Source organism: Carassius carassius, chromosome 18 (assembly GCF_963082965.1).
Source record: "Carassius carassius chromosome 18, fCarCar2.1, whole genome shotgun sequence".
NCBI lineage: Eukaryota > Metazoa > Chordata > Actinopteri > Cypriniformes > Cyprinidae > Carassius > Carassius carassius.
The window spans coordinates 8,012,090-8,137,758 of NC_081772.1; the positions used below are offsets into that span (position 1 = coordinate 8,012,090).

The 125,669-nt window shown below is 37.0% G+C and overlaps 6 protein-coding genes and 1 long non-coding RNA gene across 14 annotated transcripts; 3 read left to right on the forward strand and 4 right to left on the reverse strand.

Annotated features, from left to right (window-relative positions):
- Window positions 1–7,853: 7,853 nt before the first annotated feature.
- txlnba (taxilin beta a) lies at window positions 7,854–23,425 on the forward strand. 2 transcript variants are annotated; one of them, XM_059498422.1, is made up of 10 exons: window positions 7,854–8,007; window positions 9,793–10,078; window positions 11,507–11,598; window positions 12,295–12,465; window positions 17,384–17,578; window positions 19,072–19,191; window positions 19,851–19,925; window positions 20,750–20,842; window positions 21,248–21,343; window positions 21,432–23,425. In XM_059498422.1, exons 2-10 carry the CDS (start codon window positions 9,796–9,798, stop codon window positions 22,956–22,958), a joined length of 2,652 nt encoding a protein of 883 aa, XP_059354405.1. In that variant the 5' UTR covers window positions 7,854–8,007; window positions 9,793–9,795; the 3' UTR covers window positions 22,959–23,425. The 2 variants fall into 2 exon arrangements, with proteins under 2 accessions (XP_059354405.1, XP_059354404.1); XM_059498421.1 differs by lacking the exon at window positions 19,851–19,925 and adding an exon at window positions 19,985–20,059.
- Window positions 23,426–28,572: 5,147 nt separating this feature from the next.
- heca (hdc homolog, cell cycle regulator) lies at window positions 28,573–35,338 on the reverse strand. 5 transcript variants are annotated; one of them, XR_009422203.1, is made up of 6 exons: window positions 34,938–35,338; window positions 33,460–33,489; window positions 32,257–33,369; window positions 30,273–30,427; window positions 28,827–29,076; window positions 28,573–28,795 (listed from the first exon to the last, which is right to left on the reverse strand). XR_009422203.1 is itself a non-coding variant. In XM_059498423.1 (5 exons), the coding sequence occupies exons 1-5, from the start codon at window positions 35,092–35,094 to the stop codon at window positions 28,912–28,914; spliced, it is 1,620 nt and encodes a 539-aa protein (XP_059354406.1). In that variant the 5' UTR covers window positions 35,095–35,338; the 3' UTR covers window positions 28,573–28,911. The 5 variants fall into 5 exon arrangements, 4 of the variants coding, with proteins under 4 accessions (XP_059354406.1, XP_059354408.1, XP_059354409.1 ...); XM_059498423.1 differs by having other exon boundaries at window positions 28,573–29,076; XM_059498425.1 differs by lacking the exon at window positions 34,938–35,338 and adding an exon at window positions 34,756–34,856 and having other exon boundaries at window positions 28,573–29,076.
- Window positions 35,339–36,297: 959 nt separating this feature from the next.
- On the reverse strand, window positions 36,298–40,412 carry abracl (ABRA C-terminal like). The gene is made up of 3 exons (XM_059498427.1): window positions 40,344–40,412; window positions 39,264–39,335; window positions 36,298–37,075 (listed from the first exon to the last, which is right to left on the reverse strand). The coding sequence occupies exons 2-3, from the start codon at window positions 39,322–39,324 to the stop codon at window positions 36,891–36,893; spliced, it is 246 nt and encodes an 81-aa protein (XP_059354410.1). The 5' UTR covers window positions 39,325–39,335; window positions 40,344–40,412; the 3' UTR covers window positions 36,298–36,890.
- Window positions 40,413–41,288: 876 nt separating this feature from the next.
- On the forward strand, window positions 41,289–44,009 carry slc25a27 (solute carrier family 25 member 27). Its single transcript, XM_059498428.1, has 10 exons — window positions 41,289–41,523; window positions 41,637–41,750; window positions 41,899–42,087; window positions 42,209–42,293; window positions 42,374–42,496; window positions 43,141–43,253; window positions 43,339–43,423; window positions 43,503–43,595; window positions 43,690–43,792; window positions 43,875–44,009. The coding sequence occupies exons 2-10, from the start codon at window positions 41,666–41,668 to the stop codon at window positions 43,944–43,946; spliced, it is 948 nt and encodes a 315-aa protein (XP_059354411.1). The 5' UTR covers window positions 41,289–41,523; window positions 41,637–41,665; the 3' UTR covers window positions 43,947–44,009.
- A 288-nt stretch (window positions 44,010–44,297) lies between these two features.
- On the forward strand, window positions 44,298–45,012 carry ptrhd1 (peptidyl-tRNA hydrolase domain containing 1). Its single transcript, XM_059498430.1, has 2 exons — window positions 44,298–44,561; window positions 44,793–45,012. The coding sequence occupies exons 1-2, from the start codon at window positions 44,298–44,300 to the stop codon at window positions 44,961–44,963; spliced, it is 435 nt and encodes a 144-aa protein (XP_059354413.1). The 3' UTR covers window positions 44,964–45,012.
- An 848-nt stretch (window positions 45,013–45,860) lies between these two features.
- On the reverse strand, window positions 45,861–102,935 carry LOC132092266 (nuclear receptor coactivator 1-like). 3 transcript variants are annotated; one of them, XM_059498433.1, is made up of 22 exons: window positions 102,426–102,935; window positions 95,822–95,954; window positions 93,891–93,929; window positions 79,786–79,891; window positions 74,131–74,297; window positions 67,741–67,847; window positions 67,371–67,548; window positions 65,667–65,846; window positions 65,293–65,391; window positions 64,320–64,460; window positions 63,676–63,823; window positions 63,359–63,566; window positions 60,638–60,803; window positions 60,359–60,541; window positions 60,128–60,248; window positions 58,808–58,976; window positions 58,411–58,713; window positions 58,075–58,173; window positions 52,405–52,798; window positions 51,883–52,057; window positions 51,604–51,790; window positions 45,861–50,607 (listed from the first exon to the last, which is right to left on the reverse strand). In XM_059498433.1, exons 4-22 carry the CDS (start codon window positions 79,881–79,883, stop codon window positions 50,440–50,442), a joined length of 3,291 nt encoding a protein of 1,096 aa, XP_059354416.1. In that variant the 5' UTR covers window positions 79,884–79,891; window positions 93,891–93,929; window positions 95,822–95,954; window positions 102,426–102,935; the 3' UTR covers window positions 45,861–50,439. The 3 variants fall into 3 exon arrangements, with proteins under 3 accessions (XP_059354416.1, XP_059354414.1, XP_059354415.1); XM_059498431.1 differs by having other exon boundaries at window positions 62,588–63,566; XM_059498432.1 differs by lacking the exons at window positions 93,891–93,929; window positions 95,822–95,954; window positions 102,426–102,935 and adding an exon at window positions 87,396–87,667 and having other exon boundaries at window positions 62,588–63,566.
- Window positions 102,936–117,066: 14,131 nt separating this feature from the next.
- Window positions 117,067–123,817, reverse strand: LOC132091830 (uncharacterized). The gene is made up of 2 exons (XR_009422137.1): window positions 123,778–123,817; window positions 117,067–117,449 (listed from the first exon to the last, which is right to left on the reverse strand). It is a non-coding gene; the product is annotated as an uncharacterized LOC132091830 (long non-coding RNA).
- Window positions 123,818–125,669: the final 1,852 nt, after the last annotated feature.

Consider the following 125,669-nt stretch of genomic DNA (forward strand, 5'->3'; position numbering starts at 1 on the left):
AAACTAGAAAAAAATATATTTTAATATATTATTACATTCATCTTAAGTCCCTTATTGAATTACCGTTATGTTGATAAGTGTTTTGTTCAAAAGATGCCTCTTTAATTCTAGTTTCAGTGCTTCCCTGTGGTGATATCGACTTATAATGGATGTTTCCATAATGCCATTTTTATTATCAGACATCAACAACCTCTTGCTAACCTGCTAAATGTGAAGCAGACCTTCAGTTAAAGAGCCTGTGGAGTCAAACTGTGTGTGCTTGATGGCTAACTTCTCAAGTTCCTTAATACATTAGTTTTTTGCAAAGGCAATTATTCAGAGCTCCATTATGTATCCATTACAGCAAGTTAATTTGAAAAGAATTTTAAACACCGCTTATATCAATAATTGAGACTAATAAAAGGGAAATGTCAAAAGACTCCCTGATGAATATTGCAGAGAATATGCAGGCACACGCTCTTCCTCAAGGTCTGCTGTCCTTCAGATTTTTGGCAGAGCTTCAAATTCCTTCACTTGATTCAAAATTCAAGTAAAAAAAAAAAAAAAAAGTGGAAATATAGATAATAAAATAGAGAAAAAGAAATAATTAAAACCATCTTATTTGCAATGAGAGAAATTACATTTACAGAACAGGGCAGAGATAAATAAAAATGGTAATTATAGAAATGCATCATTATTAAAAAAGGAGGGATGTCAGTGCAATGCCAAATGTCTTCAATAAGAAATCCATCCAATAATTTGTCTGTCAGATATACTCTGCTCACAAATTTAATGAATGATTGCGTTTAATCAGTGATCGGCAGCATATCAATTTAAACCATTACATTCATATTTCACACTGATAGAGACACTTAACCTTTAAAGAGAGTAAAACGACATAGTACTGCAGTTGCCTTGCTCAAGGAAATCTTTGCACATGGGACCAAAATGCCTGTAAATGTTAAGTGACTAATCACACTGTAACATGGGAACACACAGCCTCAGTCCTATCACTAAGGGCTTGAATTGCGAAAGGCTGCATTTACATTAAAATACATGATTTAAAAATATAAATTTCTTGAAAAAAGTTTAGTCTCCTATTATATTAATATTTCATTAATTACATGTTTAAAATTTGGGGGTCAGCAAGACCTTTTCCCTTTTTTAAAGAAACAAATACTTTTATTCAGCAAGAATGCATTAATTTGATCGGAAATGATAGTAAAGACATTTATAATGTTACAAAATAAATGCTGTTCTTTTCAACTTTTTTTCATCAAAGAACTCGACACTAAATCAGTGTGTAGAACATTCTTTAAACAGGCAAACGCTACATGACACTGATCTGGATTGTGATATTTTTTAATATACTAAGTGTGATCCATTATAACAGTCTGTCAATGGAGGTTCTGCCCTTCTGCTCAGAGGTGAGTTTCACAACATCATGTTTTTACAGCTTAATGCTCTGCAGATGCTGTCACTGCACTGCATGAAAGAACATTGGACACTTTCATAGTCCCATCAACATATCCATTAACACGACACTGCTATGAGTCAGTCTGTGATCACACCATTTTAGGGGCTAAAGAGGTATTTTTGATTTAATAAGGTTACATAGCCATTGCTGCTGTTGATGTCTTCCTCTGAGATGTGTAATTAAATAAGCACTCTTGTTGGAGAGTAATTATTTTTCCCATTTGCTTTTCTTAAAGGAAATAGTGCTTGTGAGGCAGCAAAATAGGGAAGATTTTTAGTGAAATGATCAAGAAAAGAAGAAAAAAGCGGAAGAGCAATAGACCCAGTTGAATTCACACATGAAAGAAAAATCACAAAACAGATCTCTATGATATTTCATTTATTTATTCCTGGTCAGCAGTGGGATGAAATTGAGAGCAAATTGAGGCTAGTTTAACCCAATTAATCTCACATCTGTCTCCATCTAGTGTTGAGAAGTCACACATTGCCTCAAAGTTTGCGACCAAACAAGAGTTGAACATCAGAGAATTGTCATTGTCATTGTCATTAAAATTAGCTCAAGATGTTATGTCAACAATTGTTTCATTTAAGTTTTTCTCCTAAAAGGTTTTCAAAGTTTAAATAAAGTCCAGTTAAAGCAATATTAAATGTGTTCTGAGTTTTGACACACCACAGAAAAATGTGTTTTTAACCACCCAGCCAAAGTTGAATGAAAAAAAAAATAAATAAAAAAAAAGTAAAATAAGATATCAAAATCTTGAAAAATTAAGCAGTATTCTCTGCTCTCAAATGCTGGGGGCGTGTCTGCTGGTGGTGCTAAAACCACGCCCACTCGCGGGAAAACTGCCATCTCTCTCAACTCTCAAATGCAAATAAATTAAATGAGACTGAGCTGTTTTGTAAATTATCGTAACCAGGTGTTATGCATTTATGTGACATAGGCATAGCTAGAAAACTGTAGGGTGTAGTAACTAACGGCAATGACAGTAACTCGCTATTGAGCAGGCGAACCACTGATGCTAATGCACTTTAGTTTCTAGGTATGATCGACTTGAAACAGCACTGTGCAGAACAATCAGTGTATAACTTCAAAGTACTGTGAGAGTACTACGAAGTACTAGGTCTCACCAGGGCTGTAGCTGGGGTTTGTGGGGCCCCAGTGCAGGTTGTACCAGTGGGCCCTGTTTGAAATTGTTTAATTTGTATGTTTGTTCTATTTATTTGTGATATTTGCTCAATATTTACGTTTTGTCAAGTTTGTAGGCGTCCAGGTACTATCCAGTGCTAAAATAGCACTGCATAGTCTTCACTGTAAAAATTAAATACAGTCAAACCAAAATTTATTCTGAAAACTTATTACATTTTTCACATTATAACTGTTTATTTGCCATAGTTTAGAAAATGGTAATAAATTATGACAAGAACTCAGAGTTAAATTGTGTCAGAATTTAATTTATCAGTTTTACTGGTAGTCTACCGTATTAAGAAGTTTTGGGTATAATATGTCACAGTTTACTTTATTTTGCTATACTCACATAAATGAACTATAAAGTGTCCTGCACCCACTAGTAAAAATATAAAGAATTATATCTGGTGTCTGAATAATTGTTGGTTCAACTCTGGATGAATTCTTGTTAAAACTATAAAGTAATTCAGTTAAGAGCAGTGAGTGATTTTCTTTTTTTTTTTCTTTTTCTTGGATTAACTTTAAGGACACCTACAGCAGCTAGTAAATTAGGCGCAGTCACTATAATAGACAATGCATCCATTATAATGATACATATCCGATTTCTTTCTTCATTGTTTACTTTCACTTAAGACTAACCAACAGTTTTTTCGAGGATACTCTCCAAGACAGGTAATTTGACATAATTTTGTATATATTTGTCAGTACAAGAGCAAGAAGAGGCAAATTTCGGTGTTCAAACGCTTTGAGACCCATCTCTCAGAATGCGCCCTGTGCGCACAGAACACCGCAGGTGCTGAAAGGGTTCTCTTTCGCATCTTTTTCTGTTTGCATGTTTAAACTGTGATTTGTATTTGTTCGTTCAGGTGCAGGAGGACACGAAGGAGAGCTTGTTTCGGTGTTGCTGTCCATGAGACACACACCCCGCGAGTACTCAGTTGAGTTTTTTCGCATCTTGTGTTTGAATGTTTTAGACTCTTTTTAATGTTTAAATTGGTAAGGCTTAAAAACACGTGCAAATGATAAGCTTTAATGACGATGCGCAGCAGTGACCCATCTGCTGTCCTGAGCATCTTTTAGGCTGGCCTCAGTCATCACCCCTATGATCATCACCACCTTTCATCCCACTAGCGACGGACCTGGGTCTCACTGTACTTTGATGACACACACACCAATCGGTCTGCGCAGCACTACTTCAAGTTGAACACACCTTTTATTACAGTGTTGGGGGAGGGGCCATGCTCTGTGGCTTCACTACGTCATCGAATCATGATTTTAGCCCTGCTTAAAAGATCCTTAACACGTAAATGCTGAAAACTGTCTAACGATCTTACTTAACAATTAAGTACTACATAGTTCACAGTCTTTGTAATATGTTTCAGCGATGCATTTCTAACATGTATAATGTGTTTAGAAACAATTCTCAGAATTGACTTTACTCAGACTTTAAGCAAATTTATGGAAACTATTAATGATTCGACTTATTCACAAAGAGCTTTCGTTCTTAAACGAATCAACGTTTTTGTACGATCAAGCGCAATCATGACAGATTTTTTTTTCACAAAACAGCTCAAAAAACAAGAAATTAAAGTTGATTAACTTACATTTTAGACACGATATTTGAAAGTTTGATAGTAGGCTACTACCTTGTCTTCTCTGCTAAGCTAACAAAACTAAAGCCTACCCCAAAAAAATAAAGACACAGTAGAATTTCCATCTTTGAACGAATCAGTAGAATGAAGGATTTAAAAAATAACTCACTTATAAAACAGCCTCTTGTTGCCACCTATTGGAGTAACCGAACGATACAGTGCAGTTGAACTGTATACAGCTATAGCTACTAATATAAACACTATTGAAATGCTAATTCAAACATCAAAACTAACTGATAGCCTAACACTGAAATAAAATAGGCCTATAACTGAAACTCCAAGTCTCCATAAAATATTAAACTTCAGTTTATAAGTAAAATGTCGAGATCCAGGTTTTTTGTTGTTGTTGTTGTTTGTACATTACCGCATTACTTTGCTCTTAGAGGACTGGATGCAAATTGCAATGAAGTCACGCAGAGGGATGTTGATTGTTATAATTGTCTTCACTGTGGGAATGTTGGTTGTGCTCATAACAGTCAGCTCTGAGCACCCCTGTGCTTTCTAGTCTCTGTAACTGTGAATCCAGACACCTCCTCCAGCCAGCATTGCAAGGAGATACTGTAGCCTACAAACAAGTCAGTCACATACAATGTCTGGAGAGCTGCTGGATTGTGTCTCCCTGAGAGCGTGAGGAGAAATTCTCTCACAAGCTAAAAAAAAAATAAGATTTTCACATGTCTCAGAGAAATGTATTTCACTTCCATTTTTCATTGAAAATGTGTATTCACATTTCATTTGCATAATCAGAGTTCTCTGATATGCATAAAAAAACTGATTTGTGTTTCTTTTTCTATAAATATGTAATTTTTTACTATTTTAATTTAAATCAATATCATTTATATGTGTATTATTGAGTATTCTTGCTATTTTTTTATGATGTTGCTGTTATATTAGTCTTAATATACTATGAAGTTTTTCTTCTCAAGTAAATTCCTCTTTATTTAAAAGATAGTTAGATATTTTGTGACAGTTTAGAAAAGTAAATATGATTCAAACAACCATCTCATTTGAATTTTTTACCATCTGCTATCAACTTTAACAACAAATCTGCGATCTAAAAATGACAAATGGCAGAAATTTTAGAATATAGCAATCCTCATTATCAACCATTAAATACAATGTCTGACAGAGTAAATTATATGCAGGATATGTTGACATTCTAAGGATTAGAGTGCTTTTGACAGCACCTGGAGGAAAGGGAGAGACGTGTACATCTTACTTAATTTGACTGCATGAGTCAGCAGCTCATTTAGACGGGCTCTCAAGCCAAAAATAAATACAAATGGAGCAAGATTCTGTTGTGACTTTTTGTCAAAAGAGCTAGTCCTATGCCATGGAAAACAGGAAATGAGCAGTTTGGAGAAGCATCGTTCATCTTACCAGCTCATCTGTGCCTATGTCCGCAAAATCTACAAGGCCAGAAACATTGGCCGAGTCCTTGCCTCTCCAGCTCTCTAAAATGCTGACAGTTGCGGCGAAATACAATTCAAGGTTAAAGAGACATATATCATAACACCCAAGCAAGAGACTCTCAAAGAACAAGGACGTTACAATCATTAATTGAAATGCAGGTGCTGAGGGAAATAATTAAGCCTGGAGCCAGTGTCAGAATCATTTCTATCTGGTGATTAAAAAGATTCCCTTGTAAAAGCCAAAGAGGGTGAGGATTATCAGAGAGATGACCTGCAGTAAAGTCTATAGCCAACCACTCTTTACAAATCCTTAACATGACCCTCCAACAGTTTAGACTCATTTGTGCTTTTAGTAAGCACTATTGCAAATAGCAAAGTAATGATTGTAATGCCCAAATTTGCTTATATCAGTGCATAAAAATGCTCTACATAGGCCATAAATTAAAGACCCCATGATATTGTTTGATGAATAGGTGGGTACATTCTTAAAAATAAAGGTACTTCAAAAGGTTCTTCAAGCTATGCCATAAAAGAACCTTTTAGTCAAAGGTTCTTTAAAGAACCATCTCTTTTTTACCTTTTTATAATCTGAAGAACCATCTTTCACCACAAAGAATGTTTTGTTAAACAGAAAGGTTCTTCAGATGTTAAAGGTTTTTATGTGACCATTTAGACAAAAAGATTCTTGTATGTCATTGTGAAGCACCTTTATTTTTAAGAGTGTATCCGTGTTTCCGTTGCATGCCAATATTTTTTAAATATTTAGAAATGTGCAGACAAAAACGCTGTTATGGAGTGAGTTGCACTGATGCTAATCACTTCACAACTCTCCATTTGCATGATTTGAAGTGATTAGAGTGCAATTGACTGGAATTATGGTGGACAAATGTGATAATAAATGCTAACAGGAGCTGTGAAAACCCAGTACTAAGCAGATTGTTACAAGAAATTAGTCCTTAGGCATTCAGTACACAAGTCAATAACTGTAAATGCTGCTAAGATTTGCATGTTAACCCTATAAACATGAACTTGTATATAAGTGACTAAATGACCAAGGACAGAAATATATTTCAGATATGTTCACTGAATATAAGCCTAACAGACCACTTAGATCATTAGGATCGAGTCAGTTAGAAATACCAAGGGTTCACACAAAACAAGGGGAGTCCGCCTTTAGTTACTATGCCGCCCGCAGTTGGAATCAGCTTCCAGAAGAGATCAGATGTGCTAAAACACTAGTCACATTTAAATCTAGACTTAAAACTCATCTGTTTAGCTGTGCATTTTTTGAATGAGCACTGTCCAATGTCCGAACTGATTGCACTATATTTTTATTTTATGTAAAATCATTTTCTAATTGTTTTAAATTCATTTGAAATAAGTACATTTTTTAATAATTTTTAAAAGTTTTAAAATTGCTTGTTTTATTCTTGTTATTTTTTTTTCATTATTATTTTACTTTCTTTTATGTAAAGACTTTGAATTACCATTGTGTACGAAATGTGCTATATAAATAAACTTGCCTTGCCTTGCCTATAAAGCCAAGTGTATCATATTTAATATGGAAATTTCTAAGGGTTCTAAGTTATGAATATGATCAAAACTTTGATGTAAAAACTGTTGTACACAATCTACTAAATGCCTTCCATCATCAGACTGAGAGTAACCTCCAACCTCCTGACAACTGATATTTAACATGCATTTTATGTAAGTCGTCTGCTATACTATTATAAATATCTCATAGATAATATTACAAGCTATCTGAGACTTTTTTCCTCTTTAAGGATGCACTCTATATATTCTCATTAATATCATACTTAACAAAAAAACTTTAGATTTTCTTTTAGATTTTGTCTTAAGGTTCAATAAACTCTTCCATTTAAAAAATCTGACAATCATTTAATTTATCAAGCTTAAAAAAATAAATAAAATAAATAAACATATAATTTTACTTCTAACCAACCTCCAGTTCTAAACCAGAATGAATTTTGGATTAGTAGATCTGATAACTATCTATAATAACAAGTCTGAAGCCTTTCAAAGGATACTACAAAATTAGCTCCTCAGCTGTCTTCCTGAAAAGCCTAAGTAGAAAGACCTTGACAGGCCGATTCATTCAGAGTGTTTGGACAACACTTCCATTGGTGTTCCAGTGGAGGTTATTTTGAGGGGCTCATGCTGTCAGCTGTTGTCTTAAGTCCTTTTGGAGCCCCCTCACCTCTCCTTTTCATTCTGATAAAACTGTGGACTGGCTGGTTCATTGTCCTCCTTTTCTATTTGAACCCGAACAGAAAACTGTAAGGTAAGTCTTGAGCTGTCCTATTTTATTTGACTTTAGTTGATTTTGAGCTGATTGTCCCCATTGTGTCTTTGAGAAACTTTTGGTTGGATTTATTTGACTGTACGTTTTGTTTCAGTCATTATAGCATGGTTTCATTATTATGAATATGTAATAAGCACCAATGTGCTTATGTGCTACTCTTAGCTTTGTTTAGATGTAAATGCAAATGTTTAAAATAGTCATAGTTTGTTCCACTTTGCATAAAACTGCTTCCATTGACATCAGAGTCTACGTGGCTAGAATAAGAAATAGCTTGTCCATATTTAGAGGGTCCAAAAATAGCATGTGGCTTCACAACAGGTGCCATGTTGCTAAACAAGGAGGGGTAGGTGCATGCACATGCATGGGTTTGGAATGGGGGATATAATTTTAACCTGATAAGCAACAGAGCTGGAACATAAACAACCTCTGGAATCTCAGAGTTCATTCCACATGAAATCAGCTCTGTAGAGTTGAAGGGCTTCAGGCCTGGCGCTATCAGTGACACATCAGATTTAGAGGCTCTGCCACTGTGATTTGTGCTATTTTCTCTGCACCCCGTCCTTTAGCCTTCTGTGTCACAAGCCGCTTGTTGTCTCTCTTCAAATGTCCACCAGACATGTAGCTTAGAGATCAGATGTAACTAAAAATGTTTAAGAATTTATCTAACTGCCACTAAGTAGATCTGTATCTACTCTGTCCCCACAAAGATAGTAAAACCAGTCAGTTTTGACCTTGTGGGACATTATTATTTTTTTGTCCCCATGAGGAAAACAGCTTATAAATCATGCAGAATTAAGTTTTCTGAAAATCTAAAAGGTTTGGGTTAGGGTTAGGGTAAAGGGGATAGAAAATACAGTTTGTACAATATAAAAACCACGTCACTATGTAATGTCCCCATAAAATATGGAAACCCAATGTGTGTGTAAAGTTCATTCAAAAGTTTGGGGTCAATAAAACAATTAATTAATAACTACATAATTTTTTTTTTAAAGAATCATGAAAAAATATATCAGGTTCCACAAAGAATATTAAGCAGCAAAACTGTTTTGAAAATGTATTATAATAAGAAATGGTCCATTAGTAGTAAATCAACATATTAGAATGATTTCTAAAGGGTCATGTGACCCATTATAGGATTAAATTACGTTTATAAAATATATTAAACAAGAAAACAGTTTAATTTAAACAGAATTAAATAAACATATTTATAAATATTAACAAAATATCAGTACACAACCTTATCAGTACATGTCAAAATTGAAACACGATAGATAGATAGATAAATAGAACTTATTAAATTGGCCATCGTTATTGTATAGACTATTACTTCACATTTCCCTGCAGTTATTTCCAATTCTCAGTTTTAAGTTTCTGCAATTATTTGTTTTTCAAGGTCATTTCTCTATTATCCAAATAGTTTCTGCCGAAGGCAAACACATTAACAAATTTTCTTTAATTTCCCAAAATTTAAAGTCAAATTACTTACAAACAACCTCATGCATTTCAAACATACATTCCTTCTATTTATGCAAAAACGGCCAAAAGCCATCCATCTTCACTTTAGTGGCTGGTGATTTCAGGGAGTCATATCAAACCTCTCTACATGTAATGCATAAGCACTTCTCATTAATTTCAACAATCTCATTTCAGCATCAAACTAAGAGCGTAATCAAGCAATTGGTTGTTCTACCTCTGCTAATCAATCTGCTTTCTTATGAAGCACTTTTATGATTTTTTTTTTTTTTTTTTTTTTTTTTTTTGCAGCATATGATGGAGGGCATTGACCAGACCTCTGAGAATGCCAATGAACAAGTCAATGACCCTGAGGAGCAGCCAGTGGATCCCATGGAGGACTTCAGCCGGCAGCTAGAGGATATAATCAACACGTATGGAGTGGCATCGAGCCTGATGCAGGAGCAGATCTCCATCCTGGAGTCTGAGGAGAAAAAGGAAGAGGAGGCAAAGGCTGATGAAGAAGCTGACCCACAAGAAGCTGGTGCCAGTCCAGAGAAGGAGCAAAAAGCTGATAAGAAACTCCTCAAGGGCCTGGGTGAGCGATCTGCCTTTGTTCTGTTCATTTGATAAACAAAGGAAACGTCTTGAGATCAAACAGAGTAACTAAAAAACTAAACCTCACAAAGAGAATTTTAATTTTGCTCAACACCATTAAAGGTCCCCTGGTATTGCCAAATAACTAAATAATTGGTTAAGAAATTACATGGGCCATTCTTTGAAATAGGTGCCATTTTAAGTTTGACAACCACCTAAATAATAAGTTACAATGTGCCATATCAAGTTTTTTTTTTTATACATCATAAAAGTCTTCTATTTTAATATATTTCAAAAAGAATTCCAGTGATGGTCTTCATTGTCATGTGAACCTTCAGAAATCATTCTAATATGTTCATTTGGTGCATTTTTTTTTTATTATTCTTATCAGTGTTGAAAGCAGCAGTGCTTAATATTTTTTGATATATAACAATGTATACATAATTTATAGGATTCATTGATAAATAGAAAGTCCAAAATTAATAATTAATAATTTGAAATAGATTTTGTTGTAATGTAGTCTTCACTGTCATATTTGATCAGTTTTAATGTGTCATAAATAAAATCTTTTGAGCAAAAAATCTTACTTACCTTAAACATTTGAACAGTAATGTATGACTGAGTGACATGAATGACATCCATTATCTTAAATGACCCACAGAGCAGAGATTTCAGTGAGAAAACTGATTACTGTTTTATGTTTGAAAAATAATGCCATATGCAGCACCTCTCAATCGCACAGATGGAGCCATAAACAGTGATTGGGTTTTTCTATCAGCAGGATGGTCGAGTGCCATGAGCGTAGTAATCAACTGTCTGGAAAATTTACATTCTCAAGAAAAGAATACTCTAAGGCACACTTCACCATCAAAATGCAGACAGCTATAGTGCTTGACTTAGTTTTCTGACACACTCTGGGCTTAAAGGAAAATTTCACACAAGAATGAGAATTCACTCATCACTTGCTTGCCCTCATGTTGTTGCAAACCTGTATGACTTTACTTTGTGGAACACGAAAAGAGAAGATATGAATAATGCACTGGTCACTCAATTCAGTTTAGTTACAACAAAGGCGTATTAAAGTTTTTTACTAGGGGTGAAAGATAAATATCGGCCGATAATTAATGCACATCTCGTCAGTAAAGCCGGTTCTCTAATCAGCAGTAAATTCCATCAGGTGCGTGATTTCACATAGAGCAGCTGTTACTACACAGAGCCATTGTCAACTGACAAGCTACGCAAATCCACGTTCATTATCAGCAGACGAGATATGCATTTATTATCGGCCGATATTTATTGTGCATCCCTAGTTTTTACAACAAAAAAGTACCATAAATGTATCATAAAATATCAGAAAAGTGGTTTATTTTGAAGCTTGCTTCTTTATCTTCTCGTTCTCTGATCTGAACAGAAAACGCTTGTCTCGTAGGTAAAGAGGCCGCATCCTTATTGCAAAGCCTGAACATGCTCGGCTCACCAGAAGAGAAAGTGGAAATGGTGTTGAAGAAATACACTGAGCTGGTGAGTATCCAGACCCATGAGAGAACGCCGCTCTCTGAGCAGTTTTCAACATCGGCAACAACAATGCATGGAGGACAGTTAAGAGAAAACAAATAGAACAAACTGGATTGACACTGAGAGAAAGTAAACGAATGCCTGCTGTGATGTAAAGAGTGGTTTCACTGATACTGCAATGACCTAAATATTTGACGCCCTGGGCTGAATATGCAAGTTTGAACACAAGGCCATACAGGGGCGCTGCCCAAGATCCCGTGCCCTATGCATAGGCAGTCCTAATACCCCCCAACCCCCCCCCCCCTTCCTGAAAATATATATTCAAGACTTTTCAAGGGCCCTCTCTTCCTTTGGGGCCCTGGTAATCAGTACTGGTTTTACCCCCAGTCCGACACCCCTGAGGCCATATGCCACACAAGAAAGTCACAACAATCTCTTCAATATGACAACACAGAGATAACGACAGGCAGACACAGAAAAAAGCCTAAAATATGACGGAATTCTCCCAGTTTTGACAAAACCAAATCTTATTCTCAGAAATAATCCAAGGGCCTTGAAAACTGGGAAAGTCTGTATCCCGTCATTCCAAAATCCTCTTGAGGACAACCAGGCAGACATTATCTAAAGCAGCTTTAGAGCAGTCAGAGGTGCATAAGATGAGGTGTGGATCACACCTGTGTGTGTTTTGTGCATATGGGGCAGGTGGAGGAACACAGGACTGAGAAGAAACAGCTGGAGCAGCTTCGGCAGAGACAGGGTCTTTTGGTCAAGCAGAGAGATCAGCTTCAGTTCGAGCACAGTCGTGCCATCCTGGCCCGCAGCAAGCTGGAGATGCTCTGCAGGGAGCTTCAGAGACATAACAGGACACTGAAGGTGAGAACATGATCTACTGACAGTTTGAGAGAATTGAGTGTGAAAGAAAGGTCAAGCTATCTTGGTAGGTTTATTTTCATGTATTTATGAAAAAAATATGTCTGAATTAATTCTGTTTTTAAAATAGTTATGCCTATTTTCTTATGCCGTTCAAATGTTTGGGGTCAGTTAGGAGCCAGCTGTTCTTTTTACATTTCTATTCATCAAAAAAGTATAATGGCTTCCACAAAAATATTATGATTTCAACATTGAAAATAATAAAAAATGTTTTATGAGCACCATATAAGCACACTTCAGTGACACCTGGAGTAAAACCTGGAGTAAAAGATATTTATAAAAATTACATATATTAAAATTTGAATAATATTTCATAGTTGTATTATTTGAGTTTATTTCAGTCAAATTAAAAGTGCAATGTTTAATATTTACAACGCTCTATTTACAGAAATGCAATGTAATATATGTATACAAAACTATGTTGTGTTTATTACATTAGGTTTAGCTATTTCTATCTAAATACACTGCGGGTCCCCTTACATGTAAGTCACACTATGTTTCTACAGTAGCCCTAAACAGACAAACTACTCTACAGAGCGCGTTTCCAAACTTCCCATCACTACTTTAAGTGAGTGAAGTGACATACAGCCAAGTATGGTGACCCATACTCAGAATTCTCTGTTTTTAACCCATCCAAAGTGCACACACACAGCAGTGAACACACACACACACACACACACACACCGTAAACATACACCCGGAGCAGTGGGCAGCCATTTATGTTGCGGTGCCTGGCGAGCAGTTGGGGGTTTGGTGCCTTGCTCAAGGGCACCTAAGTCATGATACTGAAGGTGGCACTGTACATGCACTCCCCCTACCTACAATTCCTGCCGGCCCCAGACTCGAACTCACAACCCTTCGATTGCAAGTCCGACTCTTTAACCATTAGGCCACGACTTCCCCGACTTTGTAAGTTTGTTGTTCTTGCGAATAAAACACTGACACAATGATGAACAAGTACATTAACATTAACAATAACATCGATTTGTTGAATAAAGTAAATATAATTCCTTAATTTACCTTTGTAAAGAAATCTCATTGCTCTCTGCTGTCTTTAACAAAGCCATCTTTACCTGTGTCGGCCACCGTAGCTTCTCTAAAGGGAGGGGTGAGCGGGGGACTGAGCCATTGGTTGCAATTCGCAACCTCACCACTAGATGCCGCTAAAATCTACACATTGTACCTTCAACGTCGCCTTTGAAAGTATAAGATAAATCTTTCAAAAACATTTAAAAAAACTGACCCCACTGACCCCAGTCTTTAGAACAGTAGTCTGATGACGCAAATAAAAATACTAAATTGCAACAACATTTTCATATATATATATATATATATATATATATATATATATATATATATATATATATATATATGCTCTGTTGCGTAAATTAGTATATATATACATTTACCTGAAATAGATACAGTAAGACCACAATAATAGACCTCAACTTGTTTGACTTGGGAGAGTGTTGAGCACCTGATATGTTTTCCTATTATTATCCTGTTACCTGTGTCAGTGTTTTGATTGCTGAGATTGAGTCGACTCAACTTTCTTCTGAGGAGACAGCGTCTTAGAGCCCAGTGGGATGTTATTGCACTCTGTGTCTCTGCATCGATGAGACACTAGCTTTTCAGACTTGAAGTGCTGCTGACAGATTACTATGACAAGAGGGATCGCATTACTGAGCTTCAGTGGCATTTGCCCTTCTTTTATAAATCAAACGTCAAAGAGAATGTCTCACTGGCTCAAATCACTGCAGAGGCCATGGCCTCCTGTTCTTTCGTTCTGTTGGTGCTACAGTGAATACATCTACATCCCAGTTTTTTATATTTTCTGTGCTAATTTTGAGGTGAAATCTGCTGAATTCTGCATGGATTTAACAGTGCAACGCTTTACACATAAAGAAATAAATATTGCAATTAGATTTACACTTACAAGCTGTTTTATTTTACAATGAGTAGTTGAGATCACAAGCGATCATGTGACTGGCTGAAAACAACTAATTTTATTGTTTATCTAAAAAAGTGCCATGAATATTATATGTTCTTATACCAAATATTGCAAAAACAAGAACACAAAATGATCAAGTTTGCATTAGAAAATTACTTATATTTATATATTACATCATAAAGGTAGTTTATTTTTAATTTTTAAATACCTTATGTTTTTACAGTGTTACCTCTCTCATTACAAATTATAAGGTTATATAAAAAAAATCTACCCCGACTTCAAGCCTTGGTTTCAAAACATTTTGAAATTCCTATGGTTCGAGTGTGAACTGAAAAACGAGGCATAGTTTTAACAGATTTTGGGTTAGTTTTATAATGTAGGTTCATTTTTAATAAATGTAATGAATTTTAATATGCGTGTGTAATACAAAAGGGAGAACAATATTTAATTGCTACCTAGTTTGCCAAACTCTAACACACATGCATTACACATTAATAAATAAAAAACACAAATTTGACAGAACGTCATATTTAATAGTGTTTAATTATTTGGTTATATTTAGATACTCTTCCTGAAAACATTTACAAGTGATTTGTAAAAGGTGTCATTATACATTGCAATTACACGATTTTGACCTGCAGGTGCCACCATCCTGTGGTGTTTGAGAGCATCCAAACAGTGAATCGTTTTGCAAAGACAAATAATTTAGGGTTTCAAAAAGCTTTGTTTCTCCCATCACTACGTTTAGCATTCACACGATTCAATAAAAAGAACAGACTCATAAGAGTTATTAACAAGGGAATCTATATTTTTTGATTCGTTAAAAGATACAGTTCATAAGAGCTTGGGAATCAGACTTAACTGGTCGCACTGTATGTTTTTGATTCATGTAAATAGTTCTGAATATTAAAAATTGCAACCTAATTTCTGAATGCCTCTCTCAACTGAGATGCCATATTTGTCATTTTACAAAACTGTTATTCGGCACTTAAAATGTTTCCAGTTGTCGGATATAGCAGTCCACTCATTTCTTTCACTCTGCCAAACAATTATATTGCCTTCCAAGAAACAATATTACCTCCATTTGGTGAATGTGTAAATAATATGAAAGATGTTATGAATCTTGCGCAAAGCACCTGGAGCCATTTTCTCTTTGCAGTTCAGCAACTGATTTCAGTACATTTGTACTACTCAACGAACAGGTGCATGGTGGACTTTGTGAGAAAAGGTAGTAGTTTCTGTCCCAGCATCCACACACATAAACTTTTTTCAGTTTTTGTGGTCTGTAAGGTGACTCAGATGAGCTTTCTAATTACGATTGCATTGTTTTTTCTCCTCCGGGCATTGAAGATATTAAACTCTTGCTCTAATATAAACTCTGCATGCCTTTGGAAGTTGATGCTATCCTTCCCTAGAGGCTGGCTTTGACCTTGTTCACTCCCCAGTCAATTATATTCAAGTATTATGGAAGCCATTAATGAGCGGGTCAGAGCAGAACATCTAAGCCCTGTGTGTAGATGCGACTCTCAGCTATGAGGACCATAAATTAGATTTAATCTGGGGTCATTTCCTTCGCGCTTATGTGAGTGATTCACCTCCCTGATGAGCTTGTGTAGTGGTAATACAGCTTCAGCTTTCCCAGGTGGAAGCTTGATACTCATGTCATGTGTAAACACAGGCAGGCAAAAAGATTCAGCCCTGGAGAGGAACACTCCATGTGTGGATTCCTTATGAATAGCTGAGTCAGGAAGCTCGTACTTCTGAAACAGGAGCTCATGGTTACAAAGCGCATACATTGGATGGCAGGCCTGTTTAATATTCACACGTCCAATCCCAGATACTTAAAAAGGATAGTGCCACAATAGATCTCATGTAGCTTAATATGTCATTTACATCCTTTGATTAATATGATCATTAGCTAGCCTTCACCACTTCCAGACCTTGTAAGGTAGAAAAATAATGCAGTTAAAGTAGCGGTTAGCACTATGGTGCTTATGTGGGCCACTCAGGTTCAAGTCTGGCCTATAACATGTCCATTCCCTCTCTCTTTCACTTTTAACAATAAAAGCCCCTTCCAAAAGGTTGTCCGTTACTGACGTACTACTTTTATTAAAAATAATAGCGTTTCTTTTTTTTTTTTAAATAAAGGTTACAACTCTTTCGTAAACTTTGTTACTTCTCAAATGCCTTTTTATTTATCTTTTAAATCTATCTTTTTTATATATATTTTATACCAGAGACAGACTTCCAATCTGTGTTAATATGAAAATACAAAAGTCCATCATGAGCATTTTATAATATTATATTTAATATCATATGTTTTAGAATGATGATAATCTAAAATAAGTGAAAAACAAACCATTGTGCATTTTTCAATAATTTTCACACAATAAGTAATTAAATTGTACATTTTTATTAATTTGTAACATATGAAGATTATTTATAGTAATTTCCACCAGAATAAATGTATATATATATATATATATATATATATATATATATATATATTTAATGCATTTTATATCAGTTTATTTTAGTACTAAAACTTAGTTTAGTTAGTTGACGATGCAACATTTCTCATTTTCGTTTAAGTTTCGTTTAAGTGATTTTACGTTTAGGCTTTTCATGTAATATTATATTATACAAATACAAAATTGTATATGACTGTCTGTATTTAGACTATATAAAACCCATGCTATGAAATAAGCTGAAGTAAGAGTTGGCCATTTTATTCCACAAACGTTTAAAATATAGTTTCTTCTATACAGAATGCTATCAAATACAATACATTATTTGACTTACCGTCTAGTCTCACACCCTCACGTAATACTAGATCTAGATTGCTTTCATCACTTAAGGCTGCACATTCCCAGATTTCCCACTCATTTCCTTCTCTCTTTTTCCCTGCAGGAGGAGAGTCTGCAAAGGCTGCGGGAGGATGAAATGAAGCGGAAGGAGATCACCGATCATTTCCAGAGCACGCTGGTGGACATTCAGAATCAGATCGAGCAGCACAGTAACCGCAACAACAAGCTGTGCCAAGAAAATAGTGAGCTGGCCAGTAAACTCAAGACCATCATAGAGCAGTATGAGCGGAGAGAACAGGTACAGACAGAAAACAACACACAAGACATATCTTTACACCTACCATTTGAAATGCATTAAATCCACACATAAGTAGAGATACAGCAGGCCCACCTTTCACAGTCCCTCTGCTGCATAACAAAACTCTAATTTCAGCTACACAGCACTGTGCTGTTTATGTGGGCAGTGTGAAGACTGTATCTGTTAATATGGACCCTAAAATAAATATGCGCTTACGGAGTGAAGCAGACCGAAGACCTGTGCAACGAAAAACACCCCATTATCTAACACATCTGTCAAAGCGATTCAGTCACAAATCCATTTAAAGCTGCACCCCGAGGCACAGTCGAGATTAGAGTAAGTGTGTGATACGATTTGATTTTTTGTTCTGGTCCATCTGAAAAGCTGAATGAGTCATTACTGGGGTTCCAAACTTATTTCAAACTCTGCAATTACATTACAGTCAAAAATTCAGAACAATAATTTTTTTTATGTCATATGAAGTCTCTTATGCTCACCGAGGCTGCCATTTATTTGATCAAAAATACAGTAACACTGTAATTTTGTAAAAAATTATTACATTTTTTTCTATTTGAGTATTTTTGATCAAGTGCAGCCTTAGAGAGCATAAGAGATTTTCAAAAACTTTACAAAATTATTCCAAATTTACATGAGCAATTTTTACAGTCACTGTGCATAAAAAACATATGCGTGTTTTAGAGCTGGAGTCTGCCAGAGCTGTAATTTCACAACACTAAGTGGAGGAAACTACACACTCACACTTTCTAATCCTGCTATATGCACAGCAGATACTGGTATTTTTTTTACTTTGACTCAGGGATTCACGCCTGGTTTGACAGTGAATATAGCACCTTGTAAAACACTCAGTATTCTGTATCTAATCACATGAGGATCGACCGATGGAATGACAAGCCTGATGTGTGGGGAAGTTAAACTCAATCTGTCATGCTGATGGGTACCACAGAGGCTGCTCGCACACAGCTGTGTTGTGGGCTAAATTCGACACCGAGAATTGAACTAACTCGAATAAATTGTGCAGCGTGTCTCTGCTGCCCTCTGCTGGCTGCGATAGAGACACACATCATATGAGCGGGTGCTTAATGTTATTTATACAAGAAGAACATGTTCCTGCAACAACATCCCTATTGACCAATCACCACCCTGATTGTAGGTGTAAAATAATTGTCACGAAAGCTGTTCCAAGAACAAGAAAGGCTGTTGATCCTGGAACCAGTTCTGCTTGTTAATCATCACACTGTGTGGTGTATCAGAATAGAGGCAAACCCAAATTCTCAATGTTAAAATGCACTGCCTTAAATGTTGTTCCCAGAAATTACAAGAGCTGGAAAGGGAAACTAGAAAATTAAAAGGAAATAAAATCCAGCATCCCTCCGACCCTATCTAGGACAAGTGGTTTGGCCAATGGAATGGAATTAGATTAAATCAGCTATGACCCCATTGCGTCTAAATTAATATTATGTATTTTTATGCAGACTTTAGAGAAGATCTTCAAACACAGAGATCTACAGCAGAAACTGTCTGATGCCAAGCTGGAAGAAGCCAACATGCTCCTCAGTCAAGCTGAAGAGAAGCACAAAAGGGAGAAGGAATATGTAAGACACACAGATCTCCTATCCTGGCTCTTCAGATTTGCCTAAAGCAAAACGAAGGGCAGGCAAATTCATTTGCATGTGCTTACAATGCTTTTCTTTACAAGCAGGGTCTAAAATGAACAATCATCAAGTGCCAAAATGCAATTAAAAACTAGCTTGTAAAAGGAACTGCAACATAATATATTAAACTGATATGTATGAATGATAATGTGACCTTTCCTGATGAATGTGTCATTCAAATGAAGCTGCCAGCTAAAGAAAACATCTGGTGAGTGAATTGCAAGTCTTCTCCGTGGAAAATTTCCCGTCAAAAATGTATCTTGGATCTTCGTTTGGTCTCTATAATTCCATGTGGGAACACATTTGTGAAATAAACCTCAAATAAAGGTACTGAAACAAAAATGCAAAGAACAAAATTACAATACTTTTATGATATAAAGTCACTTGCTCATCTCAAGTGACAAAATATCCATATTAGAATAAATAAATAGAAAATAATAATAATAAAAAGAAAGGAGTATAAATATTATATAGCCTCTATTAATAAATAAAATTTTCTCACATGAGGCAAAAAGTTCATTTTAGACCCTGTTTATAAAAACGTTTCAGTGAATCTCAAGAACTGGCACATGTTAACATCTCACCATTTATGTTGTTAGTTGCTTAAAGAGGCTATTGAAAAAACAAAGAAATGCTGCGCTATGAAGGAACAGGAGTTACAGATGAAGAAACAGGTAATGCCAAGTTCTCGGCCTCTCTCACCTGTTTGTGTGTGTGTCTTGTGTTTAACCAGTTACTCACTCAGGCTGCAGAGTGGAAACTACAGGCTAAAGAGCTGAAAGAGCAGCACACTGTCATGCAGGCCCAGGTGAATATCTATCGCTGTGGCATTACCCACAATCCAACACTCTCTACTCTCTAGCTGTGGTGTTTCTCTCACTGAGCTGTGTGACAAACCACATAAACCAATCAATCTTTAAAAGGCAATTCATTTATAATGGTGATTCATATCTATTAGGAGCAATTGCACTAAATGCTCTGTCTGGATTCATTTCAGTTGATATGGATAGATAAATTATAGACGGATGTTTATAAAAAATAAAAAAATAAACTATAATGAGAGCTTCACATTCCTGTGTAGACCATAATAAAGTACTTTTTATGTGCCTCAAGAGATAGTTTAACCAAAAATTAAAATTCTGTGTCATTTACTCACCCTCATGTCGTTCACAAGATGTATGACTTTTTTTCTTCAGTGGAACACAAAAGGAGAAATTCTGAAGAATATATTGTTCACTTTTTTCCTTTACAATAAATAAAGGCTGAGGTTTTCTAGCAACCAAGGACACAAAAACATCATAAAACTGGTGCATATCGAGAAATACTATTTTGTCTTAGAGCAGAGAAATCCTGGTAGGATTTCTATATTTTGAGAAATACTGTATATAAATATTTTGAGAAATACTGGTTAATTCTATAAGGAAATGAATGCAATCTCACTGTCTCTAAATCAGCAAAGTTATGAATTTGGATGCTAACACTAATTTTCTTTTTACAGCTTGCGTTGTACTCCCAGAAGTTTGATGAGTTCCAGAACACACTAGCAAAAAGCAACGAAATTTACATCACTTTCAAACAGGAGATGGACAAGGTTTGTTGTGTTATGCACACTTTTAGAGCTGAAAGTTGATAGGAAAAAAGTATAAATGATTCGTTTTTGTTGTTGTTGTTTTTTATACTTGTATTCCAGTGAAAATATGAGAAATAACACTGCATAAAATAGACTTTTTTTTCCACAAAAAATTTATTTAAAAGTGTATTTTGCACTGTCAGATTTTTCCACTTTATTTTAACTCTGCTGATGCAGCAAGATAAAACACACTCGTATTAATGCTACAATCTCTGCAACAAACAAGTCTTATTCTCTGTTTAACTGTAAAATATGACAAAATACTTGTTTATTTCTTTTTTTTTTTCTTGCAGTGAACAATTTAAAATGCCTTTGTCTATTTTAAAGCATATAAGTCTTATGCTAATCACATTTTTATTTGAACAGATGACGAAGAAGATGAAAAAGCTGGAAAAGGAGTCGGACATATGGAAGACACGGTTTGAAAGCTGCAATAAAGCTCTTGTTGAAATGATTGAGGAGGTAATGTAATGTAATGAGGTAAATGGCTTGTCAGTATTTGATTATCATTAGTATTTCACTTACTAACTGTTTAACTCCACTCCAACAGAGATCAGAAAAGGCCAAAGAGTTTGAACTCTTCACTTTGAAAATCGACCGTCTGGAGACTCTGTGCCAAGCACTGCAGGATGAAAGAAAAAGTTTATATAGCAAGATTAAAGAAATACGGTCCTCAGAAAAGGCTCTAGCAGCTGCAGTGGATTTGCCACAAGTAGATGAGCTTCCAGAGCTTGTCCAACTTCCCAAGTTAGCTCCCAACCCCATGTTGACCACAGAGATGAAGAGGCTGCGAGAGGAGCAGATTCGTCTGCAGGAGTTTGCAGCTTCCTTGGTAAATTCCATAACAGATGATGCTGGAGAATCTGATAGTGGGGAAGAAGAGACGGCACAAAAGATTCCAGCAATTCCTGAGGCTACCAAACATGAGTCTACTGAACCAGAATCAATACAAGATGAATCCTCTACCACAGAAGAAAACAAAGCAGAGGTTGTTAGTGTAAACGAAGAGAAGCCATTAGTACCCTCAAATCCTGAACCCACCAAATCTGAGACAGAATCCAAACTTTCTCAAGAGCCTCTACAACCAGACATCATTGAACAACAGACAGGAATACAAGATTCAGTCAAAGAGGAACCAAGCCAGGAAGAGGCGTCAAAATCAGAAAAGACGGTCGAACAGGAATCCACTCAGACAAAGCCTTTCATGAAAGAAGAGTGTAAACTTGAAAGTGTTATATCTGAGCTACCTGAACCAGAGCTGCCCAAACCAGAGCCCCTCAATCAGGAGCAGTCAAATCCTGTCACGAATGAAGAATGCAAAGATGAAGCTGTTAAACCTGAGCTACCTGAACCAGAACCAGAGCCAGAGCCAGAGCTGCCCAAGCAAGAGCCCCTCAAACAGGAGCAGCCAAAACCTGTCACGAAAGATGAGTGCAAACTTGAAGTTGTTAAACCTAAGCTACCTGAACCAGAGCCGCCCAAACAAGAGCCCTTCAAACAGGAGCAGCAAAAACCTGTCACGAAAGAAGAGTGCAAAGATGAAGCTGTTAAACCTGAGCTACCTGAACCAGAGCCGCCCAAACAAGAGCCCCTCAAACAGGAGCAGCCAAAACCTGTCATGAAAGAAGAGTGCAAAGATGAAGATGTTAAACCTGAGTTACCTGAACCAGAGTCGCCAAAACAAGAGCCCTTCAAAGAGGAGCAGCTAAAGCCTTTCACGAAAGAAGAGTGCAAAGATGAAGATGTTAAACCTGAGCTACCTGAACCAGAACCAGAGCATGAGCCATCCAAACAAGAGACCCTCAAACAGGAACAGCCAAAACCTGTCATGAAAGAAGAGTGCAAACTTGAAGCTGTTAAACCTGAGCTACCTGAACCAGAGCTGCCTAAACAAGAGGCCTTCAAAGAGGAACATGTTGAGAATGCCGCAGCTGCCTCTGATGAACCCAAAGCACAGGCGACAAAGCCTCAAGCCTCAAAATCCCAAGAGGCAAAAGCGAAGGCCGGCAAAGCCCAGCCTAAAAAACAAAGTTCAACCAAGAAGAAAGGTTCTGCAAAGGGTCAGAATAAAAGCTAAGCCGAAATGTATTACCAAAGTAGTTTTTATTAATCATCTCTAGATTAGTTTGTTTGTGTAGTTAGACAAGTCTGGCTGTAGACAGGTTTAATTCACACCGCACTGACAGTTACCAATAAAGACAACAGACACGTTTGAAAGGTTTTGTCTGATCAGTGTGTTACGCCTGTCAGCATCTGTTGGTGTTGGTCTGTGCTTGTTTTTGCCAACAGAATGTTGAATCTTATCGAGTCTTGGAAAGTGACGTAGGCCTACTGTACCTGTCTGCATTGGTCTGTGTCTGTCTGTGCAGTTTGAATTGGCCCTACAAGTTAATAAAGATGATGACAGACTGGTCATAGGACACGTTCCTTTATGAAAGTTTACTATAAAGATGAATTTTTAGAGATGGGTGTGATACTTTTTTCCACTTGTAATACTTTCTTAGTACCTTCAAATAAACGTCTGTTCTTGACAATCTTATAAAATGTTCTCTTTCACAAAGACCTTTGATTATATGACTAATACAAGTTAAATGCGAAGATTTGTGTGAAAAAGCCAGCTAAGCAATTGGTTTTCCAATGTTCTGGACAGAGCTACTTAAGGTGTTTGTGAAGCTATGAAATTTACACCTCTTTCAAACTGGAGATGGAAAAGGTTTGTCACACATGGGAAATGACGTAAAAATGTTTTATTCCAGTAAAACATTTTAAAAAGTTGAGAACTTCTTGGTGTAATTAGATGTAAAAGTTTTAAGTTAAATTCAAAGCATTGTGTGAACAAGGCAAATTACAGCTAAATACTTTTTTAAAAATAATAATTTTTTTCAAGAAAATAGCTGCCAGGCCGTTGTTAGGTGGTTGGTTTTTAGAACATTGTAATGCAGTTGATAAAATCCGGAGTAAGCGGTTTTAACCAAAATATCTCAATTTTATTGTTTTGTTTAGATTTTTGTCATAATTAATATTTTATATATATTATTATTATATTATTCTGAAATTGTTTTTGTGCTGGTACCTTGGCTGGTTTAGGGCAGTAGGTGTTGGCAAGTCCCGGTCTTAATGAGTGATTAATTGAATCATTCATTCAAACGATTCAATGGCTGATTCAATTGAATTCATTTATTTGTATAGCGCTTTTCAAATTGCAAAGCAGCTTCACAGAAAATTTAAGTTTCTACTTTATATTTAGGAGTAGCTGATCAGTAGTGATTGTGTCAAGATGATGTCATTCAGGCAGAAATGTACAGTAAAAAATCATGCAGTTAGTTAATGGCATGTGTTCAAACAAACGGTGAACACTATTAACAGCAATGATTATATATGTTGAGATCAAACTTATAGCATGCGCTTGTTTTCTTCTAGCTGTCTTTCTTTGTGTTTCCACAGCATGATGGTAATTAATGTTTCAGGGCTCTGCCCTGGCAGCATTGTCTATGTTGTCTTTGTTTAATGTCTATTTGTTTGTCTTGTGTCTTCACACATTAATTTGCCTTTGTTTATGCCTGCCATGTGTTCCTGTGGTCCCACCTCCTTGTTTCCCTTGGTCAAGCCCTCTTGTTTAGGCCTTGGCTGCATCCGAAAACTTAGGCAGGTGACTTGCTGCCTCGCTGCTGTATCAGGCAATGACTTTGCAGGCAGCGTTTTTGCACGAAGGCACCTCATGAAACTGATTTTGGACAGGCTTCTGAGGCAGAGTAATGGTGTAATGATCGACAGCAAAATATAGAGAGCTTTGGTGATAACTAAGTGAATATTTCATTGCTCTAATATTAATTTCTCGCTAGAAATGACATAAAAAGTGGAAAACGTTGATCAAAAGCATATTTACACACAAACTGACCACCGACTGCAACTTTCAGATGACATCTTTATTTTTTGGCTTAATTGTCACAGAATGGAACGCACAGGATTGTCAAAAGGATATCAAAAGCAGTGAAGGATACATCTATGCTGCATTCAAAAATGAAGGCATCTCAGGAGACAGGAACTGAAGCTAACATTGAATTTGGACGTGCCTTGATGCCTTCCTACCTTGGAATGCGTCCTCCGAAGACAGCATTTTTCAGTTTTCGGATGCAGCCCTTGTCGTGTTCTCGTTTCTGTAATTGTGCTCACCTGGTTCTTGTGTACTTTCCTGCCTTTATATTGTGCTGTTTTTCTTCTTGTGGTTGCTGGTTCCTCTTGTGCCATAGAGACAATTGCTGCTAGTCCAGTCTTGCCCTGTTACTGTGTATCCTTTTTTTAGTTTTTGCTCTTGATTTTTTATTTTCTGATTTTGGTTTAGCTCTTTAGTAATCTTGTTTATATTTAATTGTATATCATATTTAGTTATTCATCAGTCTTGTTTCTACTCTTTAACTATTTAGATTTTATACTTTAGATATTTTTCAGTCTAAACTTAGATATTTCAGTAAAAAAGAAAAAAAAAGTATTTTATTTTTATAGTTTTGCTTTTTTCATCAAGTTGTTTCTCTGTGTGTTGTGCTGAGTAGTGTTGTTGTGTGGTCTTGAGTGGTGCCTTGTTGTGTGTTCCCTCCTGACCTGCTCTACCAGCCTGAGACTCCCTGTCTCCCTGGCGGCCTGCTAACCGAGCCTGGTGCTGAGAACCGTATCGCTGACACTGCCTGCTTTGAGCTCCTTCGCTCTGCTTGCCTGCTCTGCTGTTCTCTGCTCTGGTTTTCTCCCCATCATTCCACCCAGATTTGACCAACGACTTTGACTGTACCCCAGACTGTCTACCTCTCAGGGCATTGATCTCTCCCTGCTGGTTGGACCTGTCCCAAGATTGTCCACCCCTGTGCTGTGAACTTTTGTTTTCAATAAATCTTGTTTCACTCACTCTGCATTTGGGTCCCTTCCTTTTGACCGTGACATAAGGTTGTACAAATTTGTGACCCTGGACCACAAAACCAGTCAATTTTGCAGTTAAATTATTTAAAAATTGTCTAAAAGCTGAATAAATAAACTGGTTTGTTAGGATAGGACAATATTTGAAAGAGATAAAACTATTTGAAAATCTGGAATCTGGGGGTGCAAAAAAATCAAAATATTGAGAAAATCGCCTTTGAAGTTGTCCAAATGAAGTCCTTAGTAATGCATATTACTAATGATAATATATTTTTTTATAGATGTACGGTAGTACATTTACAAAATATCTTCATGGAACATTAATAATTTTTGGCACAAAAGCAAAATTGATCATTTTAACCCATACAGTGTATTTTTGGCTATTGCTACAAACTTACCCTTGCTACTTATGACTGGTTTTGTGGTCCAGGGTCACATTTATGAATGACATTAAAAATTTTAAAATCTATTATTAAAAAATATTATTATTATTTAAAAAAATATATATACAGAGATATTTTTTAATAAATCATAAGGGCATTACAACTGCTTTATAAGCTTCATCACACAGTGATTGCTTTTGGACTCTCTAGGTGTTTTTTTATTGTTTTGCAATGAGTGATACACCTTAATCTCAGCTCACACATCATTAAAACACCAATTGTTATCATATATGATAAATGTTGCACACTCCTAAAAACACATCTATTTTCAATAAACCACACAATTGGAAGAATACTTCATGCTGATAGCACAAATGCAGCAGGGCAGGTTATGTGCTTAGGTTTAAAACAATTGTGATTAACCCCAAATTACATTTTGGGCATCTTCTAATAAAAGGACTTTCAAAATAATGATGATAAATTATGCTAACTGCTGGTCACTGGCATACAATAACTCCTATTGCACACCATGATTTTTACTCAAGCAGTAGTTGCCATGGCAACAGCCTAAAAAGACAAGCAGCTATCATGTTTTCGCTGTTCAAAATGATTAATTGTCTATATCCGCAAGTGAATATGTATCGACTTGTATTTATTTAGAAATTCTTTCACATAATTTTCCACTCTGGATTACAGATCCTGTACCTTGTCCACATACTTAAGCATTGCAGGTCAAATAGAAATATCATATTTCAGTTGTACAGCATCCCTCCACATACACAAAGAAGCCGCCTTTGTCCTGTTAACCTTTTCGCACGTAAAAGGGTTAAGGCCTAAAAAAAAAAAAGTTTGGTTCCGGTTGGTTGTCAGTTGAGGTCATTGGTCGGTAGGGAATTTTTTTTTTTTTTATTAATTTTTTTTTTCTCCAGTGGCAGTTTTACACACACACACACACACGCGCGCGCTGATTTTAAATGTGTGTACCGGTACTTTTACGACAGTGATTCTGTATTCCCGTTTAAAGTCTGTTGTTGCCATAGACACGCAAAACGCACACACACACACACACAAAAAGCCTTCGCGGGAGTTTGACAGGCGATCTCATAGTAGATTAACATGGAGGATTTGAACTTGAAAAACGGAGTGTACAGACATCTTTTTGTAGTCAAACAACATTCTTTGTTATGTTCATTTATGTGGTTTATTTGATTTTGATGCTATAAATTAACTAGAAGCAAGAGACTATCAGTTAGTTTTAACTGATGATCTAACTTACAGCGATCTGTTCGACACATTCAAGAGCCACAAAACGGTATTTATTGTTTACATTTCTTTAAAAAAATGACCACATTTGAAAGGTGAAATAACCAAATGAGACTTTGTTTCATATTAAAAGTAAGCTGGTAATGTTAATGTCCTGTCAGTCAGCATGTTGTCAGTGCCCTCTCTGTTCCGCGATATATTGTTGACTCCCCCCGTGTTTCTCTTAATGTTACGATTTCCAAACCTTAAGTTATAGCTCACTTTAGGAATTGACAGTTAAAGGGTTTTGATGCAATACTTAATGGTTTTTAACGGATTACTTAAGTGTAAAACAGCATTTAAAGGAAACTGTAATTTAATTAACGATGTGTGAAAGACCGTTCTTCCCCAGTCTCATAAAATAAATTTGGGTCGCACATAAATTGACAGGGTCGGTCGGAAACCGGAACCAAACAATTTTTTTTTTAGGCCTAAACATACTAATACACAAGCAGACCCAAATACATTTGTTCTGTAGGAAGATTCAGAGCAAGTCTGAGTTATACCTGCAGGCAGTCCTGGCTTGAACGGAGTACACTTTACATCATCTGATCTTGAGTTTCTGTATGTGTAGCTACTGTGTTTGGCTTTTGTATGGCTGTAGATATATAATCTTATCTTATTTATTATTTCATTTTTAGAAGACAAAATCATGACCAACGAAAGTCCAGATCTAATGGTATGGTAAATGTTAACTGACATTTTATAGATGCTTGTTTTATGACTTTTCTAGGGATGCTTTATTATTAAACAATAACAACCATGCGGTAGAAACTGTTTCCACAAAAATGTGTTGTTCCACAAGAGTCCACATATTGTTCTAGTACATTTAAATTTTTACCTAAAAATGTATTTATTTCTGCCATTCAATAAGCGTCTTTGTCTCCCAAGATTCACAAACCAAAGGTTGTCCACATGAGAGTGCCTGCTCATTTGATCAAAGAAGCTGCTTCATCTGCAATAATGATGTTCATTGAGCATTGCTATTTGATATGGAAAACAGGAATTATGCAGACAGGCCCTGGGTGGATGAGATTGAGATCAAAAAGATAACTGACCAAGCCATGGAATAATTAATAATTAGTCTGTGAAAAAGAAAGATCCTTTTATGTATTTTATTGTTTTCTTGTTTTGTTTTTGTACAAAAAAAGCAAATTTGGCATACAGAGATACATTCACTTGTCACAGTATTGTTGCTTTGTTTTTTTAAAATGCAAGCTCAAACATTTCAAGGGTGGCATTAGTATATACCCAAAAACATACCCTTTTTCTTTTAATAAAAGACACGCTCTTCGACGATCAGCATCGTATGCTTTGACCCTTTCTATTTTGTTCCTAAAGATAACTAATTCCACACAAAGTGTTGACAAGAGCCCAAAATAAGTAATTCTATCAATAGAAAAAACAGGGGAAAATACTAGCATGCAAATGCAACTTTTGTCAATAAGCTTCGAGAACTTTGAATGAGGAGAATGGCTTTACAAAGTGATAGTCCAGATTGCCACAGTGAGGACACTGCTGTACATTGCTGTACTCAGAGAAATACTGCATGCCCACACGTACGTCTATGACAGGTTTCCCACAATGCTTGCAGTTCAGCCGGGCCTAGGCAGACAGAGAGTGGTGGTGCATTTAAAACTGAAATTTGGTTTTATATATATATGTATATGTATGTATGTATGTATACACACACACACACACACAAAATATATACACAGTGGGGATCTAAGTTTGATTTCAATTTCCTAAATTTCAAGATCACTGCTTGGTTCTGTTTAAAGTTATCTTAACAGGAGTAGATGGACAGTATTTTAAGCATATTTCATACATTCATTTTATTCTGAAGCACAGTATAAAAAACTTAAATGAGATTAAAAAAAAAACCCCTTTTCAAAATTAGAGAACACTTACAGATACCACCAAGTCATTGGTGTTAATCTGGCATATGGTGCCAATTTCCTATTTAACTGGCAGCATTCCTCCCATATCCGTTGTACAGATGAAGGGCAAAGGTATGACCTTTTTAACAACTGCACAAGAAGTTAGTCGTTCCAAATCTGTAATTTCTTGTTTAATTTATTTGGGTCTGATGGGAAACATTATGTTTGGCGTCAAACTGGGGAAAGACTGAAACCCAAGTGCATAAATAAGTCGGTGGAAGGTGGAAGAGGAAGTGTCATGGTTCTGCACTAGGAGTTGGGCCTCTTATAAAGCTACATGGCAGGGTGAATGCAAATATTTATCAGAACCTCCTTCAGCAACATGCAGTAACTTCCCTGCAAGCATCTCCCAATCATCCTGCAATTTTCTTGCAAGACAAAGCCCCCGTACACTGCAAAATGGGTAAACCAGTTCCTTGAAGCCAAGAACACTGAAATAATGAAATGGCCTTCCCAGATTCCTGATTTAAGCTCGGCTGAAAATTCCTGGAAAATCCTTGGTGACTAAGTTATGGCGAAGAAACCCACTACTGTACAGTTACTGAACTATGGAAGAAACTAGAAGAAGAGTGGCCCAAGATCACACCAGCCCAGTGTGAGAAACTATTGACGTCCTTATGGCTCACTCAAAGCAGGGGTCTCTACACTTCCTACTAATTTCTGAGAGCTGTAACCCTCCAAAATTTTTGTTGTAATCTTCTTTCTAGCTACAGTGGTTACTGTTCTCTAATTTTGATCACTATATTTCAGAAAAGAAAATCTACTGTTTATAGATTGTTCTCTAATTTTGATCTCGATATATATATATATATATAATTTAGGTATATTTTTAATATAATTTAGTACAAACAAATTGATTACCTGGCAGCAGGGTGACGCAGCCAGTATGTCGTATGTGTACATTGTGCCCAGCTGGTGCCAGCTTCCATCCCACCTGGACTTGCACTTTATACACACGATTTTGTGCACTCCTTCCAGGCAGTCCACACAGATGGCATAAAGGTGCATCAACCTCCCTTTAGAACATAAACAGAAAGCCATTTTAAACTGCAATTAGACTCTAATTAATGAAAATATATTCTAATAGAGATTTAATGATATGCCATGATCAAAGCATTATTATCTGTCACAGCTGCTTTGCTTTTTTATTAGAAGAAGAAAAGTAATTTATGTTTTGGTACTTTGCTCAAAACTGCTTTAGTCTTTAACAACAGTCATATTTCATTCTCAAAAGCTACTTAATGATACTTGAATTGTTTTAGTTATGGTAAAATGAATAACATGCACAGTTTATAAAAATGGAAAAGCTGGAAATGGGACATTTTTTGCTGTTCTTGGCATTTTAGCCATTAACAGTGTGCCTGCAATGTTCCAAAAAAAGTAAAAGCTCTTTTCTAACCAGGGCAAAAGAGACTCGATGAAAAAAAAAATGGCAATGTGAACCAATACCAAAAAACAAGGTACTAAGTGATATTTTTATTTTAGGTATACTGATAATATCACTGCTGTAAATATATTAATACTAAAAATTTGTTGAATAATTATTTTCATGTAATAGCTCCTAACCAAAAAAAGGAAAATATTTAATTCTATACAACTTATTAATAAAAATGCTAAAGAAAAAATACAATTATTGATTTTAAATGCTACAAGTGATTTTATGCATCACAACATTATAATGTGTATTAAAAAATATTATATTCGTAATGAGATTAGTTTAAGATGACACTTAACAATGTTACTGAATTATTTGTGTTTTTAAAGATTAACTTTAAATGAGTGTTAGAATATAACAGAAGTATTCTAAATGTTAAAACAGAAGAAATGAGCATGAACAATTAATAACCAATACAGATTGAAAAAAAAAACTAAATATATTGCCTAGCAAACAATTCTAAACATATGTATTGTGCATCCCTAAATTATATTTTTACTCAATATTTCAATAAAAAAAAAAGATGTCATAAAATTGATAGTGAAAAAAATTACATTCTAAATGCAGTCTAAGCTGCTTTACATAACTGTCTGCCAAATTAATAAACATAAATTATTTGTCTTAAGCATTGATGATATTAAAGTGACTGAGTGTATTTCTACAGAAAACAAAACTACATGGGGTTTTATTAACAAAGTTCGCATCTCGTTTAGCTAACCATCTTAACTAGCACAACAAGTGTATATATATATATCCAGCCTTCCTACCTCCTGTCCTACGACAGTTTTTCAGCATCCCTCCTCCACCCCAACTCCTCACTTCTAATCTGTTTTATCCCAAATTAGGGATAGGGGGAGTTCTTTGGGTTCGGGCTATGCTCCGGGCCCGGACCCCTCCCCCAGGACAGCATGCCAAAATATGCTTACTATTCGCTTTCAGATTAGATGTAAGGGTGAACTCGTGAAACTGAGTAAGCTTAAAATAATACAGCAATGTTCAAACTTAAAATAATTCAGGAAGTTCGCATTAACTGAAACTTGTTTAAATGAATGAAAATGGAATTTAAAGCTGTGGCTCAGTGGTAGAGCATTGCGTTGGCAATGCAAAAGGTCATGAGTTCGATTCCCAGGGAACGCACATGGCAAAAACATTTATGCCTGAATGCACCATAAGTTGCTTTGGATAAAAGTGCCTGCCAAATGCATATATGTTATTGTAAACCAGAACATAAGTTCAACTGAACTCTGTAAAACTTGTGAGCAGAGAAATTTTATGGGACACTGATGTATAATAAATTGTAGAAATTTATGGGACACTGATGCAGAATAACACTTTCCACACTAATATAAAAAAAACATATATATATATGAGAAGTGAATGAGAAATAGTGAGGAAAGTTAATTTGCTCACCTTGTAAATGGCAAGGGACATCATACTCAATTTCATCATGGCGTGAAGGGCTCAGGAACAGCGTTCCATCCACTAAAGGGAACTGCTCAAAGATGGGCAGGGTGTGATGGCAGAGGGCACAGTTCACCACATTGCGGTGACTCGCACTGAGTGCAGAGAGGATGAACTTCCTGAGATCCTCTCCCTGTCCGGCCTGGGCATCGTCCTCCATTCGCACATGATAGGTGTTGAGCTTGTGGCGGGGAATGTGCGTGAGCAGCTCAGAAAGATCCAGTCTCCTTAAGAACTGCACAGGGTTGTCTCCGGGAGAAAGCCGAGGGAGGCACATGTTAGCGGCTCCCTGCTCAAGTTGAGCCCCGCCACGTGCCACCCCACCTCCGGACAGCAGATGCTTCCTGTGTCCTTCCATATGAACCGCGTTTTTAAGAAACTCACCCAGGTGCCTTGAACACCGCGGGCCACTGAGGGACTGGGGGGAGAACGGGGAGAAGCCTGAAGGAGGGGACTGAGCGGGGGATTCGCAAGGGGAGCGGAGCCCGTGGGAAACCCCGCCGACGGCATTGGGAGTACCAGTGTGACATCTCTCCTGAGAGTTCTGCCAATCTGCTGATTGTCTGCGAGACAGTTCCTGACTGGAGCCACGGTGTGCTAGCTTATGGCTTGCAGATGATTTCCCTTTCTTAGACTCATCGGTAGCTTCCGGACCACCTCCACCGCAAGCGCCACCTCCGGAGGCAGAAGCGCTGGGCTTCCAGCTCCCTTTTTCTGGCAACTTCTTCTTGCGCTCGTCCTGCATGCGCTTCACCTGGTACCAATCCGTGTCTTTTTTCAGGTGTCCCTGACCACAGCGGCAGGAGCAGAAGCGGAAGGCCAGATCGTAGCCCTTTTTGGTCCACATGTTCTGTCGGCACTGCTTCTCGTTCCAGCTGCGGGCCCGGCCGATGCAGTTGAACTGTACCAATATGCTGCTCTCCCACTCATAGAAGCACTGCAGGTGCATCCAATTGCCGTAAGGGCAGAGTTCACTGTTGCACACCACACGCTGGTAGTCGTCCTTCTCAAGGTCAATGGGACGGCCCAGACTGCACACTAATGGAGTGGCACATGGGGCCCCTGCCAAACACAGTCAAGATTATATTCATTTAGGTTTAATGTGATGGAATAGCTCACCAAAAAATGACAGTGCTTTCATTATTTACTCACCCTCATGTTGTTCCAAATCAGTATGACTTTCTTTATTCGGTGGAAAAGAAAAAGAGATGTTAAAGTGATTCACTTTCATCGTAGGTGAAAAGAAGATGCAATGAAAGTGACTTAATTGTCAAATAATTGTTAAAAGTTGTGACTTAGGCTGTTATTTTGCCTATTATCTTTTTTTTGTCCCAGGAAAAAAAAATGATCTTGGTACAACATGAGGGTAAGGATTTATATTTCTGGATTCCTATATGGTAAAATATATGTACGGTAATACAGATTACAATGCCTTATATTATACACCAAAAAAAAAGGAAAAAAAAGTATTGTTATTTTACGTGGGGTTAAATGTTTTGTACGCTAATGTAAAAAATAATGACTGAATTAATAAATCAACCTCAAAAAATAACATGAGAAACATCTGAATAAAGCAAACCTTCAACAAATTCATTAACGGACATCTATTCATAGATTCAAGCAGCTTCACTGGCAGAACGTTCAATGTCAGTACATTCAATACATCATTTCTATTTATGATAACTCTGTGGGTGCGAATCCCACTCAAATAGAACAAATACTACGCAACACTCCTATGAATGAAGTCTGAGTGTGTGTCCCCTGAGGAGACAGAGAAAGACAATTATACAATAGAGAGCTTCATTCTTTAAGTCTGATTGTAAAGCGCTGCTTTTTCTGTTTGTTCACTACCTTTCAATCCAGACTACATAAGTATGGAGTGACAGAATTGTGTCACTGTGTTTTCTTCTGTTTTCTCAATAATCGCTCTTACTGGGTTTCTCTCAAGTTAAATTTAAAACATGGAGTGGAGTCTGGTGCTCAAAGCTTATTTTGAACGCATTTAGGAACAGCCATGTGGCTCCGCTCCACTCATAAAAGCGGTTCCAGTCCAGATTTCAGCATATACATCACCTGCAAAAAGTTTTCTGAACTAATTTTTTTCTGTTGTTGTTGTTCATACAATTTGCCTAAAACATATTTGCTATCCGTCAATAAACAGTAACAACAAATAATAAAATAAACATCGTTCTGTAGTACTGAATATAAAAGAGCAGTGATATTCAACAGCTCTTGCTGTAAATACAGTATGTCATTATTCATAACTGCCACTCAAAGATAGATTCCACTTCCATTACCTCAAGAGCCAAAGCGATAATATGGATTTTGAAACACTCTAACTGCACATCATTAGCGTGATATGATCTGCCATTACACAACACTGATCCCCAAATCGCATGCAACTCTATTCCAAGTGCATCTACCCTTGAACAAGGCCTAAGCAACCACCTTGTGCAGCAAGATAAGTGAAGACACGGAAATCTCCATGCAATGTCGTAACAATCTGATGGTGATGACACGCGCACTAAACAAGTTGCTGCAAGCGAGGGAACATTAAAAGGAAGGTAACGCGCACGCACGTTTAGAGAAACGTAGCATTGATAGAACATTGACTGAAGTGACGTTCTTACCGCTTCTATTGTCGCTCGGCGGACCCGCTGTCGCTCCAGTCAACACCGAGGCAGTTCCTCCTGTAACCGCAGACGCAGAGGCTCCATTTTCTTGCTCGTCCCCGCTACTGTTCGTGCGTTTATTTCTCTTCCCCTTGTTGCTTTTTTGGTTGGGCATAATGGTGCGCTCGGTATGAATGCAGCCTGTCAGCGACCGCCACCAAGCATTTCTGCGGATATCATGTCGAGGGTGATTGGCGAATTCACTGCGAACAGTAATGCACGGGGGGTGCAGATGTTACAGTTCGATCATCATCATCCTCATCATCATCCTCCTCCAGATTTGTGCAGGCAATCTTGACAGCAGAGGTACACCATGAAGAAGGCGTGTCCCTCTCTTGTTTTGATTCCTGCTCTGAAGAGAGAATGTTCCTCTAGCCCCGCCTCCATCTCTGATCCAGACCTAGAGCTCGGAGTTATTAATAGCAGCACAGACCTAAGAGGGAGTCCCGAGCAAATAAATAATCGACATACTGCTAAAACTATTAGTCATAAATTCTTTGCCACATATGGCTTTAAAAGTGATATACGTTATTTGAGCTTTTATATAGATAAAAAAAAATCAAGGGTCTAAGTAGAACCTTAAATGTTTTTTCCAGCTAAATTTAATTGAAGAACATTTTTTGATTAGAGAACCATTCATGTACTTTAAAGAACGCAGAAATGGTTCTTCACAGCTTTATCACCGGGGAACCTTGTTGTAAGTTATACTAAATCAGAATGAGCTTTATTTTTAAAGAAGATTAAAAAAAAAAGATTTTTAATTTTTACTTTATTTCTAAAGAAGAACTTTATCCAATCCTAAGAACCATTTTAGGTTCAAATGCCTTTCAACAATAAAAAATAAAATCTTTAAATGTTCATTTTAACTAGGCTCATGCATTTAAAGATAAAAAGTCAGAAATGTGAAATATAAGTCTTGACTCCAGTTCATGCATTTATATGAGTTTATTACACTTTTTAAATCAACTCTCCAGCCATTTTAGAAGCAGATGAACTATCATAAGAATAAGGCAGCAACATAGAAATCCAAATACACACTGTTTAAGTCAGTTTTAAATGATCGTACATTTATCTTAAAAAAAAAAAGAAAATTAAAAAGGTTCTCCAAGATTATATGCAGTCATTCTGCCATAATCCTCATAATGACCCAGTAGAAAGTTAGGAACCCACTCCCCTCTATTTCATTGATTTGTTTAATTCCTATTGCTACTCATGCTAAGGTCTTCCTGAGCTTGAAATGGCACAAACTGCACCATTGGGATTCCTATCACATTTCTACAGACATAAATGACAAGAACAGCACAAGTAAACGAGGAGATCTTTTTGCAAGAGCTTTATAAAACAATATCACACTGAACAGTTGATGATTTGTTGAACTTGTTTTTTTTTACATTTAATTCCAGAAAATCATAAAGCAGATACATGCTATTTACTAATTTCTGTTTCTCAGCATTTGAGATTAAATGGCACATATAACTTTAATGTCACAGTAATGATTCTGCAAAGAAACAACCTCATGATTACCGTAGACAACCATTATGCATCCTACAATCAATACAGTCAGAATAAGACATCAGAGGTATAATCTATCAAATTGATATTAACCTGCATGGATATTAATTTCAAATAGGTTCATTCAGTCCCAGAAAACCAGTTACATGATCATGCACACTATAAAGGTTATGCTATTTTAATGATATGGCTGTTGAGGTGTTTGAACAGGGAAGATTGCTACTTTACAAAAACTTTGTGCCGATCATTCCCCTGAGAGAAAAGTTGCTGTATAAAAATATTCCAACCCAATATACAAAAATGTTACATTCTGGAGTATATTTCCATATCAAAATGTAGCAGTGACATGTCTAAAACACATTTGCACCTTTTACTTGAGTTTAGAGAAGACTGTTTAATTCAGTCCTGCAGTAATATGACATCAACGTTGTCATGTACTCCTTGCAGTAAGAGCTCCCCTTCGAACGCGATGACCTTCTTTCGCTTGGCCGCTTTCAGTGTTCCGACCAGAGCTTCAAAGAGGTTGGCGCACTGGTCATCATTAAACAAGACTCCAAATTTGACGCTGATCTTCCCATCTGCATCTGTGAGACAGTGAGAGTGGTCAAGGCTCGCTCTACAACCCGAATTCCGGAAAATTTGGGACGTTTTTTAAATTTTAATAAAATGAAAACTAAAGGAATTTCAAATCACATGAGCCAATATTTTATTCACAATAGAACATAGATAACGTAGCAAATGTTTAAACTGAGAAATTTTACACTTTTATCCAAATTAGCTCATTTAAAATTTAATGCCTGCTACAGGTCTCAAAAAAGTTGGCACGGGGGCAACAAATGGCTAAGAAAGCAAGCAGTTTTGAAAGGATTCAGCTGGGAGAACATCTAGTGATTAATTAAGTTAATTGATATCAGGTCTGTAACCTGATTAGCTATAAAAGCTTTGTCCTAGAGAAGCAGAGTCTCTCAGAAGTAAAAATGGGCAGAGGCTCTCCAATCTGTGAAAGACTGCGTAAAAAAATTGTGGAAAACTTTAAAAACAATGTTCCTCAACGTCAAATTGCAAAGGCTTTGCAAATCTCATCATCTACAGTGCATAACATTATCAAAAGATTCAGAGAAACTGGAGAAATCTCTGTGCGTAAGGGACAAGGCCGGAGACCTTTATTGGATGCCCGTGGTCTTCGGGCTCTCAGACGACACTGCATCATTCATCGGCATGATTGTGTCAATGACATTACTAAATGGGCCCAGGAATACTTTCAGAAACCACTGTCGGTAAACACAATCCGCCGTGCCATCAGCAGATGCCAACTAAAGCTCTATCATGCAAAAAGGAAGCCATATGTGAACATGGTCCTGAAGCGCCGTCGTGTACTGTGGGCCAAGGCTCATTTAAAATGGACTATTTCAAAGTGGAATAGTGTTTTATGGTCAGACGAGTCCAAATTTGACATTCTTGTTGGAAATCACGGACGCCATGTCCTCCGGGCTAAAGAGGAGGGAGACCTTCCAGCATGTTATCAGCATTCAGTTCAAAAGCCAGCATCTCTGATGGTATGGGGGTGCATAAGTGCATACAGTATGGGCAGCTTGCATGTTTTGGAAGGCTCTGTGAATCCTGAAAGGTATATAAAGGTTTTAGAGCAACATATGCTTCCCTCCAAACAACGTCTATTTCAGGGAAGGCCTTGTTTATTTCAGCAGGACAATGCAAAACCACATACTGCAGCTATAACAACAGCATGGCTTCGTCGTAGAAGAGTCCGGGTGCTAACCTGGCCTGCCTGCAGTCCAGATCTTTCACCTATAGAGAACATTTGGCGCATCATTAAACGAAAAATACGTCAAAGACGACCACGAACTCTTCAGCAGCTGGAAATCTATATAAGGCAAGAATGGGACCAAATTCCAACAGCAAAACTCCAGCAACTCATAGCCTCAATGCCCAGACGTCTTCAAACTGTTTTGAAAAGAAAAGGAGATGCTACACCATGGTAAACACGCCCCGTCCCAAGTATTTTGAGACCTGTAGCAGAAATCAAAATTGAAATGAGCTCATTTTGTGCATAAAATTGTAAACTTTCTCAGTTTAAACATTTGCTATGTTATCTATGTTCTATTGTGAATAAAATATTGGCTCATGTGATTTGAAAGTCTTTTAGTTTTCATTTTATTAAAATTTAAAAAACGTCCCAACTTTTGCGGAATTCGGGTTGTAAATCATTCATTAACAACCCTGAACATTTATATTCTTAATAAAGCACTAAACCAACATAGAACCAGTGTTAGCAAATTTAAAAAAAAACGAGCACAGAGAGCCAAATACCACAATGACACCTGCATTTGTGTCAACTAATAGAAATTAAATGACTAAAGACTGGAATTATGGCTGCTGAAAATTCAGCTTTGCCATCACAGGAATAAATGACAGTTTAAAATATATTAAACTATATTTTAAAAAAACTTTTATTTTAAATGTTAATAATATTTACAATAATGTGATCAAATAAATGCAACCTTGGTGAGAATAAAATACTTCTTTCAAAAACATTGCAAAACAAACTTAATTAGATAATGTAAAAGATGCTCTTTGACAATAGAAAAGCAGATCATACCAAACATTTTAACGTTTAATTTTTGAATCAACTTTTCACTCATTTTAATATCATTATTTGAAATAGGGAAAACAGGTCAAAATAAGCATTATCACTGGTGGTCTCAGACATTATACCCTAACAATGATGTTGATCAAAAACAGCACAAGACTTACTTTTACTGCCCAATCGACGAATCTCATCAACGAGCAGTGTAACTTCATGTTCCACATTCATTTTTTTTGTCACTGAAAGTATACGTGCATGTTAATATTCTAATTTACTCTATTTTACTGTATTCAATCATTGAAAGACTTTAGGTCAAGGGTGTCAAATTCAGTTCCTGGAGGGCCACAGTCTTGCACAGTTTAGATATAACCCTAATTAAACACACCTGATCCAGCCAATCTAATCATTTCGGCTTATTTGAAAACTACATGATATGAGTGCTGGAGCAGGGTTAGAACTTAACTCTCCAGGGCTGCGGCCCTGCAGGAACTGAGTTTGACACTCCTGCTTTAGGAGATATTGAGATTCCTATAGCCTATCTTTGGGTCATGCAATGCTGATTCAGGTTTGAATATGTAAACATATTACTGGAATATTAAATAGTTCGTTTAAAACGTCCTAAGCATTCTTACGTGGATAACAACAGTAAACACGTGCTGAATAATAAATAGCTAACCTGATTTTAATTCTTTACACGCTTCATTTAGCGCCCTCTCTGGATGAGTTGAGAATTGCAACACCGCACCCCACCGGTTTATTGCAGATGCTGCCCAGATAAAAATTATAATTACTTATCATCTTGAATTTTGCTTGAGAAATTAATACGTGTGGTTTAAAAGCCAAACCGCTGGTTAAACATAATGAGGCATAGTATAAGTCTAGTATTAGTAATAGTCTGCACGGCTTTCATTGAGCACGAGGATTATCATTTGAACAAGCAATGCGGAAGTACCCTACTAATCTGAACACTGAAAGTGAGAGAAATGTGTGAAAAATTGCATTGAAGCACATTGTGAATCACACATAATTTGAACTCTATCACCACACAGATTGAATTCCCTAAAGTATAAATAAACAAACAAACACTTCTGTGCGTAAATCCATTCACACGGCATCAAACAGGGTTGCATACAGATTCTGGATTATTAAAGTATAACTCTACTGGCGGGGGGGAAAACATATATTCGGATGAATAATTCATTAACATCAAAATCATTACAAAGCAGATGTACGTTGTATATTCTTACCTTTGTGGTGGTTTTGTGCCGCCGATTGCTGATTACAGTGAGAAAGAGCTCCCCTAGATGGCTTTGTGTGTGTGACGTCACATTAAACGGCCCTCATTAGGTTAAACTAGTTACAAAGTAATTTGTTAAGCTAAATTGAATTTTTGGATTATTTTGTAATGGCACAGACACTAATACTATGCCGCTGAGTGATGCCATATCTCAACAAAATGTAAAAGCGTTTTTAGATTTGATGCTACATGTGTAAAAGATTAAACAACTGCTTTAATGGACGTCTGTGATTCTAATAATGTAGGCCTAACTCTTTGTTCTATAGCTTGTTTTGGCAATTAAAATAAACTATAACCTGTGCAAATTGTATTACATTTTTATTTTTATACGTTTGATGCGTAAAAAATACAAGTAATACAAATTAATTATTTTATTGCGGTGCATCCATAAATGTTTGAACTATATATATGAAATTTCATTTACTGGACACCAGATGGCAGTAAACAGCAATTTATTATTGATTACTGCAATTTATTTTTTATTTTTTTATTAATTCTCAAAAACAGCAATACAAATATCAACAAATACAAATAATAGACCATTAAAAAAAAAAAAAATATATATATATATATATATATATATATATATATATATATATATATATATATATATATATATATATATATATATATATAATAAAAAGGGGGTGTTTAATACAATACATTACAACCTGGGGGAAAAAACTATTTGAGACATGTCAATAGGAAATGAGTTACAAACAAAGTTTTTTAAAGCATTTTTGTTCCTAGACGATTGGATCATGTATTGCTCAAATTCTCTCATGGAAACAAAAAAGAGAGATATGGAATTTTAATATTTGCATCTGTGAATGTGGAATTTCAACGTTTCAACAATTCAACGTTAATATAATATAAATGAGTAGCCTATATATGAAATTTGAAGAAAAAAAGCGATAGATAGATAGAATGCGCATGCGTACGCAAATGACGGGCGGTCTTGGTCTTAGGCAAGTTTAGTATGTTTGTTGACGCCCCTTTGAAATGTGGGAAATGTGGTTTTAGGTGCCTGACGCTTCTTTTGTAGTCTACAGCGTATTACGTAAGGGGGTCAATAACTACACTGACCAACCGGTATGGTTTTAAAAACAAGGTTTCGCCTCTTATTAAAGGTCGTAGTCCGCTGTCTTACTGAGTACACACGAGAATACACTCCAGGCTCGTGGTTCTTTTGGGAAATCGTTTTAGAATTACATTCATAAATATATATACATTTTTTTTTCAGTGGGAATCAGAGGACACCGGCAGCCTGCTATGTCTCCTGTACAAGAAAATTCGCGGTGGCCCCGAGTATCAAAGTTCACTCTGTCAGCATGTGCTGCAACTGTTGCAGAGTTAGGTAGCTACACATCCTTTCTGGTTTTTAAAATAATGAATAAAAAAATAAATTCATATTTTGATATATTAATTAATGTCTGCAATACAGTATATGTTAATAATCATTTGAGTGTACTTCTGTGTGTGTGTTTATAAAAAAAATATTTTAGTCACATTTCCTCTGGACCTTACCAAAACCAGACTTCAGATACAGGGTGAAGGTGGTTCCCGACAGCATGGTGGAAATGTACAGCCTCCAAAATACAGGGGCATGCTGAGCACAGCTCTGGGTATAGTGCGAGAAGAGGGGCCCTTGAAACTTTGGCAAGGGGTCACACCAGCTATCTACAGACATATAGGTAAAATGTTAATTGCAATGTGTTATATGCATGTACAGAATTAAATCTTGATGGACTTTCTTTAATTATTAAATATATGTATTTGAATCCCCTTCTGACCTTTGGAATTCCTCACTTTTAGTGTATTCAGGCGGCAGGATGTTAGCTTATGAACAGCTCAGGGAATCTGTCTTGGGAAGATCTGAAGATGGCGTTTTTCCAGTATGGTGAGGGAAACAATTGTGGAAAATGAAACAGGACAGTGAATAAAGTCTAAATAGATGGGATCAGCATATGTTCTGTATAGGAAAGCAGTGATCGGCAGTATGGTATCAGGTGCCTTGGGCCAGTTCATCGCTAGTCCGACAGATCTAGTGAAGGTTCAGATGCAAATGGAGGGCAGGCGCCGTCTAGAAGGGAAGCCGCCAAGGTGAGACATAGACTAAAAGGAATAGTTCACCCTAAAATTAAAATGTGCTGAAAATGTACTCACCCTCAGGCCGTCCAAGATGTAGAGAGAAATTCAGCATTACATCACTTGCTCACCAATGGCGTGAATGGGTGCCGTCAGAATGAGAGTCCAAGCAGCTGATAAAAAAACATAATCCACAAAACTCTAGTCAATCAATTAACATCTTGTTAGTGAAAAGCTGCATTTGTAAGAAACAAATACACCATTAAGGTGTTTTAAATCATCGCCTCTGGCCAAATTACTAGTCTATAATCCATAATTACAATTCCTCAGATGAAAGGTCCATCCCCTGTTGTCCTATTACATAAAAATCTACTGACATATTTGCTTAGCAATGTTTTAGACTGTTTTCACCTCTCTATCTCTCTCCTGATTCAGACAACTTTTTGTGGTTTGCTTTACTTACATAAGTTGTGGATTCTTCCGGACTCCTTCTGACGGCACCCATTCACTGCAGATGATCTATTGGTGAACAAGTGATGAAATGGTAAAATTCTGTTCTGATAAAGAAACAAACTCATCTACATCTTGGATGGCCTGAGGGTGAGTAAGTGTTTGGATGAATGATTCCCTTAATTCATCCGTTGTTTTTAAACTGACAGAGTACATGGGGTTTACCACGCATTTACAAAGATCGTAGCAGAGGGAGGAATACGAGGCCTTTGGGCTGGATGGGTTCCCAACGTTCAGAGAGCTGCACTGGTCAATTTAGGAGGTACAGTAGCCAAGACTTCTAGAAATCAATTGTCAGCTGCCCTTTTGTAACACTTTAAATATTTTTCACCTTATTTCACATTTAGATCTTATGACATACGATACCGTAAAGCATTTTCTACTGAGAAACACCTCCATACCAGACAACAGCATTTGTCACGGATTGGCCAGGTAAAAGTTTGCTATTCTATTAATGTTGCCATACATAATGATGTCATGTTCAACTGATTGTTGCAAAACATTTTTACAGCGTATGCTCAGGATTGGTTGCAGCTATTATGGGAACACCAGCTGATGTGGTGAAAACTAGAGTAATGAACCAGCCACGGGATTCAAACGGGAGGTTTGTTTTGTGTATTTTTTTTTTAAAGCTGATGTGTATTTAAGACAATTATTTAGTTTGTTACAATAACATATTTTAATGATTCTGTTTGCAGGGGTCTTCTCTACAAGTCTTCTACTGACTGTCTGGTTCAGTCGGTGAGAAAAGAAGGATTTTTTTCCCTCTATAAAGGATTTCTACCAACTTGGTTTAGAATGGTACTATGACTTTAAATATGACATGAGTTTATTTAAGTTTTATTGTCTTGTGTTCCTATTCTAACTCTGTTTTCGTTCCTAGGCTCCCTGGTCTTTGACTTTCTGGCTTACATTTGAGCAAATGAGACGAGCAATGGGCATCAGCTCATTTTGACGAATTTAAGAGTTGGACTTAGAATATTTTTTTACTTAGTCTCTATAAAGTTTCTGAGCTGAACATTCCAGTCCTCATGTTTTAGGTGTGAATTTAATTGTATGCAGGTACACACTGCAGGACACGAATATTAGGATTAAGTTGTTTGATCACTGTATGTGCTGAATTTTTTTTAAATAGCATAGCAATCATGAAGTCCTTTAAAAAAAAAGACAGTTGTTGTCTTCTTTTAACACATTTTTTTAAATGGTTTTAGTTTTCTTAACTATAACAAACCTGGATCAAACAACCACTAGAGGGCATGCAGTCAAAAACAATTGAGCAGAAACGAAATAAACCCGGAACGTAAACATGAACCCGCTGTCTGTGTCATTTCCGCTCTGGCTGGTTTTCACATTCAATCAAATGGCAACGCTGAGCAGTGGCTCGTCTCGGAGTTTAGTCCAGTATGTCATCGTCCGATCAGACCTAATTCACACTTTGTCGTGGCCTTTAGGGGCGGTTATAACTCAAGCCTGTCACGCGGCCACCGCTGTTATACATTTACACTACAGTGACTCTGATACTCAGGAATATCTGGCAGAACTGGACAGCAGGCACAAAGTAGTTCTGCAGGTTAGTACATCACATGCACCATGCGATTCTGTCTCTACAGTGCATGATTATCAGGATGGGTTTGCTTTATATAGTAGTCTTTGATCTCTCTAGTCTAATTGTTAACAAATACTAATATATCCATTAGCCGACTCACAAGTGATAAATTAGTGAATGATTAAAATTTCATTAAAGTAATATTTATGTGCTATTTTTTATAGTTTTAATTTCTATTGTTACTTTTCCCCACAGGCACCAGATGAGGCATCTCTCTCCGCTCTTTCCAGTAGTCTACTGGAAAAAGACATTGCACATAAGCTATGGATGGAGCAGCCAGAGAATATCCCCACGTGTCTGGCATTGAAGCCCTACCCTAAAGAGACCGTGCAGCCATTTCTAAAAAAGTTCAAGCTTTTCAAATGAATTCTGTACGAATTGTACTATATAAACACAAAGATTGTTCAGAATGGAATGTGGCTAAATGAACCTGCTGGAACAGTTTCACCTCACCTCTTTGGTTTTCATCCATATTTTGTGTTTTGTTTTGGGAAAATGTTACTCACTGAAGTTGTCTTAGTAATGTAAATTCTTTAATATCTGAAATGAAAACTGAATGACTTTATTCTGCATTTTGGGTAATACATTTCATGAGTCTACAATGGAATCTGAAATAATCCCAGATGTTTAAAATTTTTACTGATGTCACATTGGAAGGGCTTTTGAAATATGTATAATTTAACAAATTAACTGTTTTCAAACTAAGACTAATGATTTATGTGCTGGTGGGTTAGTAATTCTGGATTGGTTAAGGTTCATATGCGCAGTGTGGGAGTTAGAATGACTCTTTTGAGCGAATCAATTTTCACTGTTTGCGACCAGGTCTCGATGTAAATGTTTGATTCCTAAATGTTTGATTCGAATCAAACATGGCAACCAGTGAAGCTCGATTTTCGAACAAAAAGGTTTTACGACCCGGTTCTTTTTAGTGAATCAAAACGTTACATTGTGACTAATGAAGTTCGATTTTTCGAGTGAATGACTCTTAAAAGAGTCGGTTAATTTTAGTGAATTACATTTATGAATCAGTTTTACAATTAATCTTACTTATATCATTAATGTCAGACTCAATTAACCAAGAACGAATATTGGGTTATGTTGTTCTAAATATTAGTGATAACTATCTGACTGGATGTTCATATGACAAAGTATAGTTAAAAAAATACACATTCAATTTCTTGTACTGCATCAAAAGAATAATTAATCAAACGGTTATTAAACAGTTTAAATTCCATTCACTAGATATAAAGATGGCACTTGCAGTCCTTTTTTACATGGTGCTTTATTGCAATGTGTTGCATTCTCACATTCATGGATGTTATAGAGATTTGTTAGTCAAAGCATAATTTCCTTCAAGGTATGTATCTACACCTTGGAAAAGCAACAAAGGGGCCATATGCACGAGTGAGTGTTTCTTGTTTGTCTGAGTGTATATGTATGCATGTGTGTGTAAATGTATGTGTGTGTAAACTTCAAATCTCAGTTTGAGCAGCCACAAAATTCCATGAAATGGACAAGAAAAATAAGACTGATTCAGTAGATGCGAAACAGTTTTGCAGCCCGCAGGACAATCCTGCAGGAGCTGGACCCAGCATGTGACTGATTGTCTACAACGTCCTAAGAAAGGTAGGATTCTCCAGATAAACCTGGATATAGAGAAAACAAAAACATGCAGAAGTCTCCCAGATACATCTTCATTCATTATGTCCCACACACAGCTGCAATGATACCTCTTAAGAAAAGGGGGAAAAAAAAGTTCACAAGTATTATACAAAACTGGACAAAATGAGTAAAATGTATATATCTATATATATTTGTTTATTTATATTAATTTTACAGGTGAAAAGTGGAACCTTGCCTTGAAAGAACAAGCGCCGTTTCAGTGGAGCTACAAACACATGACTTCCCTTAACCAATACAACTAATATCTGGATATTAATAAGGCAGCACTTACAATATGTGAAAAATCTCAGGTAAACAGTAGCTACTGTAGATGATACCGTGTAGAGATGACATCTGAATGACGAGGAGAGTGTGTGGTGGTCGATACGTAGGATTCACTACTATGATATGAGGAAATGCAGATTGTACAAGTTGGCATAAATGGTTCTTAGCACTTGGCACTGAGCATGCGGGGCCTGAAATGACTTTCTAAGCCTACGATACAGACCACGATGAACAGAAAGCAGAGTACGATGAGGAATGTCTTAAAAAGTTAAAGCCAGGAGGTCTGAACGTGAACGCGATGACTAAAAGGACGGGGAAAAGGGGAGGTGGAGCACCTGAAGAAGATAGCCATAGTTAGATCTACGGTTCAGCAGCAGAAAAAACACTCATGTAGCAAAGTCTCCGCTACCCTGCTCTTTTAAGGGATCCAGTGATAAGGGTCTGACAAGCCAAGTTCTTCCTGAAGAACCCGAGACACGTTTAGATTTTTCGTGGAAAGCAAAATGGCATTTCACTTAGCAAAAATACATTCAGGGGGTATTCTTTTTTTTCCGAACATGATGCTATATTCTGATTTAAACATGGCCTCTTTCCTGGTAATTCATGTATAAAGTGCAAAATTAGATTGTATTCCTTGCAAGTTCCTGGTACATTTAGGTTTTTAGTAAAAAACTTCATGTAAAATACAGCAAAAGTCTTACAAAGGTCAGTATAAGAAAATCTTCATAAACAAGATAACGTTCATCAAATGGTGAGGAGCAGTCCTCTATGCTGAAAATATGTACAAGAGGCACCTCAAATTTGGTATAAAGAATCCAGCTAAATAAAGTCAAATATCGAAGTATAGTTGCATCAGTATGGTTTTCTCGTTTTTAGCCCGAGTAGTTTGAAACCACTTGTTTCGAACTACAAATGATGTATATTCTTGAGTTAAAAAACTAAATAGAAGAAAAACTGGAGATATTTGTCAGCATGCATTACTGGAATATTGCATTCAAAACAATAATCCATTTTGAGTAGTCAGTTTTAAAACAAAAGCCTAAAGCTTTTTATTTAAACCTCTAAAGGTGCATAGCTAGCGGTTGGAAATCTGTCTTTCTGAAAACGGTGACTAAACATCCTCCCGAAGAGGCATTTGCGTGTTTGTTAGATCAGTAGCAACGGGGAAACATCTGAAGAAAATCGCTACTGAACGTCTTTGAAAAACCAGCTAAGGGAATATGTCCAGAAAGTAAAGACAAAGTGGTAGTGTTATAAACATGACGGGATATGGGACACCTATTCAGGAAAAACTCAATGCTACATTTGTCCAACTGCATGAACCTTGCATATGATATGGATCTTTTAGTATCTTGAAGCTTTGGTCATATATCCGTTCTTGTCTTAAGAGCGTTTACACATGGCAAAAATTACATCAGGCAGTTGACGAAACCCCACTACAATAAGCCAGTACTGTTCTCAAACCAAGGTTCCACTTCGTCAGAGCTGTTTAAACTTTGACAACAGAGAAATTAAATAATATGGCCTTTTTTTTTTTTTTAATTAACCCGTACAAAAGCCAGTCCATGCTGCTTCTCCCTCAGCAAAGTCACATTCAGCAGTCGCTAAACCATTCTCACATATAGAGCAATCTCAACACCCACAGGAAAAATTGCAGGTATAAAAAAACAAAAAAAAAAACAAAAAGGAAAATCAAAATCAGGACATTTGTCTGTTTTTCCGTTTTAAACACCAGATATACAGTATTAATCACACACATACACGCTTTCAGACAGCCATACACATATCAAAAAAAGAAAGAAAAAAAATGGAAGCAAGTAGTTATTACCACAAACTCGGAGCACTACATTTTGTTGATTCTGAACAGATACATATTCACATTTATCTGTTATATACACAATACTTTGATAATCCAGGTTCTGAATAGTTCTATTGTACCTTAATGTTGTGTATTGACTGTGAGAGCCGTTATAAACGAGAAAACAAAACGATAAAAACAGTATTAATAGGCGCTGTTTACTAGTTTGGTATATTTGGCATAAACACGGTAATGATGACAGGTAGGGTTCATTAAATGAATCTTATCCACTGCATAAAAAACATTTTTATTTATACAAGAAAGCCTGTTCCCCAAAGAGGAAGGCAGAGTTTATTAATTACGACATCTGTGTTTTTTCGGTGAGCCAAAAACGGGAAAAACACAGACTGACTTTAATGACTTAAATGTTATGTATGTGTCAATTAATCTCGCTTTTTGAAATATCTATGTACATTTATACATAGCAGAAAGTGGCTCGATCTCAACAGTACATACTGCCGGCTGAATTTCGTAGACGAGTGAGAATCTGCTTTACGAAATTAGACATTTTTATATAGTGTCACGAACAAAAGAACACTGTTAAAGGAGAATGATAATACGTGAGACGGTTGCGCATGCAACACGGTTACGAGCTGTGCTACAATGATGTTGCACGATTTGTGAAATACCTCGTGCTCATATGGCGAGAAATCAATTTCAAACAGAGCAAGTCTTTTTGTTTTGACATCTTTGATCAAAAAAATAAAAAATATTTGATTTTCCATTAGTACGTTTCACTTAAAATAGCAAATCTTTAGGTTCGAAATCAATCGGGGATCACTAGTAGGTAAATGAACAAAGGATAACGCTGATGAACAGTGTGTGACTGGGCAACAGTAGTCTCATGAGCAGTCAAAGAGCTGGAGAATGCAGCCGACGGTATGGACATTGCGCAAAACATCACCTCGCTCCTCCAGTCAGGAGAGAGCACCTGTGGTTTTGAAGAGCATTCTTGAAAAACTCAACTGTATAATGAAAATCAATGTACAATCTACATTTTCGCACCTGCGTGCAATGCAACAGAGGGTTTGTAACATTTACCGGGGTGTTCGATATCCAATATCAATCGTAAAAATTTGAGTCTCTTGATATAACGGAGCGTGCGAGAGCCCCATGGATAATTACGTTTTAAATAACAAAAGTGACATGACAGATTCTCAAAGTCATTAGAAAGGAACTGGTGTTAAGTTGATGCTTTCGAAACAAGAGTTGCCTGTAATTTGATGAGGTTTCATTTTTAAAGGAAATTACAAAGTGTGAGCTTGTCCCAACTTTGTCCATTTGTGCTGTACAATAATATCAACCTGCACAACACGTCGCCGCAAACAACACTGATAGGCTGAGTTGACCCTAAGTGGCTCGTATTCACAACTGCTGAGGGGGGAAATGTGTAGGACATGGTTAAAAAAAATGTCTGCTGTTTCAAAACAGTGCTGCCAGGAAAGCTTGCGGCAGACGGATACGCACTACAGAGCAGTCTCCCATCCTGGCGATGCTTGTTCTGAAAACGACAACAGAGAAAAACAAAACAAACCAGAAAAAAAAAAAAATTACAACAAACAAAACAGACTAACAAATAAAAAGAGGTGGGAAATTCCTCCCATCATCAGGCACTGCTGAGGAGAGCCTATCAGTCACAGATCCAGCTGAAACTGAGCAATACACCATGAATATAGCAACACTATGACATCAGCCTGCTCCAGTTTCCATTTCGACCAATCCAAGCTCAGCTGCTGCGCTGCTCTCCAAGAAGCACTGCAATGTTGGCCTGACCGACAGGACGTGCAGCCGGCTGAAGCAGCAGGTCCTATTTTAATTTTTTTTACAGGCTTGGCAAATTCTGGAACGTGATCCTTTCTCCTTTCCGGAAACAGACATTTAAAAAGGTCACCAGGAATGAGCACTTTGTCGAACGGCTATGAAAGCTCACAAGCCTGGGCCCAGACACCGACCCTGCAGACATACTGTATAGAAACCAAAGGTGAAGAATAAAAATCTCTACATGTGGAGACAGTCCTCTGGCAGACGGTGGGCGACTCACTCGGTCAGGAGCTGCTGAAGGAGGCTTTTCTGCTGAGCCTGGGCTGTGGGGGTCCCGCTCGGGCCCTTCTGGGACCCCATGGGCCCAGACTGGTTAAGATAGGAGTCACTTCCCACCAGGTTTACCGTGCACTGGACATCAGCGAACACCTGAACCTGCTGTACCTGAGAAATGGGAATGAATGAAAAATGGTCACGTCACATATGATTTAAAGAATGCATTACATTGAACAAAATGACAGCTAACATTTATAATATTACAAAAAGATTACTTAAAAAAAAAAAAAAAAAAAAATAAGCAGCACAACAGTTTCTAACACTGATGATAATAATAATACAAAATGTTTTTGAGCGTCAAATCAGAATATTAAGAGTGATTTCTGAAGGATCATGTGGCACTGAATTTTAATGGCTTTTGAAAATACAGCTGTCATCATTAAAGGAATAAATTAAATATAAAATATAAAAATTAAAATATAAAGATATATTAAAATACTGTTTAAAAACTTAAAATTTTAATTATACTTCACAATATTACTGTTTAACTGTAATTTTGATCAAATAAATGCAGCCTTAGTTAGCTTTTTTAAATATTTAAAAAAGAATCTTCCACATCTTTTGAATGGTAGTGTACAGTTATTATCGTTAACATTTTCAGTACTTGAAAAAATAAACATGAAAATAAAATAAAATATAAAAATAAACCTTTACTCTTTTAACATTTTACTTCAGCTTGTTGACAACATTTCTAAATAAAGTAAAAATAAAACTTAGTAAAAACTAGAGACATTTAAAAACGATTTATTGAAACATTTGATTACATTTGAAACATTTAAGACATTTAATGAAAACTAAGAAATACAAATAAATATGTACATTTTTTTATTAAAATTGCAGTAGAAAATATACAGAATTCTAAAATCAAATTCAAAATATTTACAAAAACTAATAGTATATCAATTATGCTAAAATAACACAGTGTAACAGAGTAGTAACAATGAATGGGGACTGAAAATTTCAAGCTTTTACTAAAAACAAAAAACAAAACAGAGCAAAATATATTTTTTTCCTCTTTTCCGCTGAAGGAAAAAATAGTTACACATTAAAACGGTATGAGGGTGAGTAAATGAAGACTCGATAAGTAACCAATGACCATCTTACCTGATCGTTACACATTGAAGTGACGTTGCCAAGGTTATTGTTGCCCATGCCGACAGATGGTCCAATAGGAGGTAGAGTGCTCACCGCTCCTGACCCTCCAGCCATTGACACGGTGATGCTCATGTTGTTATACACGCCTTGCTGCCCAAAGCTCTGAGAGACAGGCTGGCCTGCCTTATTATACATACTGGCACAAAACAAGAAGAAATAATTTAAATGAAGATAAACACACAAACACAAGTTTTCTGACCTTTTGGTGATTGCTATCAAACACCATACCTGTTGTTGCCCATGGCCCCTTGCTGCCAGTTCTTTATGTCAGGTGACTGATAACCAGGTGGAGGCTGCGCTTGCTGGATCAGAGGATTCTGGGAGGTTGAGTTCTGAGGTGAAAGCAGGGGGCTGGTTGGACTAAGCTCAGGAGCAAAGGATGGATCTGCTTGCTGGATCATGCCTGTGAGAGAGATGTGCATTGGCTCTTTTAGTCATCATGACATTAGCATTAAAAGTTGTCATTATTTTTAATTGCATTTTTTTATTATTATATTTTTATATTATTATTTTTGCCATTTAATTTTTTTTTTAATGTCTACATAGTATCACTAATTTTTACTTCAGCTTTAGTTAATTTAGTGCATCAGGTAAACTAAATAAAAATGAAAAATGTTGCTTATCTGAAATTATACAAGTCTACATTTTAAAATATTTTAAGTTAAATTTTATTTTATGGTTTTAGTGTTAGCTACATTAGTTATATTAACACGGGTGATGATAAATTAGTAGCTTATAAATGAGACATACCAGATCCCCCAAACTGCTGGAAAAGTCCCTGTTGAACAGGAGTGTTCACAGGCCCACCAAATTGCCCTTGAATGCCTCCTATAATGCCTTGGTTTCCCATGCCCACCCTGGTAGGTAGCTTGGGGTCCAGAGGTCCTCCCATGGGGTTAAAATGGCTTGGGGAGGTAGGCGTATTTCCAGGCACGGCATTGTAGCCTGGAGAAAAACCGAACTGCTGCTGCTGTGGTGCCTGTTGCTGCTGGGGGCCCTTAGGAACTCGCTGAGCCCCCAGAGGTCCTGTGTTCATCCCCTGCCTCATCAGCAATACCTTCTGCTGCATAAGCTGCCGCTGGCGGTGCTGGAAACTATAAAGCTCCCGTTGCCGCTGGGCCATCATTTGAGCGTTGAGTGGAGGCTGTGAGAGAAAAGACGATATTTCAGTTTCATTGAAAGACACAAACAGAAAAACAAACAATGATTGCGAAAGCAAAAATGCACAGATGCATCAATGACAATGATAATAATAATAATCATCATTTTAGATTTTCATAAGAAATGCATTGATCTTGTAAATAGATATAAAATAAATACTAGTGTTATTTTTTACCCATGTCCCAAACCACAACTTTTGTATTAATACATTGAAAATGTATATATTTAATAAAAAAATGTATAATTATTTAATTACAAATTAATTTAATTATAAATTTACAAATTTAATTATAATCAAAATAATATATTATCATATTTATAATAATAATAATTATTATTATTATTATTTGTGTAATTTAAGTTATTACAAATATATCAACAAAAAATATATCAAAATAAAGACGTGTAACTGTTCCCCCCCCCCCCTCTCTCTCTCTCTCTCTCTCTCTCTCTCTCTCTCTCTCTCTATATATATATATATATATATATATATACACACAGTACAGACCAAAAGTTTGGACACACCTTCTCATTCAAAGAGTTTTCTTTATTTTCATGACTATGAAAATTGTAGAGTCACACTGAAGGCATCAAGGGCTATTTGACCAAGAAGGAGAGTGATGGGGTGCTGCGCTAGATGACCTGGCCTCCACAGTCACCGGACCTGAACCCAATCGAGATGGTTTAGGGGTGAGCTGGACCACAGACAGAAGGCAAAAGGGCCAACAAGTGCTAAGCATCTCTCGGGGAACTCCTTCAAGACTGTTGGAAGACCATTTCAGGTGACTACATCTTGAAGCTCATCAAGAGAATGCCAAGAGTGTGCAAAGCAGTAATCAAAGCAAAAGGTGGCACCTTTGAAGAACCTAGAATATGACATCTTTTCAGTTGTTTCACACTTTTTTGTTATGTATATAATTCCATATATAATTCCACATGTGTTAATTCATAATTTTGATGCCTTCAGTGTGACTCTACAATTTTCATAGTCATGAAAATAAAGAAATCTCTTTAAATGAGAAGGTGTGTCCAAACTTTTGGTCTGTACTGTATATCCACACACACACAATTAAATAATAATAAATAACTAATAATGAACAATACTAGCTTATTTAAAATAATAATAATAGTAGTAATAATATGATTTAGAATTTGATAAAAATAGAAATGTATAAACTATATATAATACAATTTAACATATGTATGTAAAAATATGTGTAATTTAGCTTTAAATTAAAAAATTATCTTATCATCAGTACCGTATTTTTCGGACTATAAGTCGCACCTGAGTATAAGTCGCATCAGTCCAACGAGGAAAAAACATATATAAGTCGCACTGGACTATAAGTCACATTTATTTAGAACCAAGAACCAGGAGAAAACATTACCGTCTACAGCCGCGAGAGGGCGCTCTATGCTGCTCAGTGTAGACTACAGGCAGGGCCGGCTCTAGGTTATTTGGTGCCCAAGGCGAGAGAGCCCCCCACCCCCACCGGGAAAAAGAAACTCCACAGTTATTCCATAGTTATTCATTTTTTATTTTAAATGTTCACACAACAACTCTTTAAAAGCAACAACCTGAAGGATACAGTAGAAAACAATACAGAAGCATTAAGATCTCACTTCAAGGAAAAGCAGTTATAGTGTTTTCATTTTATTACGTGTTTTCATTTACCCCATCATTTAAAGCGCTAAAACCAGCTGTCAGATGTTTTCGCGCCACTCACGGTTGCTGAGCAGCTGAGTTTGACAGCTGCCTGTATGAGTGACTCAGTCGTTTTTTAGGATTGTAAATCTAGTAAAAGAAATGGACAAATACAAGCAGTGTGTGGACAGTGCACAGTAAAAGTGTACAGCGTGTGCGCAGCTTTCATAATACGATACATTTAATTAACTTTTTTTTTTAATTCTGCAATTTTTCGCCCCGTCCAGCAGATGGCGCCCCAGGCAGCCGTCTGTGTCGCCTGTCGGCAAAGCCGGCCCTGACTACAGGAGCACTGAGCAGCATCTCTGGCAGCATAGAGCGCCCTCTGGCAGTTGTAGACGGTAATGTTTCCTCTTGGTTCATTTCTCTCGGTTCATGTCAAATTAAATTTGATAAATAAGTTGCAGGACCAGCCAAACTATGAAAAAAGTGTGACTTATAGCTTGGAAAATACGGTATATATAATTATGAACCACACCAAAACTAATCAAATTGAACTGTAACCAAGATTCATATCTGAGATAAACAATCTTTTTATTTTTTTATTTTTTTTTTTATTACGCAAACAGACAATTACAATATTTACAGAAAACAAATTAAATGCAAAACACAAATTCAGAGACCAACAAAACATACATATCAGTACGATTTGTGTGTGTGTGTGTACGTGTGTGTGTTAGTGTAACTGGGTGAGGGAGTGGAAATATATGAATAAAGGGGCATGTAGGGAAGTACAACAGACTTAACCAGATTAAAAAAAAAAAAATTATATATATATATATATATATATATATATATATATATATATATATATATATATATATATATACATATATACACACATAACAATAGCAATAGTACTAATAATAATAATAATAATGATGATAAATCCAATTAATAAGAAATGACAAATGATAATAATAGTATTAGCAGTAGTAGTAATGATAAACATATATTAACAAATATTTCTTCCAGAAAGGAGAGGTTAAAGGATCAGGAAAAGGACAAATAAAATAATAGTAATAGTAGTAGTAATAATAATAATAATAATAATAATAATAATATTGACACAGCCTTTGAAAGTAATGATAATAGTAATAGTTGTAATAATAATAATAATAATATTGATACAACTATAAATGATAAGGTATTGTAAAGCTGCCTCTGACATCCCTCATGGCCATGGCATATGATAGACTCCCGCCAGCGTCAAGTTGCAACGGGTTATCAAGGCGAGGTGCTTCGGGGCCCAGGGTCACCAAATCCAAACCCATTCCCAGCCGTCCCAGACATGCCACGCTTACCCTGTCTTGTGATTTTTTTTTTTTTTTTCCCCTTTTTTTATATAAATATGGCTGCTTTCATTGTTATACTCATGATATGTTTGTCAACTAGTGTGTAATGCATTTAAAAAAGTATGGCGTGCAACATGGAGCCAGCCCAGTACAAAGCCCAAGCTGCCAAGCCCACACCACACTTACCCTATGTGTTTGTTTGTTTTTTGTTTTTGTTTTTTTTTCTTTGGCTTGTTTTATGGTCCAAATGACTGTGTGTGCACCTCATCTAACATGTGATGTATTAAAACAGCGAGACAAGTGCTGAGCCAGCCGGAGACGAGAAATCCCAGATAAAAAAGAACAAGCTGGAGGGCGAAAGCCCAAGGACCCCGGCCCCACATCACACCCACCCACAGCTAATCAAAACCACACATGGTAGGGACCAGTATGCCACAGCCAGCCCGGGTCCAGAAGCAGCAAGAGAGAGAGAGAGAGAGAGACAGAAAGAGAAATTTAAATATAATCTTATGAGTATTTTTTATATATTTGATATATATATATATATTTAATAGTTGGTGTTGTTACCTCTTCCTGACCTCCCTCCCCCCAATCATTTGTGAATATTGATGGTGTATCATTGAAGATGGCTTCAGACAAAGAAGGTCAGTGGATTCATGACTGTTAGGAGTTAAAGAGAGATAACCAAGAAGGGTGTAGTTCTAGTATACTATTTTGAGTGGAGGTAGACAAGTTTTCCATGGAGATGTACTCTATTAGTAAATTTTTCCAAGTTGTAATGTGTATGGTGTTCCTTGATTTCCAGTTCATGAGGATAGTTTTCTTGGCGATAGTTAGAGCTACTGGGAGTAATTGACTGTTTGTACTGTTTAAATTGATTATGGATATGTCACCTAATATACAGAGGGAGGGGGACAGCGGGATGTGACATCCCATAGATTTGGATAATGAATTAGTAACATTTTCCCAGAATTTTGTAACTGAGGTGCAATCCCAAATAGCGTGTAAATAGGTGTCTGGAGTGTTTTGTGTGCAATGTGAGCATGTTTCTGCAGTAAAACCCATTTTAAATAATTTCTGCCCAGTAAGGTGAGATCTATGAAGTACTTTATACTGTAAAAGTTGTAAGTTGCCGTTTTTTTTGTCATGAAGTAGATATTTTTACAGATTTGTGTCCAGAAAGCGGCATTGGGAGCAATGGATAAGTCTGATTCCCATTTAGCACTTGGTAACCTTAATGTATTGTCTGATTTGGATATTATTTTAGATATTTTGGAGAGTAGTTTTTTGGGGGAGGTTATATTAATTAGCTCTGAGATTGGAGAGGGAAGGTCTAGATTAATTGTCTGAGTGTCAATTTTTGATTGAATAGATGATTTGATTTGTAAGTATTCCAAAAAACAATTACTCCCAATGCCGTATTTCTGGACCAAGTGGGAAAATGGTGCCAATTTGTTATTAAGGAGGATGTGTTGAAGTTGTGTGATGCACTTATCTACCCATGTGCGCAAGTTGAGTGGCTTCTTGTTAACTATGAAATCTGGGTTATTCCAAATCGGGGTGTATTTAGATGGTGCAAGAGGTGTGTTTGTAATTTGATGAAATTTCCACCAGGCTGTCAGAGCTGCGGCTATTGTTGGTGTTTTAAAACAGTGATGCTTTTTGATTGTCTGATTATAGAAAGGTAAATCTGAAATGTTAATGTCCTTACAAACTGACTGTTCAACATCTAGCCATGTGCTTTCTGATGGGTTAGGATGAATCCATTTGTATATATTTTGTAACTGATTGGCCAAAAAGTAGTTATATAAATGTGGAGCTTCAAGTCCTCCTTGTGTTTTTGGTTTCTGTAGTGTAGATAATTTAATTCTTGGGGTCTTATTTTTCCAATAGAATTTAGTGATGATTCAATCTAGTGATTTAAACCAGGTGAGGGTGGGTAGTGCTGGAATCATTGTAAATAAATAGTTTAATTTAGGGAGTATAGTCATTTTAATTACTGATATTCTGCCCATAATGGATAGTGGTAAATTCATCCAGCGATGAAGGTCATCATTTATTGTTTTAAGTAATGGAGAAAAGTTAAGTCCAAAAAGCTCAGACAGCCTGGGGGAAACATTAATGCCTAAGTATGTGATATAGTTGGTGCACAAAGGAATAGGTGGTGTTATAAACAATCTTAATCAAATTTTGTCAGAGTAAATGCTTGCACCCCTACTAATGAAATTCATTATTCGTCTCGGTGCATGTGACACTAACCTGAGAGGGCATCTGAGGCTGCTGCATGCCCTGACGCATCCCCATGGCAACATGCCCCCCTTGTGGGAACTGACCCACGGCCACAAGCCTGTTCTGGAGCTGATGGAGAGATGAGATACATCACCAATAAACAAGTGCAACTAATCACACGTTCACTCGGCAGCTGCACTCGATAAAAGAATAGGTTAGTTCCACAGCATGTTATTTGAAAGGATGAAATCAAAAGCATTCACTGGATCTGTTACACAGTGCAAGAAAATCCAAAAGGGGGATTTAGAAGTTGTGGTTCACATTTATTATTACACAATGAAGTGAAAGCTAAAGCTGAAGCTCTACCTGCTGTGGGCCTTGCAAACGTTGCTGGAGCTGGAGTCTCAGCTGGTTGGGAGGTAGCCGCAGCTGGTTGGGCACACCAGGAGCTCGGTTCATGCCGGGCCGCACCGCCACTCCCACGTTGCCTGGAAACGCCATCTGTGGGGCCCCGAAACTCATGCTCTGTGCTGTGCCCATCTCAGCAGGAAACTGTGAGGGTGAGGTGGGGAACTGAGAGGGGTAGCTAGGCAGCTTGGGGTCCATAGGTACAGGTGTTGGAGGCTGAGACTGAGGAAAGGTCTGGGTGACAGGTTCGAGGCATCCACCCTGTAGGCGAGACAGTAAACCAGTCAACCTTTAGACACACTTTTCTTGTAAATGTAAAATGTATGAGAAGAATTGTTTTTCTAATAATACTAACTTGAACAATCTTGTCAATGCCCAATGCTCTGTCCAGCTCGGCCAACTCACTCTCGTCAGTGCGGCTCAAGAAAGTGACGAGCTGCTCCAGTAGGGCCTTCTCATCGTTACAGCCCTCAGGTGTGGTGGGTGGACACAGCATCTCATCCAGCGGACACGGAACACACTGCCTGCTTACAGCATAGAAAAAAAGGCAGTCTATGATTCCATGACTGGTTGCATAAAAGGTTTAGACTAGTCTTAATAGTTAGTCATCTATTTTTTTCTATTTATTTCTTTTCTTTTCTTTTTTTTGACATTTGGTTACATAAAACTTAATAGTCTAAGCTGAATCCAAAAAATAAGACTGATTACCCCTTGGCTAATGCAAGTTGGTTAAACTAGTTCTCACTGTCCCCAGATCTTGATGAAAAGAAAGGAACTTTGGGTAAGCAGCTGACAGTTCTATTTCATATTGCATGGTTAATTAAAGTTGAATTTGGGTGAAAGTGCACATCTGCTTCCCTGTGACTGAGATATGTTTATAGCAGTAATTCTGACTGGAAATATAAATATTTCTATCGATTCTTCAGAGATGAGACAAAACATTACACCTGCTAATAGTTTTTAAAATAACAATTACACCTCGATATTAATCAGAGATAATTTACTTGAATGTTCTCAACACATATAAACACAAATGTAAAACTAAAGATAAAGAAATATTTAACAAAATCTAATTCATAAAATGCAATATAAGCACATAACAAAATGACTAAAATTTAATTTAAAAAGAAAAATGAAAATATTAAAATAAAGGCCAATTAAAAACATAAATAAATACTACCATAGCACATAAAAATTACTAAAATATCACTGCTACTTAATGTAGTTAAAAAAACATGTATTTGCTTTCACCATTCTGAGTTTCAACAAAAGCAAACTCTGGTTAGGTTTTTAATATTTGTTATAGTTATATTTTTAATTATTATTATTATTGTTATTGTTATTATTATTATCAATAATATATGTGTGTGTGTGTGTGTGTGTGTGTGTGTGTGTGTGTGTGTGTGTGTGTGTTTGTGTGTGTGTGATTACATTTTCTGATGTCAATCATAATATACAGCACCAACTCCACCACCCAAATGTTAAAGAATCGTAGGGATTTTTAAATAAACAGTCTAATTTTACATAGCTTCTTTTAGTAGTTAGCGAAACCAATAAAAATCGCTAGGGTATGAAATACAAGTGAAAAATGTACAGAAACAAGAGGTTTCAATAAAATGCAAATAAATAGTTGTTATATTACTCAAATTCTTTTGTTCATTTCTGTAGCACTCACTCTTGAGGAGAGGACAGAGGGGCCTGTGTCTGGTTGCCCAAACTGCTATCGAAGGTCATTGGTTCAGCCAGGGACAAGGGCTGGAACTGCTGGGACTCGGAAAGCTCCAGCTTGGCCAGACCTGAATCAAACGAGACAATTTTATGTTATTTTAACAGTCTTACTTCTCCCCTTCATTAACTAATCAAACCGTTTCTGTTTTCAAACATGGTGACGCATTCAATCCTGCACCTGTGTTGGTGTTGAAAGAGTTGAGGCTGGTTGAATTGGCAAAGGGGCTGCTGCTCTCCTTAAGTGGCTGAAATGGGTCTGTCTGCCCAAGATCCGACACCTGGACCTGACCCTGGTTTGGTGTAGAGGGGTCACAGAACTCAAAAGAGGACTGATTTGAGAGGATTGATCCATCAGGTAATGCTACAGAGAGACGGAGGAGGAAAAAGCAGTTATTGAGGACTTAAGATAAATGAAATATTATAAATTGTATTATTACTACACTAAAATGGGCCTCACATTGGCTTGATGTTCCTGGTGACTCTCTCTTCACATTCGACCCGATGGAAATGTTGTCCTCACTGGGCTGGACGAGCACTGGCTCCTCTGCTGCTTTACCTCCCACAGAGCTTCTCAAAGTGGGCAAGAGCTGGTTTAAAGTGTCCAGATCGGTGCTGGGAAACTGCTACTCATGTAAACACATACAGATGTGGAATGGAAATGATAGCAAAGGTCATCAACATCAAAAGGCACACCAGAGCACAAGAAAGACAAAGTCCACATGTGACTGCCTCAAATAAGCACATGGGTTTGACAGTTTAAGAACACAGCAATAGAGTAAACTCAGCAAGGGAAGGCCTACAAAATGCACTGAAATTTCAGCGGCCAAAAGAGAAATATATTTGATATTTAATAATAATATATTTTCTGTCCGATTTTAATTGTTACTTTGAATAAAATTTATTTTATTAGCTTGAGTTTTTAAAATGCAGTATAATTAAAATTGTTGAATTAAATGAAAAAGTCTTTATTTTTATATTATATTACTTTATATTATTTAATAAAATTATAAATAATTATTACAATGTATTTTCGATTTCGGTTTTCAACCAAGGGCATCTAGAATTTTCGGTTTTGGGCCAGAACTTTCATTTCTGTTCAAACCGCTACAAAATATCAATATTCATGCTTGAGTTCACGTTAAAGCTGTTTTGAAGCTGGAATTTATTTTCATAAAAGACTGAGATATTTCCTGTGAGATGAATGATGAGATGTGGGCATGTCCAGCCTCATAGGTGAGAAAAGTTTGACTACCAATGGAGTTTTGGAAAGTTGAATATTTGCCTACATAAAGCAATACAATATAATGAAAGATATTTGCCCACATAAAGTAATAATACAATGAAATTATTATATAGAAAACCACGTCAGAAATTGTGGCTATTTTAAATTAGTTTAATTTGTGCATTGTTATAATAGCAAGCCATATAAAAAAATATAAAAAAAAGGTATGTTATTCATAGTTACTGTTTTCTGGCCAAAAAATAATAATAATATAGAATGTAGTTAATGTCATCATTTAAAATCAATAATTTTAGTTTTAGTCTGAATAAAATATAATATGTATTAAAATATGCAAAATTAAATCAAACATTTTTAATATTAACTTAAAACATGTATCAACGTTCAACAAAAAACATCTGAAAACAGAACTTTCTGTTAAAACCTGATCTTCTGAAACAACAAAATATTTGCAATTAAATGCATTGAATTCTTTATGCTTTCTTGAGTATTTTTTTAATTAAATGGTTTAAGTATTGTCATAATGATGTGCATATTTCACCTCACTCTCTTTACCAGTTTTGAAATAAAAAAGAACCTTCAATAACAAATAGCAATTTTGCTGCTGAGATCAATATGGAGAAGCAGTAAATTGTCAAAATAGACTTCCATCGGCCAAACATCCTATTTGCGGTCAGATTTTTAGAAGTGAAAACACTAGAGCATTCAAAAGTTTGGGATCAGTCTTTTTTTAAATACTTTTCAGCAAAGATTCATTAAATTGATCAAAAGTTAAAGTAAATTAGTGTGATTTCTCAAAGACCATGTGACACTGAAGACTGGAGTAATTGCTGCTGATAATTCAGTTCTGCCATCATAGAAATAAATTAAAATATAAAAAGTTATTTTTAACTGTAATAACATTTTACAATATTACTGTTTTAACAATATTTTTGATCAAACAAATGCAGGCTAGGTGAGCATAAGGAGCTTCTTTCAAAAATATAAAAAAACTTACCGACCCCAAACTATATTGAACAGTACAGTAAACTTGACTTGAGTTATGAAGGCCATGAAAAATGTTAATAAAGGCAACAGAACATTAAGTAATAAATTAACAAGCACATATTTTTTTATGTACTTGGATTCATTCATTAAGTACAAATAATGAAATAAGGATGTAAATACCGGGCTGGGCTTGTCACTGGATTGAGGCGAGCAAGCGACTGCAGACATGGTGGTGGCGGCAGCAGCAGCGGCAGCACAGGGCACATTCTCTCTGCTCCCTTTCTTCTCTGCCTTTACCTTGACCGTATGGAGGCTAAAGACGGCCGGAGGCGGCAAGTCCTCCAGGTCCTTTTCATCCGTATCCAGCAGAAAGCGCAGCAGTTGGTGGTCCTGGGTTTCCTTCCCATTTCCCCGTGCCACCAAGGCCGCATTGGGACTGGTCGGAGGCTCTTTCTTGACGTCGGGCTCCTTGCCTGCATCTGCAGGGCTGCTGTCCTGGAGCAGGCGGTGCAGAATCTTATGCCGCTCAGTCAGAGTGCTGTGAGAAGCCGGACACTGGGTCCCGGGTGCGGGACGGGGATGGGAGTCATGTTCAGGGGCACTGTCCAAAAGCTGGTTAAGTTTGGGGTTGCCCACCGCAGTAGCTTTAGGCTCATCAGCGCACGCTTCTGGCGGTTTGGCCGGGGGCTGAAGTGCTGGGGAGCTACTAGGGGTTGGAGTCTGTCTGGGGGGTAAGGGAGAGGGGAGAGAGAAACTGATGCTGTCGCCACCAGACTGCTGCCTGGTCAGTCCGCCAGCGGGCGAGTGGATGCCAGGCGCAGAGGGGGAAAAAGGATGGCTGGGCACACGTGGGCTGCTGGCCAGGCCTGGGCTGCCCCGTAGAGGTCGAGGCGACATGAATGAGGTAGGAGTGGCAGTGAGAGGGCTGCCAAGTGGAGAGGGGCTGCTGACCTGCTGGGATGGCCCAACGCGGCTGGGCGTCAGGTAGCCTGCTGGAGTGGGTGTTGGGGGTCCAGGAGTGGCACAGGTGCCATTGCTGTTGTTGAGATGGAGGCTGAGGTCACTGGAGGGCTGCAGGGCAGGTGAGTGGGAGGCTGGGGCAGCAGGAGACAGAAGGCTAGGGGTAGTGTTTTCCTGAGAGCTAGCAGTGTTGTGTTCCCTAAAACACATTTAATCATAAAATTATATATATATATATATATATACATGATGCAATAGTTATTATTGTGTGATATGCTCAAATATATGCAAAGGACATCATCAGCTACCTGTCTATAGTGTGAATGCCCATGATGAAGGGCTGTACGTCTGGGTTTGGGGGGCAGCAGAATTTGCAGCGTGTCTGCGCACTGAGGGATGTCCCGTCACTCAGTTTGAAATTGTACAGAGGACTGATGGCCATGCCGTGGGTCATCACTGTCAACACAAACATGGAGCATAAAAACTAGTTTGTTTTAGAGTTACCATATTTACATATATCAACTTAGTAACAATAAGTCTCATTTGCTAACTATAATTGCATGCAAACATTTTCACTCAAAAACAATGATTTATCAGTTAGCCTGCACTACATATTCTCTACATTTAGGATACATCCACATGTATGCTGCATACTGACACAACGGTTAAAAAGTCTGCTGTCAAAAATGAATCCTTTCATGCAGCAAGATACAATAAATTGATAAAAATTAGCATGAAAACATTTGTTACAAAATGCTTTTTTTAAATCACGTTTCTACAAAAACACATAGCAGTACAGCAAATCAGACTGAATCTGCATGACTACTGAAGGATCATGTGACATTAAATCATAAACTGTCATTCTCTAGGCAAGGAAGGCAAGGGTAGATCATAACTGCTTGAAAAGTCAAGTACTACTCAAAATGGCTAGAATGGAGGTGAAAGTGCTCACCCTCATGAAGCAGCTTCTTGGCATGGGAGGGCTCATTGCCCTGAGGCTGGAAGAATGCATAGATGCACTTCCTGACCAGGTCCTCCCAACCTGGTCGGCCTGTGGCCCTCAGAGCACTCGTCTCAATAGAGATGATTTTCCCTGCGTGCACACACACACACACACACACGATTCTGTAAACAGGACTTCAGGTTCAAGAGGAAGAAGCTTTTCAAATCACAGATTTAACAACAAACCATTTTGCAGTTCCTTCTGCAAGAACAGAAAAAGAAAGTAGTTTCATTTTTCTGTTCTTGCAGTCGGTTTTTAGTCACTAAGAAGAAAAGCATTCTTTGAAACAAGTTTCTTATGCTCACTAAGGCTGTAAAATGAAGTGATCAAAAATACATTAGGAAAGTAATATAGTAAAATATTATTACATTTTAAAATAACAGCAGCTATTTGAAAAATAAATATTTTGTAATATTATGAATGTCTTTACTGTCACTTCTGATTAACTTTATATGCCCTGGCTAAATAAATTTGTGAATTGCTTTAAAACTAAATCCAAACTTTTGAACAGTAGTGTACAAAACTAAGCAAGCTTTATTTTAGGGAGAAAGCCATGTCTGTTTTTAATCAGGAATTATGGGAAACAATGTGTCAGCTCATTGTACCTGTCACTTCTTGGTGTGACATTCAAAAAATACAAAATAGAGTGCGATGAAATGTAAGGTGTGTTTTAAAAAGTGCTTATAATCCATGCTAACACTGAATAAACATGTAAAAAAAAAAAGTGCTTATAATCACTAACAATTTCAGGAACAGCTATTTCAGCCACAGTTTTTCTACTTTTCAATATTCGTTTGATTCTGTATTTTATTCTATATTTTTGTCTTTTTTTTAGCCTATGACATTAACCCTGCATGAGCTCTTACATGATGATAATGAGGTCAGATCAACAGGTGTGTGTGTGTATATAATGAAACACTACCTGTAGGGTCCTGCTTGGTGATGAAGGACTCTGTACTGACAGGGATCTGAGGTGGATGGGGTATTCGGCATGCTATACAGATCAAACAGCTCTGCAGGTCTGTGGACAATACAGACATAATGGTTTGAAGTGCTATATGCAACACATACCAAACATTTTTTCATAAATCTGTACAGATCATGATTAAACAATTCAATTAGAGAAATGCAAAATACAGGAATTTTTATTAGTGGACTCAGACTTTTGAACTTCACCCCTAAAAAAACTGATTTCGTAGTTGAAGACTGGCGTGTCAACGACAGCTTCATCAGACTCCCTCCACTAAGCTAAATATTTATATGGGTATGACTTTATGAGTATGTGTGTGGTCTCACCCTCGCCCTCCTCCTGCACCGCTCTGGGCTGAGAGACCGTGAAGCACTGCATGAGCTCATACTGTTGTCGGGCCTCCTGGTTCTCTGAGTCCACCTCGTCTGGAGGTCTTTTCAGCAACCTGCAGTTAAACGTGTGGCTGTTCCTTCGGCCTTGCTCCTGAGGCCATGGCACACCATTTACTGAAAACACACACAGATGCGCAAGGTTAGTATGAGATAAAAGACCACCAGTCGAGTATCACTGAGCTCTTTTAAAGAGAGAATTTTAAAGAGGCTGACCTCTAACCTAACACTCTAACGGTAACACCTCTAACACTACCTGCCTTTAGTTTTTAGCTAGATTATTTTTAAACAACTAACACAAACGTAGCATACAGTAACATACATTCTAATCCAATTCAACCTCCATATCTTCTCCTATATCTCAATTTCTTATGAAATACAAATATAAATAAATATGAAAAATATTGCTAATAATAACAACAACGCAAAATAAAATATAAAATTATACAAAAATCCAAAAATTTTATATTTCTTCTTTTATATATCTTCACATATAAATGTTTCTATTTCTATTTTTTTTTTTTATATATATTTTATATTATTATTAACAATAAAATACTAAAAATAATTAAATATATTAGGGCGGGTAATGGATTACAATTTTTTATTAATTACATGATGTGGACAAAATTACTCCCAAAAGATCATTTAAAGGCATTGTCGTGTAAAGCATCAAACAGACATTACAAAAAGTAGGTTCAGCAAGAAATATTTAGTTTGATAAAATTTATTACATTACTCTTGTAGACCATGAGGTTGAGTAAATGATGACACAATTGTCATTTTTGGGTGGGTGAACTATACCTTTAATAATTTATTTTATTATTATTACTATGGAAATATGAAATTATTTGTTTAATGAAATGATACTCTTAACAATAAACTAAAACTGCTAGTAGGTGGTGATAAATGTCTTAATGATTAAGTCATCGAGTAATTTCATTTGATTCGTTCAAATGGCTGATTCATTCAGGAGTGAAGTAAATGGTTCTTTATGAATGGTTCATTGAATCATTAGGCTTGTTTGACTTGAAGCGCATCATCACCATCAGACCGATCAGTGCGTGCAAGTGGAGACAAACAGTTCTGCTTTTTTGTCTTTATATTTTTGTTGGCTAAATTTAGCAAAACAGACAACATTGTGTCTATAATAACAAAATATTAACTTCTTTTTTATTGTACTGTTGTATAAGATTGGTATCATAATTTGCACTCATGTGATATTATGCTTATTGCTCATGTGATATTGCTTAACTATAATGTAAATACGAGACCAAAAATCAAACAGGCATTTTTGCCCCATATATTGAATTTTAGGGACATTCTAACTACGTTCTCTAGGCTCCATGATGCAGTGGGGAACTGTCAGCACCCTCTAGAGAGGGCCTAAACTATTGTTAAAAAAAACTATATTTACAATTTTAAATATTTTTTTTATGGCTATTGATAGCCCCACCCACAAATAAATCTCATTGGTCCAAATTCCTACTTGCCAAAACTGTATATTAATCATCAAATATCTTCTGAATGGTTGTAACAGTGTCATGTCGCATGATGTCTGGTTGGTTAGGTGTAACATTTCTGTTAAATCTTTAGTTATAATTCTCCTCTTAATGTGTCCTTTCTCACCGAGAGACTCACCAAGGCTCTTAGGTAGCAGGTTGCGCACAAACTCGTTGTGATCACCCACATGTAGGATGCTGTAGACGCTGGAGGTCATCAGCTCTTCCTGGGTATAACCCAGATAACTGGTGACGTTCTCAGACACAAACACAATGCGCCCCTCACGGTTCACGGCGAAAAAGAAGCCACCCAGGGCCTTGTGAAACAGACATGGGAGGAAAAAAAAGATGTATGTTGCACAAAAGTTTGTCATTCCCAATTATAGGAACTGGGCCAGGCTCAGATGAGGAGAAAATAAAAAAAAACTGGTCTACGGCAACACTCTGACATTATAAAACTTCAATATCAGTCTTTTCAACAGATAAACAGTTTAAAAAGTCTAATATACCTCCAAGAGAAGTGGCCCAAGGGCTTCCTTCTCCATCATGCCCTGACTGCTTGACGATATGTCACTCTTTTGCACCTCATCATCTGGAGACATCAGAGCTGCTTTCTCTGTGGACATACAAAGAACATCACTTTAAAATCCCAGATAAGTGATACCAACGTTGTCTAAATTTAAGTGCCTGAATATACATTATGGAAATAAAACAATAATAAAAAATAATTTAAATAAAGTATGTAATGCAATGTGACAAGATATTTATAAATGTCATAAAATATTTATTTGAAATAAATGCTATTCATTTAAACTTACTTTTCATCAAAGAATTTTGAAAAACAAATTGTATAATGGTTTCCACAAAAAAAAAATGTAAGCACTAAATCAGCATATTAGAATGATTTCTAAAGGATGATGTGACACTGATGACTGAAGTAATGGCTGCTGAAATTCCAGCTTTGCCATCACAGGAAAAATTTGAAATACAAAAAAACTGTTATTTTAAACTGTAATAATATTTCACAATATTACTGTTTTTAGTGTATTTTTGATCAAATAAATGCAGCCTTGGTGAGCACGAGACACATTTTTTTCAAAAACAAAAAAATAAATCTTACCAACCCCAGATATTTGAACGCTAGCATTCAAAACAATTTTTTTTTTTGGCCTCAAGTTTTGGTTCCTGGTTTTGAGAACAGTTTGTGTTGTTAATGTAATCCACACCTTCCAAACAAATCTTACACATCCCTATCTATCAGAGCTTTCTCTAATGTGCAAGCGTCTTTTATACACACAAAAAAACATGCATCATTTCACTATTGTCCTCCTTCCTCTCTTGGACTGGGTGGATGAAAGCTATGCAGCGGAAGCCTCTCTAAGACTAATGTGAGCAAAGTGGTACTTTTGGACAGGAGCCAGCCGCAGTAAGTGCAGCGACCACTCTTGAGAAAAGCTTGAGATTGAAGAGTCACAACTCGGTCACTCTCGTCCCAGTTTGACTCAAAGAGGCGATATAAAGTGTCAATAATTATTCTGTGGCCAAACTACTTAACCTTCTTTCTCCTCTTGAGATCAAAGCTTCTGAGAACACGACTCAGTCCAGCAGCTGGAGAGAAGAGAAGACGAGACTGTTTGTTTTGGGCTGCATTTTAAGTGAAGTCTTCTTGAAGGAAATACTAAATTTAGATCAGAGCTCGAGCACCGTATTTACACACATAATAGCAACGTATTTCTCACTGAGGAACTTCTGCAGAGAGCTCAACTCGGCGACGACATCAATCTGGTTTGCTTGCGTTCTGAATTTTGGAAAGCAAAAGTTAAAAATAAGGAGTTTTGGGGGTTTTACAGAGACATTAAGCAAATGCTTGGCCAATTTATTGTAAGTAAAGGGAAGGACAGAGTTAACTTTTTTTGATGGCTGACGCTGATATCTTACAGTATGATCACACATACATAACTGAACTATGACATTATCGTGAACCCAGGTTGTGGGACTGAAATGAGTCAACGTGGTTAAGTCAGTGAAAAAATAACACAAGAATTGCACAAGAAGAGCAAAAGAGAAAAGGAACCCAGCTCCACATCCTTACGATTCACCCATAAACAAATAAATACAAATGGGACTCCCAGTCAATCCCACAATCCTCTGGCTGATCAATCACAACTTTCTGACATCACTCCCACTTCAAACACAGCCAGTTGCCATGGCAGCAGTGTTACTGTGGCAGTGGTGCAGCATGCGATACCTGATCTCATAACAGTAGATTTCCGATCTGCGTGATGTAAGGGCTTTTTGTGTTCGCGGTGTCACACGTACACAGGCAGCTGGCCTATAGATACAGAACTGCCCTCCTACTATTTTTCAAAAAGAAAACAGATGAATCAAAGCAGAAGACTTCAAAATTCATTTATTACCATTGTTTGCCAAGGCATGAATCCCCATTACTATTGCTCATACTTATGGCTTTGTTCAAATCCCTAACTATCAGAATTCAACTTTTGTAACTCAACCCACACTGTTTGTGAAACTAACATGTACAATACTCAAATCTTTCAGTGAGGCTGAGAAGGGGTGTGCTACTGATTATTTTTATATATGGTAAACAATAAACCACAGACAAATAAAAAAGGCAAGATTTCGTAACATAAAGGGACACTGCTGATTGTTAATTGTTTGCTTTCAAATCAAGCAGAATCCTGTTAATTGACAAACCCAGTTGCAAAATCAGCAAGGGGAAATCTTTCTCCGTCTCAGAAAATCACATGGATTCCTACTGAAATTATTACATTTCGCCCACAAAAATTCCCTAATAAGGACATACCACATAGCAAACAGCTTTAAAAACCTGAAAACACCTTTGCAACTAGATACCAACAACCTGACGACTCTAGCTGGTGATCTACACCACCTTAACATAAAAGTGAAATAAGGTGAAAGTGAAAGTCAAATTTACATTTAAGCACCCTGAAAGCAAAGCAAGGGCACCATCAGTTGCTACTGTAATGATATATTAATTGTATCAACTCCGTTGCATTTTTGAGTTTAAGCTCGGAAGAAGGTGAAATGTTGCTATTTATACCATGTTTTGCAAGCTGTGAGAAATCTAGCCAAACACAGACGTTTGTTGATTTCTTGAACACAATGGCCAAGGTGTTTTAGTTAGAATCCATTCACCGCTCACAATGCCGGAGATTTCGGTCAGTGCCGAGTTATGCTCGCACTCGCAAATCCTATCTCATTATCAAACGACATGACACAAGTAAGAGATTCATTGTGCAGTTTAGACAACTAAAGTTCAGGTAAATGACTAGTAAAACTAAAATGTACGACTCTGCAAATCTATTCAAATCAACTTTAAATGACTAATGAACTGTGATTATCTCAACATGTTGTTTGTTATGATGCATAAATCTCAATTTAATAATATACATATAACAATTTATTCTTAATCATAATATGGTTTGATTCTATTAATATATCGAAGGCTATATTCTTAATGTGTAGCTTTATTTGACACATTTTGTCTCTGTTGCCTAAGGGGTCCTGTTCTAAGACCCCTGTTCTAAAACATCTTACAACAACCAATCAAGGTTCTGCATCATGAAATAGCCTATATTTAAAAGGAGTGAATGTATTTAAATGCATCGAGAATCATACTTGAATCAGACTGTGATTGATTGAAATGAAATAGATAAAATTGAGGAGTGCAAGATTCTCCTTCTATTAAATACATCATGTCACTTTACATAAGGTTGACAAAGTGAACAAATTACTATCATAAGACACAGTCCTCAAAATGAGCTGAATAATTCTTCAAGTAATTTCACCCAGGCACTGAACTTCACAGTGAGTAAACAAAGCTAATGGCCGCCAGTTTTCATGACCTTTGCCATGCGTATTGTGCTCTGACTTAATTTCTCAGGTTTCAAGATTTAGATTTAGATTTTTTTCAAGTGCATTTTCTGAGGGGCTGGAATGTTAACGAAGTGTGCTGTGCTGTATGAGAGCATGGCTGAAATGTGGAAAATGTGTTTGATGTACCCTTCATCCAACTGAAAGTGACATTTGGTCCTAGATTCCTAGTTCATATCATCCGGCCAACACATCGACAACCGTTTTCATAAACACAAACAGACAGGATCAATGTAAAGTAGCCTAAAAAATGTTCAAGTAGCAAATGATTCCATAACAGATCAGAAGAATTTCCTGCTGAAGATGGGTGGCTAATTTAAATCTTGATAATTTTATATTATGGTGACAGTAAATAATGATTACAATTATCTTTTTCTGGAAATTCAATGAAGAATGGTTCTCAAGACACATCCCGCTCTCTGTTTTTTCACATTATTCAATGTTTCATCATCTCTTTCACACACATAATCTACAACGATATAAATGGACACACTTCTACCATTGCACAGTATTGTATGTTATACTCTAAAAGTGTCATAAAAGGCCCTTCGGGTGACAGTCTATGTAAACGTGTAGTACACATCTAAAAGGTTAAGCTCAAGAGGGGAAAGTGTGTTATTGTCTGACAACATTAACACCACCATGAAGCAGGGATATTAGAGGAGGGGCGGCAAGTTCCTGTTTCTCCTTTCTCGCAGAGAGAGAGGGGAAGTTGAGGTCTACGAGAGGCCCTCTCTTGTACAAGGTCAGGGGGCAGGGCAGCGCCGCCATTGGCTGCTCTCTCGCACGCCCCTGCGGCCCCCCATTCCTCAGGCTCTGAATGAAAACTAGTGACAAACTAGCGAATAAGTGAGATGACACTATTGAAGGATGACAAGAACCAAAATTGCAGTACTTAAGACTTTCTTCACTTCACAAGACTTTCTTCACATGCAATGCTTAAACCCTCAAGCGTTTATGTTGGCGGAAATCTCCAGCGAGACCTTTAAGTGTCCGCGACAACAGGTTTACAAATGCTTCTCATTACAAATCTACCTGAAATGTGTGAAAGCATAACATGCTGTAATCTTCTGTCCACAAAAATGTTGGAAATTACGCAAATGTGAAAAAGTTTAACTGGCGCACCATGTGTTCCCAAATGGGGATCACACATATCTTCCTCCATTTATATTCATAGAAACTGATTACACTTCCTGCTTAAGCCATACTTTCTCCTGTGTCACCTAGGCAGCAGTTTTACCCATTTCCCACTGCTTTAAAATAGCTAATAATAATAATGCATTTGCTCCTGCAGCGCATGCAGATGTGCCAGATATAGCAGAGTGGCTCCAGCAACTATCTGTCAAGTGTCATTTTAAAGGATTATGGTGTATACATTACAGTCCTGCAAAGAATCTAGACACAGCTTAAAATGTTTGTGCTAGCCAGTGCCTGCCCGCCTAATATGCAGACCCCACAGCTTTCTGACATTGATTAATTTTTAGATCTTTGGATAAACATCCTCTCATGGCTTCTTTGCATAAGTGATATTCACTATTCCAGGGGCTCCTTAGTTTGCCATACCAACAAAACCCTTCTTAAGCCTGCAAATCATGAGATGACATGTTTACCGCTGTCAAAATGAAGAATGATGGAGTGCATGTTCTGAATTACTTTCAAGTGTGAGATAACAGGGGTGGATTTGGAGCAAGCTGACATGCTTTGTTCACACTTCAATTGACTTCTAAGTTCTCAAGGTTCCTCTCATTTTGGAAATAACAGGGACAACAACTGCAATCCAAGTCGGTTACTGAAGCAAATGAAAATACCAGCAAGTTTCTTGATTTAGCAATGCCAATGAAATTAATACTACATTGGTTGAGCTTTAAGGTCAACCAAAAATAATCACCTACCAAATAAAACGATCAATGATAAGTAAAGGAGCTTGGGTCACAAGGACTTTACTCAACTCCAGGTCTCACCATTTGGTCTCAGACAATATTTAACCATTGAGAGGAAATTGCAGTCTACTTATTGTCCAGGTATACTATATTTTAAATAGACTTTAAAGCCAAGACAATAGACATTTATGAAATCAATTAAATTATAAAAGTGATGCAAGAAAAACTAAAGATATCAGATGCAATAACTGCAATAAATAATGTGCTGAAATATAATGTCAATCTTTCATTTAGCTTTTGTGTCCACTGCATGCTTTAAGGCATTGCTAAATACACAGTGCCAAAAATTATTTATGTACCAAGCGAACTCAACATAATCTTAAGCAACCAGTCTTATAAAGCCAAAATACTTCACTGCAGATCTGTGTTTAAACATAACACAGACATCTAGCTTTGATAAGAGCTAACATCTAATGATCGGTCAACATTGGGCTGGTCACAGATCCAAAATGTCTGGTTTAAAGGAATAGTTAAGCCGAAAAGCTGGCATCATTCATTCATTCACCCTTATGTCATTCCAAACCTGTAATATTTTCTTTCTTCTGTGAATCTTCTTTGAATGCTACAATCCCTGTAGAACTTAAAAAACTGACTTAATCACTGACTGTGTCTTGGACTTTGTGTTCCCTTTATTTTATGGCTTTGTCTTAGAGCTTGGTCCAGTTACTGATTAAAACAAAGCAAAGAAGCAAGCAAATAATAACATCCTCTGGGCCCCCAAAAATATCAGCACAACTGATATAGAAGCTGCTAAAAAAGGAGTGCCGAACGAACAATGTCATTCTCACCACTGTGATTTACAGCCAGTCTAACAAACCTTATTTATTCACTTTAGTTCTTGTTACCCAAATATATTTTGAAGATGACTGAAGGAACACAAGTTCTTATCAGATTAGGCATGTCAACAAGCCAACTGTCATAAGCACTAAAATTCTGCAGTGTGCAACTGTGTAAATTTCCTGTCTGTACTGGGAAGTATAGGGAAAAACTTGTGTGCAGCCTATGCACAGCCCCAAAGTAAAAGTATGGACACTGGCTACTCACCCTGCTCGCGCCGTTTGATCTGCTGGATCTGGTCCACGGTGCTCTTTAAGATGTGGCATTTGTCCGGCTTCACGTTCAAGCTGGCAATGTCACTCATGTTGGCTGACAGTAACTCAGCCAGTTCGTCAATGTAGCGGCATTCCAGCTCCCGCCGTCTCTTCTCCACACTAACATGCAAACATGAACAGAGAGAATTGTACATTTTTTTTTAGAACTTACTTAAAAGAAACTTAAGCACTGTACTTTACAATCCTACATGAAGTATTTTTTATATTTTTGAATAAAAAAAAAAAAAAAAAATATATATATATATATATATATATATATATATATATATATATATACAGTACAGACCAAAAGTTTGGACACACCTTCTCATTCAAAGAGTTTTCTTTATTTTCATGACTATGAAAATTGTAGAGTCACACTGAAGGCATCAAGGGCTATTTGACCAAGAAGGAGAGTGATGGGGTGCTGCGCCAGATGACCTGGCCTCCACAGTCACCGGACCTGAACCCAATCGAGATGGTTTAGGGGTGAGCTGGACCACAGACAGAAGGCAAAAGGGCCAACAAATGCTAAGCATCTCTCGGGGAACTCCTTCAAGACTGTTGGAAGACCATTTCAGGTGACTACCTCTTGAAGCTCATCAAGAGAATGCCAAGAGTGTGCAAAGCAGTAATCAAAGCAAAAGGTGGCTACTTTGTAGAACCTAGAATATGACATATTTTCAGTTGTTTCACACTTTTTTTATGTATATAATTCCATATATAATTCCACATGTGTTAATTCATAGTTGTGATGCCTTCAGTGTGAATCTACAATTTTCATAGTCATGAAAATAAAGAAAACTCTTTGAATGAGAAGGTGTGTCCAAACTTTTGGTCTGTGCTGTATATATATATATATATATATATATATATATATATATATATATATATATATTATATATATATATATATATATATATTATATATATATATATATATATATATATTATATATATATATATATAATATATATATATATATATATATATATATATATATATATATATATATTATATATATATATATATATATTATATATATATATATATATATTATATATATATATATATATATATATATATATATATACACACACATACACACACACACACACATGAATTATGTTCATTTAATTATATAACTCTACATTAGTACAGCATTTATGCATTAGCACTCAGTTGAAAGAATTAAGTCTAAACCACTGTGCTTTACAATGTAAATAAAAAAAAATAATAATAAAATGATAAAATGATTTATATATATATATATATATACACACACACACATATATATATATATATATACATTTTCAACGAAGACGATGATTCATGTTATTTTCATTATTATGAACCAGCAGATATTGCCATGTGTTCCCCACAGGTGACTGAATTAAAAAATATATATATATATATATATATATTTAGAAATGAGAACTTTTATATATTAAATATATATATATATATATATATATATATATATATTTTAATTCAGTCACCTGTGGGGAACACATGGCAATATCTGCTGGTTCATAATAATGAAAATAACATGAATCATCGTCTTCGTTGAAAATGACTGAAATGCTAATTACAATACACAAAACAACACTCACAAATCAACTCTCCCTTCCTCTGCTGGCACATGAACAACCAACTGCACTCGGAAATAAAAAAGAAAATAAACAAAAGAAAAAAGCCAGCCTACTAGCGCTCTGTTATGATGTTGTTAAGAGAAAGCCTTGAATGGGTAAAGTTTGGCACAGGGGCTGAGTGGGCATTCTGCAAGGACTTATAATATGAATAATTCTAAATAATTAATGATGCTCAAAGAGCACTATGATCACAAACAGCCCCTGAACCCAGATTTAGCGGTCTCAGCGTTCTGCCACCTGATAGAGGCAGAGGATTCTGCAGTTGAAAGGAAGAATGCTGGGTGAGGGAAGACTATAGGTGCACTCAGGGACAAACTGTGGGTGGCCTGGAACCAGAACGAGGCTAAAACGCACACTTTTACACAGATGTATCATTGTAGAGCTAATAAGGGTTGGGCTGCATACAGTCCCTGCACTAGCAGGCATTCCTCAAAGGCTTTTGCTGCACATGGGTTATCAAGCTGAGAGGAGACACTAAAAGAAAGAGACATTGAATAAGAGAGAGAAAGACAGATGGTCAGGGGCTATGGTGAAGTAATGTTAGATATCAATGGAATGCAAAGGCTTCAGATCTGAGCCCATTTATCATCCAGTCAAAAACAAAAGATCAGCGAAGGCAAGGTGAAAAAGCACTGTAGCTGAAGGCGTTAAAAGTAGTTGAAAAGATTTGACAGAAATGAACGGATTCTAAGAACACAGAATAAGGGAGTTTCAGTGGCCAATGTTTATCCTTCAACGCATAAAGAGTATAGAAACGTGTGTGTGAGTGTGTGTCATACATCAACGTTTGTTGTATGTGTGCAAGGATAAATAAATGCTGTTCTATTGAAGTTTCTATTCATCAAAGAATTCTGGGGAAAAATGCACCATAGTTTCCACAAAAATGTTAAGCAGCACAATTGTTTTCAACATTAACCAATAATATTCCTTTCTTGAAAAGAAATGTTTCTTGAGCACAAAATCAGCATATTAGAATGATTTCTGAAGTATTTATGACTGTTGGAAATTCAGATTTGCGTCACAGTTAAATTATATTGTTTTTTTGTTTGTTTTTTTAAAACAGTAATAACATTTCACAATATTACTGTTTTTACTGTATTTTTGTAAATGCAGCCTTGGTGAGCATAAGAGGCTTCTTTCAGAAACATAAAAAAATCTTACCAACTTTTGAATGGTAGTGTATATTTGAAAAAAACTAAAAGAATTCTCAAAAGTCTAAAGCATTGTACTTTACAATGTAAATGAAAACAATAAAACTTAAATTAAACATTTATTATTTTCATATATAATATTTTGTATAAAATAAAACTTTAATTATATTTATGTATTTTTATCATATATTTATGTAAATAATCTTTTTATTTATCAAGTGCTATGTCACCCAGGAAAATAAATAAAAGCTCTCCCTTCCTCCAGAGTGTGCCGTGCATGCGTGACCAACGGTTGCCATACATTTGTGAGGATGGAGGATGTTTTTGGTTGTGCTGCTCCTGGGTGAGCAATTGCATGTACATATGAATGACTTGCAAGTGTGAGCACATGTTGAAGTGTGTGTATGTGTGTGTGTAGGAGAAGACGGCAGAGAAAGTAGGTCAGTGCCTCGACAAGGTTGTGCGCAGGCGCGCTGCTTACACAGGTCAGGGCGCTGCGTGGGGTTGCTGTAGAAACAGGCTATTACTTCAGCCCCACCAAGGCCCTATGGAAGAGTATCACCCAGCCAGACAGACCAGTTCTCCTCCAACCAACCCTGACACAAGAAAACCTTCCAAAACTATGTGCTGGCCTGCTATATTACACCTAAAAACAACCCACATTTGGACCTATATTATGCATTGCCCAAGACAGATACTTTTGGGACATGGCTTTTAGTTTTATTTATAAAGCTGTATTGTGCACAGAGACAGGGGTTTGAATCCGGTCTGGGCTATGTCACACTTATTCTGAAATTTAAAAGACTTTTTTTTTTTTTTTGATAAATGAACAAACAAATGCTGTGAAAATTTAAGTGTCTAAATTGTCACCCATATTCTAAAATAAAATAAAGCTTTTTTTTAATAAACAAAAAAAAAAATATATATATATATATATATATATAAAAAACTAACAAACAAATGATTAAAAGACTTAAGTGCCTAAAGTGTCTTATTCTAACATTTTAAATATGTTTTGTTTATGGTTTTGAGGTTTTGTTAACAATCACGAAAAAACAAATAACATTTACATTTATATTTTACATTTAGTCATTTCGCAGATGCTTTTATCCAAAGCAACTTACAATTGGGGTGTACATAAAGCGATTTTTCTTAAAGAGGCAAACAGACACAGGAAGTACTTGTAATACCAAGTTATAAGCTTTGTTAAAATAAGTACAAGCTACAAAGATTTTTTTTTTTTCTCATGAAGTCAAGTAGCTTCGAAAGAGATGCATTTTCAACTGTCACATGAACAAGAAAAAGAACACACACACACACACATTGTTTACACTTCAGGCATGCATTCTTTTTGAAATAGATTTTCTGCTATTCACCATTTGATGCATTTCCTCTGACACTTGACTGCATTGTCAGCTGTCTGCTTGTCTCCTAAGTAGGGATGTGCACAGATAGTCGAACATTCGAATATTCGTTCTGCTCTAATTATTCGATAAATAAAAATGATATTCGAATTTCGCAAAAAAAAAAAAAAAAAAGTTCACAATAAAACCTAATTTGGTCACTTTCTGTGATTCTCCACGGCATATTTGAAGGTGTATGCAAGCAAAAAATAATTAATGAATGATTAAGGGGCCATTCACATATCGCGCCTAATAAGGCGTGGAAAACGCTAGTCGCGCCGCTTTCTCCTTCTTTCCAAAGCGCTCGGGCAGAAGCGCTCCTGAGGCGACGCGTTATCTCCATGAAGACGCGGAAATTTCAGCAAAGGATAAATGGATTTGCAGCACAAAAAAAAATCGCTTTCAGTATCTCTGCTACTAAATTTATTTCAAAATGGCAATCCATATACAGCTATGATCAGCTGTTCCTTCATCTTGGCTGAGCTTTCAACATTGTTAAGGGAAAGGATGAAGCTGAATGTTTAGTTATTGTCACATGACCTGCGGTGCGCTTGCAGCATTCTGAAAGTTGAGATGTTTTAACTCGATGCTGTTCGGACGCGCCTGAAAAAAAAACGGGACCGCGTCGCACCGCGTGCGCATCGCGACCGCGTCGCGACCGCGTCGCTTCCCTTATGAGCGCGCATACCGCGCGCCTACATTGGAAATAACGAACTTGAGCATGCAAAAGACGCGATATGTGAACGCCCCCTAAAAGAACTGCGGTCTTCTAGTACTTCAAATATGCCGTGGAGAATCACAGAAAGTGATCCAAGAACATTATTGCAGCATCTCTCAAGCAACGAATAAACACCGCTAACTTGGAGAATGCAGTGAAAACTCCTCTTCTCGCGTCTGCCCCAGACCCTTGGCACAAACATCTCAGGTTTCTCGATGAAAACACGAGAGAAGTAAGAAAAAAAAACTTTTTTGAACATTATCAGAACATTTTCCTTGATGCGAGTGGTGCGGATGCAGTCGCCACGATGAAGATGCAATGCTCACTCGTTGGAAAGTTCTCCAGCGATGATTACAGAGAGTCCAGCCGAGACGAGTGGGAACAGTTCTTGCTGGAGCCATGTATTCCACCAGATGAGGATCCCATTCAGTGGTGAAACGAGAACACGAAGCGCTTCACAAAACTTATTCGCTTAGCACACCGTTATTTGTGAGTCCCGCCGATGTCTGTGCCGTCAGAGCGCGTTTTCAATGTCTGTGCCGTCAGAGCGCGAATATTCGAATATTCGTTTTTTGTAAGCTCAAATATTCGAATGTGATATTTGTGGAAAACGCCCATCCCTACTAAACCACTCAGTAATGTGAAACACTCCAAACTGGAGAAGAAAGACAATCTTATACTTCACCTGAGACCAGAGGTATCACATGGCGAACCCTTCCTCTTCCGAGATTCTGGGGTGTCAGGGTCAAGGTCATTCTCCCCTGCAGCACTCATTTTCAACATATGCACACCTGCAAAACAGGGTAGTTACCAGTCAGCCAACAGAGTCAAGCTTGAAGGAACCACTCTACTAAATAAACACAATGCAGGACAATGAAGTTAAGTCATCCAATGAAATCCAGTAAAAATGAGTATGTAATGGCAGCTGTCGTTGTCTGATACCCATATGTCTGATACCCATATGAGACCGTTTGCTCATGTACACTTGTAGCACACACACATAACGCCAGGTTGTGTTTGTGGTAAACAGCTACGGATCAGTAGTGGACTCTTGTGTGAAAGTACAGTCCGTGTTGCTTCCCCTCTCACAAAAGTCACCTAAGAGGGGAATTCCCCCCATTTTCAAAAATTAAATTCAGTCCCTGAATAAATATCTAATAATCCTGATTGGAGTATCACTGTAAATAGTTCTAAATGATAAAAAGGTGTTAAAAATATTGGTATCAGTGATAGGAATCGGCACATACTGCTTTCTGTGATTGGCAATTGGTGATTAGCCTAAAAAATCCTGATCGGAGCACCCATACATTAGAATACTTTTGCCTCTAAAGGGCTGGTCACACTACACTTTTCATTCCATTGACTTCCATTCATATGCATACAAACACGGAAGTAAAAGAACACAAACTTTAAAACTGAACGACTGCAGCAAAGTGAAGATTACACATTTGTATATTTTGAACGTATAATATGTAGAATTTAGTTTTTAAAATGTAACATTTTCGTGATACTATTTTCAGCAACAAAATCTTCCAATTACGTAAAATCACAACTCTCTGAAAAAAAGCTCTTTTAGTAAAAAACATTTTTAATTCACTACTAAAACAGACACACACTACTATTCAACAATATATTCGCTGCTCTATCACTGAAGGTACGAAAGAAGTTTAGCTAATGATCACAAATAAAGAGTAATACTGCAAATTGTATTATATTCATTTTTAAATAACTGTTTCTACTTTAATATTTTTAAAAATCATTCTAAAATGTTGGTGCTTAAGAAACAAATTTTGAGTTCAAAAGAACAGCATTTATTTGAAATAGAAATGTTTTGCAACAGCATAAATGTCTTTACTGTCACTTTTGATCAATTTAATGTGTCCTTGATATAAATAAAATTAATAAAAGCATGAAAAAGTTTTTGAACAGTACTTTACTAACAACTGTAATTTAAAAAGTATATATCATTATTACACAGAATTCTCTTTTCATATTTCAGAAATGAGAATGAGATTATATTCTGGAAAAAAAAATTTGTAGAAAATGTTCGAAAATGTTAGAAAATCACAACATCCAATTGTGTACGTCCAGTTTACTTGAGCAAACGTTCTCTACAAGCATCAGGTGTCTTAAGTTGCAGTATGTAACCATAGAAACAGGACACATTCAAGCTGTACATAAGGAAATCCTAAAGAGCATTCACAGCACACAGATGCAACAAACATACATACCACTGCAGCTATTCAGAACCAATACACTGTTAACTTGTCCACAATCCAACCCTTCATACATAGAAATCTCTGCAGCTATATTGATATTGATATAACCCTGTTAGGATAGAATTTCAGCTAATAAGACTTCATTAATGATGAAAAGTTAGACTACTACTTCACTGCAATACACAGGATGAATATGGTTAGCTGTGACAGGACCACACATGGGACAGCACGAAATTCCACCAGATAAACAATTTCAACTTTATTTATTTTATTTTTTTATTTATGCATTTAGCAGACGCTTTTATCCAAAGCGACTTACAGTGCATTCAGGCAAACATTTCTTACCTAACATATGTTCCCTGGGAATTTAACCCACAACCTTGCACTGCTAATGCAATGCTCTACCACTTGAGCCACGGGTGTATTGTAGATTATACAATACAACTTGATGTTCAATCAAATAAAAAGCCCAAGTAAATGCGTTTGATGTTTGAAAATAATAATAGTAAAATAACTAATATATTAAGAGCCAGTGTTTCTGCACCTTTTACATGATAGCGTTTGATCTAGCTCCCCTGGAGCAGGGTACACCACCCCTTAAGTTGGTGACATCAACAGCAATTGTTCACCTCGGATGACCAACTAAAAAGCAACTCTAAAGTAAATACTGCTCTACCTGGAGCTTTGACGATCCCTTCAGTTTGAAGAAGATCATTAGCCATATCTTATGTTTGGTTTTTTTTCACTCACGGAGGACACCATCTAGACCAGTGCCTGGCTCCTCAGGCACAGTCTGCTTTGATCTGCAAGGCCTGAACAGGCTGCTATTGTGGGTCTGTTAAAAACCTCCAGCGGCCCCTAATCCCTGGCAGCTCCATTTCCAGCAAATGCACCCTTAAACAGGCCCATTTAAGTTGAGCAGGGTGTCACTGAATTTTGGGCTGGTTTTATAATTTAAACACTTGAACAGCTATTTTAGGAGAAAAAGCAAGAGATTTTCTTATATTACAAGCTTTAGCACTGACACATTCCACAATGAGAAATCACTGTTGAAGGATCCACTGAATATAACACTTATAACACAATCTAGAACATAATCTGACACATTTGAGCATTTCTTTAAAAAAGTTGAGTTTACTGCCCCGTTTTTGGGGGCCCCTGAGCCTTCACTTTATTGCTCTGGAGAAAGTGAAACATGACCATGCATGTGAACACGCAAAATTGTTCAGAAATTAGGCTAGATTCTAAAAAAAAATCCACCAGGACATAATGACTCCTGTGCATCTGAGCGGCCCCTTACTGTAATTACCAACAGCTTGCACCAATGTGTTCAGTGTTCAGTTCAACCCTGCTCTGCCAAGTGTCGAGGAAAGCCCACCGACAGGTAATGAGAATACCTGTGCTTAGATTTGAGAATAACCAGTCGCACTGCTCGTGTTGCATGAGTTAATCTACATCAGCTAAAGCTAATGTTAAAGAAATGGACATGTGATTTACATGAAACATTTGCAGAACCTTAGTATATTTCAACTTTCCAAAACTTGTTTTGCGAGGTTTACAGCACTTTTTTCTAAATTGCTAGGTTTTTTTTAAGCTAATGGGTAGTCAAATCATTATTAGTAGGACACCATTTATGTGCCTTAATCTTCTAAAGGAGTGCTACTTCAATATATCAATGCATGTCCGTTTACTTTAACAACATTTGACACATCTGCATTGTAGTTTAAGAAAAACAGTATTTTGTCGCATTAGCACATTAGTCTTTCAAACAAGTTAGTCTTTCTTGTACTGTCTGCTGTTTGCTGGTGCTCATATTTCTAGCTAGATAAGAAATATTTGACATCGTCTAATCTGATTTCAAATTCCCTCACCAAACACACTAACCGCTAAGCTGTACAAAAGAAGTTGATGAAACAGTCATGAATCTTGTCTATAGGTCATCTTAGTCCTGTTTATAAACTCTGAGTCATCAGTCTTTGGTTGAGAAAGTTTGCATGTAAGCTGATGCTTCTATATTATAGAAATATAGTTTCAGTTCAGGCTGGTGGTGGTGGTGTAATGGTGTGGGGGGATATTTTCTTGGCACACTTTGGGCCCCTTAGTACCAACTGAGCAATGTTTAAATGTTTTTAAACTTTACAAATTTACTGAAAGATTACTTTAAGAACTTCTATACTACAGCAAAAACTACTAGCATAACAAATAAAGTCAGTAATAAAACAAGAAAAATGACACAAATTACAAGAATAGATGAATACTACATAACACAGTTACAAATAAAGTCAGTAACAGTAGTATTCAGGTGCAGAAATGTAATAATTGATTGTAAAATAACACAATAGGGCTCACACGTTAAATAAAGATTAATCTTTGTTAAAGCTGTGGTGTTGTTTGATAAGCGGAACCAGGCACGTGCACACATAGACATGAGGGGGGGGTTTGAGCACCTGCCCTTTTTATTCCTGGAGAGAAAGTGCCCTTTTTTCTGGGATGCTTTTTTTTTATTTTTGAAAAATAATATATATTTCTGTTTGCACACAGCTTCCCTGTCAAACAAATATATTTATTGAAATATAGTATCTAAATATCAGGTCAGGAGTTCTGAAGCGCTCGCTCTCCCTCTCCCCCGATTGTTAAACCCGATTGTATTGCTTCCGCTAAAGAAAATAGTCCGCTCCGTCTCTACGGTTAGAATCCTGTGAGTCCATAGCAATGCTCTGTTTTTCATGGCAACGGTCTGTTATACTCCGCACAGCGGTCTGTTGGTTATAACAGACCGCATTCTACATTGGAATTCAACCAAGCCATGTAATAAAATAAGTTAATAAAATAAGCATATATCACCACCAGGTGCTTTAGTTATTTTGTTTATCCTATTTACCTGCATTTCCCTGTCAATTAGATGCAAATGTGCGCATTTTAACTAGTTGACTCCTAATTTGCATACAGAACGTCCCCAGTTATTGACTTACATCAAGAGTCTTTCCCCCTGAAATTTAGAAATCTAAATTGGTGAATTTAGAAGAAATTTACAGATGCAAACAGATGGAGGATACACTCTAAAAAATGTAGTAAATCTGAGTAACTGCATCTGGTACATTAATAAATAAAACTGAGTAGAAATAAGTTAACATTAAACTTTAAAAATAACAATATTTATAAATTAACTATTTAAGTAATTTAACTTTTTTTATTTCCTCGAAACCTTTATAAAATAGTATTCCATACCACCACAAATACATACATGACATTGGCTTTTATTGAATTTTCACTCAATTATTTTGGTAAGTTTAATTTTAAAGTGTTATGTATTCTGATAACACCAAAATAATTAAAACGATGTAGTGCCTTGTGCAAAAATAAACAAATTATTAGTAAAACACGCCCCTCTGTTTGATGCAGTTATTTAGGTTATTCTAAATATGAAGAGTTCAGATGAAAAATCCTCTAAGTGCCATCTGAAATTTCCTTCAATAATGATAATTTTTATCAAGCTTGTATGTTTATGTTCAATTATTTCACATTACTGGCAATGAAAATTACATATTAATTGTCATTTAAGTTAAATTACTGAACTTAAATACGAGCTTGAAAAAAAAAAGCTCATAAGAAAATTTCAGATGGCACTTAGAGGCTTTTGCATCTGAACTCTTCATATATACTTGAAACTAGTAGCATTAGAAAATGTTTTCAAAACATGCTCATTGTGGAATGGTTTCCTTTGCTGCTCTATAAACCTAGTGAATACTAAGGAGACCATTGTTTCTGTGAACTGATTATTTTGTAGACATCTTTTGAAAATGAAACAATTGCGTGAGTTTGAGGAAGATAAAATTAATTAACTTTTTTAATTATTTTTTTTAAAAGGAAGTCAGAGTTGCGTTAATATATATATATATATATATACTTTTTTGTTTAAAAAAAAAATAATAATAATAATTATGAGAAGTGCCCTTTATTTCACTTGAGCCCCTGCCCCTCAAAATGTCTGTGCACGTCCCTGAGCGGAACAGAAGAAGGTATGTATTGGGTGCTGTCTCTTTAAGACCAAATGGACCAAATATTGATATACATCCGGTTTCTTTCTCAGCTGTTTAATTTCATTTAAGACATAACCGACTGTTTCCACTAGAATACTTGCCAAAAAGGGTATTTTAACATAACTTTGTGTGTATGTGAAAGAGGAATCAATTTGGTGTTCACACATTGTCTCTCTGTCTGTGTGCGGCAGTTTGAACACACAGAAAACAGCGTGCGAGTTAATATTACTTGAATGTGTAAATTTCACTCTATGATGGTTAAACTTAACAGTTAATCCACGAATCAGATGTGTGCCGAACCGTGGGGCCTGGTCAGTGGGGCCTTAATCATAAGTATGGTAAGAATTCATACCCATTATCACAAGAGTTTACTCAGAGAAATCAACAGATGTCGATTGAGATGTTGATGTCTAATGATTTATCAATACAAACACACACAAACACAAACTAACAAGCAATGTTATGATGCCCAATATACCAGGCAGACAATCATGTGTATACTTGTGTGTGTGTGTGTGTGTGTGTGTGTGTGTGTGTGTGTGTGTGTGTCTCTCTCTTTATACCAAGGGTGTGACTTTTGCCTGGTGCCAATCGGCTACCTGTGCTGGCTGACTGCTGACCTGCTTACGGGAGGTCTTTTGTCAGTATGAACACTTTGAATGCTGTCTTCGGGACAACCCACTGCTCAGTCTTCAGACGTCTGGAGTTTTGATGTCTCAATGCATATTTTGTAAGCATACATGAATGTGCTGAGGGTGAATATGTTTGGGGTGCCTCAGGGCTCAGTACTTTGTCCCCTATTAGTCTCGATATACACAATGGGCTCTATAATAAAGGCAAACAGCTTGTCCTATAATTACAGACTTTATACAAGACAACCCATCATTTCAATCTGACAACCATGATTTTGACTTGTATCTGTGATTTCAGATTTCTCGGCCTGAACAAAGGATCACTACCTTTAGAGTTCAACAATATAACTGTGAGGAAGAAGCCTGGGGGTAGTCTTTGCTGACCAGTTAAAGTTCAATGCCAACATGTTGAGGATCAGTCCTGCAGACTTGTTTTACAATATCAGAAAACAGATTCCATGTGTCTAGGAATGCTGCACAGTTCTTAGTTCAGGTTCTCAGGTGACCTGAAAAAGAAAACGGACCATAAAAGATGAAAGAAGTTCACTCTAATGCAGTGGTTCTCCTACTTTTTGATTTCAAGGCCCCTACAGTCAAGAATATTTAAAGGTGCGTTATCCTTAAAAGAAAAAAAAAAATCAAACATACAGAAATTAGAAGCTTTAAAATAATTACTAATAATTACATTGCAGAATTCCAGAAGTTTGGAGTTAATTAAATTTGGAAATATCTTGATTTACAGTTGTTCTTGCTTATTTAAAAAAAAAAAATCATTTTGAGACCCCTTGGAAGTTTGCTGGGCCCCTAGTGGGCCCCAGCCCCCTTGCCTGAGAACCACTGCTCTCTAAAGTCTATTATAGCACCCACTGTGGTAACACTGAGAATGCAATGCATATTTGTGTCTCAATGTGAATTTCAGAATGCAACATTGAGTGAAAGTGAGCTTGCATAGCAAGAAGCAATCACATACTTGCATAGAGTAAAACAACATTCAACATTCCCTATTTAACACTGATTAAATATTCATGGAGAGCACAGTGCGAGGAACACTTCAAAATCAAGAGGATCTCACTCATTCTACTACTACAAAAACAAAAAAACATTATCCTCACTATATCCACAACAACATTTTAAAATGTGAACATTTTAATCTGCGCTCACTTTGGTCACTCACTCCCAATGCTAGTGTGTACAATCTCCTCACACTTCCTTAAGCAGACAAACAAACTATGAAAGCCCTGGGAGGCCTGCAGTCCCCTCACATGCTCGGCACACATACTCTCCCACGCGTATGTGCACGCACACACAGTCAGCCTGAAAGTAAACAACCTGCTTATGGGAGAAAAACAGTGGAAGGGATTTTCCTTTTCACTCGCTCTTTCTCTCGCTTGCTCACTCACGCACCTGAGGCAGGGCTCAGCTGTCACCTATGAAGTTGGCCAACTCAGCCTGTCCGATCAGAGGAAGGTCCACGACAGTTGCGCTAACCCGTCTGTAAGCACGAGCTGTGGCCGTGTGTCGTGCCATTTCCCAGGATACGGGGCTCCTTCCCGTTGAGAGCTACACTAATCACCTCGTGCGCAGACAGAACAGCAATGTATGTCACTAAGCGAGAGGGACAGACCATCAAAAACCAAAGGAAAGGGGATGAAAAGTATTGTTTACACACTCTTATCAGTGCTCACCCCAGACGAAAAAGTGTCTCATAAAAGTGAGCTAACAGGGCACAGCTCAACAGGAGAGGGGAGAGGCCCTCGTAGAGGCGACCAGCAGCAGAGCGAGGAAGTTTCGAAACAGACAAATCCCACGCCTGAATTCACACACCCGTCCCCTTCCGTACGTCAATGGTTTGCTCCGTGAGAAGCCGGGGAGTCACTGTTGCTGTCTACCTTTCCATAGCGATGCAGAAGAGAGAGAAAATGTATACAGCTCTCCCTGAAAATCTGAAATCAGTGCGAGGCTGAAGCAACAGTCATGACTCATTCTTTGATGATGTGCCAAATAATTCAATATTTCTCAAAGAATTGTGAGCTTCCCAAAGCAGACATTTGACCAGAATTATTTCTGAAAAAATTTACCTAATGATCCAAGGTATGTATGTTAGGGGTGGCACAGTTCAACTTTTTCACGGTTCGGTTTGTTTCACGGTTTTAGAATCACGGTTTCGGTACAGTTCGGTATGTGCTATGTTTAAGGAAAAACTATAGTTTCTAATAATTTTTTTTTTAAAAGATTATTCTTTCCAACTACGAGCAACAGCACAAATAAATACAATAAAGAAAAAAAAAAATAAACAGTGATTTTCTGTTTTTTTGTTTAGGGAGGTCTAGCATTAGTTTTTAGGTACAGAAATTGAATAAAGTAATCAAATGTAAAACAGCATTGCATATTTGACTATATAAATTAAAGATTGTTCTTTATTAAAGTTACAAAAGCTTTTTAATAAAGAGCAGTGAGTGGTTTCTTTGTTGTTGCTGTTCGATTAATATAAAGACTGTCACTTTAAGAGAATGCACTGATACAGTAGGCCTACGTTCAGCTGGCTATGTCTACTGTAGAATATTTACCAAGACGGGCATTTTGACATCATTTTTGTGTGAATTTGTCCATTTAAACACAATATTTCAGAGACAGCTTAATATTTGCGTGCGTTCTGAGGCGGGTTTGCATGCTTCGAATGAGCGCATGCACAAATCTTCTCACTGTGCACGCGAGCTTGCATCCTCTGGCTCTTAAATGTTTGAATGAGTTTAGTTTAAACAAAGATATCAACGTGTGCTGTTCAGATCTCATCTGTGAGCATGCTATCAGCACCTTGATGATGACTGAATAAATGACTGCTCATAATACAGCATATGGCATTCGCGTTGATCAAAAGTGAATGGTTTGTCCAAGGAATTTTTTCGCCTCATCGCTGTTGTTGTAATGTCTGGGAAGCCAGAATGGGCATCCATCAACAGAAACATATATTAACTGAACCCATTTTGTTTTACGTGCAATTTATAGCAAACCATATTACAGATGCTATGTCAGATTTAAGTTGAACCACGGTCCCAATTGTTTGACCCATTAATTGTTTATAGCCTGATTCAGAATATTTACTTTAATCCTAGAAATCATACTCTTTTATATTTAATATGCAAATTTCTAAGACCTGTAAATTACTTACAGGATAAAAATTTTGATATACAATTGGACACAATCTTCTACACAATCTTTAAATATAAAAGTGTATGATTTCTAGGATTAAAGTAAATGTGACCCTGGACCACAAAAAGTGTTAAGTCGCTGGGGTATATTTTTTAGCAATAACCAAAACAACATTGCATGGGTCAAAAGTATCAATTTTTCTTTTATGCCAAAAATCATTAGGATATTAAGTAAAGATCATGTTCCATGAAAACATTTAGAAAATTTCCTACCGTAAATATATCTAAACTTAATTTTTGATTAGTAATATGCATTCCTAAGAATTCATTTAGACAACTTCAAAGGCGATTTTTTGCACCCTCAGATTCCAGATTTTCAATAGTTGTATCGCGGCCGAATATTGTCTGATGCTATTAAACTATACATCAATGGAAAGCTTACGGGACTTAAATATCATCCTAAGACTTATTATTGGGCAAAACAGAGTGACAAATTATATTTATATGCATTTTAGGTAAGTAAGCTTCTAAAAATATCACTGAGTCACATAAGAATATTCACATAAGAATATATATAAGGATATAAGGATTTTATCTTACTTTTTAGCCAAATAACTACCAGCATGTCAACAAACTGTATATTTTTGCTCAGTTTTGGCATCTGAATGCATCCTACATCATACCTACTGGGCCATAAAAGAAAGCCTGATGTATCAAATATGATACTTAACAAAAAAAAACAAAAAAAACACTTTTTGTATAAATGTTTAATAAACTATCCCATTAAAATAAAAAAAAATCTAAATTCTGATGAAAAAAAAATCGGACTTTTATTTTATATGTCTGGCATTACAGGCTTAAGAAAGAAATAGTCCAATGAAGCAGGGCTAATTTGAACAGCACAAAGAAGCTATAGTTGCAGCAACATGAATATAAATTATAGTGTCAGCTTCGATAACATGCAAACAAGTCTGAGGTCAGTGGATTATTATGAAGTTGGAGAAATAAAGAAAATCAATGTTATTTAAACCTGTGTTTACCTGGACAGTGATTTAAAAAGAACACTGCTACACCTCTGTTTGGATTCTTCATTCATGCACATATTCTGCTTGTGCACACAAATTGATAACACACACAAAGCCACATGCTTGTGTTTTACAGGCTTCAAAACAAACTCAGAATCTGTTTGAAAACCACTATACTACACCCTAGCTTCTCTTTGCTATTCAGTGTAATTGCACCCTTGAGTATGCACTTGATTTTCCAATAGTCTCCATAGTATTTTTTTTCAGCTCCTCTGACCCCAGGTTGCAGTCTTGCACAGGAACAAACGTAAAAACTGAATACAAATGAAACAGAATATTATTCATGAAATAATTGTTGTTCGGAGCCTTATCAGCGTTAAATTACCCGAACCTTACTGTATAACACTGCACTTTCGACATGAGAAAAAGATCACGGGTTCCATAACACAAAACACATGTCAAACTAAACCCAATAATTATGGGGAAGATTGTTGGGAGAGTACAACCTTAGTATGCGGAAGCAGTAAAGAGAAGTCTGACAACTACAGCTATGAAACCAGGTGTCAAAGCACTGTACAATAAGCACAAACACCTTTAAAGAAAACACAGGCATGCAATCATCATACAAGCTAAACAAACTACCTTATTCCAAACTGAAGGTTTTTTTGACTAATTCATGCAAGTCAGTGATTACCCTCATATTAAGAGGGAGGTCTGTCAATTCAGCTGGTTTCCAAGCAACTAAGTGATCAGCATGAGCATTTTTCCATACATTAGGAAATGGAGCAAATTATATTTTAGTCGTGGGTTTTTGCATTTGATTACAGCTTGTATGATACCAGTAACAAGGGTGAAAACATACCATCTGACAGCTTTAACCTACATCTTTGTGTGTATGTTGTGCGCTCTGCATCTTAAAAGCATGCACACAGAGACACAGGCAAATGCTGATGAATTTTTCTATGCTTTTGCTTTACTAATTTATTACATTTTAGTTACTTTAATTCACAGAACCAGAACGGGAAACCAAGCGACCCAATAACAAGGACGGTCCTTCTAAAGCATCAAAGACAAGAATACAGCAATCAGCAAAAGCGGGTTCTTTAACAAACATGCATACATTAAAACCATGCTTATAATTAAACTACCCAAGTTTGAGTGTGAAAATTTAACTGCAAAATAAAACAGAGTGAAAACAGATGCAGTGCAGGCACAATGGGGTTTCACATTACCATGACAACAGCTGAACTACCACTACACATTCAGTATAAGCAAACGCAGAAAACACCATGCAGTAGGGTCAGGAAAAGTGTTACACCTGCACCCACTGTCCCTAGCACCAATAATTCATATCTGAAACACCTCAAAGTAGTGTGCTGTGCTGAATACCTTACTTGTTAAAATAAAAACAACTGTCTATCGATTAACTTTGCTGTGATGACAGTTGTTGACAGTTGTGACTTCAACATTAAAAGGACTATGAAATATACAGTTTTGGAAGCTACTTTCACTTTTACATTTATTAATTTGATCATTTTATTTATCCAAATAAACATAATATAAGCAGAATTGAAACTTTTGTGTGCCAAGATACAAACTAATGAATATTTTTTCAAAAGCTACATAAGAAACATATTAAATTAAATTATATTATTAACTGAAAAAATAATGGGCAGCTTGACATATGCACCAAAAAAAATTATATTTTCAATATTAATGTTAAAGGCATAGTCAACCCAAAAATGATTTCTTGATTAAAATTGATTAAAGTTTAATGATTAAAATTCTGTCATTAATTACTCACCCAGATGTCGTTCCAAACCCGTAAGACTTTCGTTTATCGTCGGAACACAAATTAAGATATTTTGATGAAATCCGAGAGCTATCTGACTCTGCATAGACAGCAACGCAACTGGCACATTCAAGGCCCAGAAAGATAAGGGCATTGTTAAAATAGTCCATGTGACATCAGTGGTTCAACTGTAATTTTATGATGCTATGGTCAGAAAGCTCTAGGATTTCATCAAAAATATCATAATTTCTGTTTCAAAGATGTTAGTCTTATGGGTTTGGAACAACATGAGGGTGAGTAATTATTATAACTATCCTTTTTTCCCCCTCATCTCAAGTGTTAAAATGTACAATAATAAAAATATAAACTCACCCTAATTTGTAAACAAATATAAAACGCATTAACAATTTTACAAAACCATTCAAAAGTTTGAGGTTTGAGATTTTCAGCAGCCATTACTCTAGTCTTCAGTGTAACATGATCCTTCAGAAATCACTCTAATATGCTGATTTTATGCTCAAGACACATTTATTCTTATTATCAATTTTGAATTGTGGAGTATTTTACTTTTTATTAATCACTATAAAACAATGTATGAACAAACCACCTGAATCTTTAAATTAATACCCTATATTATGTTACGAGTATCTGATTTTTACCTCTGCACACACGAGGCTACATGTGCAATATAATGAGATATAAACAACTGTGATGTAACATTTAGTCATGCCACAACTACTCGGAGAAAATAGCTTGTTACTGGAAGCACTACACTATTTTGAAATTAGCTAAGCTACTGTCAAGCCACTAAGAATGCAGTCCAGTTACGACCATCACAACTTTTAGTTAGTTAATCCAAAACACTAGGGGCCCTATCTTGCACCCAGCGCAATTGACTTTGTACACCGACGCATGTGTCATTCCTATTTTGCACCCGGGCAAAGCGCGCTTTTCCCTCCACAGAAGCACGTCGCTAAACTAGGGAATGAACTTGCGCTCCCTGGGCGGTTCAGCGCAAAAAAGGAGGCGTGTTCCGGCGCAAACGTTCCTTCATGCTATTTTGCAGGTTTAGAAAAGAATTGCGCCACTAACCAGGAAAAAATAGTTTAAAGTCAGTGGCGCGTTGCGTATGTTATTCATATGCTATTTTAAGGGCGCATGCTTAGCCATAATCAATGTAGCGTCTGCACGATTCTCTCATCTACACAGAAGCAGCCGTTATCATTTTTGCAAATCATACATTATTACGATAGATAGATAGATAGATGATAGATAGATAGATAGATAGATAGATAGATAGATAGATAGATAGATAGATAGATAGATGATAGATAGATAGATAGATAGATAGATAGATAGCTAGATAGATAGATAGATAGATAGATAGATAGATAGATAGATGATAGATAGATAGATAGATAGATAGATAGATAGATAGATAGATAGATAGATAGATTGATAGATTGATAGATAGATAGATAGATAGATAGATAGTTGCTCTCCTTGGCTGTGAACCGCTCCTGGCGGGCGTCTGGCAAATCCGCCGTTATAATAGGAATCCGCTTTAGAACAAGCGCGCCTGCTCTTAAAGGGAATGTGAGATGATGCTCTGATTGGTTTATTTCACGTAACGCCCAAACCACACCTATGAATAATGAAGCTACTTCAGACCAACCCATTTTAGATTTGCGCCTGGCGCAAGAGCCGTTTATCCCGCCGGGAAAATAGCAACAGCGCCGAGACCCGCCCACAAAGTTACTTGCGCTTTGCGCTTTGACACTTGCGTTTCAGATCGTTAAAATAGGGCCCTAGATGATTATTTAAACACTTCCTACTATAAAAGGCCTGTTATGGCTGGATCCACAGTTTCAGTTGTTGCCATTTCAGGTTATTTTAATACAGCTTTGAGCTTCTGCATGATCTGCTGACTTACTTGATCTAGGGCTCCAGAGGGATGCTCATTGAGGGAACACTATGGTTGTGGTCCACTGGGTTTATGGTGGAGATCTCAAGGAGAGGGGGCTATGGTGCCACACCCTCCCTGTCATGCAGAACCATCCCACCAGGGGGAGGCAGTGGAGAATGGACACCCAGTGTAACCTGTGCAAGAAGAAAAATTGTGTAAGACTGTTTGTAGGCATTTACACAGCAGTAGAATATGATCATCAGTTCTATTGTGATATTATTAGAGATGTAACGATAAACCGCAAGTCAGTTGGAATCAAATATGTGACGATTCAAATCGGTTGAGATGCTTAGCAAATCGTGAATCAGTTAGGGCGAGGAGTTTATATGAACATATGTCTGAGGGGAACTTACTGTCTTTGGTAAAGTTTAGATGGTATTTTTTCTTTTTATCTTGACTCTGTATAATGCATTTTAAAGTTCATAAGTGCAGCGCTGCTTTGTTAACAGCGGAAATCAAGGAAATGCTTTAAGTGAGTAAAGAGAGTAAATCTGCGTCTCCTTCAGCTCGTCTGCTGTTTCATGCAGATATTTTTTATGTATAGTTTCACAAAACTGAAGTCAAACCATTCTGTTTTTGCTTCAAATTTCTAAATTATAAAATCTACTGTAGATCAAAAACTGCTCATGCTGCATATATGCAGAATCTTTGTTTGGATCATGATTCAAAAACGCAGTGGTTAACTTGCATGCATTTTGTCCAAGCAATAATAAAAGGACACATTTAATTTATAGTTTGTCTTAGATCTCATTTTGTTAAAAATAAATTGTGAATCGAATCAAATCGTGAAATCAATATCATGACTCAAATCGAATTATGAGTTGAGTGAATCGTTACATCCCTGTTGCTATCATATTAACTGGCCAAAAAATTATAATTATAATTATTTCAGTTATTGAAATTAAGCTGAAACAAAATAAAATATAAATATTAGATCATTTTTAGTATCTAAAATAAGTACTATAATAATTTGAATTTTTTTAATAAAAATAATGTACATAACGGAATTATTGGACCTTAAAACTAAAATTCTAAACAAAACATAAAATATATAAAATTAATCCAAAAAATAAAAACACTATAAAAGTACATAAATAATACTGAAATAACACTGCAGTGCTGTTGTCACCCATAGCCTGTTGGATTTTACTAAGGAACTGACTAATTATTAGATTTTTTTAATTATTTATTTTTTGTTTGCAATTTGTCTTTTTATTTATTTTTGCTTTTTAAATAAACTAAACTACTTGTTTTTTTGTACCAAAAGTGCAGAAGCAAACAGAAGTTATGTAACATCAAGCATACATGACAGTCATGTTATCAGTGAATGTGAAAATTCAACAGAAGCCAAGACAGTCTAGTCATAATTGCATGTGTGTGCAAAATAATTTTTTGCATTGCCATGGCAACTTTAAGGACTGTTACACTACATCTAGTAATAAGCCACACGAATAAACCCTAACCAAGGCTTGGCAAAGTGTTTATACAATTATTGCACCATATCCACATCAATAACCTGTTGCACATCAGCACAGATTGTGACTTTACGAAGGACCTTGATGGTTAAAAAGTGGGCAAACAGTCCAGCCCACGGGAAGAAAAAAAAAAACAGCATAACGACTTTCACCGTTATTGTATGTCTACAGCAAAGGGAGTAGTATGTGAGTCTTTCAGCTTTAGTATCACATTGAAAATGAAATGGATCTAGATCAAATTTTTATTTTTTTTTATTTTTTTGTAGTCTGTGGATTTTTAAATGAAAGTTATTGAAGTGTACAGATAATATCGATCTTTTTAATACCGTAGGTCGCTGGGTTAACTAAGAGTCTGGGTCTATAAAACTCAATGTGCTGACTTACTTGATCTAGAGCTCCGGAGGGATGTTCATTGAAGGGAACACTATGGCTGTGGTCCACTGGGTTTACAAGATGGGAACTGGAGAACAGAGAGGGGGTTACAGAACCATACCCTCCCTGTCATGCAGAACCATCCCACTAGGGGAGGCAGGAGAAAATGGGCGCTCAATGCAACCTGTGGATGAATCACAAAAGAACATGAACTTGGGATGAGGAAGCAAAATCAATCACACAAACATCAAAATGGCAAATTTTGCAAATTGCTGGCATTGTGAACATGTCTTAAGGCACTCTTTATATAACAGTGATGAGAGACAGCAGTGTCTCTAGCTATGCCATGAAGTTTCACGAAAAGAAAGAAGTTATAAAATCAGGAACAAATCTATCTGGATAATCAGCGCTGAGCTACGATCTAATCTAATGATTTGTATACAGGGAGAAGATGAAAGTGAAGATTTCTTGCTGCGTTAAGAACCTTTTACTTCACCTCAACAGATGTGAGACCTAGGGCAGAGAGCACTGAGGGTTTGATTGAATGAGTGCTTGTATACGTTCTAGATTATAGCAACCAGGAAACCGTAAAGCTTTTGACTTCAGATGGGCCTTTGTTCTTGTTCCAGACCAGTATTCTCTAGAAACAATATTGATTCTCATGGGGCCCTTAAGGTATTTGAAGTGTAAGCTATCAATTTGTGCACCAGTGGGGTCATATCTTTTCATATTTAAAGAACAAGACTACTGGTAAATTTAAAACAAAAACTGCAGGACTATTTATTCATATTGAACAATTTGTTCATTACTTTGAAACTCAACTAAAACACTATGATATTAAGCTATATAAGCCAAAAACAAGATTAAAATGCATTGAGTATTCAAGAATCTGCCTGAAGTTAAAGCCTGCTTGAGATAAAACAAAAAACAAAACAATTCATGTTTTACTGACAGGTTTCCCGCAATATCATGGGAGAGTTAATGAGAAAACTGAAGCACAGCTGAAAATATTTTTCCAAAAAGCTTCATTGTATTTGAATTTTTGTTCTATATATAAAGTTGTGCAATTGACTGATTGAACACAAAGTTGTGTTCTTGTCTTAGGACAACTTTGAACTTTTTTGATCCACTTTAAATGCCGATTACTGTTTACCACATATTACCTGATATGGTCTTCTGTGCCCCAGAACTATTAAGCCTAAATATATGGGCTACATTTAGCAAATAGGCTATTACATTGCAGCATAATAGTGAAGACAGATGTGAATCCAATGGAATACACAAAAAATTAAAGTCTTGAAAGGCAATGTTCATTATGCACTCATTTCATAGCTACATACTGATTTGCCTTAATGGGCACAAATGTGAGAAGGAAGAGACTGCTGGATTATATGAGAACTGTTAAACTATATAGCACAGCTATATACAGGAAACTGTATATATTTGCAGTCTGTTAAACAGTTTTGTATTCATAAGACTCATTATATAAAAAATATCTGACTGAAGAATGTCACAATCAATCAATCAATGATCATAACATACTATGAATTGTATATGCAATGCAATAGGATCTGGTCATGTATGAGAAATACCATTCATTAATCAAATTTAGTGTACTATGGAGAAGGAAATCTCAGCTTTAAAATGTCAGCTTGATCTCAGAATACCAAATCCAGTAGCTGTAGTCTCTTAATGTTTCTTCTATGTAAACATCATGTAAGCTCTAGTGAAGTCACCATTGTCTTTTTTTTTATGCCACAATCATATGATGTCCTAGTACAGAATGATGAGTAATTTAAGACATCATGAAGTCATCAGTGCACTTGCACTGAATGCAGATGCACATTTTGATTTGGAAATGTTATTAAACAACATTGTTTTATATAAATGAGTGGGAATTAAATACAATGATAATGAATGAGCAAAATACATCAATTTTGCAACCACAATATATGTGGCACTTCAGTGCCCAACTGTAAAGAATGTCTTCCCAGCCATTTTACATATTGTCTTTTTTAGCTATTAATCATAGAGTTGATTCTTCAAACATGTACACAACCGTTCAAAACTTGGCGGTTAATATGAGTTTTTTATCTTGAAAGAAATTCATACTTTTATTCAGCAAGGATGCATTAAATTGATCAAAAGTGGCAGATGTTTTCAGGATCATGTGACAGAGAAGACTTGAAAATTTAGCTTTGCTAGTACAGAAATAAACTGCATTTTAAAACTTTAATATAGAATACATTTCAATACAACACAGAATGCATTTCAAATGACATGAGGACAAAATAATGCATAATGTCTGAAAACTCTACCTATTCTGTTACTCATATATGTTATGATATGTTACTCATATCAGGGCACATATTATGACAAACTAAAGCAGAATAAACTGAGATTGTGTTGCAACTTGCATGTGAGAAAAAACTTTTTTTTAAAACTTTCACAATTCATTCAATCATTCTAGATAGAATGAGATAAAAATAAAAAAGAGAATAAAAAAGGAAACCGATTAGACTCCATATATGGTAAAATTCAAATGGTTAATAGCTGTAAAATGTAATACATAAGTATGCAAGTAAATTTGACTGACAAAATAAGAAAAAAATTAATTTCAGGACTAAAAAAAAGATGCTGCTCAACATGTTTAGTGCATCTAACAGAAATACATTATAATGCTGCCCTTTTGGGAGTCAATGAAGGAGGATGATATGAAAAGCAACTGAAAAAGGACAAAGAATAGAAAAAGGTGTGTGTTGTCATACACAAAAGCAAGGCAAAAAGCTTTGTTTGAAGTAAGGTCAGATTTTCACTGTAAATAAACTGATATATTGACTCTTCAAATGTGTTCACAGTTTGTGTAGTAATTACTTACATCTCCAAACAATAATTGATCTAACGAACATCTGTAGATGAGAACTCTGAACACAATTTCCATGCATGTAACATCTGTGTATAGACTGAAATGACTTTCAGGAAGCATTCAAATTCAAATCAACTTCAAATAACCTCTGGAGAAACAGGGTGAATTAGGCCATAGAAGCAGATTTCACTAAATATTTCCATATGTAATGCTCTGTTGATGGAAGAAGAGAAACTTTAATCTGGACTACTAACTAATAATAATCTAATAATAGTCTCTTTCCTTATTGCTCATTGTTACAAAAACAAGAACCTCTTAAATTTACAATTTCAAACAGTAAACCTAGTGATAAAATCTTTCATATTCATTCATTCATTTGCTTAATATAGTCACAGACTGTGAATACATTTATGAAAGCTAGATGACCAATGCCAATTGGAAACAAAGATATATACATATTGATCACAATTAATGTAAAGTTTGTAGGTTGGAATCAAATCGTACATGCTCTAGATGCATTTATTTACATCTTTAATACAAGAATGTTTACAAGGAAGTCTTACTGTGAGAGATTTATTGGAAAAGTAGACCTATTTATGCTTCAACGGTAACTTAGTATTTTACAAATAAAATGATGGAAAGGGGGAAATGCAAAATATTTAGAAGGTGGTGATTTTCAACCACTTTCCAGAGTCCCAAAACAGCTGCTCGATGTTGACAAGTTCCCACAGCAGTCAGTCCCCATGGATTTTGCCATTTCTATACATATTCAAGCAATCGCTGCATTATTTGCAATAGCTTACAACTTCTGTTTCACACTACTAGTCACATGGCTTCCAGACTAGAAGACACATTTACTAGTCATTTGTTTACATATTCAACTCAGTGGGAACTAACACAACAGGATAGTTGAGGTGCCTTGCTAAAAAATTATTGTCCTACTTTGAATTTGTCTAGTTTTCCAGTACAAATATCTAAACATTCTTAAATGAAGATATTTACTTGAGAAGTAAATTTAAGATACTACTAAGCCTTGTTTTGTTTTTTATGTAACAAGAAAAATATCTGCCAACGCTGTAAGTAATTTTAATTAAAAGGAAAATAAGCTTATTTTTCTTTCCAATTAATTATATTTTTTTATTGATTTTAGCAAAAACTCACTAAATTGAGAAATGGCCTATATTATATTAGTTATAATTACTAAATTAAGGGGGAAATTGTCTTAGAACTTATTATAAGGGATATTAAAATGTAATGCTTTTTATAACAATTGAAACAACACAAACCAAATATTAGAACAATTTTCAATGTGAGAGAGTGGAGAGGGTGTCAAACAATTGCAAGGTTCGTGTTTGTAATAGCAGCGAGTGTGGCACATGTTCTCCGTGGAGAAACTGATGTTTCACTCAAACTGAGTTTGTTACAACATCCTGTACTTCTGAACTTTAGGGGCGAGACTGTCCCTCCCACCTCTGCTATCTGTTGATACAACTCCTGAGGCAAAGGAAGCAGTTAGCAGATGCTGCACTCGCAGAAACTGTTGCCCCTCGCCCAAACTTCCATACAGAGGGGGAGCAGAGTTTGTCCATCTTGTGCGGTTCCCGTGTGCATAAAAAAAAAAGAACCCAGAGTTGTTGTTAAGCTTGGGCATGGTCTGATAAGACGCGGAGCGCTGAGCCCCGGGTCCCGCTCTCGCCGTTCTTGTTGCACAGGGTGGGCGTCTGCTCGATGGCTTCAGCAGGCTTGCTTTCCTGTCCCTCTCACTCGATCATTTGCTAGTTCGCTCTGGCGCGCTCTCCCTACCCCCACACATTCTCACAGGCTGCTGCACAAGATTTTTTCAAAAGAGATGTAGGTCAGCTCTCTGACGTCTAGGGAGGCACAGCTGAGCGCCCCTCTCCATGCTGCGGCAGAGAGAGATGCTCGCAGGGAAAGAAACTGCAGGAGTGATATGATATCGTCGCCTTTTGGTCATGCTGGAATCTGGATTTGACTGCTGATCGTTTACTCATTGAGTTGTGAGCGTATGTAAACAAAAACATTAGGGACCTTCGTAAAAAATTACAGCGACTACATAATCAACAGTTACATTGTATGAAAATACTTCAATTACTTGCTTTGAGATTTAGAAAAAAATAAACTATTTATTACATAATTAGCTGGACTTTACTAATGAAACCAAGAAAAACTGAAAGCCAATTGGTTATGAATAACCAGACATTTTACATGGCTGTTTACAATCAATTGAAATTCATAGCATACATATCCATGAGCTCCTTCACTGTAAACTGTAATAAAGTTAAAGTTATAAGTCAGGTACTCACTCTTGTTTAGCCAAACTAAAGTGTAAACACAATGCAGTTTGAAACATGGAAGTCCACATCTTTTCATCCTTCATGTAAGGAACGTGCTTATATGAATATGTGCTGGGATGTAGAGGCGTGACAGTGATCTGTGAATTCTGACCATGAGCTTTGGATATTTGGAGCCTTAAAAATAGTATTAAAGCATTTTCCAGTGGCAAGCAAAGAAAGCACTAGAACAATTAAAATAATATATCTCAGGAAAAATCCTATTTGATGCACCTGAGAAGTCAAGGACGGTAAATTAATAACAACTATTATTTTTATAATTATTTTATTGTCAGCAATAATAATAATAATAATAACGATGATAATGATAACAATAATTTCTAAGAATGATCAACTTCATAACATTATTAAAAATATAATTATTACCTTTATGAAAGTGAATGTTGTTAGAAAATCTATACTCTCAATTACTCAATTAAATCTAAATTACTCTCATTAAACTCATCCAATTTAGAAAGATAACTAACTGTACTTAGAAAGAAAAGAAGCCACAAACAGAATGATATAAACAGAATAAAATAATATTTTATGCTACTGATCAGACAATAACAACAACAACAATAATAATAATTGGTATGACTGGATGGTAAAATAATAACAAACCATTCTTCTCATTATTATTATTTTTTATTTTTAAATTGTATATAAAAAAAATACATTTTACGATTTTAGTCTTTCTGCTTCAAAATTCCATGTTTAATTCAACGTTTTTGCTGATAATTTATAATTCAAAGTGAATCCTACACCTATTTTTATCAGTCTAGAATGACATGTGGCAGGATGAAATAACATTTTATTCACCTGATCAGAATTAATAATACCAATAGCAATATTCGTAAACTGGTAGGTAAAGTAATACAATAATAATTATTATATTAAATTATTATAATACTAATATTATTATAATAATATCATTATTGTTATTAATATTACTAAAAACGGTTATTATTAATAATTATATAAACAATATCGTTAGACAATTTTTTACCTTTATTAAACTCAGATAACTGAAATATCTAAATAACTGCATTTTCAACTAAATCAAAGCACTTCAGTTTCAAACCTGCAGACACAATTTGACACTGTTTAAACTTGGTGTCAACAATCACCATGCTGAATTTCTTGACATGACATTAGCTTGCACTTCAACCAAATGCACCAACTAAAACGAGCAACGCAATCCCCCAGTCCAAATATTTTGATCTCAGTATGCAAATCTATTATTCACCGTAAGATAAAGAGAATGTCCAATCGCTCGAAAAGCAGTTTTCGAAACTCCACTTTGGGTAAACTAGGCAATGTTTATGCATCTGGTTGTTCAGATCAAAGAAAGTTAACCTCTAGTTGGACCAGCCCCTTTATACGATCCCTTAACTAAACATCAACAAATACAAAAAAATGAACGCATTCCAGTTACCTTTTTGGTCCGTTCTCCTCTTACAGATGCTTGCTGAACTTTTAGAAGGCTCGGAGTATGGTGTTTGCAGGCTAATAATATTGTTAGATGGGGCGATTAGTTATGCATCCAATCAGATGCAAATATTTCTGCAAGCCCAGCGCCTACGACTGAGCTTGCATTTGAGAGATGAATCGAGAAATGCGCAGTCCATCTTATTCTGACAGAATATTTCCGTTGATGCGGTGCTGTGGTGTCAGTTAAACCTTCTAGTTGAAGACTAGCTAAGCTAACGAGGTTAGCGGGCTAATTTCAGGAGCTATTTTAAATCCAAGACGCAGTTTTCTCCTGTTAAACTCCGGGTGTTAATTGTTGTAAATGCACTTTATTGACGATAAGCTACTTCTTTATTCCCTCACGGAGCTGCAGTGCTGCTGTCATCCGAGTCAAATGGTCATTTGTGTGTTTGATTCTCGCGTTGATCTGTCCCCACCGCCATTTTCATCCTCGAGCTACACAAACAAACAGGAGGCTTGCTCACGTCACGCAGAAGGTGCGCGACTGCACTGATCTCTATGGCATAGTTTGAGGCGGTTGCTTGGTGACGCATTGGTTGGAAATCTGATTGGCTGCGCAGGTTTGTGTGTGATTGAAGAATCGCTGGGTTGCGTAGTGTGTGGACGTACAATGATGAGGCCTCTGCAGGACTGAGGACCAACAGCGGTTTAGTTACCCACATTATTCAAAGTATCTTCTTTTGTGTTCAACAGAAGAAAGCATTTGCAGGTTTAAAACAACCTGGGTAAATTACTGACAGAATTTTCATTTCTGGGTGAACTATATATCTAGGGTGAAGGACACATCTGTGCTTCTAAACCAGGCCCGGATTGGCTAATCGGGAGCACCGGGAGAATTCCCGGTGGGCCGGTATGTTTTTTTTTTGGATGCAAGGGCCGTTGTTGTCATGGTACTGGGTTGAAATATATATATATATATATATATATATATATATATATATATATATATATATATATATATATATATATATATATATATACTCTTTTTATTTATTATTTTACCACTTTTTTACCATTTTATTTTTTATTTAATATTTTCTCGCAGAGTGCAGCCTGCAAGATAATGATGACGTGATTATCTGTTGACTCCCTGGCCCCGCCCTCAACACGTCACCTTGCAAGTTGCTAAAAAGAAAAAAAGTGAGATAAAATTGGATAACGATATGGGGTGGCAATTCCTGCTAAAGGAATAGGAATTAATAGAAGAACATCAGATTTTTTAGGAGTTTACACAGTGGAAATGGTAGCAGTATTATTTGCTTTAAGGTGGGTGGAAAAAAAACAAGACAAGAAAAGGTGCTGATATTATCTGATTCATCATCAGTCCTAGTGAGTTTAAGGTCTTATCACTCAAAAAGCCGTCAGGATGTGTTATATGAAGTCCTTCAATCAGTTACGAGGATAGCAAACCAAGGAGGACAGGTTCAATTTATGTGGGTTCCAGCACATGTAGGGGTGAAAGGGAATGAGCAGGTGGATGAATTGGCAAAGAAGGCTTTAAAGAAGGGAATAATAGAAATGCAAATTAAAATAAGTAAAGCAGAGGTCAAAAGTATAATCTGGGAAAAAACTAACCAAATGTGGCAAGAAAGGTGGGACAGAGAGCAGAAAGGAAGGCATTTATATCAAATTCAAACGAGTGTAAGGTGGGTACAGGTGGTGGGTACAGGAGAGAGGAAACTGTAATGACAAGATTAAGGTTGGGGCACGGTGCGCTAAACAAATCACTGAAAATGATAGGAAGACACGAGACAGGCTTGTGTGAGTGGTGTCAAGAAGAGGAGTCAGTGGAGCACATAATTATAAGATGTAGGAGGTATGAGGAACAGAGAGTGATAATGGAGAATAATTTGAGGGAATTAGGGGTTCAGGAATTAACATTAAAATGATTGTTGAGCATAGGTGACAGAGCACAGGTTAGAATATTGTTAACTTTCTTAAGGGAAACGGGTTTGTTTAATAGAGTATGAGGATAAACAGGGATATGGGAAAGTGTGTTGGGTAATGAATGATTGTGTCTAGGTGTTATAAAAAAAATTTTTATGTGGAAACTAGATTGTACGCTTATTGTCTGATTTACACTCCGGAGCAGAAGGTGGCGGTAATGCACCTAAAGCTGGTTGCCAACCGCCGTTAAAAACAAAGAAGAAGAAGAAAATTGGATGGAAGCACAAAGAGTATAGAAGCCCAAGAGCCTCACCAGTATATTATTGTAAATAAAATCAAAGAAGTTTTATTCAAAATTATTCACAGATATTACCCTTCAAAAGCAAACATCTGTACTTTTTTTCCAACTGTGTGTAACTGTTGTACATTCTGTGGCTGTGAAGAAGAAACCATTGAGCATGTTTTTGTTGATTGTCCCCTTGTAGCTTCCTTTTGGTCCCATTTACAAAGATTTATTTCCCAAAAAATAAAAAGTAAATTTGAAATACTTCTTATAGTCACTGAGCCAAATTTATCAGCCAATGAAAAATATGTAATTAACTTAATTATTATTTTAGCCAAATATTATCTGCACAAAATGATTTGGCAAAGAAGCAAACCCTCCTTTTACAAATTTCAGAATTACAGACCTTAAAAAATATTGGAACAGCATTGAAAATAAAAAAAAGAACAACAAATTAAACAAAACAATCAAATTATTTCATTATCTTAACTTTAATGCAGACCCTTAAGTGTTTTTCAGTTATGTATGTGTTTTTTGTTTTACTTCTTTTCTATTTTATTTCGGATCTTTTCCTGCCTCTTATTTTGTTCACCTTGTTAAGATTAGATTTATGAAGCTGTATATTGATTCAATTTTGTATCTGTCTTAAAATTGTACTTTGACAATATGTTAATAAAACTTGTAAAAAAAAAAATATAGATATAGAAGCCCAAGAGGCGAAACTCTGTTGTGTTATGGGTAACAGTCTGTAGATAGCGCTGCGGAGGCGCGGCCGCCATTATGGACTGAAAGCTGCTGAAATCGTTAACGCCAGTTTGAGTGTAGAGGTTTTGCTGTTCGTTTTTAGAAATCTATACAAAACTTGAACTGGCCAGTAGCTGGCTAGCAGTACACTAGTTTCCGAAAGATGGTCAGAGTTCTTTTTTGTTCATGTGTGCATTTGCTAGATTATACACCTTTTTGACTAATGCTTCCATTCTATGTCAATGCCTCTTCTCTCACAAAAAGAAAAAAAATACAAACAAACTTCTCATACACAAATGCACACATAATAGATGGTACCATGGTGTCTGATTAATTAATGAGATCTTATGGCACCACTTCCAATTTAGTACTGTATATATTTCATATGTGTACTTGCTAGATTGCACATCTTTTTTTGTACCTTTCCGCCTGTAATAGGACATTCACAGATTGTTTTTGTTCTTGCCATTGAAATGTTCACTGTGTGCACTGTCACTGAAGAAGTTGAAAAACAAGTTGTTAATATTTTTGTGATATTGTTACCTTGTTAAAGGTGAACTGTCTTTAGAAATGCTCATTTATAATTTTATTTATTTATTTTTCCAAATCATAGCCTATATATGGTGATGGTGATGTTCACTAATGTCAAAATAAACATTTGAATAAATCTTATTACTGTGTGTCTACCTATATATATTATTTCATGAATTTCTGTTATTCAAATAACAAGGAAAATGCATAATAGAACATAAATATTGATAGATTAAAGGTTTGCAATAATTTTATAATTGTATCTTTGCAAACCGTAAGTGGTAGGCTAATATAGCGATTCGGTGGGGGATGTTCTGTTATGTTCTGTAATACCTCTATAATATCCTAGAGCCGCTATAGTATTTCTATAGTAGTCTTATAGTACTTCCATAGTAATATTTTGTCCCAAAATACTTTCCTAAGGGTATTCCTAAATATTTTCCTAAGGGTAATTAGGCCATGCATAACCAACACATAGACGTATATTTTCTGTCATTTAACGTCATTTAACGTCGGTCATCCTCATTAATGTATTTTAAATTGTTTTCATATTTAGATATGACGGCCAGAAAAAATTAAGTTCTGTTAAGTTTTTCAGTGCCATTGACTCCCATTATTTCTCTGCGTTTTCCTTCAGTTTTCAGTCCATAATGGCGGCCGCGCCGTCACGTCATGGGGACAACTGTTGCTATGGAGCGTTCTATTGAGTTTCGCCTCTTGGGCTTCTATACTCTTTGGGAAGCATAGACAGTAAAAGAAACGGCACACGTCACAGTCACGTGGCGTCAGCTCTGTGGATGGAAGAGACAGGCGGCAAGGAAGTCGACCGGAAGTTGAAGTCGGCTGGGGGCCGCCATCTTGTAGCAGAACTTCACTTGCGTTAGCATCCCATTGACATCCCATTCATTTTGGCGTCACTTTGACAGCGAATAACTTTACATCTGAGGCGTTTAAAGACTCCATTTGTCCATTATTTATTTCTACAGATACACGACAATGTATACAGGGCTCCATTACCTTCTATGTTACATTATGGTCCCGTAGAAACAGTTTTTGTAAAAATAGGCTAACGATTGCGTCATAACAACGCGACTCTCTGTCGCACAGTAGAGAAATTACCGTACAGACAGGAGGAGAACCTCGCAGGCAATCGGGGAGACGTTGTGGGAGACGTCAAGAGAGAAGCCCATAGATATAGAGTCCATAAAAGCAACGGGACAAAATATTTAAACAACGTTTTTGGGGAATTGGAAATGCTCGGGATGTGGCAAGTGAATACATATGAAGTAGCTTTTATCCACGAACTTTACCTAGCTCACAATTATTTAAATATTAGCCTATGGGCAAATGTTTTACGTGAAGAGATGAAATCATGTAGAACAATAAGCAATTTAAGAGACTATAAATGAAAAGCCTATATTGAATCAATACGAAAATGACTCAAGGGGATATTGTATACTGACAGTATGGTTCCTGGATTATATATGTCTGTTTTGGATGGGTTACTATTCGGTTTGATGTAGAAGGAAACAAACATTTTTTAATGTGTGCGTTTATGCATGTATGTGTGCATGTGCTATTTGAATCAATTTTAATAATTTTGGATGATTGTACATGTTCTTTGTTATCTGTCCTTCATGTCCATCGTTCTTGCCTTGCCTTGCCTTGCCTTGCCTTGCCTTGCCTTGCCTTGCCTTGCCTTCGTGTCTTGTTTATGTTATGTTTGGATTTACCGGTTTTGACCCTGCCTGGACTGTTTACCCCTTTGGATTACCCTTTGAATAAATAACTTACCTGCAATTGGTTCCCTCTCCTGTGTTATCTGTAACACCCAACGTTACAGTGTGTGTGTGTTCAAAATAAGCTAATTAAACTAACTAAAATGACTAAGTACTGCAGAAAGGCAAACGATTACAATCCAAAAATAGGCTATAATTTCAGAGTCGATAATAAAAATAAAAGTCGATTTTAGCCACTTCTTTTGCCAGGCCTATAATGTTTTAATGTAAGATGTCATATTGTAATTATATAGCGTAATATGATATTATATATAATTATTATAATATTAATATAATATTAATTATAATTAATTATTATAATATTAATTATATTATATTATGTTATTACTATACAATACGATTTGATTTCCAAAATCACACACACACAGACATATGTGAGTTTATTCTGATGCGTCATTGAGCGGTCGAGTTCAGATTGCTTGCACTTAACGTAACTTTATATACACCTGGCTAGTCTGAGCCCTTATTTCTGGAAAGCCGTGATACTTCGACCTTAGAAACTTCTGATCATCATTCAAGACATCTAAGTATTGTGTTATAGGTGGTATTTTGTTAATTCAGTGTGTTAACTGTTTGTTGCCTTTTTTTTGCCTTTTTTTTTGTGATTTCATCTTGCCATTTACTTCAATTTACTTGTTGCTAGCATATTTTCCCTCGTGCGAAAATGTCTTGCTGTGTAGCATACATGTGTTCTAAGAGGCAAGTCTCTTCTTCCGAGTTAAGCTTTTTCAGGTAAGTACACTTTCTCCATCTGTATAATGCAAGATTATGAATTTTTGAATCATCATTATATAGGCCTAAGCAGAGGTGTAAAGAGTAACGTTACCTGAAAACCATGACGTTACTTAAGTAAAAGTACAGTAAGAGTATCTGATTTCAATCATGTTTATTTTCTATAAAATGCTATAATTAAAATATAGATTATATTTTGTCAATATAGAGGATATATAAAATAGTGTAAATTAAAATTAAATGCACTGGATGTGCTGGTTTCGGCCTCATCAGCAGCCAGCTGATGCATAATGTGTGTGTTTGTGCATGCACATGTCTGTACGTGCACATTCATATGGGTGTGTGTGTCATATCCCATACACAAAATAAATATATTTGAAATATATTTTTAAAATATATGCAAATGTTTGAAATTGGCCCAATAAATATATTTAAGTTAAATATATGTAAATATGTTTACATATATTTTCATATATGTTTTAACTTTTGCAAATTGTTTCATTTGAAATATATTTTGAAATGTAAAAAGTTAACATTTTCACAAACAAACATTTTCAGTTTATTTTTTTAGATAGACCACTTCAGCCGTGGATGTGGGCATGGGAGAGCAGTGCTGTACCGCTTCCCCCACCCACATTTTTCCTACTGGTCGGGATTGAACAGGCAACCCTTCGGTTACAAGCCCAAAAGCCCTAACCAGTAGGCCACGGCCTCCCCTTTACTGACTTTATTGGCCTAAAATGACAATTTTATGTAATAACACACAGAATGCAGAGTTTTTTTTCCCCTATTTTAACAGAATTTTAACAGAATTGAATACAGTTATTTAATAGTGTGTGTATTCAGTGTTAGACACTAAGTTCTATCTATTGTTTAAGTGCACTTCACTGTAGGAGTGTCACTGTTGTACTTGCATCATAAATATTGTGCATATTTTCAATATTTAAATGACTTCAGGAAAGATGTCAATAAAACAACAATAAATCTAATAATTGCACTTAGTGTTAGGTACGTGCCACCTAATATGGCCTAATAGTCCTAGGAAAGCAACTATCTGTCATTTTACACTGCAGTAATTTAAATGTAAGTACAGTACAATATATTATAGCTGTGTGTCATAATTCAGTAGTGAAATATGGTAGCCTACTATTGTGTACTGGGGAAAAGGTAGAGGAATTACTATGATCAAAATACATTTTCGACCCTTCTTTAGCAAGCTAAACATTTTATGACCATATATTTTGTCATATATTTTACATTACATGCTATAAATGTAAATATATTTCACAATATATTTTTGTTATATTTCAGAATATATTTCAAAATGATAAATATAAGTGAACAACAATGCAAATATATTTAAATGTATTTGAAATATATGCCACATATTGTTTTGACACTTTAAAATATATTTCAATATATTCCTTTTGTGTATGGGATAGCCTATAGTGCCCAATTGAATGCTTTCTATCAATTTTAATATATCACCACAGCCACATTTTATTGTTTTGGTTGGTTGTGAGGGACAGATCAGCTTTTGCATTGTCACTGCAATTGATTCTCAACTGGGGTGGGGGGTAGTGAGATCATTTTTGGGTAGCATGGCATGCAGATATTTTATGAGAAAAAAAACAATCCATCACTTCTCATCCTTTTGGTTTAATTTCCATTTAATTCATTGGATGAACCGCATGACATGAAATTCAGTAAATGTAAATGATATTAATTTTCATTTAATTCATTTTCTTGAACAATGTGATATGCTTTTTTCTTGTCAGGTTCCCCTTCAATGACAAAGACAGGTTGCAGCAGTGGATACACTATGTCAAGAGAAAGAACTGGAGACCAAAGAAGTATTCTTGCCTCTGCTCCCTTCACTTCACACAGGACTGTTTCATCCCTTTTCAGGGACGAAACACCCTTAAAGCAGATGCGGTGCCAACCATCTTCTACCTCCGTTGCCAGGCAAAGGTCAAGGTGAGGCACACCAGAGTCAGTAAGAACACAACGGTAAGTAAGACTGACTCTAAGTATTTGCTGTGAGAAACCTTCCTTTAAATACATTCATAATTCACTCACACTTGCTTTGCTTACACATATGCTATCAACAAGTTACATGAGGTTATAAGGTTGAACTGTTATTTTTTTGTTATTATACAGAACGTTCTGTTCAAATGTTACACTGAAATGTGATCCTGGACCACAAAACCAGTGTTATGTGTAATTTTATTTAAATTGAGATTTATACATCATCTGAAAGCTGAATACATAATCTTTCCATTGATGCATTGTTAGGATAGGACAATATTTGGCTGAGATACAACTATTGAAAATCTGGAATCTGAGGGTACAGAAAAATCCAGAAAATATTGAGAAAATCTCCTTTAAAGTTGTCAATTTCTATTGGCGATAGTGCTGCATCCATTCACAAAAATAAATGTTTTATATATTTAAGGTGGGAAATTTACAAAATATCTTCATGAAACATGATCTTTACTTATTATCTTAATAATTTTTGGCATAAAAGAAAAATCTATAATTTTGACCCATTCAATGTTTTGTTGGCTATTGCCACAAATATACCTGTGCAACATAAGATCCAGGGTCACAAAGTTCAATTGTTCAGTTGTTTCAGTGTTATCTGTTTGTGGCGTCTGTTTAACTTTTTTATATGACTGATTCGTCCATTTCTCTTGCGATGTAGATGTGTAGATAACAGTTAATGCCATTTTGTGATTATATTCGGCGCCCATTAACGTTATACAACATCATGTGCATCAAAAATTAAATTATATTTAAAATATTTGATCCCTGGGCCGTTAAATAACTATCGGGTATGAATTCATATCAGTTCTTGAACATCATTTTACATAACTTCTTAATAGTATGCATTAACTTAATATGGCATACTGGCGTTACATTTTAAAATACTATACAAAATAATTAATCAGAATAATTACTCCTGCTCACTCGCGCCAAAGAACTCCCCGCTCAAGCTCGCCGTCTCTGGAAGATTAACGATGGCAGTTTTCACGCACAGCTACTAGAAGATTTACATCTGTCAAACAGGTTGCTGACGTCATCAAGCTTCGTTTGAGTCTGCGCGTCAGAAACGGAAGTGCTAAAAAACGCTAAAAATGGGCTTCAATTGAATTCCAATGGGGTCGATGTGTCCATTTCTTTTACTGTCTATGAAGAGAGGGCGAAATACAAAGCAAGTGATTTCAGGTATGCAAACAGCTATTAAAAAGGTGGAAGAATGGAGTATAGAATGGAGTTTTAAAATGTCAACTAGTAAATCAAGTTATATGGTATTCAGTAGGAAAAAGGAAGATTTTAAGGATATTCAATTATTATTAAATGGAAAGCCTTTAGAACAAGTTAAACGTTTTAAATATTTAGGAATGTGGTAAGATAGATAGATAGATAGATAGATAGATAGATAGATAGATAGATAGATAGATAGATTGTTTATTTAGCCACACGACAATGCCGGTGGAATTTGTTTTCAGTACAGTATGTTTAAGCTCTACATCATCATACATTACAAACAACAAATAGACAATACACTTCACAACATGTAACAATACAAGATACAGTGGGTACATGACCATGCGTAGTGTATGAGGAAAAACTAAACTAAAGAGAGGAGTTCAGAGTCCTGATGGCTATGGGGAAAAAGCTGTTTGTGAAGCGTTTGGTCTTGGTAGAGAGTGACCTGTAGCGCCTCCCTGAGGGAAGGAGCTGAAAAAGGTGGTTCGCTGGATGTGAGGGGTCAGAGATGATTTTCTTTGCCCGCTTTACAGTCTGATATGTATAAAGGGAATCGACTGAAGGCAGTGATTTCCCTATGATCTTGGATGCTTTGTTGACAGTCTGCTGTAGTTTTTTCTTTGTTTGGCTGTCTGTGCTACCATACCATACTGTTATTGATGATGTAATGATGGACACGATGATAGCGGAATAGAACAGAACAAGGAGCTGATGTCTGATCCGGTATATTTTAAAGTTGTCTGAGGAAGTAAAGTCTTTGTTGAGCCGTTGCAATGATTTGATTAGTGTTAGTTGTCCACTTCAGGTTATTGCTAATATGTGTTCCTAGGAATTTAAAGGAGTCAGTGATGGTGATTGAATTGCCATTTATTTGTATTGGTGTTTTAGGAAATGGCCTATGTCTAAAGTCAACATTGAGTTCCTGGGTTTTGGCTGTGTTGAGCTGGAGGTCATTGTTCGAACACCAATTTACAGCTTGGTCCACCACCATGCGGTACTGTGTTTCATCATTGTCTGAGATGAGGCCTTCAATGGTTGTGTCATCCGCATACTTTAATATTTTCACTGAAGTGTCCATGGATCTAAAGTATGATGTATAAAGGGAAAAGAGCCAAGGGGAGAGAACACAGCCCTGAGGAGCTCCTGTACTGAGGGTGAGAGGGTCTGAGGTTATGTTATTAACTTTCACCCTCTGTGATCTATTCCACAGGAAGCTCCTTATCCAGTGGCATGTGGCTGGGTCAATGTTCATGTCCAAGAGTGTGGTAAAGAGTTTAAATGGGTTAATAGTGTTAAAAGCGGAACTAAAGTCTATGAACAGGATGCGTGTATAGGTGTTTGGTGATTCCAGATGTTGCAAGGTATGGTGGAGTGCTATGCTGAGTGCATCCTCAACGGACCGGTTGGCTTGGTAGGCGAATTGAAATGAGTCCATCTTCAAGGAAGTGCAGGATTTCAGATTGCATCTTTTGTCTGTACTTCGGAATGAGGAGCAACACAGCATGGTCAGACCTCCCCAGTGGAGCCCTCGGGAATGCCCGGTAAGCATCTGAAACAGAGATATAGCAGTGATCCAGTATTTTGCTATCTCTACTGTGGCAAGTGACTTGTTGCTTGTAGTTTGGGAGTTCAGATGACAGGTTTGTGTGGTTAAAATCACCTAACACGATGACAGACGTATCAGGGTTGGAGTTTTCAACAGACGAGATGTGTTGGGAGAGATCGCTAATGGCTGTGTTAGCTTTAGCTTGTGGTGGAACGTAAACACCAATTAGTATAATTGAGGCAAATTCTCTCGGGAGGTAATATGGTCTGCATTCCAAACTGATGAATTCAAGATCGGGAGAACAGTGACGATGAAGGATTGTTGAATTGTTACACCAGCGCTGATTTACCATGAGAGAAATACCCCCTCCTTTAGATTTGAGTGATAGTTTGACTGACCTGTCGGCTCTGAAGATAGTGAAGCCAGGGGGGGTTACCGCCTTGTCAGGAACCGATTGATCCAGCCATGTCTCGGTAAAGCAGAAGGCCGAGCAGTCACTGTAATTCCTGTCCGTTTGTGTTAAAAGCAGAAGTTCATCCATTTTATTTTTAAGGGATCGCACGTTTGATAAGATCAGTGCCGGTAGGGCCGTCTCCTGAACCTGGAGACCACTCCAGTTCTCCGTCTTTTTGTGCTAGATGTATTTCCCCATGGTGGCGATCCAGTGTTGTTTACATCCAGTATATCCTCTGGAATGTTGGCAAATAATTCCAAATTGTCAGGCGTAATCCTCCTGATATGTAACAACTCCTCACGACTATATGATGTGATGCATGATGTTTTCCTCACATATAACACAGACAAAAGTGCAAAACATAATAGCAGAGCAGGTACCGGGGCAAGCTTCCCGGCAGCCATCTTGGAAATTGGTATCTTGGAAGATGGGAGATATACCTGGAAAAACATATTGAGGAAATAGATAAAAAAATGCAGGAGGGTTTTAAATGTGATGAGGGCAATAGCTGGGAAAGAATGGGGAGCAGAAAGAGACTCAATGATAATAATTTATCAAGCCCTGATAAGATCGACAGTTGATTATGGATGCATGATTTATGGGTCAGCATCAGAATCATTGTTAATAAAGCTAGATATATTCAATATAGAGCTATTAGAATATGCTTAGGAGCAGTTAAAACAACTCCAGTCAATGCATTATTAGTAGAAGCGAATGAAATGCCATTGAAATTACGGAGAGTTAAATTGTCTTTGGTATTTTGGACATCTTTAAAGAGTTACACTGGAGAAAGTATAGCTAAAGATGTTTTAAATAATTGTTGGGAATACTTAAGTAACGAGAGAGGATATGGATGGAAGATAAAGCAGTTAGCAGAGAAATATCAGATTGCTAATATGGAATGTAGTGTGTCACCTGTATGGGGAGAGGTTCAGAAATGGATTGTTTCTGAGGTTAAAATTGATTTAGGAATATTAGATAAGAAACGAGAATGGGAGGAAATGGGTATGATTAAGTACCATGTTAATAAGTACATACGGGAAAGATTCTATGCAAGTATGCACATCTATACTGATGGATCTAAAGATCCAAGAACAAGGATTACAGGAATAGGAGTGTATATTCCAGAGTTTAAAATATCAATATCTAAACGATTAACATCTAAATTGTCAATATATACTGTGGAAATGGTCGCTATTATAATAGGATTAACATGGGTAGAGGAGGTAAAACCGGACAGAGTAGTCATATGCTCTGACTCTGCTTCTGTCTTAACATCACTGTTTACTTATTGTACTACTAGAGAAGATTTGATGTGTGAAATATTTTCATTATTATGGAGAATACAAAGGATAGGAATAGAAGTTGGATTCTGCTGAGCGCATGCAGGAGTAGCTGGTAATGAATCTGCTGATGAATTAGCAAAAAATGCTTTAAAAAGGGCTCTTTATAATTGGAGGTCATGAGACTGGTTTATGTGAGAATTGTAGAGAGAAAGAAACAGTAGAACATGTGATATATGATTGTAAAAGGTATGATGAGGAAAGGAAGGAGCTGATATCATATTTAAACAAAAGAGGGAAGGTTAAGGATTTGGCATATTTTGTTAGGTTATGATTTGAATAGAGATAGAGTAGGATACAAAATGTTAATAGAATACATATATACTACAGGTTTAAGTGAAAGGATTTAATATAAATATGCTTTGGTCTATTCCAGATTTCATAGGCCGGTCTGGAGGAGCTGAACACGCAGCGCCAGATCGGATATAGGAGATGGAATGAGATGGAGCATCAAATAATTATATATAAGGATTAATATGTGAGGGAGAGGCAAGTGAGAATGAAAAAAAAAAAAGAAAGAAGAAAAAAAAAGGAAAAACTGATCATAAGAAATCATGACTGCATAACAGCAAAGGTAGGTGGCGGTATGCACTGAGAATGCAATGCGCCAAAAAACGGAAGAAGAAGAAGAAAATTGGATAACAGAAAGCGCAAATGCGGGGCTGAAAAGTCCAGATGAAAATGCAACTTAATGAAAATGCAAATTCATTCTTTGCCAGCAGGAGATGTTTTAAAGCATAGACATAAAGCGCGAGAAATAGAGGTTTCCCCAGTAACAGCTGTAAACAAAGCAGAGCTGGTACGCTCACACGCTGCTTTGTCAGGCATATAACATGCAAGTCTTCCTTCAGAAATACAGCGATATAAAAACACCTGTGCCTCTTTTTGATGTTTAAACATAAATGTAAGGTCTATAGAGAGAGAGTTGCGACAACGGAAGTTCGAAATGTTTGGTTGTCACGTGATTCGTGTCGACTTCAAATAGTTCCAGGAAGTGCGTTGGCGGCCATTCATACTGATAGAGTAGAGTGACAAAACTGCGATATCTGGTAATATTGAGTCAATATAGCATTTATTTTATATATTTATACAACACACCGACATATGTATGTAGCATGAGTATGTAGTTACAGCGATGTTGTTTTTAAAATATCAAATCAGGTAATTTTTGAGGATTAGTGTTCAATTACCGTTATTTTAAAAACTTATTTCAGGCTAACGTTAAGTTGTATAAAAACGGGTTGCTGTTGCCTTTTTACGTTACATGTTGTTCTTTTTTTCACTGATCTCATGTTACCTAATGTCATATTGATGACTTTCAGGTAGTAAAGACAGGCTGGTGACAGGTGATTTTCAGCTCGCACCTTACAATGGGTCAATTAACTATTAGCAGCAGTAATTAGCATGTTAAATGTAAAATGAAGCTTACTGTTTATAATTCTTATAATAATTATTATAAATCTTATAATATAATTATGTATTATAAATAATATATCTATTATATCTAGTATAAGTCTTACAATACTTATTCATGTACACAATATATTTAGGTTTAAAACAACTTAAGCATACTCATATATAAACATGTACACTGCCATTCAAAAGTAATGATGCTTAAAATTCAGCTTGGCATCACGAGTATATTACATTTTAAAATAGAAAACAGTTATTTTAAATTGTAATTGTATATTACGAGATTACTTTTTCTTTGTATTTTTATTCAAATAAATGCAATTAACTATTTACAGCAATTCATGAATACATTTCTAATAAATGTAATAGCATGCCAAGCATTTTGTATGTGTCCTTTCTTTCATGTTGTCCTTGCATAGTATCCACCATGGTTTGCTGTGCTGCATGAGGATGCTCCACTCGGTCAGAGAAAGGTGTACGAATATATGGCTTCCCAGCTGACATGCAGAGGAGAAAATAATGGTTGGCTCAAGTCAGCAGGAGCAATTTAAATATAAATTAAAATTACAACAACAAAAAATTGTTAGGTAATTATACTTAAATTTTTTTGCACTTTTTTTACATTGAAAATTATTTACTAGAAATAAGGAACAAGCAAAGCCTTGCAAAACCCAGGGAGCTGAGACTCATGGTGAGACATTGCAGGGAGTCATCAGTGTTTCCTATAACTGTGCATTTAACCACCATGTGATATGTACCGTATGTGGGTACTGGGTAGACAAAAAAAAAGTTGTGTGTGGAAACTAAACTCAAGTCACTCTGCAGGCACATGTTGAGGCAAACCAATTTGTCATGACCAAAAAATTCAAGAGTAGGCTGAGACCAGATGCTATTCCCACAATCTTTGTACATCGTCCTGTGGTCAAAAAGAGGAGGGCCCTACTCCACGATGCACCCCTACACCTGTAAACATACAAGAAATGGTTGCTGATTACAGCTATATTATTTCAGGTGATGCATATATAATAAGTACAAACTAGTACTAGTTGAAGTAATATTTCTCATTTTGAAGATATATTCAATATATAAAATTAAAAAATACCATGTATTCTGCCTCTATCAGTTTTAAAGGATGAGGAAAAAAAGAATGAGGACACTCAGAGAAGGGAAAGTGACAGTGAAGAAATAGAGGACATGGCTAGAGAGGAGAGACAGGGACAGGTGACACTACCCAGTCAGTCAGCAGCCAGTCAGCATTCGAGTGAACCATCAGCCAGTTACCTGGGTATATTAAAAAAATTAAAGAGAAAAGAAAAAAAAATCAAACAATGCAAAGGCAGCACTAAGAAAAATAAAGAATGAAAATGCAGCTTTCAAAAAAAAAAAAGGTCCCCTCAGCACTCCTGACCTGCATAATCACTGATGCTCCATCACAGAACAGTCCAGTGGCAGCACTAATCCTCCACAAAGAGTATAGAAGTAACAAGAGGCGAAACTCCGTTGCAGTTTTGACAACAATCGCTAGATGGCGCTGCTATCGCGCTGCCGCCATTTTGGACTGAACCAACGGCTTTACCGTTGGCAGAACTACCGTATACACTGCAGCATTAACATTATGTCTGTAAATTGGAAACAAAGAAAACAGTCTTCTGCCATCAACTCTAACAACTATCAGTGTACAACCAAGCAGCATTTCATAGATTCCCCAAAGATTCAGAGAGGTAAAATAGAAAAGTGTTTTAATTAAAGTTAAAGGGAGCTAATGTCAACGATAACAGGTGTTGTAACGTTAATGTAAGCTATCCCATGACCGCAGTAACAGTTTGCTAACGTTATGTATTTGGTCAAAATTGGGTAAAGACTCGAAATGGGCTTTTTTAAATCGCATATTTTCAGAGATATATGAACACCTGACCTGGCAAATGTATTATTAATTCATTGTTATCACTAAATTAACCCTTTAACTGTCACCCTTTTTTCGCATAAACATGAAAATCACTATCCAAACTTAAATGGTTGTAATTCAAGAGTGCTTTGGAATATAGACTTATGGTTGGTCTTGTTTTAAAGAAGACATTTGCTAGGTTATTGTTGCAGTGAAATAAATTATGAAAGTGAAACAGAAAAAAAGTTATATAAGTTTGAGTTTATTAAAATGTACAAATTAAAAAAATATATTTATATTCTATATAAAATATATATATTACAAAATATATTTTACTCTATAACTGCAAGAAAATGAAAGCAAAAAATCTGAACAAGTTGTGTTTCACATTTTAGGTTGATATCTCAAAAAAGTAGCTTTTAGTAAGATTTATTTGGGCATAGTAACAAAACTTTTTCACTAGATGGAAAGCCAAGCTTTCTTACTGACCATATACATTTACATTACATTTTACATTTATTCATTTAGCTGACGCTTTTATCCCAAGTGACTTACAATTGCTATATATGTCAGAGGTCGCACGCCTCTGGAGCAACTAGGGGTTAAGTGTCTTGCTCAGGGACACACTGGCGGTTCACAGTGGATTCGAACCCGGGTCTCCCACACCACAGGCATGCGTCTTATCCACTGCGCTAACACCACCCCATAAGGGTTCCTCTATTTTCATAATTTTTTAAATTTTTTTTCATTAATTTCCATAATTTACATACAATTTATGAAGTAAACATCCTATTCGGAGGTAGTATTGGTGGTTTGGCAGTATTTGATTTTTAATTCAACCTCTAATAAACACATAAAAAGAGCACATATGTGCAATACACACTGTTGTCCACACTGACAACTTTATGATAATCCGATTTATGATCCTGTTGAAGTTTCTTCAGCTCCAGTAAAGTTAAAGTTAACGTTACCGACAGTTAGTCAGGTGCACCTCCAAAAAGTGAAATTAATGAAATTATGTACAACATTTTGAAGGTGTGCCAGATGGGTGCAGAACCTGAGGAATGCTACATTGACAGGGATAAGCTCTATCAGAGCTACAGGGTGTGCAGTGCACATTTCCATCCCAGCCAGTTTATGGGAGTTATCCCCAAAAGTTATTGGGGTAAATAAGTAGCCCATTTGACAGCTTCATGCTCTATGATGAAATTGTTTAATTATAAACAAAAGAATGTGTCTTTTACTTTCATTTTTGTTTCGACACTCTACCTCTGCCATGGCGCTCCTGTTTCTAGATACAGATAACTGCTTAATTAGGTTGGGGAGAAGAGATAAAATCCCGCCCAGAATGACAATTGATTGGTTGATTTACCGAAACAGGCCAATCAGGATGCTCTCTATCTTACATGCGCTTGTTGAGGCACACACGCACACTAGCACACACACGCAAGGTCTCTCGCTCCCTCAGCCTTTCTGCGTGTGCTCTTCACTGTTTGGAGCTCTAGATTCTGGGAAATTTGAGCTAATTTGCGGGCATCAGGGAGCCGCTATCAATATGCGGGAGACTCCCAGAACTTCCGGGAGACATGGGATGTCTGCTATAGAGATGTTAAAAACTAGAAACTACTATTTAATTCCCTCAACCGCTTTTGTTTTGACAGCTGTGTTGCGTTCAGTCCAAGATGGCGGAGCTGCAGCTCTGCGCATGGGTTGTCACAGTGTCTGGGTTGTGTTCCCTGGGTTTCCACTAGGTGTCCTCAGTTCCCACGGTGTTTATCATATTATCACTTCCTGTCTCCTTATTTGGTCACCTTCCTACTTGTTTAGTTAATTGATTGTTCCCCACCTGTCTCCTGTTTCCCCATTATCCTTTTGTGTATTTAAACCTGGTCTGTCTGAGTCTTAGTCACAGAGTCCTTGTTTAATGTTCATGTTAACCCGTTGTCTTGCCCTTGCTGTGTGTTCTTATCTGTTTTGGTTTATGTTTGGATTCTCTGGTTTTGACCCTGCCTGGACTGTTTACCCTTTGGATTTGCCCTTTAATAAAGTCACATACCTGCACTTGGATCTCTCCCGTGGTTCTTTGTAACACCGATCGTGACAGAAGGACTCCGTCACACTGAGATCCAGCGGTATGTCTTTTTCCCGTTCCCCAGCCAAGATGGCGGAGCGGAGAGCTAAGTATCTCCGGCTGATCGCCCTCCGCCAAGAGGGCAATGAGGTGGGTGCCCTGGCACAGGTGTTCTGGTCCCTGGCCGAGGGTATGGGATACAACGATGCGGCCCTGAAGGATTATTTCAACAGCGGGCTGGATGATCCAGTTTCTCAGGAGGAGATGGGGCATTTAGAGACACTGGAATTCTGGGAATTCATGTACTTCTTGCAGCATAGGCTTCCGTGGGATGCCCCAGCCACTCCTGTCTCTTCCGCCAAGATGGCCGCTAACCCAGCGCCAATGCCCAAGTCAGTCACCGATCCAGATTCATGGCCCAAGATGGCCGCCAGCTTAGAGCCACAGCACAAGATGGCCGCCAGCCCAGCACCACAGCACAAGATGGCCGACTCAACGCCTGAGTCTCCAGACAAGGTGCCACCGACTCGCCATCATAGAGGGCGGAGGAGGAGACAGGCGTCTACCGTTCCTCAAAGCCCGGAGAATCTTCCCGAGCGGACCGCTGCCATCCAGGAGGACATGCCGAGGCGGTGCCCGATGCTGTTCCTGAGGCCGAGGCGGTGCCCGATGCTGTTCCGGAGGCCGAGGCGGTGCCCGATGCCGAGGCGGTGCTCGATGCTGTTCCGGAGGCCGAGGCGGTGCCCGATGCCGTTCCGGAGGCCGAGGCGGTGCCCGATGCCGAGGCGGTGCCCGATGCTGTTCCGGAGGCCGAGGCGGTGCCCGATGCCGAAGCGGTGCCCGATGCCGAGGCGGTGCTCGATGCTGTTCCGGAGGCCGAGGCGGTGCCCGATGCTGTTCCGGAGGCCGAGGCGGTGCCCGATGCTGTTCCGGAGGCCGAGGCGGTGCCCGATGCTGTTCCGGAGGCCGAGGCGGTGCCCGATGCCAAGGCGGTGCCCGAGGCCGCTCCCGATGCGGTGCCCGAGACCGGTCTAGAGTCAGGGCTAGTTCCTGTTGACCTTCCAGAGTCGAGTCAGGTTCCAGTTGACCCTCCAGAGTCAAATCAGATGTTTGTGGACCCTCCAGAGTCAGGGTTAGTTACCGTTTACCCTCTAGAGTTAGGGCTAGCTCCTGTTGATCATCCAGAATCGAGTCATGTTCCAGTTGTTCCTCTTGAATCAAGTCGTGTTCCTGTTGACCCTCCAAGGTCGAGTCAAGTTCCTGTTGACCTTCCAGAGTCGAGTCAGGTGCTTGTGGACCCTCCAGAGTCAGGGCTAGTCACCGTTGACCTCCCAGAGTCAGGGCTAGTCACCGTTGACCTCCCAGAGTTAGGGCTAGTCACCGATGACCTCCCAGAGTTAGGACTAGTCACCGATGACCTCCCAGAGTCAGGGCTAGTCACCGATGACCTCCCAGAGTTAGGGCCTATCACCGATGACCATCCAGAGTCAGGGCCAGTCACTGATGACCTTCCAGAGCCAGGGCTAGGTACCATGGACTTTCCAGAGACAAGGCTAGTCATCGTGGACCTTTCAGAGTCAGGTCAAGTCACTGGGTGGCCTTCTGCTCCGCCCTGTTGGACTCCGGCATCGACCACAGGGGCGTGGTGGTCATCTGCTCCGCCCTGGGGGGCTTCCGCTCTGACCACATGGACATGGTGGTCTTCTGCTCTGCCCTGGGGGGCGCTTGCCCTTACTACACGGTTGTGGTGGTCCTCTGCTCCGCCCAGGGGGGCTTCCGCTCTGACCACGCGGACGTGGTGGTCCTCTGCTCCGCCCTGGGGGGCTTCCGCTCTGACCACACGGACGTGGTGGTCTTCTGCTCCGCCCTGGGGGGCTTCCGCTCTGACCACACGGACATGGTGGTCTTCTGCTCCGCCCTGGGGGGTGCTGGCCCTGACTACACGGTTGTGGTGGTCTTCCGCTCCGCCCTGGAGGACTCTGGCCTTGACCACAAGGGTGTGGTGGTCTTCTGCTCCGCCCTGGGGGGCTTCATGTTGTTTTTTCCTTTTTGTGTTAATGTCTGTCCCTGTTCCTTTCTGTTAGTCTGGCCCTCCGTCCCTCCCCCTGAACCTCCTCCGGTCCTCCTCCCTCCTGGTCTTTCTGTGTTGTGTTTACATTCTGGTGCCTGTTCCCCATGTTTTTCTTTTCTGGCCCTCCGTCCCTCCCCCTGAGCCTCCACCTGTCCGCCTCCCTCCTGGTCTCTGTTCTGTGTCTGTCTTGGAGCGTCTGGGAGCCGCTCCGTAGAAGGGGGGTACTGTCACAGTGTCTGGGTTGTGTTCCCTGGGTTTCCACTAGGTGTCCTCAGTTCCCACGGTGTTTATCATATTATCACTTCCTGTCTATCTGTTTTGGTTTATGTTTGTATTCTCTGGTTTTGACCCTGCCTGGACTGTTTACCCTTTGGATTTGCCCTTTAATAAAGTCACATACCTGCACTTGGATCTCTCCCGTGGTTCTTTGTAACACCGATCGTGACATGGGTGCGTTTGTTGCTATGGAACGTTCTATTGAGTTTCGCCTCTTGTTACTTCTATACTCTTTGTCCTCCACCTACCAGCACCCACAGAACGTTACAGCATGTTACTTTTATACACTAACAAGTATGTAATACAGTAGTATTATATAATATAGACAAATTATATAATATAGACAGGTAATAGTCAATTAATCACAATGACTAAAAACACTCCACCCATGTTTTTGCAAACTCAATTCACTCTAAATTTATATCAATAGGGTGCATTTTATTAAGGAATTTAATACGTGTAATAAGGAACAAACGTAATAACCTCATTTTTACCACCTCCACTCACCGCTGTCACACCAAACGTTATATTGAACTAACGTAATAGGCTATTTAACGTTATTGCTAATTCACACTGCGTGATTGTCACTCGCGTGAACGAGCACAGATTTGCCTGTGATTTGGGGCATTTGTCGGCGATTTCTCAAAACCTGTCGGCGAGCCAAAAACTGCGCTAAAATCGTTCAGTCTGAATTCAGCTTTAGCTAACTTTCCCCACCCTGCAAAAAAAAAAAAAAAATGTTTAGACTCCTTTTTTTCTAATTCCAAACACGTTGGATGAAACAGAATTAAGAGAACAGTTTTTACAATTAATCGGGTGTTCGTTACTAACTTTATTCAGCTACAATTCTATAATCTGTTAGTTATCTGATAACATCCTTTAAATCTACTAATTTAATGAGTTATAATCTGCTAGAAGGTTTTAATTTGCAATTTATTGTTGTTAAGATGTACTAATAATATACAATCTTATTATTTAAACGTCTTACCTTTTAAAAGTGCGTCGCAAACGGTTTGTTCTGCTGCATCCATAGACATCATATAGGTAGACGCCCTATTGGCCGCTGGGCGATGAGATTTAAGGCCGCCATGTTGAACCGGTCGTACTCCTAGTTTCGTTTCGTAGCAGCAGTTAAGATACCAGAGCACTGTGCAGCATTTTCCTGTTATAATCGGCGGACCATCGCAAGTACGGCTCGGGATTACTTTTCACAAGTAAGATTTAACATTACTATTGTACTATTGGTTGTAGTTTGTCCTTAAATCCAGATAATTGAGAAGGAGCAAGGATCTTAGATAGTACTGTACTGAAATCGTAGCTAGCTAACGTTAGTTAGACTATGTAACGTTACCTCCCTCAACTCAAGTGTTTCCCACATAACTTACTATTACTATTCAGATCAGAAAGAAGTTCGAAAAAGCACTTGTTAGATGCAAGAAACTCACTTTTAGCGTTAGGTAACGTTAAGTGCCTATTACCAACACAATCCAATATGAAGTTAATACATAGGCTACATTGTTCGACAGAACATAATAACTGTTATTTGTATTTGCGCACGTGATATCAGGAAGTAATGTATATTAAGGTTGCTTTGTTCATATTTTCTCTGTTCTGTAAAGTGTATTTGATTACTGTGTAAAGCACTATATAAATATGTATTTGTATTCTTATTATAAGGTGCTGAGAGCTGCAGAGAGGTTGATCTGCCAGGCTTCAGCAATACAAGCTTCAAGGTGTCAACAGTCACAGAAGAGAGAGTGTGTGTGTGTGTGTGTGTGTGTGTGTGTGTGTGTGTGTGAGATGGAGAGAGAGGGAGGGAGGGAGAAGTGTGTGTGTGTGTGTGTGAGAGAGAGAGAACCAGAAAGAGTGTATATGTCACAAATTATAATAAATTGTTCCTTCAACTTATTAAAATATCTTATTTTACGGCAACTATCTGTTTCTGCTTCTTTATCATATTTATAGTGTGTGATTTATAAATATTCTACCTCACATATTTAGATTTTGGGCGTCTGGTCACTTATATCTTATATCAGAATATAATATGTAACTGTAAAGCCTATTATGAATATTAAAATACGCTGAACCATGTGTACTGTATCATAGCGGCATGAATGACCTTTGCAGCAAAAAAACCCGTGTCAAAATCAGTTTGGTATTCAGTGAGATATGATTAATTTAGTGCGCTGACAGCTCATTGCACCTGGCAAACAAGTTACACTGAGAGGAGCTGTCGACCGGTCCAAGATGGCGGCTCCACGGCTCGTTCGTGCCAATAGGCAGTAGCGTTCGATGGGGCGTCTACCTATATGATGTCTATAGCTGCATCTCTACGGCGCGGCATCGGTTTGCTTCTTCTTCTTCTTCTTCTTCTTTTAGTTGTTTGGCCGTTCACTCCATAGGAGCATTACCGCCACCTACTGAATATTTTATCCACCTGGGTAATGAATCTGTATTGTTTTCAACAAAGTTAAAAAAAAAAAAAAAATGAAGGGAGGTGGATACCCCACCCACCCCAAAGGATCAGAGCCCAGGCTTCAGCTGACGCTGCGTGTTCAAGCTCCTCCAACTTCCATACTGGGCTCCTAAGCCTTTAAGGCAGGCAGAGGCACCATACATCTCACCCTCAGACCCTATATTTCTATATCCTGTAGCATAGACCTGTAACCTCCAAAAAGGTTAAAACAGCCCTATATATCTGATTTTCACTTAAACCCTTCCCCAGAAGATCCACAACGCTCACTGGCCTATTTTTAATACTATTAAAAAGACTGTCATGCTGATCATCATATTTACCACAATTAAAAAGCACATGCTCAACTGTTTCTAAAATATTACATTCGTTACATATCCCACTTTCATGCTTCCCCATTAATGCTA

What these genes read in the sequence shown, in the direction of transcription:
- txlnba (XM_059498422.1), top strand. Translation starts at nt 9,796, where the DNA reads ATGATGGAGGGCATTGACCAGACCTCTGAGAATGCCAATGAACAAGTC. An exon ending in GAAACTCCTCAAGGGCCTGG is followed by an intron (nt 10,079 to 11,506) that starts GTGAGCGATCTG and finishes CTTGTCTCGTAG; the next exon opens with GTAAAGAGGCCGCATCCTTA. An exon ending in ACAAAAGGGAGAAGGAATAT is followed by an intron (nt 19,192 to 19,850) that starts GTAAGACACACA and finishes TTATGTTGTTAG; the next exon opens with TTGCTTAAAGAGGCTATTGA.
- heca (XM_059498423.1), bottom strand. Translation starts at nt 35,094, where the DNA reads ATGCCCAACCAAAAAAGCAACAAGGGGAAGAGAAATAAACGCACGAAC. An exon ending in TGTCCCTTGCCATTTACAAG is followed by an intron (nt 30,428 to 32,256) that starts GTGAGCAAATTA and finishes TATGTTCTAAAG; the next exon opens with GGAGGTTGATGCACCTTTAT. An exon ending in CTGCGTCACCCTGCTGCCAG is followed by an intron (nt 29,077 to 30,272) that starts GTAATCAATTTG and finishes CTGTCTGCCTAG; the next exon opens with GCCCGGCTGAACTGCAAGCA.
- abracl (XM_059498427.1), bottom strand. Translation starts at nt 39,324, where the DNA reads ATGAATGTGGAACATGAAGTTACACTGCTCGTTGATGAGATTCGTCGA. An exon ending in TCGTCGATTGGGCAGTAAAA is followed by an intron (nt 37,076 to 39,263) that starts GTAAGTCTTGTG and finishes ACTGTCTCACAG; the next exon opens with ATGCAGATGGGAAGATCAGC.
- slc25a27 (XM_059498428.1), top strand. Translation starts at nt 41,666, where the DNA reads ATGTCTCCTGTACAAGAAAATTCGCGGTGGCCCCGAGTATCAAAGTTC. An exon ending in GATGGCGTTTTTCCAGTATG is followed by an intron (nt 42,294 to 42,373) that starts GTGAGGGAAACA and finishes TGTTCTGTATAG; the next exon opens with GAAAGCAGTGATCGGCAGTA. An exon ending in TACCAACTTGGTTTAGAATG is followed by an intron (nt 43,793 to 43,874) that starts GTACTATGACTT and finishes TTTCGTTCCTAG; the next exon opens with GCTCCCTGGTCTTTGACTTT.
- ptrhd1 (XM_059498430.1), top strand. Translation starts at nt 44,298, where the DNA reads ATGAACCCGCTGTCTGTGTCATTTCCGCTCTGGCTGGTTTTCACATTC. An exon ending in GGCACAAAGTAGTTCTGCAG is followed by an intron (nt 44,562 to 44,792) that starts GTTAGTACATCA and finishes TTTTCCCCACAG; the next exon opens with GCACCAGATGAGGCATCTCT.
- LOC132092266 (XM_059498431.1), bottom strand. Translation starts at nt 79,883, where the DNA reads ATGTTGAAAATGAGTGCTGCAGGGGAGAATGACCTTGACCCTGACACC. An exon ending in CCTGCTACCTAAGAGCCTTG is followed by an intron (nt 65,847 to 67,370) that starts GTGAGTCTCTCG and finishes GTGTGTTTTCAG; the next exon opens with TAAATGGTGTGCCATGGCCT. An exon ending in GCATTGACAAGATTGTTCAA is followed by an intron (nt 58,714 to 58,807) that starts GTTAGTATTATT and finishes TCTCGCCTACAG; the next exon opens with GGTGGATGCCTCGAACCTGT.